This window comes from Silurus meridionalis, chromosome 12 (assembly GCF_014805685.1).
Source record: "Silurus meridionalis isolate SWU-2019-XX chromosome 12, ASM1480568v1, whole genome shotgun sequence".
In the NCBI taxonomy this organism is placed as follows: Eukaryota; Metazoa; Chordata; class Actinopteri; order Siluriformes; family Siluridae; genus Silurus; species Silurus meridionalis.
The window spans coordinates 4,146,650-4,290,828 of NC_060895.1; the positions used below are offsets into that span (position 1 = coordinate 4,146,650).

At 40.7% G+C, this 144,179-nt stretch overlaps 6 protein-coding genes and 1 long non-coding RNA gene across 10 annotated transcripts in view; 5 read left to right on the forward strand and 2 right to left on the reverse strand.

Moving 5' to 3' along the window:
• The window catches only part of dpf1 (D4, zinc and double PHD fingers family 1), a 69,605-nt gene extending 63,393 nt beyond the window's left edge, over nucleotides 1–6,212 (forward strand). For all 3 annotated transcript variants that reach the window (XM_046863626.1, XM_046863627.1, XM_046863628.1), the window contains 3 exons: nucleotides 2,160–2,272; nucleotides 2,401–2,482; nucleotides 2,868–6,212. In XM_046863626.1, coding sequence (XP_046719582.1) covers nucleotides 2,160–2,272; nucleotides 2,401–2,482; nucleotides 2,868–2,938 — 266 coding nt within the window. In that variant the 3' untranslated portion in view covers nucleotides 2,939–6,212. The remainder of the gene's footprint in view (nucleotides 1–2,159; nucleotides 2,273–2,400; nucleotides 2,483–2,867) is intronic.
• A 10,177-nt stretch (nucleotides 6,213–16,389) lies between these two features.
• Nucleotides 16,390–17,952, forward strand: si:dkey-243k1.3 (endonuclease domain-containing 1 protein-like). The gene is given in 4 exon segments (XM_046863136.1): nucleotides 16,390–16,733; nucleotides 17,000–17,156; nucleotides 17,403–17,675; nucleotides 17,678–17,952. Coding segments are annotated over 4 exon segments (840 nt in total). The 5' UTR covers nucleotides 16,390–16,436; the 3' UTR covers nucleotides 17,791–17,952.
• Nucleotides 17,953–20,127: 2,175 nt separating this feature from the next.
• Nucleotides 20,128–35,527, forward strand: LOC124394711 (polynucleotide kinase 3'-phosphatase). Of its 2 annotated transcripts, none has more exons than XM_046863135.1 (18): nucleotides 20,128–20,213; nucleotides 20,394–20,584; nucleotides 22,807–22,853; nucleotides 22,965–23,213; nucleotides 23,307–23,576; nucleotides 24,539–24,618; nucleotides 24,731–24,788; nucleotides 26,743–26,850; nucleotides 26,965–27,036; nucleotides 29,836–29,884; nucleotides 30,641–30,711; nucleotides 30,869–30,961; nucleotides 31,723–31,819; nucleotides 31,931–31,992; nucleotides 33,001–33,110; nucleotides 33,192–33,279; nucleotides 34,271–34,338; nucleotides 35,193–35,527. In XM_046863135.1, the coding sequence occupies exons 2-18, from the start codon at nucleotides 20,464–20,466 to the stop codon at nucleotides 35,311–35,313; spliced, it is 1,764 nt and encodes a 587-aa protein (XP_046719091.1). In that variant the 5' UTR covers nucleotides 20,128–20,213; nucleotides 20,394–20,463; the 3' UTR covers nucleotides 35,314–35,527. The 2 variants fall into 2 exon arrangements, with proteins under 2 accessions (XP_046719091.1, XP_046719090.1); XM_046863134.1 differs by having other exon boundaries at nucleotides 20,130–20,253.
• A 9,369-nt stretch (nucleotides 35,528–44,896) lies between these two features.
• LOC124394749 (calcium-activated chloride channel regulator 3A-1-like) lies at nucleotides 44,897–55,893 on the forward strand. Its single transcript, XM_046863183.1, has 14 exons — nucleotides 44,897–45,072; nucleotides 46,407–46,544; nucleotides 47,117–47,267; nucleotides 48,132–48,240; nucleotides 48,340–48,502; nucleotides 48,666–48,893; nucleotides 51,829–52,053; nucleotides 52,169–52,349; nucleotides 52,546–52,652; nucleotides 52,735–52,944; nucleotides 53,043–53,313; nucleotides 53,428–53,592; nucleotides 54,405–54,623; nucleotides 55,162–55,893. The coding sequence occupies exons 1-14, from the start codon at nucleotides 44,923–44,925 to the stop codon at nucleotides 55,491–55,493; spliced, it is 2,649 nt and encodes an 882-aa protein (XP_046719139.1). The 5' UTR covers nucleotides 44,897–44,922; the 3' UTR covers nucleotides 55,494–55,893.
• An 11,290-nt stretch (nucleotides 55,894–67,183) lies between these two features.
• Nucleotides 67,184–82,717, forward strand: LOC124394748 (calcium-activated chloride channel regulator 3A-1-like). The gene is made up of 14 exons (XM_046863181.1): nucleotides 67,184–67,336; nucleotides 68,758–68,892; nucleotides 69,369–69,519; nucleotides 70,507–70,615; nucleotides 70,715–70,877; nucleotides 71,041–71,268; nucleotides 72,973–73,197; nucleotides 73,313–73,493; nucleotides 75,182–75,288; nucleotides 75,372–75,581; nucleotides 75,682–75,952; nucleotides 76,052–76,216; nucleotides 80,706–80,924; nucleotides 81,900–82,717. Exons 1-14 carry the CDS (start codon nucleotides 67,187–67,189, stop codon nucleotides 82,268–82,270), a joined length of 2,685 nt encoding a protein of 894 aa, XP_046719137.1. The 5' UTR covers nucleotides 67,184–67,186; the 3' UTR covers nucleotides 82,271–82,717.
• Nucleotides 82,718–108,662: 25,945 nt separating this feature from the next.
• Nucleotides 108,663–118,595, reverse strand: LOC124394246 (calcium-activated chloride channel regulator 1-like). The gene is made up of 14 exons (XM_046862380.1): nucleotides 118,444–118,595; nucleotides 116,917–117,054; nucleotides 116,312–116,462; nucleotides 115,728–115,833; nucleotides 115,473–115,638; nucleotides 115,094–115,321; nucleotides 113,000–113,224; nucleotides 112,719–112,899; nucleotides 112,524–112,630; nucleotides 112,239–112,448; nucleotides 111,853–112,123; nucleotides 111,557–111,721; nucleotides 110,799–111,017; nucleotides 108,663–109,395 (listed from the first exon to the last, which is right to left on the reverse strand). Exons 1-14 carry the CDS (start codon nucleotides 118,591–118,593, stop codon nucleotides 108,998–109,000), a joined length of 2,715 nt encoding a protein of 904 aa, XP_046718336.1. The 5' UTR covers nucleotides 118,594–118,595; the 3' UTR covers nucleotides 108,663–108,997.
• Nucleotides 118,596–123,583: 4,988 nt separating this feature from the next.
• LOC124394251 lies at nucleotides 123,584–127,703 on the reverse strand. Its single transcript, XR_006927464.1, has 7 exons — nucleotides 127,263–127,703; nucleotides 126,764–126,943; nucleotides 126,476–126,582; nucleotides 126,185–126,394; nucleotides 125,821–126,091; nucleotides 125,580–125,734; nucleotides 123,584–123,971 (listed from the first exon to the last, which is right to left on the reverse strand). It is a non-coding gene; the product is annotated as an uncharacterized LOC124394251 (long non-coding RNA).
• Between the last annotated feature and the right edge of the window lie 16,476 nt (nucleotides 127,704–144,179).

Consider the following 144,179-nt stretch of genomic DNA (forward strand, 5'->3'; position numbering starts at 1 on the left):
ATCAAACCATCATTGGGAAAATAGACTCGATCAATGATGCATTGGATCTGTTACGTGGCAGGTGGTTCATCTTACATTTACATTTATGACATTTGGCAGACGCCCCTTTATCCAGGACGACTTACAAAGTGCTTTGTAGTCTCCATCAATTAATACATTCTAATACCGGTTCATTAGGACCAGACTAAGAATACCATTAGTCTTGATACTCTGTTGGGAGAACAAAAGTGGTAGAAAGCATTCGAGAGCTAATCAGAACCTCCGGAAAAGAGAGGTCTATAAACGTCAGTTGAAGACTGATGAAGACTTAGTGGTTCGGGTATCAAATAGAAGTTTATTCTACCACCTTGGTGCCAGAACAGAGTCTATTTTGTGCCCTGAGAAATGGAAGGACCAACAGTGCATTGGAGTGTAGTGCAGGTATAAAGGTGAAGTATAGGGGCAGGGGTCCATTTTTGGCCTGGTAGGCAAGCATCAGTGTTTTAAATCTGAATTGGACGAATTCTTCACATGCTGTAAAGTTGACAATGACATGGGTAGGTTAGATTAGTCAATAGACTTGTCCATAGAGATGCCACAATCCCAAAGATTTGGTGGCATCATAAAGTCTATATAAAGTCATAACTGGATTTGCCATAAGGTTCTGTATATATAGCTTTCCACAAGCTGGTAAACCAAAGATACTTCCCAAGGAACACAGAAATGGCTCAAAAAATACAGAGGTTTTGCAGTGACCATCTCAGTGTCCAGATGTGAACACATTCAGAACTACATACAGGCATTTCTTTCACCTTATGGGTAACTCATTTTAGATATTACATTCGCTTGAATTGTGAACATCACAGAATTTTCCGTAGGCCAGTGTTTGCATTTACTGTATATATTTAAATATATTATTCATGTCACATGTACCATCATCCATAGTTGTACATAGGAAGTAAACACATTAAAAGGTCTGTCATTTAAAAATTCAGTTCAGTATTTTATTTGTCCAATGCACAACCATACACAATACGATGTGGGAAATGGAAAAGCTTTGAGCGACTGGTTTGTGGTTTAAAATTGAATGAAAAAACACTGAAAAGGATTTGAATGAAGTAGTAAATAAGGAAAAAAGTAAAAAAAAAAAATTGACAAGAAAGTAAAATGTACAGTATTCTCCAAATCAAATTTCAAATAGAAATTTAAGCTGGACTTATTTACGGTTTTTCTAATAAAGTGTAGCATTTTTAAACGATGAACATTCGAAGCACTGGAAGCTTTATTTGCTCAGTCAGACTTTGGTGTGTTCAACACTATATGAACATTTCTTTTTACCACAAACCTGGAAATACACAATTGTATAGGATGTCCTTGAATGTAGTAGCATTAAATTCACCTGAACTAGAAGACCCAAACCTGATCCAGAATGACGGTGCCCCTGAGCACAAAGTGAGCTCCATGAGGATACAGTTTACATGATCTCCTGCTCAAGCGCTCTGACCTTAATGCTATTAAACACCTTTGGGATAAATCAGAACACTCAGTACCTGACTTTAATAAATCCCTTGTGGCTGAATGAGCGTGAATCTCCACAGGCACACTCCAAAATCTAGTGGAACATCTTCCCAGAAGAGTAAAGGCTACTATAATAGCAAATGGGAGCTAAATGTAAAAAGAGATGTCTAAAATGCATATACGAAAAACTGGTTTCATGAATGTTTGTCCATAGAGTGTATGTGAAGTCGTTATTATGACTATGAGGCCTCCACATAGTTATATGACCGAGGGACCAAGGGTATATTGATTTTCAAATGTGTACTACAACATATGGAACATGTTAACACTCTGTCATGGGGATGTTGTAGCTCAATTTCTTTAAGTTGATGGAGGTCGCAAGTTCAAATCTCAGTACCACCAAGCTGCTGTTCCTGAGAGCCTGAACAAAGACCTTAACCCTCAACTGCTCGGGTGTGTAAATGAGATAAATGTTAGACGCTCCCGTCGAGGTCCGCCAAGTGTTATGGTGTAATGTAATCTGTCATTAAATGAACCGCAGAGGGTACGTGGAACATAAAGTGACAATTTAAAGGTAGTAACATTTTGAGCCACTGCAAACATCTTGACATCGAATCTACAAATCTGTTGAACTGCACATAAAAATGATGTTGTCTCTGCAGGCCACCCATCCTGCCTACAGTTCACCATCAACATGACAGCAGCCGTGAGGACTTACCGCTGGCAGTGCATCGAGTGCAAGTCATGCAGCCTGTGCGGCACCTCCGAGAATGACGTTAGTTAGTTTTTGAATTCTTCCTTTTTTCAATATTGTTTACTAATTCCACATGGCTCAGCCATTGACCCATTGATAAGTAGCGATATATTTCTATTTTCTGTGTGCTTACAAATTCCTGGCTATAGGATCAACTTTTATTCTGTGATGATTGCGATCGAGGATATCATATGTACTGTCTAAGTCCACCAATGGCAGAGCCTCCAGAGGGTATGCAGTTTTCATTTACACGCAATAGAGAATACGAATAAATAAAGCAGGGATGCATCAATATCAAGTTTTTATTCATTAATTCAAATACTGATAGAACGAAAGGAGTCACCGACTAGATATTAAGCAGTCATGGGATTTTTGTAGTTATTAAGGCTGCTGCTGTGTGACGGCTTTTGAGCCGTCTGACGTCTTTGAGTTGAAGCTGTTAAGGCGCATAACTAGTACCTTTAATAGACAGGGGAGAAGTCCGGCCAAAATTAATGCACATGAGCGCTGTATCAGATGATATTGATGCATCCCTCTTTTTATAGTGGATCTGTAACCGCAAAAGGTAGTCATTTAGCATATGCTAAAGTTATGTACTGTGACCTCTCGTCCACAGGGAGCTGGAGTTGTCACCTGTGTCTGCGGCAGCTGAAGGAAAAAGCCTCTGCTTACATCATGCTGAATTAATCTTCATTCCATGTTGGGTTGCAGCCACCCGGCCTCTGCCTCCACAGCCTCATCACGACAAACCAACATGGCAGATTGAACGACATGCTCAGTTTGCATTAAAGAAAAAAAAATACATTTCAACGACAACACACACACACACACACACACACACACACACACACACACACACACACACACACACACACATGAAAACACACACATACACACTGCACCAGTCCTGCAGGGAATTTGCAGCAAACCACTTCATGGACAGAACAGGTTTCGCCTTCATTTCTGCATTTCTGGTGCACAGCAGACGTGCCTCCTCTTTATTCGGTCCTAAACCCTCTTCCCCACATCTGCCTGATCTTTATTTATTTATTTTTTTTCCCCAGCTCTATGACTAGGGAGCGATTTCTATTGACGCGCAAGTTTATTCGGCGGTACTTAGCCGAGAGGCGCGACGCGACTCGTCGCTGAAGAGTCCGTTTTTAACGTGTGGCTCAAGAGGGCACTTGAATGGCAAGAGACTCTGAGAGTTCTCGTTGGGGGGGAAAAAAATGAGAAAAAAAAAACAACACAAAAAGCATTGACTGCTGATGAGGGAAACGGCATGCGATTCCATCGTCGCTTTCGGCTCGCGAAGCACCGCTAATACTATTTCTTTTTCAGCTGCCGTGCCGCCCACTCTCTGCAGCCCACTGTGAGAGGTAGACACCAGCAAGTTACATGACCATATTTAGCCACCAGGTCTTACAAAGTGAAGAGCTCATTACAGCTCCAGCGAGAGAGATAAATGAGCCGATGTATTATTCAGCTCCATTTCTTTTTTTTGTCTTTTTTGAGGTGCACCTTATGGAGCTCAACACCCTCATCACCCTCAGATCGATTAAAGCGTTGATCAGAAGACATTTGATGGCCTGCGGTCTTAAAAATTCCCGCTTGGATTTGCGAGTCTGTTTTTGTACACTGGTGTCGCGGGGTCGTTTTTTCTTCGAACGGATACCCTTTAAGCTCAAGGAGGTGCATGCCGGTCAGCTTGGGTGGTACTTTTACGTCAAAAGACGTTCTGCTTTCAATCACTGAAACTCCAACCCCCTGATTATCTTTCTTTTCCTGTTTTTCTTCTCAAAAAGCCAATATAAAATATTCTCTCTATGTGTTTGTCAGGGTGTATAGTAATGAATTATGTCCAGCCTTGTTTTAAAAACAGGGCCTTAATGTTTGTTCCTTTTTTTAAATCATTACTTTGGATGCATGTTGTGATAATGTTTTAAGAATTTCACTTTTAAGAATGGGCGCGGGAAAAAAAACAACAAAAGCACACTTAATTCGCAATAATGTGTTTGTGACCCTCTTGGGGGGGTGAGGTTGTGGAGGGGTTGGGTTTTGCGTCTGTGTGCGTGTGCGTATGTATGTAAGTATGTATGTATGTATGTACGTGCGAGACTTTTTTTGTGGAACTGTGAAACTAGGCATCGTATTGGAAAGGCGCAGCGTTTTTGGAAGATTCTCCATTACGCCACCGTATTTCCTTCACCCCCCCTTTTTTCCTTTTTACTATTTTCTGGACAAATGAAACGCCAGTTCTGAGACAAACTATAGCGCCTGTTTTTTTTTGTACAATGAGCTCTTTCCTATCTGTGAGTCTGCTTTTGTGTTCTGGGACTTTGTAATTGCAGTGTGCTTAAACAAATAAAAAGAAAAAAAAGTAAAAAAAAGAATCAACCCAGTCAAGTGGTACTGGGATGCCAGCATGTGTATGTGACTTTTGTGCTGAGGCGATTTTGAACCCAAAGTCCCGTCCATCTGTGGCCTACCTGAACGAACTGTTTGCGTTTTTATTTTTTCAGCCCACAAGCTTTAAGTTGGGAGACACTTGCTGTACATAAACTTTTGCTCTCTATTTTTTTTTTTTTTTTTCGAACGGAACGTACTTGCCATATGACTCCTCGAAAATGTTATGACTTCATATACATTAAAATGTGAAAAACTAAGCTTCCTGGAAATATTTAAAAAAAAAAAAAAGAAAAAAAAAGAAAAAAAAACAATGTCGGGTCATTTCTATTTTTGTATTTTCCGAAACTGTGGTTTTAACCATTAGACGGTCATTTGCTTACTATGAACACAAAATGGTAGAAATGTTTCCTGTTCATAACCAGATGTCTGGTTTTTCTCCATCATTTCCTCCATTAACTATTACCAACTCTATTTTTTAGTACTTTTTGGAGTACTCGAGTACTTTTGAGTGCTTTGTTTAACTATTTTGCACTGAATGGGACTCTTTTGGACTTGAAAAGCAATGAAAATACAGCCAAACCTTTGCATGTTGTGATGTTGCCTTAGTTTACAGCGGAATTACAAACAGAATGTAGATTTTCTTTGTTTTTCTTTCCACCAGATCCACTACACTACACTCTCAGGCCTCATCCACATGTATACAGATGTTTTTGAAAACAGTTTTTCTTTGGGTGGAAACAAAAAAACTGCCTCCCTATTTTAAAGAATGTGTAAAAGATTCAAATTTTGTAGTCATTTTTAAAAAATTGCTCATGCAGGACACATGACTTCTGACCGGGTTGCTACTTTATAGTCTGTGATTTCATTATTATTCATATACTTCATACACTATATGGACAAAAGTTTATGGACACCTGACCATAAGACTGGTATGTTCTTTTTGACATCCCATTCCATGCAGGTACTGATATACTTGAGTTGAGGAGGCCTGAGGTCCCGTCTGCATTCCAATCCATCCCAAATGTGTTCATTAGGGTTCGAGTTCTATAGCAGGCCACTCAAGATCTTCCACTCCAACTATTGGAAAGCACATCTTTAAATGGAGCTGGCTTTGTGCACAGGGGTACTGCCCCCTATTGCTGGAACATGTTTGGCTTTCCTAGTCCAAGTGAAGGGAGAAATTCATGCTAGTGCATCCAAAGACGTCGTATACTATTGTATTCCTCCAAAGTTTGTGCTGATCGTTTGGGGAATAATCACGTACGGCTGAAAAAAATCAGACGTCCTAATATTTTGACCCATATATTGTATGATTGTCATGTCAGCAATTTTTTGGAGTTGTGTGACGTTTTTTTTTAAATCATTTTTTTTAATTTTTAAAGTTTTCAGAAATATCTTCATACATGTGGACACGGCCTTTGACGTTTGAGCAGAAAAGGACAAAAACGATGTTCTCTGATTGAAAAAACAACATGTATTTTGCTCTGTGGCTGATGCATTCCAGAAGAAGGGGTTTGTGATTAGTATCAATGAAGCTTGTTAGTTTGTTGGCCTTTGCTGTAGGGGTGGGGGGTGTCAGTCATGTGATCTGATTGTATTCATATCTTGAATGAAGTATCATGTGTTTAAATGAGTAAATGTCAAGTAGAAGGTGTTCATCTACGAAAAAAGGTCCACAAAAAACTTCAGTACCTACGTAAGACTTAAAGGTGTATGGCTAGAAAATATCTGAAATAAATATTTTTTAATTGGTAAATCAGAAATAGAGTCCATATAGTCTCTCTCTCTCTCTCACACACACACACACACACACACACACACACACACACGGCTGCACATCATTCAAAGAGAGACACAAGCTTTCTTTTTTTTTCTTTTTTTTTGGTCTTTGTGCTGTGATCTTTGTTTGCATTTTTTTTTTCATCTTTTCTTCTCTTTCATTTCATTTATTTATTTTTTTAGAGTTGTTTCTATGCCAGAGAGTGTGAAAGGATCCATTCCATGTCAGTGTTCAGACAAAAAAAAAGGGGGAAGTAAACCTGAGAAAAGAAATGAGCACTAAGCTCGGGCTATTGTCTTTTTATTTATTAATTATTATTTTTTATTAATTAATTGATTTATTTTTTCCTTTTTTTGCACTTGAACCAGGAAAGGCTTTAAAAGAGAATTAGTTGGTGAGTAGCACACAGTATCGCCGGTGTCGCATGTTCCTCCCTTTTCACTTATGCAATCCCCTTTTCATTTCTGCCATTTTAAAACAGATGTGTCATCATTCCTGAGTTGTGGCTGCTGGTATTATTTTAGAACAGAGGGCTTAAGGGTGTGAAAATGTCTCACTGAAATCTTTTCAAGGTGAGATCTGTATTATGATGACTTGTATAGGTTATTATCATATGTACTGTATTGTACATTGTTATACAAAGACTGTGACTGAATCATTTCACCGATGCTCTGTAAACCATGAGGTATCAAACTGTTCTTTTCTATATTGCTGATCTGCTGCTAGCAGAATTACAGCTTTTGTATCTTTAGTACGTATCATTATACCTTTAGAACTCATTTGAGATACAAAATTGGCCCTGAAGGATCACTGATGTACTTTTAAGGGTTTAGTCTTTCATCGACACCATGCTGCACCTTTATTCTGCACCTTTAGAGACACTTACTGAAGGTACAAAAGATGGTTGAAGCTCAGTGACATAAAAACGTATATATGCTGGTATCTTTATTTTAAAAAAAGTGCTACAGAAATGGTTTCTTTGCCTTGCTGAAGTGTCTTATCATTTATATAGAGGCATTGTAATGCTCTTCTTTCTTTCTTTCTTTCTTTCTTTCTTTCTTTCTTTCTTTCTTTCTTTCTTTCTTTCTTTCTTTCTTTCTTTCTTTCTTTCTTTCCACATATTTTCTTGTTTTGTTAACTCCCCCTCATTCCTGGACACTTCACAACCCCAGAATCTCAATTCCCGATACACACACATACACACACACACACACACACACACACACACACACACACACACACACACACACACACACACACATGCACATATATACACTCAGACATGCACCAAAATCAGATCATTACCTTGGGCTCAATCTAACACCATATATGTCTCTGGCTGCCTGAAATCATCATGTGGCAACTCATTTGTGTGTGTGTGTGTGTGTGTGTGTGTGTGTGTGTGTACGTGTGTCTGTGTGTATGTTGAAGCGTGATTGGAGACCCCAAGCCAATTACCACATCCAGCAGACAGGCTCCGACTCCCAGCCAATAGGAGCTGAGCTAGGCCCGAGGCGGTTGCCATGGTAACTCGGTGGGCCTGCTTGCATGGCGGATGATGCCGGGGTGATAGATTACTGTAAGTGGATGGGGTGTGTGGTGGGAGGGTGGGGGTAGTCATGCATAAATATAATGTATGAATAAATTTGGAATGCATTTACTTTACACACACACACACACACACACACACACACACACACACACACACACACACACACACACACATATATATATATATATATATATATATATATATATATATATATATATATATATATATATAGAAAGGAGAGGACTTTTAAGCTGCTCTAGTTTAGTTTTTTTTTCCATTTTTTTTTTTTTCCACACACATAGTACTGGGGCATGTCCAAAAGATCTCAGCAGGGTATTTTGGCACACCTTTTGTTTTGAGGTGTTCCATGTTCTCCTTGTAAACGGGAAATATGCCATTGCAAGCAGCATCGACTTCATTCTGAAACACGACAACGACAGCAAATAAGTCTGATAATCCCCTTCGAATCACAATTAGTGTTCTTCCCTCCGAACATCATGAGGAGAACATGCAGGAATGCATTTGGTGACAACTGTTTGCACTGTTCATGCATAAAAAAAAAACTCTAAAATGTTCAAAACTAATATCAGAAATGTCTGTAAATAAACCAACACAGTACCACCACTACCAATAAATAAATTAATTATTTATATTATAATTAATTGATAATAATAATAATTAATAATGCATTTAAATATTAAAACTTTTATTATTCAGCTATCCACAATAATAATTTTTGTTTTTATAAATCACAAAAAACATAATTTTATAATTTATTCACTATAAATTATTTAGTAAATACAGCAAAATTCTATAATAGAGAAGCTAAATGGTGTTGAGTGGTAGTTTAGTGGTTAAGACATTGGAGTTTGGATCAGAAGGTCATGAGTTCAAATCCCAGCCTAACCAAGCTTCCACTCATGGGCCCCTGAGCAACGCCCTTAACCACTCCACTGCTCAGTTGAATGAGACTAAATGTAACTTGCTCTGGATAAGGACATCTGCCAAATGAATTTGAGAGTAAAATTCTTCTGTGAGGTTCAATGTTTTTTTTATTTCATATTATTTAATATTTTGACCTAAATGATATAATTTTCCACTGCGTGTCTGATGTCACCTCATATTTCTGATTGTTACATCATTCTCACGATCTTTTAAACATTTTTCTTCTAAATTGTTTAAACTAAATTGTTTGAACAATTGTTTTATTTAGGTGTTAAAAAATTGTAGTGAAATTCTTCTGCTCTTCTGCCCTCTAGTGTTCATGGTTTATAAAACAAAACCTCTGAGCACTGTGCATGTTTAAAATTAAGAACCAGGAAAATTGATCTGGACTGCAATTAATATAAACATTATAAACTGATATAAACGGATACAGTTGCTTAAGGCTGCAGTTGCCATTAACATTTTTGCACTCAAACACCTATCAGTGAACAGCTGATAACCTCAACAACGATAATGGGTTCTGGGTTTGGTGTCACCCAGATGAGGATGGGTTCCCTTTTGTGTTCGGTTCCTCTCAACGTTTTTTCCTCATACCATCATTACTGAAGTAATAAATAAAGCATGCTAACAACGATGAGCACAAATATGTTTGTGTTTGGCTCATAAGAATGCTGGTGCTGTAGTCGAAACCTGCATTTATTAAGCCGTGACTCACTCTCAAGACTTGTCACGAAATAATTAGCACGTTATGTGCTGAAGCAGGCATTGTGAACTGTGATGTACTCCCTTAAATGTGACTTTTGCATCTTTGTACTCATATATACACTTCAGGTTACTCTGCCTGAAGTCATTTCATTTACATTTCTTGTGCACAACTGGAGGTCATTCAAATTAATATCTCACATGATCAAAAAGGTTTAATTTTTACTCCCCGATTCTTAGACACAGTGTTGTATTTTTTTTCTTTTTTTTATAAAAAGTAAATATTTATCATTCCTTATCTATTTTATCCTGGGCAGCGATGATGTAAACAACCATTTTTAGTTTCCCAAAGAACCTTTCAGTTAACAGTTCTTAAAGGAACCACTTTTTTGTACTACATAAAACTGTAGTCATGATTATAGCAGTGGTGGGCCGTGAATTTGGTACCTGGGTCTTTAGTGGGAACGTACCTGACTTAATCCACCTCTTAATCCACCACTATCACGTCATGATTATAGAAACCATCAATACTATACAAAAAAACGCAATATAACAACACGTGGCGTTACAGAGAGGAATTTCCCGCCAAACCTCTACACTACAACCGCAACTGTGCACCTACATCATCTGGAGCAGTTCAGAATCAATATTTGTCTAATAACATGACAAAAATATCAAAAATGTAAATAAAATACAACCTACTCAGCAGAGATACATACTCATAATGTGCACCGCTCCTCAGAGGCTGTAATCCAGTGGTACCGCTCGTATTCACTGGTCTGGAAGTGGTGAACAAACCCTTTCCCAAGCTGAGACATGCTAGCTAGCTTCGGGGTTGGCTGACCTCCTCACGATGTCTAGCTTTTCTTCAAAATGTATTTTTAAGTATGTCCGAGACTAAATCAATTTCTCTTCCTCCGTAGGCATAAAAAAGTCTAACTCAGATGTATTCATGTGTGCAGAGCGCTAAAGATATATTTGCCAGTCGAACTTGGCTGTAACAGTTTCCCTCTGACCAACCAATCAGAGGACGGAAACATTCTGACCCTATTCTGGGCCAGCTCGCTAACAGGCTCATTGATAAGATTCTCTATGGTAAAAAGGCCAGCGCTACTGATTCTGAAGGCTCTGGGCAGATTAGAATGACATGGCAGCACATAGAGGCAAATCTGATTGGAAATGCTACGAAATGAAGAGAATAAACTGTTGGGAATAAATTAATACCCACCACTATATTAAAGTGCTCCTGGTTCAGAGAGGGTTATTGGCCTTGTTTAAGGACCTAACAGTGGCAGCTTGGCAGTGCTTAGGCTTGAACCCTAAACCTTCCATTCAGGAACCCAGAGCCTTTACCACTGAGCCAATCAGGTGCCATCTGATTGATTTGGTCCAATTTGGTGAGCACTTGTATATGATTATTATATATGATCCGCATTTGAGATTACTAAGTGTAAGAACCTTTGTCCATACAAAGAACCTTTTGACCAATGAAGAGGACCCATGGATATAAAAGGTTCTTCACAGAACCATACACCTCAAAAACCAGGGATGGAATATATCCTGGATGGGACACCATTCTATTACAGGGCACCACACATGCTTGTGTTTACTGCATTGCAGTGTACATCATATTATTTTACTTGCTCACACAAAAGCAAAACAATCTATACACAGTCCATATGGCGTCAGTGGTCCTGAGGATGTGTTAATGGGTTCCAGTGGGGCTACAACCTTAGTCATGGTGAATGGTTTTCGGTTGTTATAGGCTCAAATTGGCGTAAATGCGAGAAAAAAGGGTATGTAGCTACACCCCATTACCCTTAACAGAAGGTAGAGGTGGACCACAAAGATTCGGAGGTCTCTGAGGAGCTAATTTCACATATTCATTTCTAAAAACTACTGATCCCAAAGGGTCACAAGGGTATTCACAGTAGAGTTATGCTTGCTGAGGTAGTTAGTCATACCAGAATTGCTCATGTGTATTCCAACCTCAGCTATACAGTAACTAAAGACTTAAGCTGTATCCAGAAGTTCAGAGTTGCACATACAGGGTAAATGAAACTGTGTTTCTGTTAAAGATCTCAGCCTGAGTGAGGACTAAACCCAGGTCATCTATCAGGGTTGATTAGAAACATTCATACCCAAATGCAAATGGAAAAATTGTTTGCAGTCCAGTCTGAGCTCCATGTCTTCATATATACACTATATGGACAAAAGGATTACCTTTTCTGAACATTTGTGGTTCCTCTCCGAACTTTCACCACAATGTTGGAGACACACAACTGTATAGGATGTTTTTGTATACAGTATTCAATTCATTTAATTCATTCATTCAATTCATTTTTATTTGTATTGCGCTTTTAACAATGAACATTGTCTCAAAGCAGCTTTACACAGATAATGTGGTGATTAAAAGTAAATATGTTCTTGGTAAGTAAGTTTGTCCCTGATGAGCAACTGTGGCAAGGAAAAACTCCCCGAGATGGCATAAGGAAGAAACCTTGAGAGTACCCAGACTCAAGAGGGAACCCATCCTCATCTGGGTTGCACCGAATGTCCATTTGAAGATATACAGATATACAATGTTGCAGGGTACAGTGATGGTGATCAGAAGCAAACTGTAGTCCTGAGTCAGTGTAGGAGACTGTTGACATTAACTACAGTCCAAATCCATCCTCAAAGCGCCCGTTCTTACTCCGGAATTTCATGGAAACACCCAAGGCGTTGATGAGAAACCGTCCCAAGCTGGACAGAGTGGCCTCCAGTTGAAGAGAACACTATCCAGAGGCAGGCCTGGACAAAGTGGGAAGATCCACGGAGGGGAGAGGGGCAGGAACAGTGGTCACTGGAGTCTCAGGAGCATGTTCAATTCGACAGAGAGAGAGAGAGAGAGAGAGAGAGAGAGAGAGAGAGAGAGAGAGGTGACAGGAAGAGAAGGATATGGATTATTAAGTGTCTTTATTGTTGTATGAAAGTTAATGTCACTGTGCAGTTTGGACTCCGGCAAGACTCGCTATGGCAGCATAACTAAAAGGGAGAACCAGAAGGTAATACAGACATGAGGATCTCTGGGATAAGAGACAACCCACCACACCACCGTCAACAAACCTGAGTGTCTATGTCCATTGTCCATGTGTACAAAGCCAGTTCAATGTTGATATGTTTTCCATGGAATGAAGTGGAATCTCTTGCGTGACCTGCTACATAGTTCTGACCTAAATCCTACTGAGCAACTTTGGGATGAATTGGAACGTTGACTGCACCCCAGGCCTCCTCAACTCACCTATATCAGTACCTGACTTTAACACTCTTGTGGCTGAATGAGTACAAATCTCCTTAAACACACTCCGAAGTCTAGTGGAACATCTACTTTGAAGAATGAAAGGTATTCTAACAGCAAATGAGGATTGGCTCATATCATTTCGCCTCAATGCGGACTTCCTGTCTGTTGGGTCAGATGCAGATGCTGGGATGCATGTGCAATCTACTGAAGCAATGACTCTGCATTTACTATGCATGAGAAGGTTGTAAGTTCAAATTCAAGCATCACCAAAATGCCACTGCTAGGCCCTTAAGCAAGGTCCCTAACCCTCAACTGCTCAGAAGATCATTTAAGTTGATTGGAATAAGGGTATCTGCCAAATGCCTCCTGTTCTACATGAGGAATTGTTGATGTCAGGCTTTACATGGGTACATAATCCCATCTTCATCTATAATCTATAAGCATCTGAAGCTTTTTATTAAATAAAAATGATTCGAAAACAATTCTCTCTCTCCATCTTTAAAAACTTGAACACACAGACGAGATACTTTTCTAATATGAGCACCAAACTCCCAATAATCACGATGGTGATCTACCCAGAGAAAAGGTTTGCATTTGTAGATAAATCCTCAAGACTGAGGTAAAAACAATAAACATGGTGTACAAAAGATGGCAGATCACAGCTGAACATATCAACACAGGAGAAGTTTGCTAACAAGAGATCGACGGCTTGATCCTAAAGCATTAATACTTTGTATCGAGATCTTGTTTCGAGATTCTTACAGTTAAATATTGATCATACCCGGGACTATTTAAACAAGTGAATTTATTATTAATTTTATGTGAATAGGAACTATTCCTTCTTCCACTGCGCTTCTGTTCATTATACAAACAAGCATCTTGAGATCACAGCATCAACTGGACCTTCTGAGAGAAAGTAAAAGAATTTGTCTCAGAGTTTGTCAGAAAAGATCAGGCTGAAGGAGGAAACATGTTTCAACACGAAAAAACTATAAAAAGAAGACACATCATGTTTCAATGTGGTTTGTGTGATGGATTCGGTATTTTTTTCATGAATAATTATTCAAATAAATGCAACAAAAGAGACAGCCAGTTAATTGTAGACTATTTAATATTAATAATGATGGGTTTGAAGAGCTAATGATATCACCCATCCCTAACATATATTATGCCTTACATCCAGCCTGCATGTTTCACTTACAGATTTTTATGTACATAAATATTCTTACCAGGAGTGAGAGAAAAAAAAGGAACGGTGAAAAATGTCTCCATCTAGTGACCAAAATTAAGAAATGCAGGTTGAACCTATTAGAATCAAGTCAGAATAGAACAAGCCAAAACATAATAGAAGACAACAGACACTCCTTATCATCTATTATAATGTAATCTGTTTAGCCCTATCATGATGCCAATTACCTTTACAGATTTCTAATAATTCATTATTCTAATGTCTTCCATTATAATTTAATCTATTTCGTTCTGACACCATATGCCAGGGGTTTTTTTTCCAGGTCAAGGACCCCTTAGGCGATAGAGACATGAGGCAGGGACCCCGTGATACAAAATGTGTCAAACACAGCCACTGGTATTAATAAAAAGCAATCACATTATGCTAGTTATATTGTGTAAAGACAACTGGAACTATGTTGTTGTTGTACATGCATCATTGTCTGTATATGTTCATATATTTTTAAATCTTTTAAAAAGATTCATGCATCATAACAAACATATTTTGCAATTAAAAATCGAATAGAATACATGTGCAGTTTTAAACATTTTCTTTTTACTATCAAGTGAATTATTATAAATTTACATGAACATCAGCTTTAACTTTAATAGAACTTTAATGTAATAATTATAAAACCTTTTTTCATTCAATATTTTATCTATTCTTTAATTTTTAAACAACAACAAAAAAAAGATTTGTGATTTAACCTTAATTAGCGGTCCCCCTGCAGTACCGCCGCAGTCCCCCTAGAGGTCGCGAAAACTTTCAATTCAATTCAATTCAATTCATTTTTATTTGTATAGCGCTTTTAACAATGAACATTGTCTCAAAGCAGCTTTACACAGATAATGTGGTGATTAAACATAAATATGTTCTTTGTAAGTATGTTTGTCCCTGATGAGCAACTGTGGCAAGGAAAAACTCCCCGAGATGGCATAAGGAAGAAACCTTGAGAGGAACCAGACTCAAGAGGGAACCCATCCTCATCTGGGTTGCACCAAATGTCCATTTGAAGCAGATATACAATGTTGTGGGGTACAGTGATGATGATCAGAAGCAAACTGCACTCCCGAGTCAGTGCAGCAGACCGCCGACACCAACTACAGTCCAATCCGTCTTCAAAGCACCCGTTCTACTCCGGAATTAAGAGACCGTCCCGAGCTGCACAGAAGTGTGAAGATCCAAGGAGGGGAGAGGGGCAGGAACAATGGTCACTGTTCCCGGTTAAAACCCGGTTAAAGATCCATGCCATATGCTGTTTTTCTTATCAGATGTTTGATTATAATCTCAGCTATTTTGATCTTATATTATGCATAAGACATACACTATATAAACAAAAGTGTTGGGACACCTGACTTTTTCAGCCATATGTGACTTTTTCCAAAACTGTAACCACAAAGTTGAAGGCACACAGATGTCTTTCACTTGAAATAGGAGACCCAAACTTGGTCCAGCATAAAAATGCTTTTATTGCAACATTTATGGCATTTGGGCAGACACCCTTATCTAGAGAGACATACAGCTAAGTAGTTGAGGGTTAACTTTAACCTCTGAACTCAACCCTACTGAACACCTTTGGGATATATTACAACAATACTGCATATCAGGCCTTATAACTCTACATCAGTACCTGTTATTACTAAAAACCCATGTGGCTGAATAAAAACAAACTCCAAAACTGTTATTCCCACACAATAGTGGAACATCTCTCAAGAATAGTGGAGGTTATTATAACAGCAGATGAGGATTATATGTAAAACGTGATGTTCAAAAAGGAAATACAAATCTTATGGTCAGGTGTTTACATATCGAGTATGTTGTCCACAAAGTCTTTATTATTCTTGTATTTCAAAATGTTTTTTTCAGAGCTTTTTGCTGAGAGTGACATGAGGTCAGACTTGTGCAGCTGTTTCCAAATAGAGTGCACTGGGAAAGCAACACATGTCAGAATATTTGTGTAACCTTTGTGGAACTGATATGTGTATCAGACAATGTCGCTGATCAGGTCATTCGCTTGGTTTAAATCGTGTATTTATCAGTTTGACCATTTCTAGCTGTATACCCAAACACAGTTTCATTTTCAAATGTGTTTTATTTGTTCAGTTGCAAACGTTTTACAATACAACTACAGTGTAGTCTAACCATTTATCCACACACACTTCCAAATGTTTGCTCTTCTTGCTCTCTTGCCAAAACTTTGATAATGTGAAAAGTACTGTAGATAAGGAGCTTAATATAAGAAGAGGCGTAGAAAGTGTACACTTGCTGACTCACAACAGCTCATTCATGTTGTCCGGTGGTTTCCTGTGTGTCTTTGTGGTGTCCTTCGTTGGACTAACCCATAGTGATGTGGTGTCTGACTTCAGTGATAAGCCTGACTGCATAAAATACTTCTACAAAGAGAAAGTGCCGCAATGGGGCTCGGATACTTCTGGTGCTGCTCGACTCTGCCAGCGTTTCCAGAACCGGTATCATTTCGCCACGTTGTATGACACACACCACCGCATTGCTGTGTACTCAGCGTACGTGTTTGAGCCCAGCAACGGAGGAGGCAGAGAGAACCGTTGGTTTGTGGAGCCCCAGGTGAGGGCTGGAGGACAGATACAGGGTATATACAAGAATATTGTCCTGGGTATCGTATTAACCTTTGGGTAAAAGGTTTGGATTTGATTTCTTCTGTATAACTTGATATTGCTAGCCACATTCTGCTTGAATGGCCTAATAGATTAGTAAAAACATATTTTTATGAGGTGTTGATTTTTACAGGAGGACCTGTTTCTTTTTTGTGTAGCTTGGCCTTGCTTGCAGATTAGATTTTCTTCAAGCATTGCTCTTGTGTCTTTTTCAAGTTGGTGAATCAGAACTGGGGAGGGGAAATGAGAGATGGTTATTGGTTAGAAAAGGATTATCCTGGTATCTACCAAGGTGAAAGACAGGCTCTAAATGAGGATTACACTCGCTCTGGGTTTGATCGTGGCCACCTCAATCCCAATGGACACCAGGCAGGTATGATACTACTTCAAATTTATAGTTGAACAGTGGTGAAGTGGTTTGCAAAGTAAATTTCAAATGATGTTTATGAATGCAAACTGTATATACTTCTACTTTAATGTCGAGGTAACCCGAACTTCCTGTGTGCAGCCTCCTCTGTAATAAATTTCATTATAATCAAAAGGAGTACCCTGTGCCTTCTTATATCAATGCTTGCTTTTTAACAGTAGCCTTCAACTTTACCTTCTTTTCGTAACCTAGTGCCAAGCCGTAATGCCACATTCACACTTACGAACGTGGTGCCTCAGAACCCAAAACTGAACCAGAATGCTTGGGCTAATCACGAGTCCAACTTGGCTAAGATGTTCAGAGCTCAATGCGACAAGGCCTACGTGCTGGTCGGTGCCATTCCCTCCGCTGACAACTGGATCATCAAGGACAACGTCAAACGCGTCAATATCCCAGAATACATGTGGAACGCATACTGCTGCATCGATCGCAACGGATTTCCGATTCGAAGTGGAGCTGCAATTGCCTCAACACTGACAAGAATCTAGTTGAGGAGTATACATTGAGCGAAATGGTTGCCTTTCTCCAGCAATACTCTAACACACCAGTAGGAGCGCTGTTCCAAAATCAATGCCAGTAATTGTTTGTAACACTGAATCTCACAGGAGTTGGTAAATTTTAAGTATTCAATTCGATTCAAGTTCATTTGATTTGGAATACGTTTTTAACAATGTCATAAAGCAGCTTTAGATAAATAAATTATAAAAAAATATCTTAATAAAATTGTATATATTTTTACTGGTTTTGGTATTAATGGTAAAATCTTGATCTTTTGAAAGAAAAATCACATTGATCATCAGATAGAGAGAAATATAATGTTAATGACTGACAATCTTTAGTTCTTATTTTATTTGTTAGATAAGAAAAAAAATGAAAACATGCTTCATATTTGTCAAATGTACTTGAAATTCTTTCTTCACATATTCCAGCAGTGTTTAATACACAGTATTTTATTATAATATAAATAATATTGATCATAAAAATGACAGAAATTAAAGAAGAGAAATGAAATAAAGGAATATAGAGGATTACAATATAATAAATAGAATATAATTGCAGTTAAAAACAATACATTATTATTTACAATCTAAATAGAAAATGGATTTCACAATAGGCATATAATATGGAGTAGTATGAAAGCATCTTTCTCTGTCTCCCTATATGTAAGTAAAAATATATAGAATGAATAAATAAAAATGTGGATGTGATATAAATACACTCTTTTTTAAAGTGTTTTACTCTGAGAAAACAACTCTTTATAGTGGCTGTAATGTAAAGGACTTGTTTACTTGACATTCGATAATATTAAATATATAAAAAGCATGACGTGCCATTATATAACCAATAAACAAATGTGTTTGGCAACTGTGTTGTCACAGTCCTGTGATAGTTCAGGAACAAAACACTTTGTACTTTTTAAAAAATAACTTGGATAATCTGAGGATAATTGTCAGAGGAATTTCTCTGCTTATCAATGCAATATAAGTTGAACCTACACATTAGTCAGAGCCATAAACAACAATATTTAGGACAAGTGCCGTGGTACACAGAGGGCTATCTACAGGATAATAAAGATGGTTGTTAATTGCCGTACACTGAGGGATACCTCATGTGACTATGTGACTACAGGACGAGAAAAAAAAAAGTCTCGAATGAAAAGCAGAAGATTGGATGGTGCCAAATATATTCAAAATATATTCAGCAACATTTATTTTATTTATATGTTTAGAAGTATCTGGTTTAGATGTTAATTCCAAGAGTGTAATTGTAAAAAGTAAAAAAAAAAATTTCATCAAACTTTTGAAATTTCCTACATTTTCCTGCATTTTGCTCACTTATATTATCTGGAATAATCAGGATATTGTTTCTTGACTTAACCATTGTCTTTGGTTAAGAATTACTAAATAAGTTTGTTAAAAGTTTTCAAACATTATTAAAAAATGTAAACAATATCAAAAAAAGATGTGTATACAGACATAAATCCCTAAAAAATTTCTAAGAGGCCATGCATTATATATTTTATTCTTTCCTGGTTTTTGTGATCACGACTTAATTTTCTCACGATCTCGACATAAAAGTTGTTTTGATACTGCATCTAGAACATTTCTCTTGCATTTTTTGTGTATTTGGCAGAAGAGCATGTTTTAGAGGCAGCATCTTCGCAGCATAACGAATAATAACCATAACGATTTGTGGCAGCTGGCACATGGACCACAAATGGTTCTTACAGCTGCGATGATGCTGCCTCTAGAAATGTTCTAGATGCAGTATCAAAACAATTTTTGTTATGTCGAGATCGTGAGAAAATTAAGTCGTGATCACAAGCCAGCTGCCATAAATGGTTCTGGTTATTATCCATGATGCTGCCTCCAGAACATGGTCTTACAGCTGTGATGATGCTGCCTCTAGAACATGCTTTTCTGCCAAATACACAAAAAAAAAGAAAGAGAAATGTTCTAGATGCAGAATCAAAACGACTTTTGGTATGTCGAGATCGCGAGAAATTTAGGTTGTGATCATAAACCAGATGCCACAAATGGTTCTGGTTATTATCCATGATGCTGCCTCCAGAACACGGTCTTACAGTATACGGAATGTTTGCTATGGCAATATCACGAGATAATAAAGTCGTGATAATGAAAAAACAACTTTTGTTATGAGACCATGAGAATATAAGAAAGAAAAACATAACAAAAGCCCATTAAACAATATGAAAAAAATCCTCAAGCTGGAAATGCAAGTTGTAGCCTGATTATGGATATGAACAGAAATGTGCATTTATATTTTCTTTTCTTTTAAATTTGAATTCTTCGATTGAACTATCTTGTATTATTGTGTTACTTCTTTAATCAGTAATAAACACACACTTCCTATACTATAATTGGTTAAAGGAACACAAGAATCCCGCCCTCTGTGATATGATTGGCTGATATTTTCAAGTCGAGCTCCGATTGGCCAGTGTATTATCCGGAAGTGCGTAGCTCAGCGCAGACACTTTGCACAGTAAGCGCGTGGAAGTTTGGCGTAAATAAAAAGCTTTGTAGTAAATATCTATTTGTTTATATATTTTTGTTTATAGTTTCTGTGTGTGTATATGAAAGTGTTTCTTAGTTCAGTAAGAGGAGGACAGAAGGAACATTGGGAGTGGCTGTAAACATTTACATGTTGATGTGTGATTTCCAGGTGAAATTGAATTCTGCGTCTCTGAGTTAAGTGTTGGAAAGTTGCACATCTGGACAGCGGTGCTGTGGACATGCAGTGTGTGTTGGTGAACGCAGCCGGAACCCGGATTGAGCTGGACGACGGTCGGGCCCTGATTCTGGGTCGCGGTCCTGAGTCCGGAGTGACGGATAAAAAGTGCTCCAGACACCAAGGTACACAATCATGAACATCATCATCAACGATTCGGTGTGAATATGTGATTCTCTGAAGGACTGTTCAGTCTAATATTGTGCAATTCAAGCTCTAAATGAAAGAATGAATGAACTGGTGGATGGATGGATGGATAAGTAGGTAAACAAAAACAAATGTGTCCTTTAAAATCCAGCTACAAGTTGCCAGATCATTAACCCTGATCTTTTTTATATCAGTACATCATTTTTTGTATATCAATGTGTTGTACACAAACTTTTGTTTGGAACAAACGAGATAAAAGACAAAAACACAGCAAAGAATTGCACAGTAATGAAAGAAAGTGGACGGATGAGTCTGAAAAAGAGAGGTGGAAGCTTAATAGTTTGGGGTTTTTCCAGAGCAGGGAAGTTTGGAGATTTATTCCAGGTGAAAGAACACTGAACATTCATGACCACTATTCCATACTGCAACACCATGACTGCGGCTCATTGGAACCGACCTCGATGACCCAAAGCGTACGTCCGAGCTCTGTAAGCGTTATTTAGAGAGCAAACGGTGGTCTGGAGTGCTAATGAAATGGCCTGCCCAGTCACCACACCTAAATCCTGGTGAACGGCTCTGGGATTAAGTGGCTCAGATAGAAATCTCCAAACTAGTGAAGAACACCTTTGACACGTTTTCCCAAGAGGCATGGCATAGTATCTTGGCTGTTTTTTTTTGGAGAAACAAACTGTCCGGAGTTGGGCTGTTTATCAATTATTTAAGTAATCGATTACTCTACCGATTACTTCATCGATTATTATTATACATGAGAAAATAAGACTGGCCTCTTAAAATAAACAAGTCATTTGTTTCCTTTTTTTTTGTTTTTTAATGAACGTTTATTGCTGAAATTGCAAAACAGAATATCTGTGAAAACTAAACCAATTTAATGCATTTAATTGCCCTATTACATCAAAATGTAAATACAAATATATACATAAAAAAATCATAAATAAAAATACGTTTCAGATTATTCTAAAAAAAAAAAAAAAAAACAGATCAATAAAATAAACACTTTTTTTCATTGTTTTAGTGTCTCTTTTTTAAGCCTGAAAGCCGTTTCTGCCACATACATTTTTTTTTGCCTAATTCTGACTTTTTTCTTGTAAGCATCCAACGTTTCTGGTGCATTAAAAAAGCTGTCTACACTGAAACTAATGAACTTTACACAGGCTTTAATGAAAGACATTGTCTGTTACACGGTTTGTATCTCGAGATTTTTTCTTTTGGCATCATCGTGCGTTTAAAAATCACCATCGGTGAAGCTTTTCTTCCGATGCCGTGCAGCTCAGAACACAGGTGAAGTGTGTTTTTTCATGCCCGGTTGTTTTCAGCGTGACGAATGATTCGCATTTCCTGTTTAACAGTCCGAGTGAGCGGCAGGTCAAACGTCAGAGGACCCTCATCCATATTTATGATGTGGTGCGGCCCGATTCAGTGGGAGCGCATCTGATTTGATATAAAGAGTTTTATTGGTTCACCTGAACCCGTTTGGCAATTTCATTGGTCTAAAGTAATGGGGCTTAGTTTTTTGGTTTGAAGCTTGTGCAACCGGGAAAAACCCAGGAAAAATCCATAAATTAGCCACTTCATTGTTTCAAAGCATGGAAAAAAAGTAGCATCTTATAGTCTGGAAAATACGGTACTGTAATACCTCGGCACTCATCTGTAATTCGTTCTGGAACTCTGTCCGGGGTGCTGAAATAGATGAATCATGAACAAGCAATTTGAACCACTTGAAAACTTTTGATTTAGGCTTAAAATAAGCATAAAAGAGAATTGTGTTGCAGTGTTCACAAGCTGACATGAGATCTATTTTTATTTATTTTTTTTTTTTTTTTAAACCGTGAGACTGAAACACTCACAAGTTTCATTGTGGTGTAGAGTTCTGAATATGCGACGGGTGCCAAAGCTGACAAGTGCCAAGGTAACTACTAGAAAATAGGAAGCAAGAGGGCATGAGGAAATGGTTTTGAACAGAATAACACACCCGGCTCACTATTAGCTGGAAATATGGCCGGAAGATAAACCCAGCTAGGAAGCCCTTACTCATAATGGGCTTATTGGATTGTTGCATGAATGTGGGCAGCAGGTCAGAATAAATGCAGTATGTGTGTACAGTTTGGGGCTGAATGTTAGGCCCTTTTGGAAGTTGCTATCTGATTTCTTAAATAATCCACTCTGCTTTTCTCTTTCGTAGTCAAACTTGTAGCTGATTATGCTAACCAAGAGGTTCTTGTGACCCAGGTAATAATTACATTATGTTTGAGTTTCAAAATCCTAAATCACATAACTTTCTTTCGATTCCACACAAGTAAACAGTGGAACCCATTTTTTTAATGGTTTTATTTCCTCCAGCTTGGTCCAAACCCATCTTCTCTGGATGGACAAGCTTTGGGTCGCGGCCAGTCCGGACATCTCCGTGTAAACGCCACTCTTCACCTTGTAAACCAGTGTTACCCGTTCATTGTGCAGTTTTTGGGCTCTTCATCCTCTTCCTCTCCCGAAAAGAAGGGTACAGGAACAGAAAGCAAGCAGAAGACCTTGGATAAAAGGGTGCAGCCCAAGCGGAACATCCAGGATTTCTTTGTTACTTCACCTAAAAAGGTATTTTTGTTGTTTTTTTGTAAACCCAAATGAGGATACAGTATTTGAGAAATAGGTTTTCATGGAGCACATTACATTACATTTCATTACAAGTCAACAAAAAGAGCACTGGATCCCGAAGACGAGGCGTCCGACGCGAAACGTGGACGCACTGAGAAAGCGGATGGTGAAGGGGATGATGATGATGAGAACTTGCTGGAGGAGAAGCTCAGACAGCTCCAGCAGTTTGCACAAGGCAAAAGCACACAGCAGTCACCAGCAAGACCGTCAGCCACTGCACCGTCAGCTTGCTCGAACAGCCACTGGCAACAGATCGGCAATCTTCTGCTCTACACCGCAGCAGGAGTTACAGGAAGCTCCAAGGTGAGAATTTCTCAATGCGTAGTTTCTAATCACTCACACGTCCATTTCATCTTCCTGGTTTAAATATTATCATTAGAATACTTGTTTATAATAGTAAAAAAAAATACACATTCCAAATACGGTATGCTGCTGTATTTGTATTATATATGAAATAATATAATCAGTGACTGTTTTCCAGAGTTGATTGTTTCTGGGGCTGTTATGTGTCTCTGGTTTCATGTTTCGAGTCCACCAGACTGTTTATCTCAGAGTATCTCACCAACAAGTGGTTAAAGGATCGTAAGACCGATTTGATTCTGGAATGAATCCGAACATGGTCAAGTTTGCTTACAGATCAAACCTTTCTGTGGAAGATGCTGTAATCATGGGGCTGCAATACATCTTGGAGCAGCCTGAAATACCATTAACACACACACACACACACACACACACACACACACACACACACACACACACACACACACACACACACGCACACACATCCACATCGTCTTTGTGGACTCCAGCTTAGCCCTTAACAATTGAGAAGAACATTTGGAATGATTGTGTTAAGATCCCCAAATAAAAAACAAAAAAAAAATCGAAAAAAAACCCCCCACAGTCATCAGCCTCAGGCAGGAAGTTGACCGATTTTCAACAAAGCGTATTTTTTAACAATTATTAAACTTGAAAACATGAACAACAATGTCAGGGGTATATATTTTGGAAAAAAAGCTCACTCTGTACCTGGTTTTGTTTGGGCATACATGAAAATCCATAGCGCTAGCCGCTAACTAGGAAGTGGTTACCACTTTAGCATGAACGCAGAATTAGCATTTATCGCTCACCCTAACTGCTAATTGAACCAATACGCAGAGAAAGAGAAAGTACACTACTGAAAAGTGGAAATGATCAGTTGTGATTGTGAAATGACCGCGTTGATGTTAAATTTATAATAAAGCATCACTTTCTTTCTCATTTAGATAGCAGGGTTCGATATTGACGGCTGCATTATTACTACAAAGTCAGGGAAAGTCTTTCCCACCAGCCCAGATGACTGGAAGTAAGTATATTTAGTTATAAAACAATTCTTTGGAAACACTTCTGTTGTTGTCATTTTTCTTTAAAAATGTCTGCAGTTTGATGGATTTTTTTATTATTATTTTGTTTTTTAGGATCCTTTTTCCAGAGATAAAGCCCAAACTGACTGTTTTGTTAAAGGAAGGATTTAAGGTTAGTCCAAAAATAAACAATACAGTATATAGTGCCTGTCAAAAGGTATAAACACCATGTTTTTTATGGTTTTTAAGAGACATGCATGGTAATTTTGTTTATATGCAAGAGAAACCCTAGATTATGTAAGAACACCTACTTTGACCAAACAAATATAGAAATGTACAAATGTTCCACTTTATTTTCATAGAAAAATCCTCCCTTAGAACAGATTTGCACACTCTTGGCATCAATCCATTTCTCCAAACATTCAGCGGAAATACTTTGCTGTGTCTCTTGGAAAACTCACCAGAGTTGATCTTCACTGCGATCCAGTTCATCCCAGAGCAGTTAATTTTTTTTTTTGTGTGTGTGTAGCGCTTTTAACAATAAACATTGTCTGAAAGCAGCTTTACCCAGATAATGTGGTGATAAAAATGAATAAGATGTTTCTTTATAAGTGTAAGTTTGTCCCTAATGAGCAGCCGGTGGCGACTGCGGCAAGGAAAAACTCCCCGAGATGGAATAAGGAAGAAAGCTTGAGAGGAACCAGACTCAAAAATAACCCGTCCTCATCTGGGTGGCACCGAATGTCCATTTATTACAGTTAAATTTGAGGTGCAGTAATTGTGAACAAATGCATACTGTAGTCCTGAGTCAGTGTAGCAGAATGTTAACATTTAACTTCAGTCCAAATCCCTCCTTAAAGTTCCCGTTCTTAGTCTGTAATTTCATGCATCCCCAGGCTGTCAATGTGAAACATACCTAGCTGCACAGAGTGGCCTCTAATCGAAGAGAACAACGTTCAGAGGCAGGCTGGGACGATCCCTGCAGATCTGCTTCTTAACCTAATAAAATCTCCTGATAAAAGTCTTGACTAAATAAATGTTTTCAGCCTCGACTTGAACACTGAGACTGTGTCTGAGTCCAGAACACTGATTGGAAGGCTGTTTCATAACTGTGGAGCTTTATAAGAGAAAATTCTGCCCCCTGCTGTAGTCTTCATTATTTGAGGTACCAACAAATAACCTGCACCTTTTGATCTAAGTAGGCATGGAGGATCATATTGGTACAGAAGTTCAGTCAGATACTGCGGCGTGAGATCGTTAAGTGCTTTATACCTCAGTAGTAGTATTTTATAATCAATGTGAGATTTAATTGGGAGCAGTGTAGACTGATTAAGACAAGGTTATATTTTCTAGATCTAGTGTGGACTCTTGCTGCTGCATTCTGAACCAGACAGTAAATCATTACAGTAGTCGAATCTAAGTGTAACAAAAGCATTAACTTAAATTAGTTTTTCGGCATCCTGTAAAGACATCATATTTTTAGTTTTAGCAATATTTCTGAGGTGAATGAAGGCGATCCTGGTAATGTTATTCACATGAGCCTTAGAGAAAAGACTTGAGTAAATAATCACATCAAGATCTTTGACTGCTGTTCACACTGAAACAGAAACACCATCCAGAGATGCTACATAATTGGAAAAGTTGCTTTTAGCTGCATGTGTTCCTAGTAAAAGTACTTCCGTCTTATCCGAGTTGAGCAAAAGGAAGTTATCAAGCATCCACTGTCCAATGTCCTTTACACACTCAACATTGTTAAGCTGATCTCTCTCATCTGACTTTGCTGAAATATACAACTGTGTATCATCAGCATAGCAATGGAAGCGAATACCATAATATAATTTCACCCAGAGTCAGCATATATAAAGAGAAAAGCAGTGGGCCTAAAACAGATCCTTGTGGATCTGACCAAACTTTACCTCAAAGTGTTTTATTATTTACAATTATTTTATTGCATAGAAACGAAGGGAACATTCATGTGTCTCCAAAACCGTAAAACATCATGTTTCTTTTGACAGTCATCGTACACGTTTTCACACATGATTACTGCACAAACATCATTTCCTTGTCTGCTGAACTGTGGAGCTTCATAAATAAATCTCTCTCTTGCTATCTCTCTCACTTTGCAGGTGGTGTTTTTTACCAATCAAATGGGTATTGCTCGAGGCAAGCTCAGACCCGAAGTGTTCAAGTCTAAAGTAGAGGACATTCTTCAGACATTGAAACTGCCTGTGCAGGTTAGTGAAGAACTTATAAAATAGTTGAATTTGATAGCCATTTAACCACATCTGGACAAATACAGAACTGTCATGTGCATGGCGTTTATGTTATACACGTGTGATGTATTTCAGGTTTTTGTGGCAGCAGGTCCCGGTATATACAGAAAGCCAGTCACAGGAATGTGGGAACACTTGTGTGAGAAGGTGAGACAGTTTGTATATTCTGGTCTTAGTCAGGAAATAATCTAATGAATGAACGGATTTGGCTTGAAGTATAGGAGTTTATGGCTTAAATTGTTTGCAGGTGTAAATGTTTAACAGTCTATGATGTGAAAAGGGGCATAAGTAATTGTGACAAACTATATATTGTTTGTATCTGTTTCAGAAAAACTTTCGCTTTATTGGTATTGGTAAAAAATTATTATGGCAGGTAGAATATAGTGTTACAAAACAAATGAGAGCACCCACTAAAAAAAGAATCTTTTTGGTGATGTAAGGTTTTAGTGGTGACATTTTGTTACCTATCATTTCTAACCTTTTATTTCCAGCCAGTAGCATTATGGAAACAACGTGATTGATGGAAAATGTATCCAATAAGTGCAGGATTCTAACGATATGTGGGAGGAAGTTCTTAGTTTTCTTATTGTTTAGAAGCTTTTTGAATTTTTTTTTATTTAAAAGACAAAAACTAATTTTACAATGAAATATTGTGAATATAAAATATATTTTTGAGTATAAAAATAAAAAATGAAGGGAGGGTATACATACATGGTTACATCAAAAAAGGAGGAATTTAAATTTATTAGTATATCCAAAGTTCTGATTGCTTTCTGGCTTGAAAGTGCTTGTAAAGGTTTAAAACAAATTTTTAATTCAGCTTTTAATTGAGAGATATATTATTTGTGTATATAGAACTTACTAATAATATTAACACATTTACCATAAAAATGTGACTCTTATCCATTTTATTTTTTGTTTAAGTAAGAATATTGAGTAAAAGTACAAAAGTATTTGCCTTCAAATGTACTTAAGTATCTAAAGAACGGTGATTTCTTATTTATATAATTACTATAATCTTCTTATCATTTTTATCACAAGACTCTTAATACAACATTCTATTAAGAGTGATATTTATGAGTTGAACACTGCTTGATATCAAAAATAATGAGCCCAAAATCATCTTTTTTTAACGATTAAAAAATCTAACAAATATGTTCGAGTCACGAGTTTCTTCCATCATTTATTCCTCTCAAAATGTTCTGCTTGATGTTAAATTTACCCTGAACCATGGTAAGTAGATCATGGTAAGTAAATCCCACCAACTTTATGAATTAATGACGCCCAGGGTGAACCACGCCATGCCCCGTCGTCTCCTCCGTCATTTCAGCTTTAAAAAGCTCCTCTGCAAAATAAATTCATTGTGCACAATCAATCAAACTCTCAAAACCTAGAACCATACAACTCCTTGGCTATAAGATACATACTACATCTATAGTCTTACAATATACGTTTTTTAAATGAGCCTTTAAAGCTGCACTGGAGATTCTCCTTACTGATCTCAGTTCAGTACCTTTTAAGTAAAATCACAGAAAACCATTGACATCGCCTCAATTAAAGGTAACCAAGACAAGTGCTAATTTAACTACAATCCATTCAGACTGGTGAGGTTGTAATTGTTTTGTTGCTACACACATTACGATAAACAACATACTATAAAATATGTTTATGCAAGGTAAAAGAAATATTGTTGCTCTATGCAAAAAAGCATAGCAGGCAAGAGCATAAGTGATATACATTTATTAGCCTCTTTCATTAAATGCAGAAGCCTTTACTATCCTCATAATTAGATTAGCTGCATACACACCTATCTTTTTCCCCAAACACTTCTTTCCTCTTTTGGGGGGGGCTTTTGAGGGTTTAGACCTCTTTTGCCATCCATAATTTTAATTTGGATTCAGTTCTCCTTACTGACATGACATCACTCCAGGTCTTGTCAGTTCTCCCACTGGAAACCCTGAAAGCTGAGGTGACGTCACCATCCCCTGCCTCTTCTTTCTGAATGTATGAGTGAGGGAACTTCTCCGGGCGGTGGGTGCACACTTTGAGTCCCGACCAGGGAAATACTTCAGTAAAGTACAGATACGTGAAAACACTAAATTCATTAAATTCGTTACTGTCCACCACTGATGACAAGGCATTCGGCACATCCGAACTGGATTGGGATCCTGTGGTTCTCTACAAAAATAAAAACTGTTGTTTTCTCTTACACGGTGTTGATTTTCACAATCTCTAAAGATGAATACCAATTAACTCTTCAATGCGCACCAGGCTTTGGAACGAGAGGTTTATCCATTTGCAACTCTCTGTAATCTCTCTATGGAGGTGCGAACCCATTCTTACCTAGAGTGCAACAAGACAACGTCCTGCTTTTTTTTTCTCAAACACCTGAGGACCAGTTATTGAACCCATGCGTTTGACTGCCCATGTCCAAGCCTATGTATTCATGTTCTTCCCATAAATCTAAATGCAGATGCCACCCCAGTCACCTAAATGCAGACGACCAGTTCCTTTCCACTGAACCCTCGCGCATACTCAACATGGATCTTTTGCAATGTTGATCCAAAAGTCTTCTAGGCATTTAATACCTGCATCAGAACAGGAGAACTTTGAAAAGCTTCATTTTATCATGCAGTAGATCTCTCAGAAAGCACTGAAGCGTTTCGCCGTAATTCTCACCAGTGCAGTATGTGATGATCAGCACGACTTCTCATATTACACTAACATTGTCAGTTATAATTATTTGTAATAAATTGCAAATCAAGATTTTTCGATTATTAAAACATTACGCTCCACCAAATACAGCACAAATATGCAGACAAAAGTTTTCAAAAAGGAAAAAACTTGTTTCATGACATTTGTTTGAACGTAACTTTGAATAAGGGCTATTGTGTGAAATGATTGATTTTCGGCAACAAAAATTATAATCTTTACTTTGCTTATCAGGCAAACGATGGAATAGCTGTGGACAAATCACAGTGCGTCTATGTTGGAGGTGAGTGGTGATATCGGATCTCAAGGAATAGACTTTCATGCTTTTTAATCCTTGTACAAGAAAATAGGGTTTTTTTGTCTTACTTAAAAAATAAATAAATAAATAAATAAAAAAGGGGAAATGATGAGGATCAATAGTAGCAGCTGACAGAATATAGTGCCAAGTGGTACGAATTGATTGGTTGTGGGACCTAATGTTGGTTCTGCTATGTAGGGTTTAAAACTCCTAAATAAAAGAATAGAGAAGTATCGTTGACGCCCCTATGCGTCATTACTGGTGATCCACCACTAACGTTACACCTGCAGAGCCTCCAGCAACATCAAATTCCCTGACACATGGCAGGATTCAAAGTCGAAAGTATCCCATAGAGCACTTTTCAGTTGCTCTACCTGGAAACCACAATTCCATAAATGTAATTCATTTGGTCTTGTTTTTTTTCCATTCTCTCACTACTTGTACATTACATTTGGTTCATGAAAGTATAATTTAAAAACTGTTGACAGTAAGATATTATTATGAGGGATAGAAGTGGTGGGCTACTCTTCAAGACCTTGCATGTGTTTAGATGACATGCAGTATCATGTTGTTTTTTTTTCTCATTAAAACACTTGCAAGCTAAACTTTATTCAATTATTTATTCGTCTTTATTTATTTAGTTTTTACAAAGATTTAGGCAACTTTCTCGAAGGGCTGCTAATTGGGCCATTCATTTACTGTTGAGTTGCAAATTATTCATGCCGTTCTTTCCGGAAACAGATGCAGCCGGACGTCCTGTAAACTGGGCTCCAGGGAAAAAGAAGAAGGACTTCTCTTGTAGTGACAGACTGGTGAGAATTTAAAACCTAAACAAATTAGGACCAATGACTTCCTTACAGTAGCACTGTAACACTTTTTGCTACTTAGTTTATAAGATATACAATTATTTCCTGAGAACATGATGGATTACATTTTTGGTGATTTTATTTTGTTAATTTTTTTCCCTAGTTTGCTCTAAACATCGGTCTCGAGTTTCACACTCCAGAGGAATTCTTCCTGGGATGGAAAGCCGCTCCCTTCAACATGCCGTCATTCGATCCGGTGAGCAGATGTCCTCCCTCTCCATTTATTTTCCTTGTTTTTTTTTTTTAATTGCTTAGTTTAGTTGGATCTTAGTGAAAGAAACTATGAATCTACCCATAATATTTATTAGTACTACTTATGAGTAGGCAAAAATATTAATGTGCAGGGAGACGTTTTGCAATGAAAAATTAGTACCTGACTTTACCAGTGCCCTGGTGGCTCCAAGACGACACTCCAAATTCTAGTGAAACATCTTTCCATAGGATTTCGAGGGTCATAAATAGGGACTAAATGTGAAATTGGATGAAAAAAAAAATTGGTCAGGTGCCTAAACAAAGAAGTACTTCCCATCTGCAGAGCAATGTTAAATCCATTGTTTATGGATGGTATTGAAAAAAACTGGCATGGTTGCACTGGTTTGAGAAGACAAAAAACAAATGGGAACAAATTTATGTGAGTTTGTCAAAAGGCATGCTGAAGATTCCACAGCTTTATGGACTTCTTCTCTGAGTCGATTTAGACTGATAGTCGATGCTACTTTAAGCTATTTCATTGCAGATTTTTCATACCATTTTCAAACTACCTGTAACATAAGGGTCAATAATGTATATAGTGATTAGGGCACCAGTTCACCTACTTTAAACAGTGTGATTGAACATAATAGGAATAATGGAGGGGGGGCTAAAAACTGTCTAAATACGCTCAAAAAGAGGAATTTAGGGAATGATCGACACTATGAATTAATGTACTTATTCATTGTATAATTTTATGGTCTTCAGAGAGGATTAGACCCAAAGGCATGCCTGTATGACCCACCTAATGCTGCGCTCACTTCTACTAGCCAGGAGATCATTGTTGCTGTTGGATTTCCTGGATGTAAGGGTTTTTTTTTTGTTTTTTTTAATTTTTTTTTATGAGTGTTCTGTTTCCCTTATTGAGTAACCCTGTCAAATCTTTCCTTTCGTTTCCTTGTTTTCACTTTTGCAGCTGGCAAATCGACTTTCTTCCAAACCCACATTATTTCCAAGGGATATGTGTATGTGAACAGGGTGAGTAGACAACAGTTAATGTAACCTAAACACATGCTAAATGAAAAAAAAAAAAAAAAAAAAATATATATATATATATATATATATATATATATATATATATATATATATATATATATATATATATATCTCAATCTAATAGAACACCTTTGGAATGAATTAGAGCGGAGACTGATTGATCCAGGTCTTCTCGTCCAATATCAGTGTCTGACCTCACAAATGCACCTCTGGAAGAATGGTAAAGAACTTCCCACGAACACACTTCTAATCCCTGTGTTACTCAAGTTTATTTGCATGTGAAGACAGGCAAGATAAATTCTTTTGGCAATATATGGTGGGTGTGTGTGTGTGTGTGTGTGTATTGCTAAAATTATTATCTTGTCTTCACATGCAAATGAACTTGAGTAACACCCAAATCTTAATCAATAGGGTTTAATATGATGTTGGCCCTTTGCAGCTGTAACAGCTTTAACTTTTCTATATTGCCTACTATTAGGTCACCTAGCCATGGGTACGGTATGTGATTTTTTTGAGCATTGAATTCCACATCAAGTCCTAATTTTCTCTTATAATTCCCTCCACTCTTCTGGGAAGATGTTCCACTAGATTTTGGAGTGTGCTTATGGATATTTGTGTTCATCAGCCACAAGGGTATTACAAAAGTCAGGTACTGATGTAGGTAAGGAGACCTGGGGTTCAGTCAGCGCTCCAATTCATCCCAAAGGTGTTCAGTAGGAATGAGATCAGAGCTCTATAGCAGGCCATCTTCCTCTCCAAAGCATGTAAACCAGATCTTCAAGCAGCTCACTTTGTGTACAGGGGCATCGCAACCATGCTGGAACAGGTTTGGGTTTCAAGTGAATGCAAAATTTCATTATAGCGCATTTAAAAGACATCCTGTACAATCAAGTGCCTCCAGATTTGTTTGGAAAAGAACCACATAGAGCAGGAAAGATAGATATATATATATATAATAGGAATGTCTAAAGGTTGTTTGGTTATTCCTAGGACATACTGGGGTCATGGCAGAACTGCGTCTCAGCATGTGAACGTGCCCTGAAAGAAGGGCGAAGTGTAGCAGTGGACAACACTAATCCTGACCCTGAGTCTCGAAAGAGGTTATTCAAAACATATCACTGTGGCCTTATTCTTCTTTGTTGCACAACAGGACCTAACCAGCTTTGCCCTTCCTTTCACAGATATGTGGATATCAGTAAGAGTGCAGGAGTTTCCTGCCGATGCTTTAACTTTACTACTTCGTTGGAACAAGCTAAGCACAATAACAGGGTGGGCATAGACATGCTGTATGCTTCATGCGGTATTGCTGCATGTTCCACATCACACGATTTACTAAGTCTAATACTCTGCATGTACAGACATGTCAATTATAAGGAGATAACAGACTTTGTATAACGGTACATTATTTTATATTGTGCAAACTTTCACTGTAAAGTTATTTAGATAACTTATAAAAAGATATTTTTTTGGGTTCGACATTTTATGCTTGAAAAAATTTCCAAGGTTTTTGTGGAATATTCTGTCTGTATCCATTACTAAGTGATGGCAGGATTTATATGGAATTATTACCAACAGATGAACTATTCGATTTTGGAAATGTACAGGTTGAAGGTAAAATGTCTAAAAATACCAGACTTGTTGAATGGAATTTCATTTGCGCCAAAAGTGTAGAAGGTTTCATCTTTTCAAAAAGCACAAATATATATTTAACGAACTAAAAAAAAACAATGAAGTTGCTGGCAAAAATGCCTTCAAGCCTTCATTAATAGTTTGTTTCCATTTCGCTAGTCATTGTATGTGTCATTCATGAGGTGGGCTTAATAGCCTGTTAGTCTCATCGGCTATTGAGATTCAGATCGACACCTCCCAGGAGTAGAGCGATTTCAGAGAGAGTTCTGGGTTTAATACATGATTTCAGCATCCAGGTAATGAGTCTAAACATAGGAGGATACCCGACCCCCAAAGTATAACTAATTAGATAAAGAATTAAGCAAGTCATTTCCAATATGAAAGTGCAAACACTAAAACCATACAGAGTAATACATCTGGAATTCTTTAGAACCTTTGATTTACATTTCTTGAATTGTGATTAAGGGCTTTTTTGTTGTTTTCATACAAAAACTAAATGCTGTGATTAAAGATCAGATTTGTTCCACTGGAGTTACATGAGGAGATCTATCAGGAATCATGACTATTACGATTAAGAACACAGATTTAAATTTTTCTTTTTTTTTTTTTTAATGCTTGTTTACGTTTTCAGTTTCGAGAGATGGTTCCTTCATCCACCAAGCACGTTCATGTCAATGACATGGTCTTTCACAGCTACAAGTGAGTGATTCTCTGAATCCTTATCCATTCTAATGAAGGCTAAATCCATTTTCTGAATAAAGATGGTCTCATAGACCCTGATTTACCTGAAAGATTAATACGGAAGCAATTTAAATCGATACAGTTCATTTCCAAATGTACAAGTTGCAATCATACGTACAGACGCTCCCCACCTTACGGACGAGTTCCGTTACGAACGACCGTCCGTAAGTTGTTACTCGTTCGTTATTGACCACGCATATCTCCTAATGCTGTAAGAGCTATAAAATACTATCAAATCAACAATAAAATATACCAAAACAAAAATACTGTATACAATATTTTGTATTAAGTAATAATGAAAAAAAATTATGAATAAAAAAACGGTCAATTCCAGTGCGCATCATGTAGACGGTTGTTACGGTTGGACTCCGAACAAATTTCACTTTGAGGACAGGTTTTTTTGTGCGTAAAGTGGGGCGTGCGTTACATTCAAATTTGTAAAACATATATCATAAATGTTCCTATTTTAAATCGATTTATCGCCAGTCAAATGTAATAAATACTTGAGCCACTCTGTATTTGGTAAACACCATCATTTCAGACATTTGTGGGGTTTTCTTTGGTTTATCTGTTGTGAAGCAATTGTATATATAATATCTTGTGCATTCAGAATGTACATTTCAAAAAATATAAAAAAAAAAAAAACTTATTTAAAAGGAGTTGCTGATGTCACTAGTCACTAAGCTGCTAGTTTATTTGAATAGGATGCTCGTTTGCATGTTTATATATCTGTCCTGCTCGATTTTATATCGGCGTGCACTGTGAACCTCTTACCTAAATGAACTGCGTAACCCCCGATTGTTTGTCTGCAGGAAGAAATTTGTGGCACCGACTCTATCAGAGGGCTTCTCCGAAATCCTGCAGATCCACTTTGTTCCCAGTTTTACCGACAGTCGGTCCGAGGCACTTTTCATGCAGTTCTCAGAAGGATGAAAGCAGAATTTCACAGATGGACATGAACATGAAAGAAAAAAAAAAGTGCAAAGATTTTACTAGCCTTAGTCTTTACTAAACTGTAATACAAATTATAAGCGCTCAAGTTTTTTACCGATGCGCATCCGTCTCTACTGATGTGCGTCTGTCTCTACCAACTCAATTCAATGTGTGTATATCTTTTTCTTTTGGATCAATATACATCATGAAGGAATTTCTGCTGCTCTGTTGTCAAATTTTGTTCTTGCAAGAAAAGAGACCGGTTCTATTGATTTAAAGTCAAAGCGGAAAAAGAGAATTACAGTGGAAATTATAGTAACTTTATAGATGACTTTGAGATGAACCAGGCCAAAATACTAAATAGAACAATTCCTAATCCTAGTTTAACTTATATTAAATTAATAATTTGAACATAAGAACATGCATGCAAAACCACCTCTGCCCTCCTCCTCCTCACCACCACCCCAAAATTACAAAAAAAGGAACAGAAAACAAAAGAGAATTCTGACTTTTGTCCACTGTGTGTCCGGCGCCCTGGCTCCCGGTATACACATAACCTGTGCTGCTGGTCGTGCCTTAGAATGGAGTCTCCTAAAACCAGAGCTCTTTCAGGTTTCTTAGCGGGTGCTTAACTGAGGAGAGCAAACCTGTTGGACACATGAAGCGGAGAGGAATGGTGCGCCTGTGGGTGAGCCTTATCGTTAGCTTTGGCTTTGCGAGCTGTCACCCATTCGCCCCTCTGCGAGGGCTCTAATGCCGGAGTCGGGGGAATGCTAACTTGACCTAGGACATCCAGACTTTCCCCTGCAGAACCTGGACGGCTCTCGCACTCGCTACTTCTCTCTAGACTCTGGATGCGCTCCTCTAATGCTAAGGTCTTCTCTGTCAAAGAGCAAACTAGCTTGCATTTCTCACAGATAGAATTATCGCTAACGACGGAGAAAGACTGACTAAACATGTCGCACTTCACACACTAACTGAACTAGATGTTCGCCATAGCAGAGATACCTTAATGTGGTTACTGTAGTAAACACACAAAATATTTTATGATTGTGTTTTACCCAATAACTCTTACCTCTAAAGTCCATATTCTTTTATAAGATTGTTGTTCATCAAGAAGAAGGTGGTCAAATGAATTAATTTGTTAAACCTTTGGTTTGGTGAGTGTATGCCCCAATGTAGGATATGACCTACACTTTCTATTCTGCCCATTCTTTCAATCTAGATTCTGTACAATTTAAATTCAGTGCACACAATTTGTAGAATAGCAGTCTCACTCTTTTTTTATATCCACTTTAATTGTGTTAGTATTCATACCTCCAAGAACAAATAATTCAGGTCTGAATCTTCAGTTATGGAGAAAGCGAGGAAAGAAAATGTAATGCACAGGTGCAGCCCAATAAATTAGAATATCATTAAAAAATGTAATTCAATACAAAACGTGATACTAGTATAATATATAGCTGCATCACACAAAGACTGATATATTTTAAGTGTTTATTTCTTTTCATTTTGATGATTTTGGCTTACAGCTAATGAAAACCCAAAATCTCAGAAAATTTTAATATTGTGAAAAAGTTCAATATTGCAGACTTGTGATGTCACACTCTAATCAGTTTAGTAAACCCAAACACATGCAAAAGTTTCCTGAGCCTTTTAATGGTGTCTCAGTCTGGTTCAGGCTACACAATCATGGGGGAAGACTGCTGACTTGACAATTGTCCAGAAGACGATCATTGACACCCTGCACATGGAGGTTTAAGACAAAAAAAGGTATTCGCTAAAGAAGCTGCTGTTCACAGTGTGCTGTATCCAAACACATGAATGGAAAGTTGAATGGAAGGGAAATATGTGGTAGAAAAAGGTGAAATGAAGCCCACCTTAATATTGAGGTGATTGCCACCAAACGTAGGAAATGTTCTGAGTTGTTAAACATACCTAGATGTAAATATGGAAATATTACATCAAATATCAGTCTGTGTGGTGGCCATAGTGGCATGAGTTAAAACTTTGGTCACCCCAAGGGCATTGAAACAAAGAACAACTTAATAATGTCACCGTATTTAGAACAAAAACAAGTTTTTGCAAACATTCAATTACTACACAGTGCTTAATTAGGGTCGCTCATTTTCCTCTTTCCTGCTCTATCACATATATTTATGATGCTGAAAATGCAAAAAACAAGAAATGAGAGCAGCACCTTCCAGAGTGGGATGGATACCGCCCTGAAGGTGCTGCTCTCATTTCTTGTAGTATAGGTCATAGTCTCAGAACAGCACTAGTTAACAAGTGACTGTCTAGAGCCAAGGCCAGGGAGCAGACAGACAGGCTAAACCGACCGTCTGCTAGCTGCACAGAGTCGTCACTCAGGATCCACCAAATTGAGACTGTGACTGTCCCCCGAGCGAAACCAGAATGACTGAACGCACAGCCAGCACCTCTGATCTAAAGATAGGATTGCTGAATGTTAGATCTCTCATGTCAAAAGCGCTTACTATAAACAAAATTATTACCGAGCAGGAGTATTAAATAATGTGTTTGACAGAAACGTGGATTAAACCGAATGAATATGTAGCATTAAATGTAACGAGTCCTCCTGGGTATAGTTACATACACCAACCCCGTCTAAATGGCAGAGGAGGCGGAGTCACAGCTATTTATTATAATAATCTAAACGTCACACAAAAGACTAAACACAAATGTAAAACATTTGAAGTTCTTTACGCCAACATAAAATATTCAGTGTCCAAAAGCAAGTCTAGTCAGTCAATTCCACTAATTATTATTTATAGACCCCCAGGGCCCTACTCTGATTTTCTCATAGAATTTGCAGATTTCATTGCAAATTTAGCTACTTCTTTAGACAAAGCATTAATTGTTGGTGACTTTAATATTTATTTTGATAATCAGGAAGACTAGAGCAGAATTCTAGATTCAGTTGGAATTAATCAGAATGTTATAGGACCCACTCATAGTGGTGGACACACTCTTGATTTGTTGTTAACATTTGGATTAAAAAAAAAAAAAATTAGTCATAATTCCACAGTCTGAAGCTATTTCAGACCATTATCTTATCTCTTATAAATCTGCCTCAGTCATTGCATTACTACCTCACCACGTTATCGTGTTAAGCGTGCTTTTACGTCAGCTACATCAGCACGTTTTATCAATACTCTTTTAGAAATTACGGCATTAAATAAATCTCCGTCTGACCCCGCAGAGCTCGACTGGGCCAAAGAATACCTAGAATCAATGTTACGTTATACTCTAGATCAGGGTTGGCCAACCAGTCAGAGACCGAGAGACACATTTTTTTACTGTGTTACCGTAAAGAGCCACATCATACACATAGGCACACATGAACATCACCTATCCCTTCCTCTCACACACACACACACACACACATACACACACACACACCTCTGCTCAGCCAGATTTATTGTAAATGTCACACACCAACATAATGACAAAAATTGGCTCCTACAGTTTTAAGACCACAGGACAGTCATTTTCAACACACAAACTCTTAGTTTAACCAAGTCCACAAACAAAAATATAATAATTTACAATAGCGTTTTTCTTTTACTATGCATGTTACTTAGTGGGAATTTTGGCATTCCTTGTCTTGAACAATTCCCTTCAAATCTGCCTCGTATTCTGTTGTTGCCACTTGAAGCAATTCTTTCACATGAGTGTCAGTCAGAACAGATCGATGCTTTGATTTCACGTGTTTCAGGGTAGAAAACACAGACTTTGTTTGTGTTTTTTTTTTTATGTGCGTGTTCACTTCGCTTGAGTTCCATATGGTATTTTCGTCAAATGCGCATGCGCGTGAGATGAATATACCGCAAAGTTTCCCAGTACGGGTAGGGGCAATATCATTTAAGTCTTAAAAATACTGTATTGAACTCAAGGAAACAGTATTTCAAATAGCATGGAAGGAGAGCCTCCTAAATGATAGAAAATCTCTTAGTGCTGCTAGATTAGCATATTTCTCCACAATCTGGGCGGGAGACAACCATGCCCGCAACCTGGCCGAGTCCCACACCACGCCCAGAAAAGTGGTTTTCTGTACTGGAGAAAGTACACTCTTCCCAGCGTTCAGTCTAAACCCCAGTTCTTTTATACAGGCGAGAACGACATCTCGATGCCAGACTGCCTGGTGCTCTGAATTAGCCGAAATCAACCAATCGTCGATATAATTCAAAATGCGGATGCCCTGGAGCTGCAGCGGGGTCAGTGCTGCTTCCACGCATTTTGTGAAGGTACAGGGTGAAAGTGCTAGGCCGAACGGGTGGACCCAATATTGGTAAGCTTTGCCCCGAAAGCAAACCTCAGGAACCTCCTGTGTGTGGGAAGAATGGCAATGTGGAAATATGCATCCTTCAGATCTATTGTGACAAACCAGTCCTCGGACCTGATCTAAATCACGACCTCTTTGAGAGTAAGCATCCTGAAACTGAGCCTCATAATTTAGCAGTTCAAGGAGCGAAGATCCAGAATAGGATGCAACCCGCCACCCTTCTTCGGAACAACAAATTACGGGCTGTAGTAGCCTGAATCTTGAACCGAGGGGGAACCACCTCGATGGCCTGTTTCCCCAGGAGAGTGCGCACCTCCTGTTTCAGGATCAGAGCCTGCTCGGGTCCCACCAGTGTGGGACACAACCCTTTGAACTGGGGAGGAGAAGGCACAAACTGAATTTCTTCTGAATTCCTTTCTCTGCAGTATATATTTCTCTGCAGGACCCATTGAAAGACCTCTGGCAGCCCCTCCCAAACCGTCAGAAAGTTCCTTAGGGAAACCTACCCCTTGGGGCTGGCCTCTGACCCACTCAGAGTGACTGGGGCAGTGCCCCACATTTGACACCTCGCGAGAGGAGGCGGATCTCCCCCATCCGCAACGATCTTTTGGGTGGAAAGACGGGGGAGCGTACCGCTGAAGGGAGGCTGTGCCCTGAAAACACGTCTTGAAGACACAAACTGAATTGCGTAGCCCTTCTCTACAGTCTGCAGGACCCACTGGGAGACCTCTGGCAGCCCCTCCCAAACTGTCAGAAAGTTCCTCAGGGGAACCAACCCCTCGGATGGACAGACGGAGAGCGAACTGCTGGAGGGAGGCTGTGCCCTGAAACACGTCTTGTGGTAGAGCTAACAGACTGGCCTCCTGGACCCAAACAGTCTGAGCAGCGTACTTCGGCTGTTGACGCCTCCTGAGAGGTGGCGGTTCTCCCCCATCCCCAGTCTTTGGGCGGAAGTGGAGGGAGACTTCTGCTGGAGGGTGGCCGTGCTCTGAAGTACATCTCGTGGCAGAGTCAATGGCATGGCCTTCTGGTGGTGCGGGGAAGGGACGGGCACTGCAGCCTGAGATGTACAACGTCCCCCCAACCATAGGCTGTCAGGACATACGCACCATATACTGTTTGTTGGAGTTGAGGGTGACCCTCAGATCAGCCTGATCCTTCTTGGGCTTAAAGCGTCACTGGGGGCCCTTAGGCCCTGCCCGCGGAGATCGGGTGGCAACGGTCTGTTTCTCATCCAAATCTCGTAGCGGGTCAGCCTGGTATGCCTGCAACACACCAATGGTGTGGAGGCAACCCGCAGCCTGGCCTGCTGCAGCGTAAGCCTTCCCTATTAAGGCTGATGTTGAACGCAACGGCTTAGTGGGGAATACCGGGGCCTTTAGCGCTGATGCTACGCTAGGAATTAGATAGCTGTCTAGCGTCTCTTCCACACGCGGCATCACCCCATAGCCACACTCCTTAGCTCCAACCACACTCACATAGAGCGAGGAGTGTTGAGAAAAGGTGCATACGGGGTCTCCCAGGAGAGGCAGTGACATGGGGCGCAGGAAACGCTCATCCAGCTTACTGGGTGCGCGCTGCTTCTGCTTTTCAACCGGCCAAGCTAGATCCAGCTTGGATATGGCCCATGTCACGACCTCGAGAAGCTCCTCATACGGCACAGGCTGTGAGGAGTCCACAGGCTCGCCGCTCATCCTCCTCAGTGGAAGAGACATGTAACACTGTGCTGCTTGTGCCAGGAGAAGAAGCAGCCCCGAGAGAGCAGGTGCTCGATTCAGCAGGGAAGGCTGGAGAGGACTCATCCGACTCCAAACCTGCTGCTAAATCGGGCTGCGAGCCCCTCAAGCGCCGGGCGCCGTTTGCCTCGGCAAGAGCAGGACCAGAGCCATGAGGGAGAGCGCTCTCCGGGAGCAAAGCATGCGCATAGCCATGTGGCTGCAATGCGAGCAATCGACTCCCTTGAGAGCCGATTGAGCATGCTCCACTCCCTAACAAACAACGCACCGATCGTGCGTATCCTTCCCCATAATGAAACGGAGACACAGATGAACACACATTAACGATATTTTTGTTTGCTAGCCATTACTCAGTCAGAAACACAGCTAAACAGCGCTTACCTGAACGAGCAGAAGCCAGCGTCGCTACCACAGTGTAACCATTTTGTAGCTTCCTGGTTTACCCGACATCGCTCACCGATGACATCACGTCTCAGATTGGTCAGATTTCACACGTGGTTCAGAGCGTGGACAATGCAGGGGCGTTCCCAAAGCGTTACGACGTAGCTTGAAGTTCCTGAATGGGGAAATCATGAGAACTTTATTTTCCTAGAGAAATTTAAGAGAGTTAGTTTAATACTAATGTGTATGTGCAGAAAACATTTTTGGTAAGATTTCTGTAGATTTTTAAGGCTCTTGTGTGGTTTCACTTGTGCTGTTAATATCATGAACAGCAGCTACGCTAATTTCTCTCCACTACTTCTCTTTCTCTCCCCATCCCGAGGCATCCTGAGGTTTGGCCAGTTCCAGTCACGTCCCATCTCATGAAGATTATGGACCTTTAAAGAAATAGATGCGGAACTCTCAAACTTCCTGTAACACCCAGATCCCACTTCATGTGTGGAGTTTTGACTTTGGACCTCCTTGAGTGTTTAAAGGCTCTGGCATGGAGAAGGTGTTGTTGGATCTGTGATGATCGTAAATGTTGAGATATTTTGTTGCTCAGTAGAGCCTAGTTTTATAACCACAAATGATTGTATAAGACTGTAGAAAGAACATTACTTATAATCTTACACTCCAGTGCTCATGTTAGTTCGCACTCTCCAGTGTTCTGTATTGTTTAATGATTTATGATCACCCAAATCAAATCAAATTTCAAATACAATTATTTGTCACATACACAGACATACAGGGTATGACATGCAGTGAAATGCTTTTTACGACGGTTCGGCATGGGGGACTAAAATGGGGTGAAAAAATAAAATAATAATAAAATAATAATAAAATAAAATAAATTAAGTATAAAAACTATATAAAATAAAAATATGTAAATATATATATATATATATATATATATATATATATATATATATATATATATATATATATATATATATATATATATATATAAAATGCTTATGGCAGTGAGCCGTTAAACAGTAAACAACAGTAAACAATTTAAGCATGGTTTTTGATTGTTCATAAAGTGTCTGTGTGCGGTCTGGTGTGATGTAAAGTGTCCATAAGTGTCCGTGTGGTATGGTGTGGTGTAAAGTGTCCAGAAGTGTCTGTGTGCAGTATGGTGTGGTGTAAAATGTCCATAATTGTCCGTGTGTGGTCTGGTGTGGTGTAAGGTGTCCATAAGTGTCCGTGTGCGGTATGGTGTAAAGTGTCCATGAGTGTCTGTGTGCGGAATGGTGTGGTATAAAAATATAAAATGTAAAGTGCACTGTGCTGTGCTAATCCAATGTCTAAAGTGTCATAGCATGAAAAAACTTTTCATGCTCAGAGATGGTGAAGGTGTTCACCTCTCCGGCTCTCTTGGTGTGCACGCTGTTTGTGCTGCTAGCGCCGCTAGCATGGTTCACCATTCTGGAAGATGGTTTTCTATAGTCCGTTATTGTTCTTAGTCCCTGCCACAGGCTCCTAGAGCCACCTTGTTGGAACTGTGACTCTTGTTTCCTCCCGTAGCTCCGCGTTGCAGCTCTGCGAACATCGAAGACGCAGCCTTGTATTTATCCATGTCCCCGGTGGTGAGCCCCGTGTTGTAGGCAGCGGAGCGGGGATCTCAGAGCGTCGCGGATGGTTTTATCCACCCACGGCTTCTGGATGGGAAACGTTCCGATGGTGTTTTTTTGCACTGTATTATCTGTTATTTTCCCGATAAATCCCACAACCGCTTCGGTAAACATGTTGAAGTCATCAGAGCTGTGCCGGAACATGTCCCAGTCTGCGTCATCCAAAGCGTCCTGCAGATCGGACACCGATTGTTCAGTCCAGTGCGCGACCTCCCTCTGAACGGGAGCTTCCTGTTTCAGCCTTTGTTTGTAAACAGGCATGAGGAAGATGGTGGCATGGTCTGATTTCCCAAACAGTGGACGTGATTGTGCCTTGTAGCTGTTCTTGAATGTTGTGTAGCAGTGGTCCAGTGTTCTTTAGCCCCTGGTGGGGCAGGTGATGTGCTGATAAAAGTTCAGTAGTGCACGCTTGAGGTTGGCACTGTTAAAATCTCCGACCACAATGAGCGCAGCGTCCCGATGCTGTGTTTGAGTTAGTGTCTCGTGCAAATCCCATACTGCAGTGTCTGTGTCTGCCTGAGGTGGAATATAAACGGCACTGACTATGACCGAGCTGAATTCCCGGGGTAGATAGAAGGGGCGACATTTGATGGTCAGTAGTTCCAGATTTGGTGTGCAGGAGCGTGAAAGAGGAACGATGCTCGTGCTGTCGCACTAGTGGTTGCTTACCATCAGACACACTCCACCTCCTCTTGACTTCCCCGACTCCAGTGTTCTGTCCATGCGGTAAACCGAGAAAAACTCGGCCGGCTGCATGGCGTGGTCTGGTACCACTGGGTTCAGCCATGTCTCGGTGAAGCAAAGAAGGTTGCAGTCCCGAATGTCTCTCTGGAACTTGACCCTTGCCCTGAGGTCGTCGAGCTTGTTTTCCAGTGACTGGACGTTTGATACTAGGTAAGGGAGCGCGGTGTGCGTGTGCCCTCAGCCTGTTCCTGATGCCGGCTTGTTTCCCTCGTGGATGCGGTATGGGTCGCGTCCTTTGTTCTCCCTCAGCATCTCCCTCAGCATGGTCCGGGTTTAAAAACAGCGAAAGGTGGGTGCATTGTACACCAATAGATATAAGAGTGTCTCATCTAATGATGTCCATCTTGTGTAAATGGAACTAAAACTAGTTAAATAAAAGTATAAAATAAGAAAGAAAAGGAAAAACGTAGCCAAAGCAGTCGTGACGGCAGCCGACCTCACCGGCGCCATGTGCACTCTTGATATCACCCAAATGAGGATGGGCTGCCCTTTTAAATCTGGTTCCTCTCAAGGTTTCTTCCTCAAGACATCTGAGGGAGTTTTTTCTTGCCACGGCCTGCTCATCAGGTATAAATACACACCATTTACCTTGACTGTTGATTTCTGTAAAGCGATTTCACAACAGACAGATGTCTGTTGTGAAATCGCTTTAGAAATAAACTTGACTTTACTTGAAAGTTATTTAGAAATTGCTGTTTTTGCGCAATGAATCATGAGGTAAGAGACAGTATAAAACCAAACCTTATTCCTCCTTTCCTCAGATGCAGTCATGGTAAAAATGCTTGCTGTTGTGGTGTTGTTTCTATTTGCACTGAAATCTGCAACAACAATCAGATTAGATGGAAATGGATACACAGATATTCTGGTTGTCATTAACCCTGCTGTACCAGAGAATGAAGAACTTCTAAATCAAATCAAGGTATTTATTTATTGATGTATATGTTGTAATCCTTTGGAACCGTTTTAATTGATAATTCGGTTTTGAAAGTTAAAATATGTATTTATTCTGCATCAATAATGCAATCAATGTAAATGTATCCTTTATATTGTATGAAATAAAATTATTTAGCCATAATAAACTTCATAAACAATACCTCAGCAATTTTGGAGGGGGGGGCAAAAAAAAAAAATATTTTGTTATAGATATATATTTTATGATGTCTGCCTTACTGAGTTTAAAGAAGCCAGGCAACCTATTTATACACAAAGTGATATACATTGTGAAAGAAAAGTAAAAGTGGAAAAAGAGAATTACAGAAAGTGTTTCCTCTCCTGTCTCTAAGTAAATGTAGTGGAAATTATAGTAACTTTACTTTATATTTAAGACTTTAAGCTCAACCAGGCCAAAATAATAGAACAATTCCTAATCCTAGTTTAACTTACCTTAAATTAATAATTTGAACATAAGAATTTACATGCAAAACCTCCTCTGGCCTCCTCCTCCTCAGCACCACCACCACCACCACCACCATCATGCCAAAATTACAAAAAAAAAAAAGGAACAGAAAACAAAAGAGAATTTGGCCTTTTTTCTTTTTTTTCTTTTTCTTTTTTGGGAACAGTTCATAATAATTAAAATCAGCATATATTTTTGTAATGAAAGCACCATTACATTATATTTTTTACACCATCTTTTTTGAATTTTAAAGATTTAGCTAAATAAATTGTTAAATTGTTTGCAAATGACCCGTTTCTTTGGCCTTTGGTCACTTCTAAAAGTTGATATATGTTGAGGTGTTCAAGTCCTCACTCTGGTGCTGATGCAGTGCTTTTGAGGATCCAGAATGAGGCTTATCCTGACACATGTCTCCTTCCTTCATAGGTGCCCTCCTCCCTAGATTCATCTGTTCCTTCCCTTTGTGCATTGCAATAATATGCTGTTAAAATAAAACTATTTTTTAATTGTTAAAAATTGTTCCTTGTCTGTCTTTTATCCACTGTCTTTGCAATCCTGTATTTGTGTGTTGTCTTCACTAGCCTGATAGTGTTTCAATATAGTCTTTATATTTTTATTAGGACATTAAAATGAAATAAAATTTAATTATCTGTAAAAAAGTGATGGAATATGTTAAAGCACTGGGAATAAAAAGAGTAACAGGAACAAGTAACAGTTTGTATTTGTTTTTAAAAAAAATATCTAAAATAGTCTCTGTTGATTAAAAATAGTTAGCTGTTTAAAGATTAATTACATATTTCTGTTTACATGCAAAGATTCCTTACATATATACATTTTTTTTTCTACTCTCTCCAAAGAAAATGTTTATCAGTGGATCAGAATATCTGTTTGAAGCTTTAGACCGCAAGGTGTTTTTCAAGGAAGTGAAAATACTGGTACCACCAAACTGGACATCAGGAAAGTATGAGAAAGCAACAACAGAAATTTACAAAAAGGTACAATATTCATTCAGTTTGTTTTAATATGCAGTACACAGAAGTACTTGAAATTTTATGAACATTTTAGAATTTTCTACATCTTTCTGCATAAACCTAAAGATTTCTGCATATGACCTAAAACATCGTCATATTTTCATGCAAGTCCAAAATGCACTTCTAATTAACTGCTAGTCCTCGACTTTCACTTTTTTTGCAAATCACAAATATGTAATGGTGTAATAATGGGCACTTATCATATTTCTTTCTCGTTTTTTTTGACTGGCTTCGCTTTGCCCATCAAGGATTCAAGGATTTGTGCTTGTGCATCTGATAATGTTTTTAGTAAGTTTTATGCAGAAATATAGAAAATTCTGCAGGGTTCCCAAACGGTTGTGCACCACTGTACAGGTTGTGGAGTTAATTTACTGACTGGTCAATTATTTATTGTGTGATTGATATATATATATATATATATATATATATATATATATATATATATATATATATATATATATATATATATATACATGCGATTTTCACACAATATATAACTATGTAAGTTATGAACCAATAATACATTTTATTTTTAGGGCAAAATAAGAATAGAAGATTCATTTTCACAATATGGTAATGAGCCATATACTCATCAACCAGAAGGATGTGGACATGAGGGTGAATACATTCATTTAACCCCCGATTTCTTGTTAAACAACCACATTTCTGAACCATATGGACCTAGAGGTAAGCCTAAACCTGTCTTAAGCACACACACACATACACACAGAGTTCAGCTCCGTGCTTCGTCTCCACCCCCCACGCCCCTCCTCTTGGACCCGCCCAATTCATTCCCCATTTTTTTTGGACGTTTGGAATTAACCCCCGTTAGTGCCGGAAACAAAGTGTTTATAAGTATTCATCATATATAGACGGGCACTGCGGTGGGCTACCATGGAATAGGAAAATCAGTCCTCCTACTGCTCCTCCTTCATCACCTTCTCTGTGTAAGTCTGCAAGGTATCTGGTTCATCTAGTCCTCAGAAGGATGCCGCCCGCTTGCTGTTGTCTTCTTCACATGGCAACCGGTCGGTGGCTGAGTACGCTGTGGATTTTACATCAATGCTACTGACAGCATGTGGGATCACACCGCCTTATACGACACATTCGTTCGGGGGTTTCTGCCCAGTTGAAGGAAGAGCTGGCTGCCCAGGAACTTCCACCCGACCTGAATGCCTTGATCTCTCTGGCCACCCTTCTCCAACCTTCCACAGTACATGGAGATTGCCTGTCAACACCTTTTGCCTACTGAGAAGGAAAGTCACCTGCACATTCCCCTTTCAGGTTGTGTATGGCTACCAACCTTCACTGTTCTCCACCCATGAGCTTGAGACATCTGTTCCTTGCTGAGACATCATTCCTTCCTTCCATCCTTCCTTCAGACATCTGTTCCTTCCTGCCAGTCATCCCTGACACACACACTTCTTATCGAACATACTAATGTCCTCTTCAACAGTGATCAGTAACTTAAAGATTACCTTGACTAAATTAAATGTTTTATTTTTTCTTTCCTCTGTGGCAAATCTGACAAATAGATATTTTTCATTTCAGACAGGGTTTTTGTGCATGAATGGGCTCACCTCAGATGGGGAGTATTTGATGAATATAATACGAGAGAACCATTTTACTTGTCTGCTGCTGGTCAGATTCAACCGACAAGGTTTTATTATCATTGTCAATAAATGGTCATATATTGTTATTAAACATAAATGCACATTGCGAGAATAGTCGTCGGAAATGTGTTATGTTTTATTTTCAGGTGTACTGATAAGATTTCTGGTGAATGGTATGAACTTAATAATCAGAATCCTACACCTTGCCAAATTGATGCATCTGGCAAACCCACATCCAGCTGTGAATTTTTTCCAGATTATATACAAACTGCAAAGGCCTCAATAATGTTCATGCAAAGCTTATTTTCAGTGAGTATCGCCACGGTTCAAATTGTTTAAAATAGTTTTTCGCAAATGCTTAAATGGTAGTGTAGATATAAATGCTAACACAAGCAGACAGTTGAAATTAGGGTTTAGTCAACAAAGTTGCTTTTCAATTTTTACCCTGAAGTTTGCATTTTTTCCTGTGTAGGTAAAAGCTTTTTGTGGAGAGAAGGAACATAACTATGAAGCCCCCAATGAGCAAAATAAACAGTGTGAAAAAGCAACACGTACAGTAATCTTTGAGGACTCGGTAGACAAAGATACCCTTCGCAATCTGAATCCTTTGTCATCTGTACCAACACCTCCAACATTCAAAGTCATACAGAGGGGAATCCGGGTCATCTGTCTCGTCCTTGATGTCTCTGGAAGCATGCAAGTATGTTAAAATGAAATAAAGAAACAAAAGACATTTTTTCGATTACATCAAAATGTGGCTCTGGGGTTATATGCATATAAATGTTACGATAAAAAAAAAAATGGATGGATGGATGGATGGATGGATGGATGGATGGATGGATGGATGGATGGATGGATGGATGGATAGATAGATAGATAGATAGATAGATAGATAGATAGATAGATAGATAGATAGATAGATAGATAGATTGATTGATTGATAGATAGATAGATAGATAGATTGATTGATTGATTGATAGATAGATAGAACTTTATTGTCATTGCATAGTACAGGAACATAGAAACAAAATGCATTTTAGCATCTACAAGAACTGCGAACAGTACCAATTTTGCAAATTGAGAAGTACAGATAAATATGAATATTTTTGTACAGCATGTCATATATAAGTGGATAAATGTACAGCAAATACATACAAAGTCTGTGGCAGAGAAAAAATGTGCATTAGCTGTTGAGTAATTAGAACAAGTAAATATAAAGGCAATGAGCTCTTTAGTTTTCATGGCACTGAGGGTCAGGTTGGTTGTTTGGTGGCTGCCAGGCTTTGGATGTTTTCCCGTAGGCCGATTCGTCGTTGTTGTGCACTTAATTAAGATGTAGGAGTTGTCAAGGGGACCGCCATCATTGGTGAACAGGGAGTATTGTAGTGGGCTTATAATACAGCCTTGTGGGTTGCCATTGTTCAGAGAGAGGGTCGAGGATGTGTGATTGCCAAAGGAACAAAGTCTGAGAAAGTCCAAAATCCATCTGCAGGGGAGGGTGCAGATACCCATGTCACTGAGCTTGGTTGCCTGTTTAGTGGGGATGACTGTATTGAATGTAGAACTAAAAGTCAATAAGCAGCATTCCGATATATATTTGTGGTGTTCTTATCCAGGTGGTTGAGGGCTGTATGAATTGTTGTGGAAATCCCTGTGTCAACCTGTTCAGGTGAAAGGTAAAATATTGTGAGTCCAGTGTAGGTGGTTGGCCTGCTCTGAGGCAAAAGCCCAATCTCACTTTTATATTTTGTGATATACGTAGTCATGAGAGTTGATTATAGCAATCTATTGATCCGTGTTCATAGACAGGAATTTCCCTCTTTTTTCGTGTCACTGAGGACGACTTTCTGTGTAATGTATTTTTAATAGGAAGCATTTTTGCCTCCGCTAAAGTTTTCTTACTGCCACTGTATACCACAGACGCTGTATTGTTTTTTTTTGTTTTTGTTTTTGATTTTTAATCTTCAAGCACCACAACTCATTATTTAAGCAGGAGATTTTATCCTTGTTTTTATTGCTTTATATTCAGTAAACTACTTGCTATTATAAACCATTGTCAGTGGTTCCTTCCAGTCAAAATACAGTAAATATTTTCTCTCAGTTAACAAAAGAAGACTGCATTAATTAGAGGCACACATTTATTACGTTATAACCCTTATTCTTACCGTATCATTTCTTCCTTATTCTCTGATAAAATTGGGGAAAATGATTACCTTTAGCATTTTTGTCAGCATTTCCCATTATCCTCTGCCTCCGTTGCTATGGAGACGAAGCTAGATGGAGGCAGTTGTGCTAAATGACTTAAAAGAGGAAGATTTGTGTCCATTAACACAAATTAATATATTAAAGTTGGTGAGTAAACCATAAAATGCTGTGAGACTGTTGGCAATCAGCCAAAAATTATTCAGGCATTCTCCAGCTGAGTGCTTGGGCATTGGAATGATGGTTGTAGTCTTCAGGCATATGGGAACCATGGCCTTGGCCAGTGACAGGCTGAAAACATCGGTAAAGACGTGTGCCAGTTGGCCAGCAAATATGCTGAGAACATGCCCCGATACAGCACTTTTTAAATGAAAAATGAAAAAAAAATGAAAAATATAGCTGCAAGCAGCGATGGCGGGCCCTCGCACATTTGTGTATCGCTATACGGTGCCCCCCAGAAAACAATGCACGGGGTGCAAGTGCATCAAGTGGGTAAATATCAGTGGACTATTTTATGTTGTTACTGACCCATTTGGGGACTGTAAGTAAAAGAAACCCCACATTTTAGACAAACGGGGGCGCTAGTGGGCCACTTAAGAGACACACCCTTGTCCGACAATTTTTGGACACACTTAACAGCCGACAAATGTGATGTATGTGTCAAATTTCAAGTTAATCTAAGCACGCCAAAAGCCTTAAATATGCCTGAAATAAAATGTAAGTTTGACGCGTTGCCATGAGAACAGCGTTCGAGATATCAAAAATCACTTTGCAAATTATCATTCACAATGTCTCGCCATCATGTTGATTACGTTTGGTGGCAATCGCATGAATATCCTAGGAGGAGTATTTAAAAGTTCACCACATGCAACTGTCAAAAAATCCACCTTTTGTGACTGACACACTTCCTGGCGCCTGTTGGTGGCGCTATGTCCAAGATTCACAATAGGCACATCGATGCGATCGGAATCCTTGGCCGAACATACACACTGCGTGTCATCCGAATAAGACATTTTTTCTATATGCGTACCAACTCTCGTACATGTGAGAACATAATTGCCCGATCTGTGCACGAATGTTTGTTTTTTAATTACAGGGGGCGCTACAGAGCCCCCCTGCCACGCCTGTATACCAGCCTTTGTACGGCCCTAGTGACAAAGGACTCTGACGTGTGTGCCAAATTTCAAGAGTTTTCAAGTATGTTAAGGGACCCCAAATGGCCAATGTGTGTAAAAAATAAAAATAAAAATAAAATAATAATAAATTCTAAGGAAAACAATAGGGCTTCGCACCTCTGGTGCAGGCCATTCTGGCCTGCTCCTCGGTGCTCGGCCCTAATTAAACCTTCAATAAAAATGTGTAAAATAAACTGATCTGTACATATTAGTGCTTTTAGATAATGGGTAATAATTGATTGTTTTTCTTTTTTAAAGGGGCTGAGAATAAGTCAACAACAACGAGCTGCTACATTTTTCTTAAACCAAATAACAGATGAAAAACAATTTGTGGGTCTGGTGACTTTTAGTACTGATGCTCAAATACTAAGCCCACTGACAAAAATAGATGGACCGGCCACAAGACAGAAACTAATTAATAGCTTGCCAACAGTTGCAATTGGGTCAACAAATATTTGTAAAGGACTCAGAAAAGGTTTTGAGGTGAGACACAAATATCTAATACTATCTTATGCATTGCAGAGATTAAGTGAATTAAATTCCACTGTCACACTGGTCTGTCTATTGTGATTAATGACCATTTCTTTTTCCTTTTCAGCTTCTTCGAACCGATGACGGACAAACAATAGGAGATGAAATTATTTTTCTGACGGATGGGGAAGCATCTGATAATGTTCAGGACTGTTTGCAGGAATCTGTTCAAAGTGGTGCAATTATTCACACTTTAGCTTTTGGCCCGAGTGCAGACAATATACTGAGAACCATGGCTGATCAAACCGGTAAGATTCTTTAAATGTGATATTGCATATCGATAATGATTTTGATATATTAACTGGTCTTTTTTTATCATTTCACAGTTTATAGTTTCAGCTGTAAATCTAGAGCACAGTAAATACATACATACATTAAATAACACTGCACTACTGTTGCTGCATTACATTCTCTAACAATAGAATTGGATTCTTATTCATTTAGATGGAAAGTTTATCGTAGCCGAAGAATCTATTCTTTCCAACCAGCTCGTGGATGCCTTTTCCTCATTGACAGTGTATGATGGAAATTCCTTCACACAGCCCATTCAGGTTAGTGACGCACATCCACCAAAAGAAATTTCATCATCACAAGTCAGAGTATTCACATAATTTTTATTACTTTTTTTAACAGCTTGAAAGCACTGGAACCGATGTTAAAGATTGGTTCAATGGAACAGTTCCCATCGACCGGTCTGTAGGAAACCACACCACCTTTACAATAATATATGAAAAACGTGCACCAACTGTGAATATAGTGTCACCAAGTGGTGTGGTTTACGATCAGAGAAACATCACTGACAGTGCGAACACAATCACTTTCACTATTCCAGGAACTGCAGAGGTTATTTTAAAGAATTTTGTATCACAACACAATATTATAAATTAACAAAAGAAAAAATACTAATGCAAGACAATTTCATTCTCTGTTTTGTATTGAAGCCAGGAAACTGGAGGTACAGCTTCTTCAATAAAGAAACATCTGCACAACAAATGAGTTTAACAGTAATCAGTCGGGCAGCTCATGAAGATGTTTACCCAGTCACAGTTACAGCCAGAATGGACCAGCAGACCAGTGATGGAACCAAACCCATGGTTGTGTTGGCTGAGGTCAGTCAGAATTATAATCCTGTATTGGGGGCCAGTGTTTGGGCAAATCTGAGATCAGATACTGGGCACTCAGTAGAACTTCAACTCCTTGATAATGGAGCAGGTAACAATTTAAAAATGTTAACTTGCCTACAATAAGATTTGCTGGGGAAATGGTTCAATCAAACATTAAATGAAACATTAGACAAATAGCATGTATTCATGTACATTATTACAGGAGCTGATGTGTTTAAAAATGATGGGATCTATTCAAGATATTTTACTAAATTAAAGCGTGGAAAATACAATCTAAAAGTGAGAGTGGAACATCAACAGGGAGCAGTCCAGGTTTTCTTCCACAGACACAGTGGCAGTCTGTATATACCTGGACATATTGTGGATGGTAACTATTGTTTTCTATTTTCACTCAGTTGAATTGTCCATTATTATGCAAAACTTTAGTGTGCTGGATGTTTTCCATAAGTGAATGTTATAATAAACTAAATGTTCAATGGTACAATAGTAATATCACTTATGTCAGGAGCAAAACATTCAAATTCTCTGGAATTTTTGTTGATGCATCTGGCATCAACAAAACGTTTGATGAGACTGAGAGAGCAATGTTATAGGGACTTTCTAAAAATACAATTGGACCAGATTAAGAATTGGATTGGAAATATAAAAGCAAACATTACTTGCATTAACAAAATATGATACATTTAATCAAGAATGCAGACAAAAAAAATCAGTGATGGTGAGTAGTCATGAAGAAAAAAAGAAAAAGTTTTAATAATAATAATTAATAATAATTAATAATAATAATAATATTTTAACCTTTATTCGTCCCACAGTGGGGAAATTTCTAGTTTTTTCGCATACCCCAACTCATCTGGAAGCTGGGGTCAGAGCGCAGGGTCAGCCATGGTACGGCGCCCCTGGAGCTGATAGGGTTAAGTGCCTTGCTCAAGGGCTCAACAGTGGTAGCTTGGCTGTGCTGGGGTTCGAACCGCTGACCTTGTGATCAGTAACCCAGAGCCTTAACCACTGGACTACCACTGCCCAAAAGAAGTGGTAGTCCAGTGAACCCAAAAAACTGTGGTGGTTTATTTTTACATCTCTTGGTTTAGCTCTATGTTGAAAAATCAGCGAAGTAATCTGCCAAATAAATAAATAATAGGAAATACAGCACTAACTGCCAAATGTGTCCTTTTTCAGGTAAAGTGAAATTAAACCCTCCTAAACCCCCAATAAATGTGCAGCCAGTTGATGTGGGCAACTTCACAAGAACAGTCACTGGGGAAAGTTTTGAAGTGGAAAGAGATACAAATATAAATTTCCCTCCAAACAAGATCACGGATCTAATTGCGGAAATCAAAGAGGACACCGTGCTTCTCAACTGGACAGCTCCTGGTGAGGACTTTGATGTGGGAAAAGGTGAGTCTTTTGCAAGTTTATATCAGTCAAAATTAGAATAACATTATCTACTATTATAATGTATAATAGTGTCACTCGTAGTTGGACTCTATGCTACATTGCTCCAGGGTGTGTTTCCACCTCACCCAGTGTTCCCCAGTATAGTCTCTGAATTCACTTTGGCCTTGTTTAGGATAAATTGGTTACCGAATGCTTTAAGACAGTTTACTGCTGTATTGATACAAATAATGTAATGTACTTGCTCCAATTCAATAAAGTTAAGAATAATCTGCTTAAGAAAGCAAAAAACAAATACTATACAATACTTGCTGCACTACTAAACACAGTTTCATAGCATCTGTTAAACATGTGGTTTTAAATTGATATAGTTATAATCTGAATACTTTGGGTGTATACACTTATCATATTAAGATATTTTTATTCTAATTTCTATCTCAGTACACATACAAAAGAGTTATCAGAGTACAGATTATAGCCTCAGAAAATGTAGTCAGTATGTTTTAAATCTCTAAAAGTTTAAATGTTTTTCTGTTTCAAGTCAAATCCTATGAAATCAGATGGAGTGACGATTTGAAGAAGCTTCAAGAGAATTTCACCAGCTGTGATCTGGACAACAGTTCATCACTTGTTCCTCAAGAGTCAGGCTTTGCTGAACAGTACTTTTTTCAGCCTAATATTACAATAAAAAATGGCATCACACTTTTCTTTGCTGTTCAGTCAATGGACAAAGAGTCGACCAAGTCTGAGGTATCCAACATTGCTCGAGCAACAAATTATGTCCCAGGTCGAGGATCCTCAACTATTATAACTCAAGGCCCGAATGCTATCATCATATCTGTCTGTGTTGTGGCCATAGTGAATGTGTTTTAGCTGTAGTCATCACATGGGCAGTAAAACATAAAAGAAATAACTGATGTTAGGAGAACTCAATACATGTTCACATCTGATTTTATGTATGTTATTTTCTGAAACTTAAATGACCTAAGATTAATTCTATTGATTTATGAATATTTAAATATCATGATTAACACTAGTTAAAAGCGTATACATTTAAATTTGACTCATGGTCACATATCAGTTTGATAATGTATCATAATTTCATATTAGATGGATATTACATATGTACACATCAAGTGAAGTCAAGTTAAGTGGCTTTTATTGTCATTTTACTATACACAGTGGTACACAGTACACAGTAAAAACAAAACAACGTTCCTCCGAAAACCTGGTGCTACACTAAACAACAAAACAACATAAAGTGCATTGAGTGCAGCCTGGTGCAAACAGTGCATTAAAAGAACAGTACAGACAGACAGAGTGCAGACAGACAACACAAGACAAGACAAAAGACAAAAACCAAGTATAGCACCGACTAGTAAACCTACTGTATACTTACATATACAGTACTGTGTGAGGAGAAATGTAAAAACTATACCCAGGAGAAAGTACAAACAGAACAGAGCAATGTAGTGCAAAAGAACAGCAGCAAGGAGGTGCAAAGACAGCATGTAAACATTATACTGAATACAAAAGGTGCAAAAAAAAGCATGTAAACATTATACTGAATATAAGGTGCGAGTATAAATAATAATAAATATATAAATGGTGGTGGAGTGGATCGAGATGATTGATGATAGTGTTTAGTCCAGGTTGTACAGTTCAGTAACAGTAACACACAGATTGAGTGTGTGTGTGTGTGTGTGTATGTGTAAGTGAGTGTGTGTGAGTTCTGTTCAGTTCTTTGTATTGAGAAGCCTGATGGCTTGTGGAAAGAAACTGTTACACAGTCTTGTTGTGACGGCCCGAATGCTTCGGAACCGTTTTCCTGATGGTAGGAGGGTGAAGTGTGTGTGTGACGGGTGTGTGTGATCGTCCACAATGCTGTGTGCTTTGCGGATGCAGTGTGTGGTGTAAATGTCCATGATAGAGGGGAGAGAGACTCCGATGATCTTCTTAGCTGTCCTCACTATCCTCTGTAGGGTCTTGCGATCCGAGACGGTGCAATTCCCAAACCAGGCAGTGATGCAGCTGCTCAGGATGCTCTCAATGGTCCCTCTGTAGAACATGGACAGGATAGGGGGAGGAAGATGGGCTTTCCTCAGCCTTCTTAGGAAGTAGAGAAGGCTGAGGAAAAAGATTCTTTGAAATAGTGAAACCTCTACAGGAACACGGAACAGATCTGTTGTAGACGATTCTTTGAAATATATATATTTACTTATAAATGTGGAACTTAGCAAATGTTATGTTCTGATTCTGTTTTGTTAAAGGCGATTTATTATACGGTTGAACTAGAAACCTCCCTTTATTTTAATGCTCTATTAATTCACGGATCAAATCTTCCATCATTGTACAAACTGGAACACATTCTTACAAAATATCATAATCTACAATAATTAAAGCTCTTAAAACATTAATTGAAAAATAAAATCTCAAGCAGTACAGCACTGTAAATCATACTGAACTCAAACAAATGAAAATGTACAATTATTGAATAAAATTTCTATTGTAAAACAATGGTCATCTTTTTCTTTTTTTTAATTCTAAAAAAAAAAGCGCTTGTAAAATATAGCTCTTAATTCTTTGAAAATGATTTATTTGTTCCTTAAAAAAGAAAAAAGACACACAGGGAAATAAGGCAAAATGTTTACAACACATACTACTAGTGTACACACTATAGTTTGATAGATGGATGTTGTTTTGCATGCCTTACATTTACATACATTTACATTTATGCATTTAGCAGACGCCTTATCCAGAGCGACGACAAACGTGCTTTAAATCTCTAGTAGTGAATAAATCTACACTGGTATGCAAGAATACAAACTCAATATAAATATAACTCGAATTCTACAAACTTGGAAAGTGCTAATTTAGGTATTTCAGGAAGAGGTAGGTCTTCAGTCGTCGCTTAAAGATAATCAGGGACTCTGCTGTACGGACATCTAGGGGAAGTTCATTCCACCACTTTGGTGCCAGAACAGAGAAGAGCCTTGAATTGTACTTACCTCTCATTCTGAGAGAAGGTGGTACCAGTCGAGCAGTGCTGGAGGATCTCAGACAGCGTGGTGCAGTGCGAGATGTGATGAGGTCACTGAGGTAAGATGGTGCTGGTCCATTTTTGGCCTTGTAGGCAAGCATCAGTGTTTTGAATCTGATACGTGCAGCTACTGGAAGCCAGTGAAGGGAGCGCAGCAGTGGGGTGGTGTGGGAAAACTTGGGCTGATTGAACACAAGTTGTGCAGCTGCCTTTTGGATCATTTGCAGTGGACGAATAGCGTTCAGGGGAAGACCTGCCAGCAGAGAGTTGCAGTAGTCCAGTCTTGAAATGACAAGAGACTGAACAAGCAACTGGGCAGCCTGTATGGACAGAAATGGTCGAATCCTTCGGATGTTATAGAGAAGAAATCGACAAGAACGAGCAACATTAGCGATATGTGGGAAAAAAGACAGTTCATTGTCCATAGTTACCCCAAGGTTACGAGCAGTGGCTGAAGGGGAGAGCAGAGAGTCATGAAGTGTTATTTGTAGATCTTGACCTGGAGATGAATCACTTGGGATGACCAGCAGTTCTGTTTTGCTGGGGTTGAGTTTAAGTTGGTGAGCCCTCATCCATAAAGATATGTCTGACAAGCATGCTGAGATCCGAGCGGAAGCTGTGGTATCTGATGGAGGAAAGAAAAGATGAGTTGAGTGTCATCTGCATAGCAGTGATAAGAAAACCCATGTGAGGATATGACTTCACCAATGGAGTGGGTATAGAGGGAGAAAAGGAGGGGACCAAGTACCGAGCCTTGTGGGACACCAGTGGTGAGTCTGCACGGGCAGATGTGGATCCTCCATGTTACCTGGTATGAGCGACCTTCCAGGTAGGAAGCAAACCATTCCCATGCTGTTCCGCAGATACCAAGGCTCTTGAGGGTTGACAAAAGTGTCTTGTGGTTGACTGTGTCAAATGCTGCTGAAAGGTCCAGAAAGATAAGTACAGATGACAGCTTGGCTGACCGAGCAGCATGTAGTTTCTCAGAAACAGCCAATAGGGCCGTCTCTGTGGAATGTGCCGCTTTGAACCCAGACTGGTTCGGATCGTGGAGGTTGTTCTGTGAGAGATAGACAGACAGTTGGTTAAAAACAGTGCGTTCCAGAGATTTAGAAAGAAAGGAAAGGAGTGATACCGGTCTGTAGTTGTTGATGTCTGATGGATCCAGAGCCGGTTTCTTCAAGATAGGAATGACCCTTGCTTGCTTGAAGGTAGTTGGTACATAGCCAGATGTTAATGACCCATTGATGATTGTGGAGATGAAGGGCAGGAGATCTTGCGTGATGGTCTGGAGCGTAGTTGAAGGGATTGGATCTAGAGGACAGGTGGTGGGATTGCAGGATCGGATGACTTGCAGTATCTCATCTTCTGTTAAGGTTGAGAAGCTTGACAGAGACGTAGTGGATTGTTGGCTGTGTTGTGTAATCATTGTTGGAGAGGAAGTGAAGGTCTGGCAGATTTTCCTAATCTTCTCATCATAGAAGGAGGCAAAGTCATTAGCAGTCAGGAGGATGGAGCAGGTGCAGCAGGGGTTTAGTAGAGAAGAGAAGATGTTGTGAAGCTTACGAGGATCTTGTGCAGAGGCCTCAAGCTTTTCCTTGTAGAAGGCAGTTTTGGCAGAAGTCACCTCAAAGAAAATTTGGTCAGGAGTGCACGGTAAGATGAGAGGTCTACATCAAGCTGTGATTTTTTCCACTTCCTCTCTGCAGATCGGAGTTCTCGTCGATTACTGCGCAAAACTTCTGACAGCCACGGTGTGGGACAAGAAGTCTTCTTGGGTCTTGTAGTCAAGGGACAAAGGAGGTCCATGGTTGAGGAAAGAGATGAGAGGAAGGAGTCCGTAGCAACGTCTAAGGGTAGAGAGGAAAAGGAGACGGGTCAGGAAGAGATGAAAGAGTACATGAAGTTACAGAGGAGGGAGATAGAGTGAAGGTTAGGACGGATAAGAGAGACATGTAAATTATTTTTAGGTTGAATAGGAAGAGTGATTAAAAGGAAACCAGGTGATGATCAGAGATTGGAAGTGGAGTGGCAGTCATGTCTGTAGCTGGAGTAGGACGGTGAAAACCAGGTCCAGGACATTTCCTCCCTTGTGTGTTGGAGGGCAGCTGTTAAATGTCAAGGAGAAGGTATTCAGAAAAGGCAAGAGGCAAGATGACTGAAGTTTGTCGGATGGGAGGTTGAAGTCACCAAGAACTGTCAGAGGGTGCCGTCAGAGGAAAGTACTGAGGAGCGTGTCCATCTCTTCTAGGAAGTCCCAAGGGGACCAGGAGGCGGTAGATGACAATGATGAAAAGGTTGATTGGAGAGGTAACTGAAACTGCATGAAATTCAAAAGAAGAGATGGTTAAATGAGACAAAGGGAGAGGTGTGAAACACCATCTCCGTGATAAAAGTAGACCTGTACCACCACCTCTACCAGTTTCTCTTGGTGAATGAGAGAAAGCATAGGCAGAAGACAGAGCAGCTGGTGTAGCAGTGTTCTGTGGGAATATCCAGGTCTCAGTAAGTGCCAGAAAGTCAAATGTGTAGTGGGAAGCCAAGCCTGTGATGAAGTCAGCTTTCCTTCACAGCAGACTGACAATTCCAGAGCCCACCTACCACCGCTGTTTGAGATTGAGACAACAGGGAAGGGTAGATGAGGTTACTGACGATGTGAGATCTGTTCTGTGGATAGGAACGTCTGTGTCTGTAAGAGATGACTACAGAGATGGGTTTGAGGCACATGACTAATCTCCCAGTTTGAGATCAATGTGTTTTTAAAGTAAGAAATAGTATAAATAGGACTTTCTAAATAACACTAAGAGTTACTGACTTTAAGGGGGTTACCTACTTGTGGAGACTACCTACTACCGCTACAGACTATGGTCTTCAATATAAACTTTTAATATCGCCTTCAATATAAGTGAGTAAGCCTTGCCCACAATTCACACCTCAAGTGAGACTGAAACTACTCTTGATTAATCACCTGACCAAGCTAATAAGCACAGACCAACACTCTAGAATCAACTGAGTTAAATAGATATACAAAGTTAGAATCCTACCTTACCAGAAGAGAGTAAATTCAAGATAGAGCTAAAGCACACTTGGTTTCCTAAATAATTTCCTGACAGACAAAAGCAGATTTTAGTTTAGTTTTGTTTGGTTTATTTTTGGTTTGTCTTTAAAGTTTAGCTTTAGTTCATAAACAGGTGCCAAATGACATGACTACAGAGACATTGGATTCATTCATAAATTAAAATAAAATAAGTAGAGGTGCACAGAGAATGTTGATGTGCATATGCCAATAGCTTTTCTTTTTCTTTCAACTGCTCCAATTAGGGTTCACCACAGTGGATCATCCGTCTTCATACCCTGTGTTCTACATCTGCTTCTTCCAATCCAACTACGTGCATCTCTTCCTTCACCCCATCCATGAACCTCCTTTTTGGTCTTCCTCTTTTCCTACTTCCTGGTGGGTCCATCCTCAGCATTCTTCTACCGATATACCCCATGTCCCTCCAATGCACATGTCCAAACCATCTCAATCAGGCCTCTCTAAATTTCTCTGTAAATTGTCTTACATGCGCTGTCCTTTCTAATAAACTAATTTCTAATCCTGTCCATCATTGTCACACCCAATGAAAACCTCAACATCTTCAGCTCTGCTACATCCAGCTCCACCTCCTGTCTTTTACTCAATGCCACTGTCTCTAAACCATACAACATGGCAGGTTTCACCACAGTCCTAGTCCTATAAACTTTCCCTTTCACTCTTGAAGATACCCTTCTATCACAAATCATAACCTGCTATCACTCCTCTCCACCCACTCTACCCTGCCTGCACTCTTTTCTTTACTTTTCTAACACACACTCCATTACTTTGCACTGTTGACCCCAGGTACCTAAAGTCATCCACCTTCATCACCTCTTGCAGGTGATCACTAGATTGACGCCGCCAATGTAGGAGCTTGGGTGCATGACGTCGCCGACGGAGGAGCTCGGGGGCGAGACATCCCTGACAGAGGAGCTCGGGGGCAAGACGTCGCCTTCAGGGGAGCTTGGGAGTGAAACGTCACCTTCAGGGAAGCTTGGGAGTGAGACGTCGCCTACACGGGAGCTCGGGGGCAAGACATCGCAGACGGAGGAGCTCGGGGGCGAGACGTTGCCTTCAGGGAAGCTCGAGAGCAAGACGTCGCCTTAAGGGGAGCTCGGGAGCGAGACATCGCCTTTAGGGGAGCTCAGAGGAGAGACGTCGCCTGGAGAAGGACTCGGAGGCGTGACGTCGCCTGGGAAGGAACTTGGAGGCGTGATGTCACCTGGAGAGGGACTCAGAGGCATGACATCACCCTTGGAGGAGCTCAGAGGCGAGACGTCGGCCTCAGGAGAGTTCGCAGGCGTCCTGTCACCTTCGGAGGAGCTTGGGGCTGTGGTGTCGCCTTTAGAAGAGTCTGGGACCGCGACATCACTGTTGAATAAGAATTCTAGTCAGTTTCTTCATAATTATAAAATAGAGTAATTTCCACTACAACATACAAACACTATAACTATACATAAAAATACATCCACAAAGCCTCAGAACTTTTGATTAACATTTACATCATACATACACATAAGAGTGGAGGAAGGTGCACACAGGTGGACTATTTTCTATGCAGAAGATTAACCTGAAGGAGATTGGAGAGTGTAAGGTGTTGGCGGGGAACAGTGTAGCTAGACAGCATCGGATGGTGGTCTGTAGGATGCTTTTGGAGGTGAAGAAGAGGAGGAGGAGAGTGAGGACTGAAAGAGGAGTTTGATGGTGGAAACTGAAGGCGGAAGACTGTAGTGTGAGATTCAGGGAAGAGGTCAGACAGGGGCTTGGTGGTGGTGAAGAGGTGCTGGATGATTGGGAAACTACTTCAGAAGTGATAAAGGAGACAGCCAGAAAGGTACTTGGTGTGACATCTGGAAATAGAAAGGAAGACAAAGAGACATGGTGGTGGAATGAGGAAGTGCAGGACAGCATATCATATGAGGAGCTGTATGAGAAGTTGGACACTAAGGAAGGAGAAAAAGATTTGTACCGATTGGCCAGGTAGAGGAACCAAGCTGGGAAGGATGTGCTGCAAGTTAGCGCAATAAAGGATGGAGATGGAAATGTGTTGACTAGTGAGGAGAGTGTGTTGAGAAGGTGGAGGGAGTATTTTGAGCAGCTGATGAATGAGGAAAATCAGAGAGGGTTGGATGATGTGGAGTTGGTAAAGCAGGATGTAGATAGGATTAGTAAGGAGGAAGTGAGAGCAGCGATTAAGAGGATGAAGAGTGGAAAGTCGGTTGGACCAGATGACATACCTGTAGAAGCATGGAGATGTTTAGGAGAGATGGCAGTGGAGTTTTTAACCAGATTGTTTAACAAGATTCTGGAAGGTGGGAGGATGCCTGAGGAATGGAGAAGGAGTGTGCTGGTACCGATCTTTAAGCATAAGGGAGATGTGCAGACCTGCAGTAACTACAGGGGAATTAAGTTGATCAGACACACCATGAAGTTATGGGAAAGAGTAGTGGAAGCCAGGCTGAGAGAAGAGGTGACCATCTGTGAGCAACAGTATGGTTTCATGCCAAGGAAGAGCACCAGAGACGCATTATTTGCTTTGAGGATGTTGATGGAGAAGAATAGAATAGAGAAGGACAGAAGGAATTGCATTGTGTGAAGGGAGAAGAGGTGGAGAAGGTGGAGGAGTTCAGGTACCTGGGGTCAACAGTGCAAAGTAATGGAGAGTGTGTTAGAGAAGTAAAGAAAAGTGTGCAGGCAGGGTGGAGTGGGTGGAGAAGAGTAACAGGAGTGATTTGTGATAGTAGGGTATCTGCAAGAATGAAAGGGAAAGATTATAGGACTGTGGTGAGACCTGCGATGTTGTATGGATTAGAGACACTGGCATTGAGTAGGAGACAGGAGGTGGAGCTGGAGGTAGCAGAGCTGAAGATTTTAAGGTTTTCGTTGGGAGTGACGAGGATGGACAAGATTAGAAATAAGTTTATTAGAGGGACAGCGCATGTAGGATGTTTTGGTGACAAGGTGAGGGAGGCGAGATTGAGATGGTTTGGACATGTGCAGAGGAGGGACATGAATTATATTGGTAGAAGAATGCTAAGGATAGAGCAACCAGGTAGGAGGAATAGAGGAAGGCCAAGGAGGAGGTTCATGGATGTGGTGAGGGAAGACATGCAGGTAGTTGGTGTGAAAGAGGCAGATGTAGAGGATGTAGAGGCAGTGTGTGTGTGTGTGTGTGTGTGTGTGTGTGTGTGTGTGTGTGTGTGTGTGTGTGTGTGTGTGTGTGTGTGTGTGTGCACGTGTCACAAACAGGCGTACTGGGGCAGAGTTTTAAGAGTGAATAGTTTTATGCTTTGAGGGTCCCTGTGAAGTCAACCAAAGAGGCCAGGGGGTTATGTGGCTTTTGAGGTGGTGTATATGTGTGTGTGTGTGTGTGTGTGTGTGTGTGTGTGTGTGTGTGTGTGTGTGTGTGTGTGTGTGTGTGCACTGTGTAAGGTAAGACTGGCTGGTGTTATCAGTTGAATGCTGCTTTGAAGTCAGCTGGAGAGGTCAGGGTTTGTCCTGCTTCGTGTCTTCCGGGGTGGGGGTATGACACTGTGGTATACAAACCCCCAATAAAAGTGTAAGCCAAGGTGCTCATCCTTTGATTGAAATGCAGGTGTTAAGGGTTAAAAGGAATGCCTGGGACATAAAATCTAAATGACCTGTGGCAGACATTACAGTGTCTTGCTTGATTTTATATCGGAGTGCATTGTGAACCTCTTACCTAAATGAACTGCGTAACCCCCGATTGTTTGTTTGCAGGAAGAAATTTGTGCGACTCTATCAGAGGGCTTCTCCGAAATTCTGCAGATCCACTCTGTTTCCAGTTTTACCGACAGTCGGTCTGAGGCACTTTTCATGCATTTCTCAGAAGGATGAAAGAATGTTTTCTTGCATGTTTGTTCTTGCAAGAAAAGAGAAAGGTTCTATTGATTTGAAGTCAAAGCGGAAAAAGAGAATTACAGAAAGTGTTTCCTCTCCTGTCTCTAAGTAAATGTCATGGAAATTATAGTAACTTTACTTTATATTTAAGACTTCAAGATGAACCAGGCCAAAACAGTAAATAGAACAATTCCTAATCCTAGTTTAACTTACATTAAATTAATGATTTGAACATAGGAACATACATGCAAAACCTCCTCTGCCCTCCTCCTTCTCACCACCACCACAACCCCAAAATAAAAAAAAAGGAACAGAAAACAAAAGAGAATTTCGTAATTTTGTCTTTTCTTTTTTTTTTAGGGAACAGTTCTTAATAATTAAAATCAGCATAATTTTTTCGATGAAACCACCATTACATTATATTTTATTTTTTACAACATATTTATCTAATTTCAAAGATTTAGCTAAATAAATTGTTAAATCGTTATTTTTCTTTTTTTTACACAATTGTGTTTAACTATTTAAGATCATTTCTTTAGATTGTTTTTTGCATTTACAACATCATAAAGTAAATATATGTTCAAGCAGGAAAGAGGAAAACCCTGAATAAACACTGCATAGTAATTGAATGTTCAAGCTTGCAGTTTTTGTTCTAAATACTATGACATTATTAAGTTGTTCTTTGTTTCAATGCCCTTGGGGTGACCACAGTTTTAACCCATGCCACTATGGCCACCACACAGACTGATATTTGATATGGCTGAGGGTCTGAGACATGCGTGGCCCAGGTTACACTTACAATGTTGGACACCTCAGACTTGGCTGACTCTTGTTCCATTGACCAAAACATTGTGCCACCAGTGTTGACCACATTGCAGCTGCTGAAGTATCCGATGCTGAAGCATCTTTAGGTCTCCACTCCATCTGATTTTATAGGATTTAGCTTTTAAGACAAACATTTAGACAATTAGATATTTGATTTATACTGGAAAAAACAACAACTTGGTTTTGCGTGGGGATTTGCACGCAAAAAATGAATATGATAAACTTATAGGGACTAAAATAGGCACTTACATTGAAATACAAATTTCAGAACCTCTGTCTCTTTCTGCGTTGGACAATGTCCATGGTTGAAAGTGAAATACGAATAAAAATGTATCCAATTGAATACAATAGAGACAATAGAATTTTAATATATCCATATTTACATCTAGGTATGTTTAACAACTCAGAACATTTCCTACATTCGGTACATTTGGTGGCAATCACCTCAATATTAAGGTGGGCTTCGTTTCACCTTTTTCTACCACATATTTTCCTTTCATTCAACTTACTATTAATGTGCTTGGATACAGCACTTTGTGAACAGCAGCTTCTTTAGCAATGACCTTTTGTGTCTTAAACCTCCATGTGCAGGGTGTCAATGATTGTATTCTGGACAACTGTCAAGTCAGCAGTCTTCCCCCATGATCGTGTAGCCTGAACAAGACTAAGACACCATTTAAAGGCTCAGGAAACTTTTGCAGGTGTTTGGGTTTAATAAACTGATTAGAGTGTGACATCACGATTCTGCAATATTGAACTTTTTCACAATATTTTTAGGTTTTTATTAGCTGTAAGCCAAAATCATCAATATAAAAATAAATACTTTAAATATATCAGTCTGTGTGTGATGAATCTATATAATATACGAGTTTCACTTTTTGTATTGAATTAGTAAAATAAATCTACTTTTTAATTATATTTTAATTCATTGAGCTGCACCTGTGCATTAGCAGTTTCTCCATAGGGGAATAGATGGAATTATTATTAATGGAATAGAATAACTGAAGGTTCAGACATAAATTTGTTCTTCTTGGAGGTCTAAATACTAACACAATTAAAGTGGCTATTAGTGTGAGACTGCTTTTCTACAAATTGTGTGCATGATTATTTAGATTGTACAAAATCTATATTGAAAGAATGGGCAAAATAGAAAGTTCAGGTCATATCCTACAGTGGGGCATACACTCACCAAACCAAAGGTTTAACAAATTCATTCATTTGACCACCTTCTTCTTGATGAACAAAAATCTTGTAAAGGAATATGGACTTAAGAGGTAACAGCTATTGGGTAAAACACAATCATAGAATCTTTTCTGAGTTTAAAATACACCAAGACCAATGAATTTGGAAATCAGAAGTCAGAGTATCAGCAAAGGATCATAGCAAAGTATCTAAATGTGCACAGAGACATCATGAGAACTCTATTTTCCTATAGAAATGTAAGAGTTAGTTTAATACTAATGTGTATGTGCATTTTTGGTAAAATTTCTGTAGAATTTTAATGCTCTTGTGTAGTTCCAATTTTTTTTTTTTTTTTAAGCGTCAACATAATTGAAACCACATTTGCTATTAATGGAACTGAAAGTTATTTAGAAATTTCTGTTTTTGCGCAATGAATTATTTTTTTAAAGTGTCCACATAATTAAAACCACATTTGTTAATAATGAAACTAAAAGCTACAAAAGTTCTGTTTTTGTGCAATGAATTATGAGGTAAGCAATAGTATAAAACCAAACCTTATTCCTCCTTTCCTCAGATGCAGTCATGGTAAAAATGTTTGCTGTTGTGGTGGTGGTTCTCATTGCACTAAAATCTGCTACAACAATCAGATTAGATGGAAATGGGTACACAGATATTCTGGTTGTCATTAACCCTACTGTACCAGAGAATGAAGAACTTCTAAATCAAATCAAGGTATTTATTAATTTATTCTTATGTTGTAATCCTTTGAAACCGTTTCAATTGTTCACTTGGTTTTGTAACTTAATTAACATTTCTAGCCAGTTAAAATATGTATTTATTCTGTAAGTTTTTTTTGAACAAGAGTGTCTGCCAAATTCTATTAATGTAAATGTATCCTTTATATTGTATGAAATAAAATTAGGCAGCCATACTCAAATACTTCATAAACAATACCTCAGCAACTGTGTGTTTAAAATTGTTTGGGTTTTTTTGGGGGGAAACAAATCACCTCAAGTTATGCAAAAGAATATTATTTTGTTATAGATATATATTTTATGATGTCTGCCTTACTGAGTTACTCAGCTACTACCCTAAGTTTAAAGCAGCCAGGCAACCTATTTATACACAAAGTGATATACATTGTGAAAGAAAAGTAAAAGTGAGAAAGGAGAATTACAGAAAGTGTTTCCTCTCCTGTCTCTAAGTAAATGTAGTGGACATGATAGTAACTTTACTTTATATTTAAGACTTTAAGATGAACCAGGCCAAAATAGTAAATAGAACAATTTCTAATCCTAGTTTAACTTACCTTAAGTTAATAATTTGAACATAAGAACATACATGCAAAACCTCCTCTGGCCTCCTCCTCCTCCTCCTCACCACCACCACCACCATCATGCCAAAATTACAAAAAAGGGAACAAAAAACAAAAGAGAATTCAGAATTTTTGATTTTAAGGAAAGAGTTCTTAATAATTAAAATCAGCATTTTTTTTTTATGAAAGCACCATAACATTATATTTTTTTTACACCATATTTATCTAATTTTAAAGATTTAGCTAAATGAGTTGGTAAATTGTTTGCAAATGACCCGTTTCTTTGGCCTTTGGTCATTTCTATGTGTGAAGGTGTTCAAGTCCTCACTCTGGTGCTGATGCAGTGATTTTGAGGATCCAGAATGAGCCTTATACTGACACATGTCTCCTTCCTTCATAGGTGCCCTCTTCCCTAGATTCATCTGTTCCTCCCATTTGTGCATGGCAATAATACGCTGTTAAAATATATATATTTTTTTATTGTTAATAATTGTTAATAATTGTTCTTTGTCTGTTTATTATCCACTGTCTTTGCAATCCTGTATTTGTCTGTTTTCTTCATTAGCCTGATAGTGTTTCAATATAGTCTTTATATTTTTATTAGGACAATGAAATGAAATAAAATTTAATTAGGTGTAAAAAAGCGATAGAATATGTTTTAGCACTGGGAATGAAAAGAGTAACAGGAACAAGTAACAGTCTGTTTTTGCCTTTAAAAATATCTCTAAAATATTCTCTGTTGATTAAAAACAATTAGCTATTTAAAGATGAAATACTTATATCTATTTACATGCATAGATTATTTACATATATCATTTTTTTCCTACTCTCTCCAAAGAAAATGATTACCAGTGGATCAGAATATCTGTTTGAAGCTTTAGACCGCAAGGTGTTTTTCAAGGAAGTGAAAATACTGGTACCACCAACCTGGAAAGGAAAGTATGAGAAAGCAACAACAGAATCGTACAAAAAGGTACAATATTCATTCAGTTTTGGTTTAATATGCAGTACACACTTGAGATTTTAGGAATATTTTAGAATTTTTATATCTTTCTGCATAAACCTAAAGATTTCTGCATATGACCTAAAACATTGACAGATTTTCACGCAAGTCCAAAAAGCCCTTGAAATTAATTGCTAGTCCTCAAGTTTCACATTCTTTTGCAACTCACAAATATGTACTGGTGTAATAATTGCCACTGATAATATTTCCTTCTTGTTTTTTTTGACTGGCTTCACTTTGCCCATTTTTAAGGATTTGTGCTTGTGCATCTGATAATGTTTTTGGTAGGATTTATGCAGAAATATAGAATTCTTTTTTTTCTTCACATACATGCTTTTTTCACATAATAGATAATTGTGTGGAAAAAATATAAATAATTCAGTAATAATAATTGATGTATATACACACAATGTAAGGTATGGACCAATAATAAATTAAATTTTTAGGGCAAAATAAGAATAGACGATTCATTTTCACAATATGGTAATGAGCCATATACTCATCAACCAGAAGGATGTGGACGTGAGGGTGAATACATTCATTTAACCCCTGATTTCTTGTTAAACAACCATATTTCTGAACCATATGGACCTAGAGGTAAGCCTAAACCTGTCTTAAACACACACACACACACACACACACACACACACACACACACACACACACACACACACACACAGAGTTCGGATCAGTGCTTCGTCTGACTTTCCAGCCTTTCTTTTACCCTTGTGGAACCCCCCTCTGCTCTGTTTTCGGGGTCTCTTCTTTGGACTGCGTTCGTACACGCCCCCACTTTTGGACCCGCCCACTTCACTCCCCGTTTTTTTTGGACATTTGGAATTAACCCCCATTAGTGCCGGAAACAAAGTGTTCATAAGTATTCGTCATATCTAGATGGGGCTCTGCGATAGGCTACAATGGAATGGGAAAATCAGTCTTCCCACTGCTCCTCCTTCATCACCTTCTCTGTGTAAGTCTGTAAGGTATCTGGTTCATCTAGTCCTCAGCAGGATGCTGCCCGCTTGCTGTTGTCTTCTTCACATGGCAACCGGTCGGTGGCTGAGTACTCTGTAGACTTTCACATCGACGCTACTGACAGCGGGTGGGTTCATGGTTGGGGGCACCGCCTTATACGACACATTCGTTCAGTGGTTTCTGCCCAGGTGAAGGAACAGCTGGCTGTCCAGGAACTTCCACCCGACCTGAATGCCTTGATTACTCTGGCCACCCTTCCCCAGCCTTCCACAGTACATGGAGATTGCCCGTCGACACCTATTGCCTACTGAGAAGGAAAGATGCCTGCCCTTTCCCCTTTCAGGTTGTGTATGGCTACCAACCTTCACTGTTCTCCACCCAGGAGCTTGAGACATCTGTTCCTTTCTGAAACATCCTTTCTTCCTTCTATCCTTCATTGAGACATCTGTTCCTTGATGCCAGTCATCCCTGACACACACACTTCTTATCTAACATACTAATGTCTTTTTCAACAGTCATCAGTAACCTAAAGATTACCTTTACTAAATTAAATGTTTTATTTTTCCTTCCTCTGTGGCAAATCTGACAAATACATATTTTTCATTTCAGAAAGGGTTTTTGTGCATGAATGGGCTCACCTCAGATGGGGAGTATTTGATGAATATAATATGAGAGAACCATTTTACTTGTCTGCTGCTGGTCAGATTCAACCAACAAGGTTTTATTATCATTGTCAATAAATGGCCATATATTGTTTTTAAACATAAATGCACATTGCGAGAATAGTTGTCGGTAATGTGTTATGTTTTATTTTCAGGTGTACTGATAAGATTTCTGGCAAATGGTATGAACTTAATAATCAGAATCCGAAACCTTGCCAAATTGATGCATCTGGCAAACCCACATCCAGCTGTGAATTTTTTCCAGATTATATGCAAACTGCAAAGGCCTCAATAATGTTCATGCAAAGCTTATTATCTGTGAGTATCGCCATGGTTTAAAATGTTTTAAACAGTTTTTCGCAAATGCTCAAATGGTAGCGTAGATATGAATGCTAACAAAAGCAGACAGTTGAAATCAGGATTTAGTCAACAAAGTTGCTTTTCAATTTTTACCCTAAAGTCTGCATTTTTTCCTGTGTAGGTAAAAGCTTTTTGTGGAGAGAAGGAACATAACTATGAAGCCCCCAATGAGCAGAATAAACAGTGTGGAAAAGCAACACGTACAGTAATCTTTGAGAACTCGGTAGACAAAGATGCCCTTCGCATTCTGAATCCTTTGTCATCTGTACCAACACCTCCGACATTCAAAGTCCTACAGAGGGGAATCCGGGTCGTCTGTCTCGTCCTTGATGTCTCTTCAAGCATGCAAGTATGTTAAAATGAAATAAAGAAACAAAATATTTTTTTTCTATTACATCAAAATGTGGCTCTGGGGTTATATGCATATAAATGTTACAATAAAAAAAATAGATAGATGGATGGATGGATGGATGGATGGATGGATAGATAAAATTTATTGTCATTGCGTAGTGCAGGTTCATAGAAATGAAATGCAGCTGGCATCTACCAGATACAGGCAAATATGAAAATCTTTGTACAGCATGTCATATATAAGTGTATAAATGTACAGCAAATAAACATAAAGGCTGTGGCAGTGAAAAATGTGCATGAGCTGTTGAGTAATTACAACAAGTAAATATAAAGGCAATTAGCTCTTTAGTCTTCATGGCACTGAGGGTCAGGTTGATTGTTTTGATTGCTGCCAGGCTTTGGATGTTTTCCCCGTAGGCCGATTCATTGTTGTTGTACACTTAATAAAGATGTAGGAGTTGTCAAGGGACCGCCGTCATTGGTGAACAGGGAGTAGTGTAGTGGGCTTATAATACAGCCCTGTGGGATGCCAGTTTTCAGAGAGAGGGTCGAGGATGTGTGATTGCCAAAGGAAGAAAATCTGAGAAAGTCCAAAATCCATCTGCAGGGGAGGTTAAAAATACCCAGGTGACTGAGCTTGGTTGCCAGTTTAGTGGGGATGACTGTAGTGAATGCAGAACTAAAAGTCAATAAGCAGCATTCTGATATATATGTGGCGTTCTTATCCAGGCGGGTGAGGGCTGTATGAATAGGTGTGGAAATTCCTGTGTCAACCTGTTTAGGTGAAACATAGAATATTGTGGGTCCAGTGTAGGTGGTTGGCCTGCTGTGAGGCAACAGCCCAGTCACACGGCATTTCATGATATAATCATGAAATGTATTCTATTGATTTGTGTTCAAAGTATTTTTGATGCCTCTGCCAAAGTTTTCTTTCTGCCACTGGATACCACAGACGCTGTATTGCTTTTTTTCTCAATTGTTTTGATTTTTAATCTTCAAGCACCATTACTTATAATTTAAGCAGGAGATTTTATTCTTGTTGTTTATTGCTTTATATTCGGTAAACTACTTGCTATTATAAACCATCGTCAGTGGTTCCTTCCAGTCAAATTACATTAAATATATTCTCCCAGTTAAATAAAGAAAAGGATTAAAGGCTTAATTCAAGGCACACATTTATTATGTTATAACCCTTACCCTAACCATATCATTTCAAAATGGGGAAAAAGATTACCTTTAGCATTTCTGTCAGCATTTCCCATGATCCTCTGCCTCCGTTGCTATGACGGAGCCAGATGGATGAAGCCGTGCTGAGTGACTAAAAAAGAGGGAAATTTGTGTCCATGAACACGAATCAATAGATTAAAGTTGGTGACTATACCAGAAAATGCTGGGAGACTGTTGGAGGCAACCAGCCGAAAATAATTCAGGCATTCTCCAGCTGAGTGCTTGGGCATTGGAATGATGGTTGTAGTCTTCAGGCATATGGGAACCATGGCCTTGGCCAGTGACAAGCTGACAACATCAGTAAAGACTTGTGCCAGTTGTCCAGCAAATCCCCTGAGAACATGCCCTGGTACAGCATTTGTTAAATGAAAAAAAATTTTTTATTAAACCTTCAATAAAAATGTTTAAAATGAACTGTTCTGTACATATTTGTGTTTTTAGATAATGGGTAATATTTGATTTTTTTTTTTTAAAGGGGCTGAGAATAAGTCAACAACATCGAGCTGCTACGATTTTCTTAAACCAAATAATAGATGAACAACAATTTGTGGGTCTGGTGACATTTAGTACTTATGCTAACATACTAAGCCCACTGACAAAAATAGATGGACCGGCCACAAGACAGAAACTAATTAATAGCTTGCCAACAGTTGCAAGTGGGTCAACATATATTTGTAAAGGACTCAGAAAAGGCTTTGAGGTGAGACACAAATATCTAATACTATTTTATGCAATGCAGAGATTAAGTGAATTAAATTCCACTGTCACACTGGTCTGTCTATTGTGATTAATGACCATTTCTTTTTCCTTTTCAGCTTCTTCGAACGGATGACGGCCAAACAATAGGAGATGAAATAATTTTTCTGACAGATGGGCAAGCATCTGATAATGTTCAGGAATGTTTGCAGGAATCTGTTCAAAGTGGTGCAATTATTCACACTTTAGCTTTTGGCCCAAGTGCAGACAATATACTGAGAACCATGGCTGATCAAACTGGTAAGATTCTCTAAATGTGATATTGCATATCAATATTGATTTTGATATCTTACCTGGTTTGTTTTTATCATTTCACAGTTTATAGTTTCAGCTCTTAATCTAGAGCATATGTATATACAGTGCCCTCCACAATTATTGGCACCCCTGTTTAAGATGTGGTCGTGGACTTCAAAAAATTCTCCTTTTTTTTTAAAACAACATAGAACCCAAATGCAAAAAAAGAGAAAAATCCAACCTTTTATTTAAGTACATTACTTTGGTGGTAAAAAAAATAAAAATCACACATTTAGAAAAAATGAGAGAGAGAGGGATTTTTGACCATTCTTCTTTGCACAATCTTTCTAGATCATCCAGTGTCCTGGGTCCTCTCTTATGCACTCTTCTCTTTAGCTCGCCCCACAGGTTTTTTGATTGGGTTGAGGTCTGGGGACTGAGATGGCCATGGGAGGACCTTGAGTTTGTGACTGCTGAACCACTTTTGTGTAGATTTTGCCACATGTTTTGGATCATTATCCTGCTGAAAGACCCAATGACGACCCATCTTCAGCTTTCTGGCAGAGGCCATCAGGTTTTTATTTAAAATATCCTGGTACTTCAAAGCGTTCATAATGCCATGCACCCTAACAAGGTTCCCAGGGCCTTTGGAAGAGAAACAGGCCCACAGCATCACAGATCCTCCACCATACTTCACGGTGGGCATGAGGTGCTTTCGGCATACTCATCTTTTGTTTTACGCCAGACCCACTTAGAGTGTTTGTTGCCAAAAAGCTCAATCTTAGTCTCATCTGACCAAAGCACACGATCCCAGTTGAAGTCCCAGTACTGCTTAGCAAACTCCAGACGTTTACGCCAGAGTGTTAGTGAGAAAAGGCTTTTTCCTTGCATGCCTCCCAAACAGCTTGTTGGCATGTAGAGAGCGTCTGATGGTTGTTTTGGAGACTCTGTGACCCCAAGATGCCACTCTTTGATGCAATTCTGTGACGTGAGCTTGGGAAATTTTTTTACTTCTCTTACCATCCTCCTCACTGTGCGTTGTGGCAAGATAAACTTGGGACCTCTTCCAGCCTTGTTTGTCACTGTTCCAGTTGTTTTTAACTTCTTAATGATTCCTCTGACTGTAGATACCGGCAAGTTAAGGCGTAGCCATTGCCTGACTTATGAAGGTCGACACACATCTGCCTTACTTGAATGGTGTGTTCTCTTGTCTTTGCCATGTTAACAAATGGGTAAGAGAATTAGGCCTCTGTGTCACATCATATTTATACCCCAGGGAAACAGGAAATCATGAATTACTAATTAAAAGTCCCTAGATACCCTGACCAACCTTAGCAACTACAGAAAAATATATAAAAAAAAAACAATTAAATTTTCAGAGGAATTGTTAGGGGTGCCAATAATTGTGGGACACATGATTTCAAGTTTTTTTTTTCTTCTAAATGTATGATTTTTTTTACCACCAAAGTTATGTACTTAAATGAAAGGTTGGATTTTTCTCTTTTTTTGCATTTGGGTTCTATGTTGTTTTAAAAAAAAGGAGAATTTTTAGAAGTCCACGACCACATCTTAAACAGGGGTGCCAATAATTGTGGAGGGCACTGTATATAAATACATACATGCATTGAATAACACTGCACTACTGTTGCTGCATTACATTCTCTAATCATAAAATTGGATTCTTATTAATTTAGATGGAAAGTTTATCGTAGCCGAAGAATCTGTACTTTCCAACCAGCTTGTGGATGCCTTTTCCTCATTGACAGTGTATGATGGAAACTCCTTCACACAGCCCATTCAGGTTAGTGACGCACATCCACCAGAAGAAATTTCATCTTCACAAGTCAGAGTATTCACATAATATTTATTACTTTTTTTTAACAGCTGGAAAGCACTGGAAACGATGTTAAAGATTGGTTCAATGGAACAGTTCCCATCGACCGGTCTGTAGGAAACCGCACCACCTTTACAATAATATATGAAAGACGTGCACCAACTGTGAATATAGTGTCACCAAGTGGTGTGGTTTACGATCAGAGACACATCACTGACAGTGCGAACACAATCACTTTCACTATTCCAGGAACTGCAGAGGTTATTTTAAAGTATTTTGTATCACAACACAATATTATAAATTAACAACAACAAAAAAATACTAATGCAAGACAATTTCATTCTCTGTTTTGTATTGAAGCCAGGAAATTGGAGGTACAGCTTCTTCAATAAAGAAACATCTGCACAACAAATGAGTTTAACAGTAATTAGTCGGGCAGCTCATGACGATGTTTACCCAGTAACAGTTACAGCCAGGATGGACCAGCAGACCAGTGATGGAACCAAACCCATGGTTGTTTTGGCTGAGGTCAGTCAGAATTATAATCCTGTATTGGGGGCCAGTGTTTGGGCAAACCTGAGATCAGATACTGGGCACTCAGAAGAACTTCAACTCTTTGATAATGGAGCAGGTAACAATTTAAAAATGTTAACTTGCATATAATAAGAATTAAATCAAACATTAAATGAAACATTAGACAAATAGCATGTATTCATGTACATTATTACAGGAGCTGATGTGTTCAAAGATGATGGGATCTATTCAAGATATTTCACTAAATTAAAGCGTGGAAAATACAATCTAAAAGTGAGAGTGGAACATCAGCAGGGAGCAGTCCAGGTTTTCTTCCACAGACACAGTGGCAGTCTGTATATACCTGGACATATTGTAGATGGTAACTATTGTTTTCTATTTTCACTCAGTCAAATTGTCCACTATTATGCAAAACTTTAGTGTGCTGGATGTTTTCCACGAATGAATGTTATAATAAACTGAATGTTCATTGGTACAATAGTGGTATCATTAATGTCAGGAGCAAAACATCCTAATTCTTTGGAATAAAGCAGAATTTGCATTGCTATATAGAAAGAAACGTCTCTAGGTTACGTATGTAACCCTGGTTCCCTGAGGGAACGAGACGCTGCGTCGAAACGCTTTGGAAACGCGCCTGAGTGTTCACGTTCTAAAATAATGTGTGTAATCAGTCAAAAATTGGACGCTGGCCGTCACCGGTGAGGTGACGTCACGACCAGGAGTATAAAGCACATATGAGAGAGGACAGCGGCAGCTTCTGCAAGGGAGAAGGAAGCGCTGCAGGGACGCCGGCGGTGTGGCATAGAGACGCAGCGTCTCGTTCCCTCAGGGAACCAGGGTTACATACGTAACCTAGAGACGTTCCCTTTCAGGAACTCGAGCTGCGTCGAAACGCTTTGGGAACGAGTGTCCAATCACGCCAGACTGACCAGTCCCTGCCTAGTGTGTGTCTGTCACCACAGCTAGAGAAGGACTGAGGGGCCAAGAGTGGCACTGCGGTCTAGGTTATAGAACCGCACAAAAGGCCAGTGGGGTGGACCAACCTGCAGCGTTACACAGGTCTCGAGGGAACTCCAGAGGACCGAGACTCTGAGGCAGCCACACTCCGGGTGGAGAGAGCTCTGACCCCGAATGGAGCGGGGAGACCAGAGGACCCATAAGATGTGATCGCATCAACAGTGCACCTGCTCAGAGCCTGCTTAACAGCAAGGAAGGCCTCTCTTGGGAGGGCTGTAGCAGACGAGCAGCTGATAGGTCCTTCTCCAAGGGCCCGACCCATGGACGTAGGTGTCCAGTGCGCGCACCGGACAAGGCCGGTCCAGTTCCTCCTGGTCTGGGGCCTGGAACAGAGGAGGATAGAATGCCCGTAATCTTATGGGTCGTGGGACAACCGATGGCACCTTGGGGATGAAATCCCCTGTACAGGGGTACAGGAAGGCACCAGCCATACCTGGGGTAAACTCCAGGAAGGAGGGGGGGGCACCAACAGCGCCTCCCCTACCTTTTGATAGAGCAGATGGCCAACAAGAACGAGGTCTTGATTGAAAGGTGCATCCAAGATGCCTCGGCTAAGGCTCAAAGGGGGGTTCAGAAAGAGCCCCCAAACGACGGCCAGGTCCCACCTAGGCACTCCATGTTGCACCGGGGGCCTCAGCCTTCGGGTGCCGCGGAGAAAACACGTTACCATCGGGCCTCGCCCAGAGATGGCCCAGGCCACGGGGGCACAATAGACCGAAATGGCAGATGTGTAGACTTTTAGGGTGGACAGAGCCAACCCCTGGCAACCATCCCTGGAGGAATCCCAGCACTGAACCAACCGGGCAGTGGACTGGATCCAGCTGGTGGTGCTCACACCACGAGCAGAACAGCTGCCACCTGGCGGCATACGACCTCCTCGTGGAGGGAGCCCTGGAGCAGAGAATGGTCTCTACCACCTCGGAGGAGAGACCAGAACCTCGTAGCTGTGCCCCCTCAGGGGCCACATCCTCCACAGCTCTGGGCGGGGTGAAATATGGCACCCCTAACCGGTAAAGGAGACCCCTCCTCAGAGGAATCCTCACGGAGGATGCTCGAGGAGAGCCACCACGTCTGCGAAACATAGTTTACGTGGCCACCATGGCGCTACCAGGAGGAGACTGACTCCGTCCCGGCAAACCCTCTCCAGAACTCCAGGAAGGAGGGCACCAACAGCGCCTCCCTACCTTTTGATAGAGCAGATGGCCAACAAGAACGAGGTCTTGATTGAAAGGTGCATCCAAGATGCCTCGGCTAAGGCTCAAAGGGGGGTTCAGAAAGAGCCCCCAAACGACGGCCAGGTCCCACCTAGGCACTCCATGTTGCACCGGGGGCCTCAGCCTCCGGGTGCCGCGGAGAAAACGCGTTACCATCGGGCCTCGCCCAGAGATGGCCCAGGCCACGGGGGCACAATAGACCGAAATGGCAGATGTGTAGACTTTTAGGGTGGACAGAGCCAACCCCTGGCAACCATCCCTGGAGGAATCCCAGCACTGAACCAACCGGGCAGTGGACTGGATCCAGCTGGTGGTGCTCACACCACGAGCAGAACAGCTGCCACCTGGCGGCATACGACCTCCTCGTGGAGGGAGCCCTGGAGCAGAGAATGGTCTCTACCACCTCGGAGGAGAGACCAGAACCTCGGAGCTGTGCCCCCTCAGGGGCCACATCCTCCACAGCTCTGGGCGGGGGTGAAATATGGCACCCCCTAACCGGTAAAGGAGACCCCTCCTCAGAGGAATCCTCACGGAGGATGCTCGAGGAGAGCCACCACGTCTGCGAAACATAGTTTACGTGGCCACCATGGCGCTACCAGGAGGAGACTGACTCCGTCCCGGCAAACCCTCTCCAGAACTCCCGGAAGCAGCGCGACAGGGGAAGCGTACAGACGCAGCCTCAGCCAAGCCTGAGATAAGCTTGCCATTCCCCGGGTCTCAACACTCGCCTCGACAGGGTGTCTGCTGCCTCGTTCAACCAGCCCGGGATGTAAACCGCTCTCAGTGAGAGGAGCTTCCCCTGGGCCCAAAGGAGGATCTGGTGCGCCAGCCTGCACAGGGGGCGCGAACGCAGATCTCCTAGATGGTTGACGTAGCCATGATCGCTCCCCGCCCCGTGAGGGACGCATCCGCCGTTAGCATTAAGCGACGACCGGGGACTCCCAGCACAGGGCCTGGAGATAGGAGCCGGGGATCTCTCCAAACATCTAAGGCACGTAGGCATCGCCGCGTGACCTTGATAGTGCGGAGGGGGTTACCCCTCCATGAGAACCCGCGGGTCCTGAGCCACCACTGAAACGGTCTCATGTACAGCGGGCCAAGTGGAATCACACCGGACGCAGCTGCCATAAGCCCTAGCAGTGTCTGGAACTGCTCGACAGTGAGAGGCCGCCCTTCTCCGACCTTCCTGAGGGCCATAAGGATGGCTACAATGTGGGCAGGGGAAAGCTGCGCACACAAAGTAGTCGAATCCCAAACGACACAGAGATATCTGGTTCTCAGTAATGGAGAAAGCACACTCTTCCCGGCACGTAGCCGAAAACCCCAATGCCTTCATGTGGGTGAGAACGACACCTCAGTGCCGGACCGCCAACAGCACAGAATGAGCTTGGATCAACCTTTCGTTGAAGTAGTTGGGGATGCGGATGCCCTGAGACCTCAGGGGAACCAGCGCTGCATCCACATGTTTCATGAAGATACGGGGTGAATGGGCAAGGTCAAACGGAAGAACCTGGATTGGTAAGCTTCGGCCCCGAAGCGAACCTCAAGAACACAAGAACAGAATGTGCAGAGAAACTGAGCCGAAAAATGTGCAGAATGTGCGCAGCCGCATTCCTCAGGAAGCGACATAGCTCCGCCCCCAACTCCAAAGCTCTATGAGCCTAGCTCGCAAAGCGCCCCCCCCTCCTTCTCCTCAGAGAATCTGCCGAAAGGCGTGCTTCGAGCCTGCGAGCGAGTGCTGGACCAAGCAGGTGAGGTTGGAGAAAGGGACAAGCCCGTCTCGAAACCCTCTGCGAGGTCCATGTGAGCACAGGAACTGCCGCGCCGCTCCGCCTCAGCGAGAGTGGGGCTCTCCTCGGAGAGAGCCGATCGGGAGCGGAGTGAAGTCATAGACACGCAGACGGATCTCTCGAGAACAGCTCGAGTTCCTGAAAGGGAACACTTGATAATACAGAGTTCTAAAACAGGATCATATGTCTGATTTCTGTAATGTTCTCTTACAATCCAATCAGTATGAAGACAGAGTTTAATAATAAATTGCTAAAACAATTACCACAGACTGTGAAGAAAAAGACTAAATTTTTTTTAAACTGTTGAATATTGTTAGAAAAAAGGATTTTGGAAAACAAAAGTTGATAAAATTGACATTCTCCACTATTTCTTTCTATACAAATACAAAACAAAACTATAAATATATAAATATATGCAAAAATTGGAACAGTATGACTGCATTTTGAGTGAGGTGCAGAATATGTGCTGTTGTTTGTGAAATATATGCAATATATTCTTTTGATGAGACTGAGATAGCGATCTAATAGGGACTTTCTAAAAAATACAATTAGACCAGATTAAGAATTGGACTGGAAATATAAAAGCAAATATTACTTGCATTAACAAAATATGATACATTTAATCAAGAAGGCAAACAAACAAAAATCAGTGATGGTGAGTAGTCATGAAGATAAAAAGAGAAAGGTTTAAAGAACAAAGAAAAACTGTGGTGGTTTATTTTCGCATCTCTTGGTTTAGCTCTATTTTAAAAAATCCACTAAGTAAACTGCCAAAATAATTAAATAATAGGAAATACAGCACTAACTGCCAATTGTGTCCTTTTTCCAGGTAAAGTGAAAATAAACCCTCCGAAGCCCAAAATAAATGTGCAGCCAGTTGATGTGGGCAACTTCACAAGAACAGTCACTGGGGAAAGTTTTGTAGTGGACAGAGACACAACTATAAATTTCCCTCCAAACAAGATCACGGATCTAATTGCGGAAATCAAGGAGGACACCGTGCTTCTCAACTGGACAGCTCCTGGTGAGGACTTTGATGTGGGAAAAGGTGAGTCTTTTGCAAGTTTATATCAGTCAAGATTAGAATCTTTAACATTATTTAATATTATAATGGTTTTTATATTTATGGCATTTAGCAAGACACCCTGTTTCTTATTTATTTATTCATATAACTGAGCAGCTAAGGGGTTAAGGGCCTTGCTCAGGGGCAGTAGTGACAGCTCGTGATTTACAGTCCAATGTTCTAACCACTAAGTTACCACCTTCCCCTGCACTATTCCAGATTTTTTTTCTCACCAGCTTCACCTTTTTTCTTTCTTTATATCAATTAACAAATGTTGTCATGTTCCTGTGATATTAAAATGTTTAATCCTCAAGCATTTTTAGGTGGAAAGAAATGCTCTAAAAGTGATATCTTTTATTTATGCGTTTATTATTAGGTATATTCTCTGTGGCACGTCTGCTATTTGTTTCCCAATAAATTTCCTGACTAGAAAAGCAATAAAGTATTAGAACTTCGTAAAAGGGAAAAATATTTCTTCAAATGACAAAAGGCTTTTACTATATATATGTAGTGTCACTTGTAGGTGGACTCTATGCTACATTGCACCCAGTGTTCCCCAGTATAGTCTCTGAATTCACTTTGGCCTTGTTTAGGATAAATCAGTTACTGAATGCAATAAGACAGTTTACTGCAGTATTGATACAAATAATGTAATGTACTTGCTCTAATTTAATAAAGTTTTGAATAATCTGCTTAAGAAAGCAAAAATAAAAATACTATGCAAAATTTGCTACACTACTCAACACAGTTTCATAGCATCTACTAAACATGTGGTTGTAATGAAATATAGTTATAATCTGAATACTGTGGGTGTATACACTTAGCATATTAAGATATTTTTATTCTAATTTCTATCTCAGTAAACATACAAAAGAGTTATCAGAGTACAGATTATAGCCTCAGAAAATGTAGTCAGTATGTTTTAAATCTCTAAAAGTTTAAATGTTTTTCTGTTTCAAGTCATATCCTATGAAATCAGATGGAGTGACGATTTAAAGATGCTTCAAGATAATTTCACCAGCTGTGATCTGGACAACAGTTCATCACTTGTTCCTCAAGAGTCAGGCTTTGCTGAACAGTACTTTTTTCAGCCTAATATTACAATAAAAAATGGCACCACACTTTTCTTTGCTGTTCAGTCAATGGACAAAGAGTCGACCAAGTCTGAGGTATCCAACATTGCTCGAGCAACAAATTATGTCCCAGGACCCTCACTTATTTCAAATAAAGGCCCGAATGCTATCATCATATCTCTCTGTGTTGTGGCCATAGTGGCTTGTGTTATAGCTGTAGTAATCAAATGGGCAGTAAAACGTAAAAGAAATGACTGATGTTAGGAGAAATCCGAATACACTGCACTGCAATGTTCACATCTGTTTTTATGTATGTTATTTTCTGAGATTTAAATAACCTAAGATTAATTCTATTGATTTATGAATATTTGTAGTATGAACAGATTTGTAGTAGACGATTCTCTGAAATATATATTTACTTATTAATGTGGAACTTGGCAAATGTTATGATCTGATTCTGTTTTGTTAAAGGTGATTTATTATACGGTTGAACTAGAAAGCTTCCCTTTATTTTAATACTCTGTTAATTCGCTCATCAAATCTCCTATCATTGTACAAACTGGAACACATTCTTACATCTTACATTACACAATTTTTATAATCTACAATAATTTCAGATCTTAAAACATTCATTGAAAGATAAAATCTCAAGCAGTACAGCACTGTTAATCATACTGAACTCAAACAAATGACAATGTACAATTATTTAATAAAAGTTTCTATTGTAAAACAATGTCATCTTTCAATTTTTTTAATTCTAAAAATAAAGCGCTTATAAAATATAGCTCTTAATTCTTTAAAAATGAGGAACAAATAAATCATTTTTAAAGAATTAAGAGCTATATTTTAGCTATATTCTACTAGTGTTCACATTACAGTTTGATAGATAAATGTTGTTTTGCATGCCATGGTTTTCTGAATAATTTCCTGACAGACAAAAGCAGGTTTAAGTTTAGTTTAGTTTGGTTTATTTTTAGTTTGTCTTTAAAGTTTAGCTTTTATCATAAACAGGTGCCAAATGACATGACTACAGAGACAGAGAAGGTCAGAAGGAGTTGCATTGTGTGTTTGTGGATTTAGAGAAAGTGTACGACAGGGTACTGATAGAGGAGTTGTGGTATTGTATGAGGAAGTCCGGTGTGTCAGAGAAGTATGTGAGGGTGGTGCAGGACATGTATGAGGACAGTGTAACAGCAGTGAAGTGTGCAGTAGGAACGACATACTGTTTCAAGGTAGATGTTGGACTGCATCAAGGATTAGCTCTGGGCCCTTTCCTGTTTGCAGTGGTGATGGACAGGTTTACAGACGAGGTCAGACAGGAGTCTTCGTGGACTATGATGTTTGCGGATGATATTGTGATTTGTGGTGAGAGTAGGGAGCAGGTTAAGAAGAGCCTGGAGAGGTGGAGGTATACGTTGGAGAGAAGGGGAATGAAAGTCAGTTGGAGTAAGACAGAGTACATGTGTGTAAATGAGAGGGAGGGCAGTGGAGTGGTGCAGTTGCAGAGAGAAGAGGTGGAGAAGGTGGAGGAGTTCAGGTATCTGGGGTCAACAGTGCAAAGTAATGGAGAGTGTGGTAAAGTGAATTAAAGAGTGCAGCAGTGGCGGGCCGTGCATTTGGTAAGGAAGCAGAAGAAGAAGAAGTAAAGGCGTGCAGTCTTTAGAACACCAGTTCTATTTATCACCAGGTAAGGGCTAGAATATTGTTCATTATTCATATATTATTCAAGCAAAATATTGTAAAAAGCTTGTGAGTAAAATAATGTTTACACCATGCCCCAAAGCTCACACTTATTGGATCATACACTTTTGGGTCATTCCAGCTATAAGGGGTTAAAATCTTTGACACATAAGTAACTTAGAGTGGCTAAACTATGATGTGCCTCTTTTCTATTTAGTTTTTACAGTTTTCAAAAACAATATAAAATTTGAGGAAGCTGTGCAGACATTTCCTTTGATAAGCTGACTTCTTTATTATTTTCTAGACTACTTTCCTATCGATTATTTTACAATGAAAAACATCATAAAAAAGCAGAAGCTTTTCCAGTGATTCTTTTTTATTATTTCATAATAATAGTAAAGTGTACAAAAATATACCCATATTTAAGATAAGTTATAAAAATACAGCAATGATACATAATGTATATAATAATGTATATAATGTAATAAATGCAAAACAGTGTTCATTATGCGTGTTCCTTTTTTCCATTAGGCAAAAACATTTTGTTATGATTCAGTAAGTCTATGGATACCTGACTGTCAGACCCACCCTTAGACATTTGATCCTTCATCTTTGAATCTATCCATCTATCCATCTATCTATCTATCTATCTATCTATCTATCTATCTATCTATCTATCTATCTATCTATCTATCTATCTATCATTTTTATGTGTCTGCCTGTCTCTCTCTCTCTCTCTCTCTCTCTCTCTCAGCACACAGGTCTGCTGATTCCTTGTCATGTTTAATCTGCCAATATCCGTCCTTCTCATCCAGGATAAACAGCTTTTTACCAGCTAATTCGTAACGTATGCTCTTCAGGGTGGGAATGTTGTAGTGCTGATGGAGTATGGCCCAGTTTAGTTCCAAGCAGACTCTGGGTGTGGCGTTTTTCTTTTTTCTGATGAACAAACTACTTAACCACAGAGTAGGCTTAGAAACTTTGCTTATCACACCCCTTTTCTTCAGTTCATCCAGTGTCTCACGGAGTCTTTCATGGACTGAATATTGGATCTTTCTGCAGCCATGTATGACATTAGGGTCAGTTGGATATGATACAATCCTGGAAACTGGCTTAATCTTGTAAATACTGATGCATAATGGCTAAAGAGCTCAGTTTCTGTGAAGGTTTAAGTGTCTTATTTTGAAGTCCATCTGCACACATACCTGTCTCCCAACTGGACTGTATCTGATGCTTGGTCACAAAGAACATCAAGTGAGTTGTTATGTTTCTAGCCTGCACATGAGACACCTTCTGGTTTGATGCGATTGCCTCCATACACTGTAAAAAAATGAAAAGTTGACTTAACTTAAAATTTCAAAGTTGTTCACTCAACTCAAATCACTGAGTAAAGTCACATATCTCTTTTTAATTCAGCTAACAGTTTTTCTAGTTAAAATTACTTGTAATTATTTTTCAATAAATGATGTTATGTGAACATTTTTCTATGAGTTTTATGGACAAAGATGTTTTGTTAGCATTTACACATTGTTATAAAATAAAACTATAACTGCAGACTTTAAGTTTTAAGATTAACTTTATTTAACTTTAAGATGAAAAATAAATGCACAATCAACAACAAAACATGAAATAAAAATGACATTGTAAGACATTAGATTCACATTAGATTCAACATTTTTAAAACAGCCTTAAAACATTTTTAAACATAGTTCAACAACATTCACAGGAAGAGCTTAATTTTCAAAGACTGTACCCTTGCAGAGCATCGAGTGCCCATTTCCATAAACACCTTCTCAATTACCTTAAAAGTATATTTGAGTTCTTTTGGGTACTGAAAATCCAAGGTGAAGATAAGGCCAAACAGGTAAGCAACAGCAGTTGCAGGTCTGAAATGTCTTTCAGAACAACTTCCTCCTCTAAAACAACAGCAAAGTTTGTAATGGTAGGCAGTGTGCTAGGGGCGACATTATCCTCGTGTAGCAGTATGGTCTGATGTCATCTAGTGAGCTGAGGCTGATTATGCTCATTTACCTGCCTATAAAGTCGTTTCGGTTTGTGTTGTGGGTGCGTTTGCTCTTTGTCGGCGAGTGAGCCGCCGTACTTCCGGGTTTACGTGCGGATAGTGACAAGGTAGGAGCTGTTGGCAGTGAATGTTTTGTAATATTATGGTCTATCACATTGGGTCTTTATGAAATTATTTCATTTAAGGGTGGACTGAGGAGCTTTGTGGGGAAGCCGCTAAGTGTTTAGGAAGACGTGCCTAATAAACGTCTGCATCCGTGCCTCTTGAGTCTTCGTACAGGTATGTGTTGACGCTGACGTTATTATTAATGATATATGGGCTTTAACAATCAGCTGATTAAAGTGTGTTTTCCCTATTTAAGGTGCGGGTCAATGTGCAAGAATCGTTACAGTGGGCTGCTGTAGTGGGCTGCTATAGTGGGCTTTTCGCTTGCTGTGTGGCCTTTCTGCGCTATGTGCATCATTTACACCGCTTTGATGTTGGCTTGACTGTCTGCTTTTTCTAACTGCAGCTGCTCTGCACTACATCTGTGCTCAGCTTTGCCTGCTTCACTCTGCATTGTCTGCTTCGCTGGGTTCAGTTGGACATTGTTAATTTACGTTCCTGTCCTCTGGAGCTCCGTGTTACTTCCATTTGGCACCAGCTGATTGACATTTTGCTGCTCTTGTATGCTAACAGTTTCTTGTTGCAGCATTTACCTACCTGCAGGATCAGCTGGACCGGGGGCATGGTGCTTATTTCCAACGGTAGTGTGAGTAACTGATTTAGAAGTGGCGTGTTACAGGGTAGTCATTACTTGATTCTTTGTGTTGTGATTTAATCATTTATTTTTGTATTAGCTGTATTATTTTGTTTATTATTTTCCTAACCTTATTGGGTTGAGGTTTCCCTACCTTAATGGGAATCCATTTCTTTTGATTTCTATTCTTTTTTATTAGTTTGAATTTGTGGTATAATGTTCTTGTTGTTTTCTTTTTAAGTGTAGTGATTTTTTTTCTAATTCCTTTTGTATCTGTGAAGTGCATTTCCTCTGTTCATGTGCCCCTGTGAGGATCAAGTAACGGACAGTTTTTGGGCTGTTGACTGTGTCGAGAGCCAGGCTGTTGTAATGCGATGCTTGTTTTAAGTTGTGTTTTAAATTACTTTTCTGTCTTTTCTTTTGCCTTCAGGAGTGGGGTGGCCAGTGGCAGCAGATTAGCATCTTGTGGTGGTGGGTTCCTTACCTGATTGCAGTGCAGTGTTCACAGTGAGGTGTGGTGTGCTGTGGTGCGTGTGTGCACGTGTGAGTGTTCTCTCTGCTTAGGACCCTGTGTGCTCTCTGCTTAGGACATCAGGCCTTCTCCCACCCTGAAGTGTTTGTCTTCTTTTCTGTTTTTATTATTTAATGTAGTGAATAAAATTTGATTATTTCAAATAAAGTTCTTTTTGTTATTTACTCAACTCTGGTCTGATACCTGACCCAGTCGTGACGAAACCTGTGTGCTTTAAGGTTGAGGGCAGTCCTGGAAATAGCCCCTGGGTGGCGTAGTCGGTACAAATTATTAGTTGGTAACGCAGCAGTTGGCGTAGCCGGTACAAATTACAAGTTCACAACGCCACATTTGGCGTAGTCGGCAGGATATTTGACTGGTTATCAGATTTAGACTTTGAGGAGAGATTTTTTTTTCTTTCTTTTCTTTGTGTGTTTTATAGCAAATTGGTGACAGAACAGTGGTTGGGTGAGTACCTTTGTAGCATGCCATGGATAATGAATTGCAGGAGATGCAGGATTTAGTAGCCCAATTACGGATGGATAATGAGAGGTTGCGACAGGAGCGTCCGGCGGTTGAGCTGCCCGATCCTGGCGCACCTTCTGTTAGTGCAGCATGCCCATCTACACCGAGATCAGCTGAGGTAAGTGCCGGTACAGTTGAACGATTTGTATTTATTCCGAGGGATCGGCGCTGCCCAAATTTCAATGGCAGGTCTGGTATCAGTATTGATGAGTGGCTTGAGGAGGCCCAAGCATGTATGCGAGTTCGTAATATGATCCCTAGGGAGCAAGCCTTTTTCCTGTATGATCACCTTGAAGGGGAGGCCCGAAACGAGATTAAATACCGGTCTAGTGCTGATAAGAGCGATCTGGACAAAATTATTGCAGCATTGCCTGAAGTGTATGGTTGTGCAGAGTTGTATATTGCGCTGCAAGAAACATTTTTCTCTCGGTGGCAGCATTACATTATAGGAGTTTATTATTGGAGTTCTCCTTGGTATTAATGGTAAGTTTTAAATGGTGATTTCACTGTACAAGATCAATTCGTTGAATGCGTTTTAGATAATGCGCTTCGTAGAGAATTAAAACAACTGATATGACGTCAGCCCACTGTAACGTTGCTAGAGGTTTTGGGAGAAGCGATTCGTTGGGAACGAGAGGGATTGCCAGGGGGTGCTAGGGGTAGAAGTCAGTCAGTCCCCCTGGTGAGCAGAATCCAGTATGAGGTCCGGGGAAATCCAGAGATAGGTTGGGCTCAGGGAAGTCGTACATCTGAGTTAAATGAGCTACGAGAAATGCTGCATCGGCAGCAGCAGCAGTTAGATTTGCTTACCCAAACTATTGCCCGGAGTCAGACTACCTTTCCCAAGGTTGTGCACCTCGTCCAGCTCAATTGATCTGTCGACGGTGTCAACAACCGGGTCATTTTGCAAGGGAGTGCGATGGGGAGCGTCTCCCCTTTCGCCCTCTGCCATGCCCAGTTGTTGCCCCTTAGACCGGTGAACCAAGGTCCTTGCCTGGCCTTAACTGTTCAGAAAACTAGCGCCTACCGAGCTGTTGAGCCACAGTTTGGTAGGGAGTGTGCGTGGCTCTCGTATTGTTAATAAGATTGCTCCCCATTTAGTGTCCTCATGTCCACACCTTGTTGTAAATCTTGGGGTGTTTTAGTGCCCTGTCTGGTAGATACTGGTTCCATGTTGTCTACCATCAAGGAATCTAGTTTCCGGTTATGGTTTGAGCCTTGGGGCCCGGATCGTTTACAGTCATGTCACTGGCTGCAGCTCCGTGCAGCTAATGGACTGGAAATTCCGTATATTGGCTATCTCGAATTGAATATTGAATTGTGTGGTAGTAAAATCCCTGGTTGTGGTGTGTTGGTGGTCCGTGATCCTCCGGGCAGTGGCACAGACATGCCTGGTATTTTGGGCATGAATCTGCTTAGTCGTTGTTATCGGGAGCTGTTCGGTCGACACGGATCCACTTTGTTCGAGTTGCTAAGTGTGGTCGAGGATGAAAATATGACCCAAGTATTTCAAAATTGCCAACAAGTTGTCCGTGCTGCTGACCGTGGGAATAACGTAAAGGTAAGGGGGTGTAGGGTATGCCGTATTTCTGGCGGCACTTTGACGTTTGTCACGGCCACTTGTTCCTCCTTGCTCGCTGGTAAGACCATGTTGTTTGAGCCCACCGAGACCGGTTTGCCTGCGGGACTATTGGCTTCACCCTCTTTAGTACAGGTAAAAGGGGGGACTGTTTTGGTCCCTGTCATAAATGTCGGTACCGTCGACGTTGTATTGTATCCCACTACGGTTATTGTAATGTTAAGGGGGGTATACTTAGTGGGGCAACCAAATGGATTGATCGAGGTCTCAACCGTGATCGCGCAGGTGGCCTCTTGTGATACATCGGATATGTTGGAGCAGATACAGTCGGTTGATTTAGGAGGACTGTCGGTCGAGGAACAGGAGCAGGTTAAGGTTCTCCTTCGTGAGTATCAAAATGTGTTCTTGGTACACGAAGAGACCTTGGTTGTACCAACTTACTCTCCCACGAGATCCCCCTAACCGACGACATTCCGGTCCGGCAGCAGTACCGACGTAATCCACCATCCGAGTATGAAGTGGTTAAGACCCACATCAGTCAGTTGTTAGACTCACAAATCATTCGGGAGAGTTGCAGTCCATACGCCTCCCCCATCGTGTTAGTCAAGAAGAAGGACGGTAGTTTGCGCATGTGCGTAGACTACCGTCAGCTTAATTCCAAAACACGTAAGGATGCGTTTCCATTACCTTGGATCTGGCCAGCAGGTATAACCAAGTTCCCGTCTCTGAATCCGACCGTCCCAAGACTGCCTTTTGCACGCCATTTGGGTTATTCGAATGGAATCGGATGCCGTTTGGTTTGTGCAATGCGCCAAGTGCGTTCCAGCGCCTGATGGAGCGTCTCTTTGGTGACCAGCGTCACCAGTCTGTTTTGTTGTACTTGGACGATATCATTGTGTTTTCATCGTCAGTGCAACAGCATTTAGAGAGGTTAAGGATGGTGCTGAGTCGCTTAAGAGCCGAAGGCCTCAAGGTAAAACTGGAAAAATGCGCGTTCTTTCAGGAAAAGGTTACATATTTGGGGCATGTAATCTCTGCCTCGGGAGTAGCAACAGACCCTGGTAAGGTTGAGGCCATGGCTCAGTGGCCTTGTCCTGTGACAGTGGCCGAGCTGCGGACCTTCCTGGGGTTTGCCAGTTACTATAGGCGTTTTGTTGAAGGGTTCGCCAAGTTGGCGGCTCCGTTACATCGAATAGTGGCAGAGCTAACACGAGGTAAGGTAGGTAGGCGCAGTCTAGGGTTGGCAGCGGCGTGGTCTCCACAATGTGAGGAGTCATTTCAATCTTTGAAGCGAAAGCTTACCACTGCACCATTGTTGGCTTATGCAGACTTTACACGGCCTTTTATATTGGAGGTCGATGCCAGCTATGCAGGGCTTGGAGCTGTGTTGTCGCAGGAAGTTGAAGGGAAGGTTAGACCCGTTGCATACGCTAGCCGCGGTCTTCAGTCAGAGGTTACTAAGAGTAATATTATAGAGGTGTGTAAATTAGCGAAGGCAATGTCCGATGCTGTAATATGCTCTGGCCCCATCCCAATGCGACGTGGCGATGTAGCCTACAGCAGATTATGGTCACTGAACTGCTGGATGTCCGAGTGGTGCTCCAAAAATAATGTGGGCTTCATTAATAATTGGAGCATTTTTGAGGGCAAGGCTGGCCTGTTAGGGCGGGATGGTATCCATCCCACCCGGGAAGGTGCTGCTCTCATTTCTTGTAGTATAGGTCATAGTCTCAGAACAGCACTAGTTAACAAGTGACTGTCTAGAGCCAAGGCCAGGGAGTAGACAGACAGGCTAAACCGACCGTCTGCTAGCTGCACAGAGTCGTCACTCTGGATCCACCATATTGAGACTGTGTCTGTCCCCCGAGCAAAACTAAAATATAGGAATTATCAGAAAGTCTGTTTAAGTAATCTGATTAACATTAAATTAAATAGGACTGAACGCACAGCCAGCACCTCTGATCTAAAAATAGGATTGTTGAATTTTAGATCTCTCACGCCAAAAGCGCTTACTATAAATTAAATTATCACCGACCAGGAGTTTAATATAATGTGTTTGACAGAAACATGGATTAAATCGAATTAATATGTAGCATTAAATGAGGCGAGTCCTCCTGGGTATAGTTACATACACCAACCCCGTCTAAATGGCAGAAGAGGTGGAGTAGCAGCTATTTATAATAATAATCTAAATTTCACACAAAAGACTAAACAAAAATGTAAAACATTTGAAGTTCTTTACACCAACATAAAATATTCAGTGTCCGAAAGCAGGTCAAGCCAGTTAATTCCACTAATTATTATTTATAGACCCCCAGGGCCCTACTCTGATTTTCTGATAGAATTTGCAGATTTCATTACAAATTTAGCTACTTCTTTAGATAAAGCATTAATTGTTGGTGACTTTAATATTCATTTTGATAATCAGGAAGACTCCTTAAGAGCAGCAGTTGTGTCCATTCTAGATTCAGTTTGAATTGATCAGAATGTTATAGGACCCACTCATAGTGGTGGACACACTCTCGATTTGTTGTTAACATTTGGATTAAACATAAAAAACGTAGTCATAATTCCACAGTCTGAAGCTATTTCAGACCATTATCCAATCTCGTTTAAAATTTGCCTAAGTCATTGCATTTCTACCTCACCACGTTACCGTGTTAAGCGTACTTTCACGTCAGCTACAGCACCGCGTTTTATGAATAATCTTCCCGAAATTACAATATTAGATAGATCTCCGTCAGACCCCGCAGAGCTCGACTGGGCCACTGAACATCTAGAAACAACTTTACGTTACACTCTAGATGATGTAGCTCCCCTTAAGACCAAAATGATCAGGGAGAAAAAATTAGCACAGTGGTATAATGATCATACGCGCACCTTAAAACAGACCACTCGAAAATTAGAACGTAAATGGCGTCAAACAAAATTAACAGTATTTCAAATAGCATGGAAGGAGAGCCTCCTAAATTATAGAAAATCTCTTAGTGCTGCCAGATCAGCATATTTCTCCACCCTCATAGAAAATAACAAGCATAATCCTAGATTTTTATTCAGCATGGTAGCAAAATTAACAGGGAATAAAAGCACTGCACTAACATGCACACCATCATTAGGTAGTAATGATTTCATGAACTTTTTTAATAATAAAATTGAAAACATCAGGCAAGAAATCCAGACGGTTAATATAAATCCAAATTATTTTACAAGTAACCCTGTGTAATTATAGCAGACAATCAACTACAAAGCTTCACTCCTATTCATGAGAATGACTTAGCTTCATTAATCTCCTCATCAAAATCATCAACCTGCATTCTCGATCCCTTGCCTACAAGTTTCTTTAAACAGATAGCTCCAGAGGTAATTGAACCTGTTTTAAAAATAATTAACTCTTCCATTAGCACTGGTTATGTACCTAAATCCTTCAAACTGGCAGTTATCCACCCCCTTATTAAGAAACCTGAACTTGACCCATGTCAGTTGTCCAACTACAGACCAATATCAAATCTCCTCTTTATATCCAAAATTTTAGAAAAGGTTGTAGCACAGCAGTTATGCTCACACCTACTTATGAATAACATTTTGAAATGTATCAGTCAGGATTTCGGCCTCATCATAGCACAGAGACGGCGCTAGTTAAGGTGGTAAATGACCTGTTATTGGCCTCTGATCAGGGTTTTGTCTCCTTACTTGTTTTGCTCGACCTTAGTGCAGCCTTTGACACCATTGATCACACTATACTGCTTGCTAGACTTGAGAACGTTGTAGGAATAAAGGGAACAGCTCTCTCTTGGCTCAGGTCTTATTTGACTGATCGCTATCAGTTTGTGGATGTAAATGGTGAGTTCTCCACACTCTATGAGGTAAAGTTTGGTGTTCCTCAAGGATCTGTCTTAGGCCCACTGCTTTTCTCTTTATATATGCTGCCTCTTGGTGAAATCATTCATAAACATGGGATTCGCTTCCATTGCTATGCTGATGACACACAGCTGTATATTTCAGCAAAGCCAGATGAGCAAGATCAGCTTAACAATGTTGAGAAGTGTGTAAAGGACATTAGACAGTGGATGCTCAATAACTTTCTCAGATAAGACGGAAGTACTTTTACTATGACCACATGCAGCTAGAAGTAAACTTTCCGATTACGTAGCATCTCTAGATGGTGTTTCTGTTTCAGCATCTACGGCTGTCAAAGACCTTGGTGTGATTATTGACCCGAGTCTTTCCTTTGAGTCTCACGTGAATAATATTACCAGGATCGCCTTCTTTCACCTTAGAAATATTGCTAAAATTAGAAATATGATGTCGTTACAGGATGCAGAAAAACTAGTTCATGCCTTTGTTACTTCTAGATTAGACTACTGTAACGCTTTACTGTCTGGGTGTTCGAGTAAGTGCATAAATAAGCTTCAGCTAGTTCAGAATGCAGCAGCAAGAGTCCTCACTAGATCTAGAAAATACGACCACATCACCCCTGTTTTAATCAGTCTACACTGGCTCCCAATCAAATCTCGCATTGATTATAAAATATTACTACTGACGTATAAAGCACTTAACGGTCTCGCACCGCAGTATCTGAGTGAACTTCTGTACCAGTATGATCCTCCACGCCTACTTAGATCAAAAGGTGCTGGCTATCTGTTGGTTCCTCAAATAATGAAGACTACAGCAGGGGGCAGATCTTTCTCTTATAAAGCCCCACAGTTATGGAACAGCCTTCCAACCACTGTTCGGGACTCGGACACAGTCTCAGTGTTCAAGTTGAGGTTGAAAACTTATTTATTTAGTCAAGCCTTTTATCATTAGGTTTTTCTTAGGTAAAGGCTCAGATCTGGAGGAAGCATGGATATAGAGTGTTTGGTGAACTGGGATATTTGTATGCTGTCGTCCCCTCACATTCACACGTTCACTCGGGTTTGTTGACGGTGGTGTGGTGGGTCGTCTCTTATCCCAGAGATCCCTCATGTCTGTGTTACCTTCTGGTTCTCCCTTTTAGTTATGCTGCCATAGCGAGTCTTGCCGGAGTCCAAACTGCACAGTGACATTAACTTTCATACACCAATAGTTACACTTAATAATCCATATCCTTCTCTTCCCGTCACTCTCTCTCTCTCTCTCTCTCTCTCTCTCTCTCTCTCTCTCGGTCGAGTTAAACATGCTCCTGAGGTTCCAGTGACCACTGTTCCTGCCCCTCTCCCCGCCGTGGATCTTCACACTTCTGTGCAGCTTGGGACGGTCTCTCATCAACACCTTGGGTGGTTCCATGTAATTCCGGAGTAGAATGGGTGCTTTGAGGACAAATTGGGCTGTAGTTGGTGTCGGCGGTCTGCTGCACTGACTCGGGAGTGCAGTTTGCTTCTGATCGTCATCACTGTACCCCGCAACATTGTATATCTGCTTCAAATGGACATTTGGTGCAACCCAGATGGGGATGGGTTCCCTCTTGAGTCTGGTTCCTCTCAAGGTTTCTTCCTTATGCCATCTCGGGGAGTTTTTCCTTGCCACAGTTGCTCATCAGGGACAAACATACTTACAAAGAACATATTTACGTTTAATCACCACATTATCTGTGTAAAGCTGCTTTGAGACAATGTTCATTGTTAAAAGCGCTATATAAATAAAAATGAATTGAATTGAATTCAGCCTGCAGAACGGAATACGGCCACTTATAGTTTGATGAGGCTCGAATTCTTGGCCCTTAAGTGGGCCATGGCTGAGAAATTTTGTGAATATCTGTTGGGACATAAGTGTGTCGTACGTATGGATAACAACCCACTAAGTCATCTGGCTACAGCCAAGTTAGGTGCTACCAAGCAAAGGTGGGCTGCTGAGTTGGCTGCCTTTGATTTTGTGATTCAGTACCTGGCGGGCAGAACCAATCAAAATGCCGTTGCACTGTCGCAATTAACAACTGTGCAATCGGAGGCTGACGGTAGTGGGCAGTCAGGGGCTGTGGTGCCTGAGCTCTTGCGGCGAGCAGTGATCGTAGGCCAAGGGGAGGTTACCACTTTGCATGCGATGCAGGCTTGGCCCAGTCGCTGGCACCTGATATTAGCACTTTACAGCAGGCAGACTCAGTGGTAGGGGAAGCCTTGAGGTTTTGGCGGCAAGGGCAGCGCTCAGGCCCGCAGGATCAACGGACTCTTGCTAAGCCAGTGATTACACTCTTCCAGCAATGGGACCGGTTAGTAGAGAAAGAGGGCCTATTATATCGTAGGGCTTTCTGGCCCGATGGAGGGGAGACGGTGCTTCAGGTTGTTGTGCCAGTTTCTTTACAGCCAGAGGTGTTAGCCTCCTTACATCAGCAGCATGGACACCAAGGTGTTGAACGGACCTTGAAGCTGGTACGGCAATGCTGCTACTGGCCAGGTATGTCCGCAGATGTGGCTCAGTGGGTTCAGAAGTGTGAGCGGTGTCAACAAGCTAAAGATGTGGCACAAATTCCTCCAAGCTACATGGGCCACTTATTGGCATCTCGTCCAAATGAGATTGTAGCCGTTGATTTTACTGTGTTAGAGCCGTCTCAGGCTGGGCAAGAAAACGTGCTTGTGATGACTGACGTTTTCAGTAAGTTCACGGTGGCAATTCCTACTTGGGATCAACAGGCTAGTACTGTGGCCAGGGTCTTGGTAGAGGAGTGGTTCTTCAAATTTGGGGTTCCTGGTCGGATTCATTCCGACCAGGGCCGCAATTTTGAGTCCAGCCTGATTCAACAGTTGTGCAGCCTGTATGAGGTGGGAAGGTCATGCAGCACTCCATACCATCCGGCCGGCAATGGCCAGTGTGAGCGGTTCAATCGGACCTTACACAATTTGTTGCGGACCTTGCCCACCGATCGGAAGAGAGATTGGGCATCTTGCCTAGCCCAGGTGGTGTTTTGTTACAACACCACTCCTCACCAAGCTACTGGTTAGTCGCCTTTCTTTTTAATGTTTGGGCAAGAGCCAAGGTTGCCTATAGATTTCCTGCTCGGTCAGGAACGAGAGCCTGTGGCAGGTCGAGTACACAAGTGGATAGAGGAGCATCAGGCACAGCTGCAGGTGGCGGTTGATGGTGCCCAGGAGCGGCTGCAGGCTGCGGCAAGCTGGCGTAAAGCAGGACATAATCAACGGGTAAAAGAGCTGCCGTTGTGGGAGGGCCAGTTGGTTTATCTGAGAGACTATGGGGTCCGGGGTCGACATAAGATACATGATCTATAAAGCTCCACTGTATATCAGGTGGTTAAAGCTCCTCTGTCTGGTGGTTCCGTGTATACAGTAGCTCCGGTAAGTGACCTGAGTCCAGTTCGGCACTTTCATCGGTCTGCATTGAAACCTCGAGCCCAAGGGGAGGTGGTAGCAGATGACCTCTCTGAGGGTCCAGATGAATCACCAGTGACTTTGGAGCCCGAGATAGAATTAGATGGGGACCTGGCATATGTGGTTTCTGAGGTTCCACCATTAGCTCAAGGGGAGCATTGCAAGGCCAGATCCATCGGGGATGGTGCTTACTGATGATCCTCCGGCATTTATAGATACGTCCAATGTTGAGTTGGTACCCGTGGTAAGGTCTCCTCTCTGAACCCTCCTAATCCGTTAGGGGTGGTTCCACGTCGGACAGGACGAGTAGGGGCAGGTCAACATTCTAATGTGCACCATTTACTTTTCTGTCTTTTCTTTTGTCTTCATGAGTGGGGTGGGCAGTGGCAGCAGATTAGCATCTTGTGGTGGTGGGTTCCTTACCTGATTGCAGTGCAGTGTTCACAGTGAGGTGTGGTGTGCTGTGGTGCGTGTGTGCACGTGTGAGTGTTCTCTCTGCTTAGGACCCTGTGTGCTCTCTGCTTAGGACATCGGGCCTTCTCCCACCCTGAAGTGTTTGTCTTCTTTTCTGTTTTTATTATTTGATGTAGTGAATAAAATTTGATTATTTCAAATAAAGTTCTTTTTGTTATTTACTCAACTCTGGTCTGATACCTGACCCAGTCGTGACGAACCTGTGTGCTTTAAGGTTGAGGGCAGTCCCGGAAATAGCCCCCGGGTGGCGTAGTTGGTACAAATTATTAGTTGGTATTGCCGCAGTTGGTGTAGCCGGTACAAATTACAAGTTGGCATCGCCACATTTGCCGTAGTCGGTACAAGTTATGAGTTCACAACGCCACACTCGGTTAGTGGCGTTGTGAAGATGTGCGACTTCATTTCTCTGGGTACACTTAAAGCCTTGTTTGTTTGTTCATAAACCTCATTTGCTTTGCGAAGCCGCAACTCAACATCATACGAGAAAGTAGGAATTGGGAAAGGTGAAGGCCACTACAATGTACTTCTCATATGGCTCTGAACAATGGTTGAAGGGCTCTGGGAGGAAGATGCTGACACACTGGCAGTATCAAGAGAGGAAACAGATTTCGTATCGGACTGTTCAAGCACAGATAAATCTTTGTCCCACACAATTTTTAACACCGCCCTTTCAGCAGGCAGCTCAGAAATGTCTGTTAAATTGCACAGTTCATTTCCGAAGTCAGGGTCCTCATATTGTAGGAAAAAGTCTTCCTGAATCTCCAACTTTGTTTTAAGTTCTGCTTTTCCACCGAGTCAGGCAGTTTTGGAGGTTGGACCTTCCAAATATTTTGGGGTGAGATGAAGACCCAAAGCAACATTATCTGAGGGGACAAGAAACCATAAACAAGTTTTCTCCATGTGCGCATGGCATAATTATATCTTTACATGTCAAACTTTGCAAGCTGCAAAGTTTTCTGTAAATTCACAGAATTGTTTAGAAAACTTGCTTGCCTTTTAATGTAGAAGTAAGACTTTCAGAGATACCATGAGCTTTCCTTCTACCTTATATGCTTGTAGTGGGCCGAGATCATTCAAAGATTCAGGATCCAGGATCTCTATCTCTGGATGTATGTTTTCAACAAGCTCGTAAGACCTGTAATGTTCCAAATACCAGGATGAATGTTTGTCAGAGATAAATGATACACTGTTGTCAACAACCAAAAGACAATCCTATAAAATTCTGGCAAACCACTGCACTGCCCTGCAGAAATTATCATGTCCTTAACATATCGCACACCTTGTAGGCATATAACAAAGCTTAAAGAAACGGTTCTTTGCTGAGTATACTTTTTTGTGACTGCTGCTCTCAGTGTTGGATCTAACAAATATGGCTCACTTTAATACTTTGAACACACAATTGTGGCTTGAACAAAGAGTGTCCCTCTAAAAAATAAGCAAACATTTGCTGATGCTTTGTTGCAAATGAGAGAAGCACGTTCTTGAAATTGTGGGTCCTGTCATATAAATATTCAATAGGTTCAATCAGTTCAAACTGCTCCTTAAAATAAACATTTTTTTGTAATCTGTAGAGAATTTGCCTTGTAACAAGAGCATAACAATTAGAAAAATCTAAAATGTCATGTAACTGTTCCACTATTTCCTGTATTGCACTTTTAGAAATATGCAAAACTGTTTGCATAGAAAGAAAACGTTGCGCAACTTTACGCTCAAGTATATCAACATCAACACATTCTGTGTCCTGTTCTCTCCTTTCTCCAGGACCTTGTGATGAGGTTGCAGGTTCATCATTGTTTAACTCTGTCTCTGTGTCTTCCAAGTCTTCTCTTGAGTCCTTAATTACTAATCTAAAATCTTGTATGGTGTGATTTTTATGTTTTCTTGTTCTTTGACTGCTAAAGCTAGAATGATTGTTGGTTTTAAATGCGCATTTCTAGGAAGGGGCACAGGACAGTTTCTTTATTTTGTAGATGTCTTCCAAGGTGAGCAAAGTATTGGGATTCAGTAAAAATCTCGTTAAAATCACACAAGTCACACAAAAATGTCCAATTTTCTCGATGTTTTCTGCTTCTGTTGTGTATTCTTGTAAGATGTGATTTGAGTGCACTTCGGGTTTTAAAGGTGCAAATACAGTTGTCATAAAAACTGTTTTCTTGTTTACAAAAAAAAAATTACTTGTCCTCCATGTCGCAGTCTTGTGTGTTTTAGAAGAATGGGCAAATTTGCAAATTTTATATTGCATGCTGAGCTCTGAAACCAGAAACCCCAGTAAATCAGCTGTATATGTATTTGTGCCTATTGCTGACCAATGTATGCTATGCTATGGTGTACAGGCAAATATGTATATGTATATGTGTACAACAACAAAACAAATATCTACAAAAAATATCATAAAATATGATACGACAAAAGACAATAAACCCATTAAATACAAGACATTTGTAGGGATCCATTGATTTAAAACACACAATTGTGCTTTATACTGGCATTAAAAACTCTAACAAGTGTATATATTTGCATGTCACAATGTTTTACAAACATTTCAACAATATAATAAATGTAATAAAATGAATAAAGACACTTTGAAGTTTGGGTTGATTAGTTCATCATGATCTCCTGCCCCCACATTTCCGATAATTGTGGTAAATAAAGCTATTGCAAATAATTGTTAGGCGAGGCACGGAGGCGAAAGCCAGAGTAACTGCAAACAGAAACTTTATTCAAATAACAGGCAGAGCCAACACAAAAGCACTCACAGCACTCATGATAGTCCGTGAATATAATCCGAGGAGAGCTTCAGAAGAGAAGCGCAGCTGTGGAGTGTGCGAGGAGTCCGAAACGGAAAGTACGTAGCGGGATAACTGGACGTACGAGCACACCGACATGAACCACCACGAACACCCACGAACATACAATAACGGACGGGGAGTGTGGGTGAGTGAAAGGTTTATATTGGCGGTGTGATGTGCGAGTAGATGGGAGTCAGGTGTTCCCCATGAAGCCCGATTGCGAGCAGCTCTGTGCGGGCATGGCACGCACGGGAGAGGGAGCGAGGTGCTTTGGGGAATGCCGAAGTCTGACAGCCGCCGAAGGGGGCGTGGCAGGGGGATTCCTGACACCCCAAAGGCGGCCCTGACGCCCCAAACCCACAGCACACCCGGCAGGCCAGGGCACTCGGAGGAGGGCCCCTCCGACCGCCCAGGGTCGAAGGGGACCCGGCCGTAACCGGCCCGGAGCCAGGAACAGCAGGGAAGGGCTCGAGGAGAAGTGACCACCACAGCGGAGAGCTGGAACGGGACGCCGACCCCAGCGGGGTCCCGGAACGGAGCACAGCCCCATGTGGAGGCCAGGAACGGGGCGAAGTCCTTGGGGCAGACTAGAAGTGGAGAGACGTCCACCACGGAGACCCGGAGCAGAGCGATGCCCTCAGTGAAGACCAGAGGCAGTGCGACGTCCTCCACGGAGCCTTGGAGCAGAACGACGCCCTCTGCGTAGGCTGCAGGCCGAGGAACGACCCCCATGGAGACCAGGAGCGGAGCAACGCCCTCGGGTTGAGAGAGGAGGCGGAGAGACGACCCCTCTGGAGCGCCAGAGCGGAGCGATGCCCTCTGCAGAGAAACGACCCCCCTGGAGACCTGGAGCGGAGCGACGCCCTCAGCGGAGACAGGAGGCGGAGAGACAACCCCCATGAAGACCACGAGGGGACTGACGCCCTCAGCGGAGACAGAAGGCGGAGAGACGTGCCCTGCGGAGGCAGGACGCGGAAAGACGCCCATCACGGAGTCCTGGAACTGAGAGACGGTCCTGGTGATGACCTGAGGCTGGGCGGAGTCCTCGGCGGAGGCCTGGAGCCCGGATACGGCCACGGCGGGGACGTGGAACAGAGCCACGCCCTCAGCGGAGACTGGCAGCTGAGCGACTTTCTCTACGGTGGTCTGGAGCAGAGAGGCAGTCACCCTGGAGACCTGGAAAGGTGTGACGTCCCTGGCGAGTGATGACCTCGGCAGGGTTCATCGGTGCGACGTCACCCTCCAGGGAGCTCAGGAGCGACCTGTCACCAGGCAGAATGTCGCCGTGGGAGGAGCTCTGCGACGTGACTTCGTCTTCTGAATGCTTTTGGGGCGAGCCGTCGCCTTCGGATGAAGCCAGGGACAGCGGTTTGACGTCCCTTTTGCAGTCTTGGAGCTGAGTTGAGACCTCTGGGGATCCCTTGGGTAAAGCGGAGCTCTGAGAGGTAGAGTCGCCTTCAGGGAGACTGTGGGGCAAACCGTTGCCTTTGGTGGAGCCCGGGGGCAACGGGTCGACGTCCCTTTCGCAATCTAGGAGCCGAGTGGAGAGCTCTAGGGAACACTTTGGTGAAGCAGAGCTCTGAGAGGTGGCATCGCTTTCAGGTAGACTGTGGGGCGAACTGTCACCTTCGGTGGAGCCCGGGGGCAACGGGACGACTTCCCTTTCGCAGTCTCGGCGGTGAGTTGTGTGCTCCGGGATCCCATTGGACGAAGAGGTGTTCTCGGGGATGCGTTGGTGCGGAACCGGGTTTTCCTTGGGACGCTGTCTCTCATCAGGGACCTGGAGCGAAGAGCAGCTCTCCTGGAAGCCTAGGAGCGGAGATGGAGCTGCCTGGAAGCCTAGGAGTGGAGAGGAGTTCGGCTGGGGACCCTGGAGCGGAGAGGAGCTCGCCGGGAGGTCCTAGGACGAAGCCGAGTTCCTTTCAGGACTCTGGAGCGGAACCGAGCTCTCAGGGACTCTCTGGAGCAGAACCGAGCTCTTGGGGACTCTCTGGAGCGGAAATGAGCTCTCGGGGACTCTCAGGGACAGAGGAGCTCACAGGGTCGCTCAGGGACAGAGAGGAGCTCACAGGGTCGCTCATGGACAGAGAGGAGCTCACAGGTTTGCTCAGGGACAGAGGAGCTCTTCTAGAGGTCCAGGGACGGAACGGAACTCTCTTCAGGACCCTGGAGCAAACGGAGCTCTCTTCGAGACCTGGAGCGGAGCTGGGCCAACCCAAGGTTCTGGAGCAGGATGGGAGCTCCTGGAAGTCCTGGAACGAAACGGAGCCAGCCTGGATATCCTGGAGCACAGCGGAGATCCCTTGAGGACCTTGGCGGAGCGGAGCTGTCCTAGAGGGCCTGGAGCAGCGGTGACCTCCTGGAAACTCTGATGAGAAGCGGCATTCTCGGAAGCGGGAAGAGGAGATGGAGATCGGCCGTGGTTATCCCGAGTCCCCTTGTGAGAAGCTGGAGGAACCTGGCGCATGAGCTGACCCTGCCTTCAGTCATGCTCCACAGCTCTCTGGCAAGGAGAGAGATAACTGGCTGGATTCAACTCCACGTATCGACCCACGCTCTGTAAAACCTCCTCCATTCAGCTCTGTTGCTGGAGAAGCGAGCCGGAGTCCCGTGGCGTCATTGAGGGCGTGGCGCTGCCGGCGTGCCGAAGCGGCTGCGAGCTTCCGGGTTTTCCGGGCGGAGCTTGGCTGCCGCTTGATCGCGGCTGAGCGAACCCGACCTCCGAGGTTCGGTTCGCACTGGGACCACGGCGTTAATCCGATCATGTCCCCTTTCTCCTTTTGTCCTTTTTTTTTTTTGGCTGTATATTCCTTTTCAGGGGTCCGTTATTCTGTTAGGCGAGGCACGGAGTCGGAAGCCGGAGTAACGGCAAACAGAAACTTTATTCAAATAACAGGCAGAGCCAACACAAAAGCACTCACAGCACTCGTGATAGTCCGTGAATATAATCCGAGGGGAGCTTCATAAGAGAAGCGCAGCTGTGGAGTGTGCGAGGAGTCCGAAACAAAAAGTAGGTAGCGGGATAACTGGACGTACGAGCACACCGACATGAACCACCACGAACACGCACGAACATACAATAACGGACGGGGAGCGTGGGTAAGTGAGGGGTTTATATTGGCGGTGTGATGCGCGAGTAGATGGGAGTCAGGTGTTCCCCATGAAGCCCGATTGCGAGCAGCTCTGTGCGGGTGGGGCACGACGGGAGAAGGAGCGAGGTGCTTTGGGGAATGCCGAAGTCTGTCAGCCGCCGAAGGGGGCATGGCAGGGGGATTCCTGACAATAATAAAGTTAGATTTGCAAGATATAAACCTGGGATTGTGACATATGTTCACCTTAATAAGAACGTTCATGCAGAGCCGGCGCCAGACCATAACTAACTAATCAGTAACAAAACCTTGCAAAAACGAGGCATAAAAACAATACAGTGCTCAGGGACAGAGAGGAGCTCACAGGTTTGCTCAGGGACAGAGAGGAGCTCACAGGTTTGCTCAGGGACAGAGAGGAGCTCACAGGTTTGCTCAGGGACAGAGAGGAGCTCACAGGTTTGCTCAGGGACAGAGAGGAGCTCACAGGTTTGCTCAGGGACAGAGAGGAGCTCACAGGTTTGCTCAGGGACAGAGAGGAGCTCACAGGTTTGCTCAGGGACAGAGAGGAGCTCACAGGTTTGCTCAGGGACAGAGAGGAGCTCACAGGTTTGCTCAGGGACAGAGAGGAGCTCACAGGTTTGCTCAGGGACAGAGAGGAGCTCACAGGTTTGCTCAGGGACAGAGAGGAGCTCACAGGTTTGCTCAGGGACAGAGAGGAGCTCACAGGTTTGCTCAGGGACAGAGAGGAGCTCACAGGTTTGCTCAGGGACAGAGAGGAGCTCACAGGTTTGCTCAGGGACAGAGAGGAGCTCACAGGTTTGCTCAGGGACAGAGAGGAGCTCTTCTAGAGGTCCAGGGACGGAACGGAACTCTCTTCAGGACCCTGGAGCAAAACGGAGCTCTCTTGAGACCTGGAGCGGAGCTGGGCCAACCCGAAGGTTCTGGAGCAGGATGGGGAGCTCCTGGAAGTCCTGGAACGAAACGGAGCCAGCCTGGATATCCTGGAGCACAGCGGAGATCCCTTGGAGGACCTTCGGCGGAGCGGAGCTGTCCTAGAGGGCCTGGAGCAGCGCGGTGACCTCCTGGAAACTCTGATGAGAAGCGGCATTCTCGGAAGCGGGGAAGAGGAGATGGAGATCGGCCGTGGTTATCCCGAGTCCCCTTGTGAGAAGCTGGAGGAACCTGGCGCATGAGCTGACCCTGCCTTCAGTCATGCTCCACAGCTCTCTGGCAAGGGAGAGAGATAACTGGCTGGATTCAACTCCACGTATCGACCCACGCTCTGTAAAAACCTCCTCCATTCAGCTCTGTTGCTGGAGAAGCGAGCCGGGAGTCCCGTGACGTCATTGAGGGGACGTGGCGCTGCCGAGCGTGCCCGAGAAGCGGCTGCGAGCTTCCGGGTTTTCCCGGGGGCGGAGCTTGGCTGCCGCTTAATCGCGGCTGAGCGAACCCGACCTCCGAGGTTCGGTTCGCACTGGGACCACGGCGTTAATCCGATCATGTCCCCCTTTCTCCTTTTGTCCTTTTTTTTTTTTTTGGCTGTATATTCCTTTTCAGGGGTCCGTTATTCTGTTAGGCGAGGCACGGAGTCGGAAGCCGGAGTAACGGCAAACAGAAACTTTATTCAAATAACAGGCAGAGCCAACACAAAAGCACTCACAGCACTCGTGATAGTCCGTGAATATAATCCGAGGGGAGCTTCATAAGAGAAGCGCAGCTGTGGAGTGTGCGAGGAGTCCGAAACAAAAAAGTAGGTAGCGGGATAACTGGACGTACGAGCACACCGACATGAACCACCACGAACACGCACGAACATACAATAACGGACGGGGAGCGTGGGTAAGTGAGGGGTTTATATTGGCGGTGTGATGCGCGAGTAGATGGGAGTCAGGTGTTCCCCATGAAGCCCGATTGCGAGCAGCTCTGTGCGGGCGGGGCACGCACGGGAGAAGGAGCGAGGTGCTTTGGGGAATGCCGAAGTCTGTCAGCCGCCGAAGGGGGCATGGCAGGGGGATTCCTGACAATAATAAAGTTAGATTTGCAAGATATAAACCTGGGATTGTGACATATGTTCACCTTGAAAAGAACGTTCATGCAGAGCCGGTGCCAGACCATAACTAACTAATCAGCAACAAAACCTTGCAAAAACGAGGCATAAAAAAACAATACAGTGCAAGGGCACACACATACAACTAATACACACTGTCAGCTCATTTACCGTAAAGAAAATCACAAAATAATTACGTTATCCAGCATTCACAAAAGCTTCCACACGGCTCGTGCCAACATTAAATTTACGGAAGCAAAAAAAACGCAGAATCAGCTCTTACACTTACTCAAGCCATTCTCGATAAATGTACCAACTAGACAAAAAAAGCACGTTTTTTTTTTTTGCCACCGAACATGCGTGCAGGATATTGTTTTAATTTTCTTGATTAGGTTGATCGGTCCCGAGATCATCCACGGCCTGTAGATTTGAAAATTCCGCCTTGGCTCCATTAGCCCCAGTTTCCGGGTTTGTGCTAACAGGTGTTTCTGTGATGTCTGATTGAATAGGTGGGGCTGGCTGAGAGGCTGAGTGATAGTAGTACATTCTAAATATGAAGAAGGTCTTGCAGAAGTAGAACCGATGAGCCATTTTCTAATATCTAATATATTAAATGAATTAAACACTGTAACGCAGCACAACAACCTCTTTGGGTTTGCCCCCCTTAACGCCGTCACTGCGTTCATGCAAACTTGCTTTAAAATAATAAGCTTGACCAGTGACACTACATTTCTTAGTTATGACTTTCAAAACCAGGTCAAAAACAATTGTACATTTTACTGCCATTACAAACTCTAACTAACATTAGATACATTTGCATGTCGCAAACAATGCTTAATGCTTACACTGATGTTTCACCAACATTACAAACATTTCAACTGTCAGGAATCCCCCTGCCATGCCCCCTTCGGTGGCTGTCAAACTTCGGCATTCCACAAAGCACCTCGCTCATTCTCCCGTGCGTGCCCCGCCCGCACGGAGCTGCTCATATCGGTGTGCTCGTACGTCCAGTTCTCCTCATTATAACATCAACATTAAAATAAATATAATAAAATGAATAAAGATGCTTACTTTAAACGCTGACTTTTGAAGGGTTGATGAAGCTGTCCTGAAGCTTGACTGTTGATCAAAATGGCGCTATCATTCCATGTGCACTCCAACGTCTGCACGTTATAGCGTGCATGCTCCAACCACCAAGTCAACTTGTGTGCTTCTAAACTTATATGTGCATATCCAGTCAACATTTCAAATTAAGTTGGTCAGACAATTTTTGAACCAACTTATTTCCACTTATTAAGTCAACTTTTTTTGTTTTATTGTCCAGTTAACTAATAGATATAAGTTATTCAAACTTTTCAAAAGTTGGATTTTTTACAGTGTACGATACAAGTGCCGTGTTTGTCTTTAGGATGTTTGCGGGGATCTGATGCCGATCAATGCTTCAGCACTCATGTCAAACTTGAAGTTAACAATTGTGCCTGACATACGCAGATTTGTTTGCCAGTCTGTGTCAGCACAGTTTGACTAAAACCACTGTACCAATAAAAAGTGTCTACTTGCGATAGCTCAGTGTCTAAATCAAGCATGTTATCACAAAATGGTTCTTTTTGCCTCATATTTCACATTTAATAATAAAGGCAGGGTACTGATGATTGCATCTGCATTTTCCACAATCTTTTTTGTTTCTTCTCATTGACTTTGGAGTTTGGTTATTTGCTGGAGGTCTGCTTCGTCTGGATGCAGGGAGCAATCTTTTTCTTTTATTGTAATGGCATGTACAAATTGTGCCTCTGATGACCCTGCCATTGCTGTGATTTGTGCTTTTGTGAGTTTTTCTCCTTCTTGGCCCTCTTCTTTTCCTCCTTCCTGGTGGCTAAATCCTCAGCATTCTCCTACTGATATACCCCATGTCCCTTCTCGGCACATGTCCAGACCATCTCAATCTCTCCTCCCTCACCTTGTCTCCAAAACGCCCTACATGCACTGTCCCTCTAATAAACTTATTTCTAATCCTGTCTATTGTCCTCACTCCCAACAAAAACCTCAACATCTTGAGCTCTGCTACCTCCAGCTCTACCTCCTGTAAGAAACTTGTCAAAAGCTTGTGAGAAACTATTAAATAAAAACAAGTCTACAAGTTTACTTTGATCAAATTTCTGTACATCAAAGTCAAATCTTTAGAAATGATTGTTTGCAGACTTTATTCTTTAACAAAGTTTCTAGTTAAAGAAACTTCAAATTCTCAAATGCAACAAATTTAACCTCTTAGGCTTCGTGGCTGCGTAAACGCAACTAATAGCCAATTGTTCTCAGGTGTTAATGTTTAGCAATAGATTGAATAAATAGGGAGAAGAGTAACCATGACTAGCTATACATCATTCTAAAGCTCTAATTTGAGCAGTACACAACAACAACATGCATAAAAAAACCCGCACTACTTACATAATTATTGTAATAACGAGTCACAAACACATCCACTGCTGCTAATCCCGGTTTATTAGGAAAGATAGGGGTCCAGTGAACAACATGCCGAAAAGCATTTCTGCTCTAAACAAACAATCGTGTTGTCATTTAGATGTTTATTCCTTTGGTTACGTCACAGAACTTTGGCTGGTGTTTGTGTTTATATATTTCCAAAATAACTACTCTCTGCAGGTGTCGCCATGTTTTTTTATGCGCCCCTTTTTATTTCAAACATTTTATTTCCAGCCAGTAACATTATGGAAACAAAATGACTGATGGACAATGTAGACAATAAATTACAATATATCTCCCTTTATAGTTTTATACGATTTTATTGGTTTTATTGCCTGTTTGTTTTTAAAAGAGAAATGCTTGAAAAGTAAGTTTGTGTGTGTGTGTGTGTGTGTGTGTGTGTGTGTGTGTGTGTGTGTGTGTGTGTATTGTTGAGATTAGAATTGCCAGACATCAATATGAATAGTCATGACTGTAGAACAATTGCTTGTCTGGCTACCTGGCCATCAATATGAATGCCAAATCAATATCAATAGCCCCAAACATGTATAACAAAAGCCTTTAATGGTCAGCCATTCATTAATATGCAGACTGTATGAATAGAGTATAGATGATCACCAGAGTTTAGCAGGTGTCTCTCAAACAGGGGAGGGAGAAAAGGATCAGACAGTCTCAGATAAATGTTTGTAGGACTCTCATTTGTTATGACAATCTTCATAAAATTTGAAAAATAAACTCATGAGACATGTGGCTTTCAACCCAGTACTTTTCTGGATTGCTCCAGGACTGATTTCATGTATTTATATATTAAATAAAAATAATGTTCAATGCAGGAAATGTATATCTATGACACTTCATCATCTATAACTTAATATCTTTTTGAGCAATATCAACTTTGATGATGGACAGTAAAGCTCAAACTGTCTTCTTTCCAAAGATATTTAAATTGTGTATGTAGCACATTTTTATCAGGAACGGTTAACATTTAAAGTTAGGTACGTGTTTTCAGCTATGAGTCCTAAAATTTGGGTGGGGAGGTGTGAAACAGACATAGTATCAGTAACATTTAAAGTTAGGTAGGGCATTTCAGCTGTAAGTCCCAAAATCTGTGTCGAAGGCTAACAGGTTAATTGTGCTAATGTTTCTGTTAAATGAAGCATTTATTTATTTGTTTGTTTGCTTTTAAATGTTAATTATGGATTCCTGTGTTTCTGAGAACACCAGCATCTGACGGTTTTCAAATACAAATTCGGTGGCAATACAAATAAGAGGACAGTGGAGGAAGTACAGTATCTAAAAATTGTATTAAGTTTGAGGAAGTTATGCAGACATTTTTCTTTGATAAAATGATTTCTTACAAACTTACAATGAAAAACATTACACAAAAAGCAAAAGCATTTAGAGTGATTTCTGCATTTTTTATTCCTACTAGGGAACATGGGGGAAACATTTTATTTAAATTAAAAGACCACCACTGACTGACTTTCCTTGTGGTCAAGGTGATGCATCTTTCAATAAATACTGAAATAAAAAGCTATTAATACATGAAGCGTGTGGCATTTTTCTTCTCTGTGATTGTTTTTTTTTTTTATCATAAAGTTTTATCATAAAGTAAATTAAATATATGATCAAGCAGCATAGAGCACGGAACATGAAAACAACCGACCCCTGGATAAAATCAGCATTACAGATAATATAAAGACATAAAATGTGAGCACTGCATAATAATTGAATGTTCAAGCTTGCAGTTTTTATTCTAAATAATGTTAAATGAATGTGTTCTTTTTTTCAATGCCCTTGTGACCACAATTATAACACATACCACTATGGCCACCACACAGACTGATAGGATAATAGCATTTAGATTTAGGCCTGGATTTGATATGGCTGAGGGTCTGTCACCTGAGACATGCTTGGCCCAGGATACTCTAACAATGTTGGATACCTCAGACTTGGCTGAGTCTTTGTCCATTGACTGAATAGCACAAAAAATTGTGGCATCATTTTCAATTTCAATATCAGCCTTGAAAGAGTACTGTTCAGCTGAGCCTGACTCCTGAGGCTGAAGTGATGAAGTGTTCACCGGATTACAGCTGCTGAAGTTGTTTCGAAGTATCTTCAGGTCTTCACTCCATCTGATATCATAGGATTGGGCTTTAAAGAAAAAAAACAATAAAACATTTAGACAATTTGATTTGATTTATATTGACAAAAAACCTTTTTAACTCACAAAATAAATATTAAATACCCTCCATTGGAATGGCAAAGCCAGTTGGGTAGGTAGGAAGGTAGGGTATGATGTGTTTTGTGAGCAAAATATGTATATTATAAACTTATAGGGACTAAACTTATAGGCACTGACATTTAAATTCAAATTTAGAGAACCTCTTTATTTGTATGAAGCTGCTTTGGGACAGTGTCCATTATACAAGCACTAAACAAATAAAGCTGAATTGAACTGACTTCAAATTAAATGAATATGAAGCAATAGAATTTTGCTTTTATTTTTTTTTACACAGATACATGTCTATTTGTGTTAAACTATTTAGAACATGGCACATTTGGTGGCAGACCCCCAATATTTAGGTGAGCAACTGGACACCAGTGTTTTGTGTCCATTGCATTGCTGCATGATGAAGTCAAGTGTCTGATTCAACTGACAACTCATACTGTGAGGTGGAAAAACTACCTACTGCACCACTGTGCTTCCTGTTTTGTTGGAAACAAACGAAATTATTTCCAGTTGTGTACAGACACTAAACACTTTGTTAAAGTTTAAACAATTAATAAAAGTTTAAAATGTGTACTAGCTATGAACTATTTTGTTGTTTTAGAAATACACTGTTCTCCTGGAATGTCTCTGACTGGTCAGGTATTGATTTTATTTTTCAAAACAGGACAAAGGACTGCAGGAGACAGGAATTTTCTTGTTTTAACTTTCTCTATAAAACAAGCTGTACTTTTTGTTAAATTCAATTGTAGAGAAAGAAATGCTATGGATTCAGAGTCTGGTTGGATGGATTATTAGTCTGGTTCTTCTAGATTTTTCTCATACTATCTTGGGGTGTTTCCTTTTTTTCCTGGCTTGTTCATTAGAGATAAAGTTATATGCATGAACGTAAATAAAAATGTCACTTGTCTCTGTAAAGCTGTTTGAGTTAATACAATTGTCAATACAAGTGCTATACAAATAAAACTAAACTGAATTGAAGCATATTTGGTGAGAAATAAATGTTTATAGATACTATAAAAGTGGTATAGGAAGTAGTTAAGACTTTGGCTTAAAAGGTCTTGAGCACAAATCCCAGCACTAACAATTTGCCATTGCTTAAGTCTCTTAACCATCAACTGCTGCTAAGTTGTCTACAAATGTAATAACTGTAAGTTGCTCTGAATAAGGGCATGTGACAAATGCCATAACTGTAACATGTGAATATAAAAGGCATGAGTGAGAAAACTCATTATTTGTACCAGTATAAATTACTGTAATACTACTACAGATTTTTTTCATGGTGCTGGTATAGTTTCAGTATAGTGTATAGTGCTTGAGTGCTCACCTGTTCCATGGTCATAATCCTCACCAGGAGATGTCCAGCTGAGAAGCACGGTGTCCTCCTGAATTTCTGCGCTCAGATCCGTGATCTTGTTTGGAGGGAAATTTGAAACTGCATTGGTTTCCACTACAACACTTTCTCCAGTACCTGTTCTGGTGAACCTGCCAACATTCACTGACTGCACATTTACTGCAGGCTGAGGAGGGTTTAGTTCCACATTACCTGACAAGAAGATGCAAATGGCAGTTATTTTTTTCTATTTGAAGAGAAGCATACAGATAAATGCATGTACAATAATTACATACAAACTCAGACAGCTGTAAGTCAACCATGCCTTAAGTAACACTTAACCACTGATGCCACTTCTCTATATCAGTTGAAATATTGATCACATTCCTAAAATTTCCAACTTGTTAGCAAGCAGCATTCTCATGCAAATAAAATAATCAATACTGATTAATATGTGTACACCATCACTATTATATCACCTCTCCAGCTTCAGTATACTTAAAAAAAGAAGACATTCATAAGTAGAAGACACTGGATTTGTATTAAAGCTTTGTTATCTAACTTCCAAAACAATGATCTGTTAAACATGATGAAACTGCGACTACATGTATGACCCCTATCTCTGATGCTGTATTCCCAAACACTTACCATATTCCCAACATTCATGCAGGGTAACAACACCATTTTTTCCCCATCCCCATTTATGGAAAGTCTTTGCATAATGTGATGTGATACTGCAAGAAAATATTTACCATCCACAACATATCCAGGTACATATAGAGCACCACTGTGTCTGTAGAAAGAAAACTGGTCTGCTCCGTGTTGATATTCCACTTTCACTTTCAGACTGTATTTTCCACATCTTAATTCTGTAAAATATCTGGAGTAGATGCCATCATCTCTGAACACATCACATCCTGAAAAATGTCCAGCATGTGTTTTATCGAATATTAAATATGAATAAATAAAATATATATTGTATGCAAGCTCACACTTGCAAATAAAGACATAATTTTATGCAATTTCACATTTGAAATTTGACTGTTACCTGCTCCATTATCAAGGAGCTGAAATTTAGATGAGTTCCTCGTATCTGACTCCAGGTGCACCCAAACACTGGCCCCCAACACAGGATTATAATTCTGCCTGACCGCAGCCAACACAACCATGGGTTTAGTGCCATCACTGGTCTGCTGGTTCATTCTGATTGTAACTGTGATTGGGGGAATATCTTCAGACACTGCCCAACTCATTACTAATAAACTTGCTTCCTGAGCAGATGTTTCGTTATTAAAGAAGCTGTATTTCCATTCACCCACCTGTCATGCAAAAATAGGTAAAAAAATTTGAATAATTTTTATAACATTATTTTCAAATAATTGACTTTTATTGCAATACAAAACATTTCATCAAAATAACAGCTAAAAGGTTTACCTCTGCAGTTCCTGGAACAGTGAAAGTGATTGTGTTAGCATTGTTAGTGGTGTGTCTCTGATCATAAACCAAACCACTTGGTGATTGTATATACACAGTGGGTGCACTTCTTTCATATAGTAATGTAAAGGTGGTCCGGTTTCCTACAGTCCGATCGATTGAAACTGTTCCATTGAACCAATCTTCAACACGCTTTCCAGTGCTTTCAAGCTGTTAAGAAATGTAAAAAATGTAATGTGTATAATCTGATTTTGAGATTTCTCACAGTGAATGTGTATCACTAACCTGGACGGGCTGTTTGCATGGATTTCCATCCCACGTGATCTTTGACGCAAAGGCATCCACAAGATCATTGGAACTTAAAATCTCGCTGGCAATATGAAACATTCCCTCTGTTTCAAATAATAATTGGCAACTCAGTGAAGGCAATTAATCAATGCAACTGTGAAATTCTAAAATTGTTGATTCTACAATTCTCACCTGTTTGCACTGCCATGGTTCTCAGTGTGTTGTCTGCATTTGGTCCCAATGCTACAGTGTGAATTATTGCACCACTTTTAACAGATTCTTGCAAACAATCTAAAACATTATCAGTTGCTTCCCCATCTGTCAGAAAAATTATCTCCTTTCCTAATGTTTCACCATCGTTCATTCGAAGGGCCTGAAAAAAAAATCATATCATCATAGACAGATTTCTAGAGCAAAGTACATTTTCTGTGCAGTCAATGAAAAAGTAGCAGCTTTTGTCACATCTGTCTCACCTCAAAGCCTTTTCTGAATCCTTTACATATAAATGTTTGTCCAGCTGCAATTGTGGGCAATTTGCTGATTAGTTTGTCTCTTGTGGCCTGTCCTTCTATTTTTGTCAGATGTGTTAGTATTTGAGCGTTACTACTAAAAGTCACAAGAGCCACATATTCTTGTTCATTTATAATCTGGTTTAAGAAAATTCCAGCAGCTTTCTGAAGTAGTGATAATCTCCCTCCCTATACAAACAAAATAAAATAACATCAATTAACCCTTTTACAAAATCATAACAATTCATTTTATTATCTAATACAGCTTCTCCACTTTATACACTATTTTACAATGTTTATTTCAATGCTTTGATATTTCTTCTCCAATGATTTATTTATTTATGTAATGATTATATATTATATAATGATCATCCCAATATACAGTTGTGTTCAAAATTATTCAACCCCCAATGCTGTAAATGGTTTTAGGGAATTTAGTGTACATTTGTAATTGTATTCAGAATCAAATCCTACAAGGACTTCTTAAAGAACCATATGCAACTAAAATGACATCAATTAGTTTTGTAATACAGTAGTAAATGTTTCTTTTGTGAATTCTTCATTGACATAATTATTCAACCCCTTAAAGACTACCACTCTGAAGAACAGAGGTTCAATTAAGTGTTTTCAATCAGGTATTGAAAACACCTGTGGATATCAGGGAGCAGCAATAAAGCCTAATAAGCACCAATTAGGCAGCTTTAAAATGACTGTGATACTCAGCTCCTTCTAGACATTCACAAACATGGTGAGGTCAAGAGAATGGTCCAGGAAGACAAGAGAACAGGTGATTACTCTTCACAGGAAGGGCAATGGCTATAAGAAGATTGCAAAGATGTTAAACATACCAAGAGACACCATAGGAAGCATCATTCGCAAATTCAAGGCAAAGGGCACTGTTGAAACGCTACCTGGTCGTGGCAGAAAGAAGATGCTGACTTCGACTGCTGTGCGCTACCTGAAGCGTAGAGTGGAGAAAAGTCCCCATGTGACTGCCGAGGAACTGAGAAAAGATTTGTCAGATGTGGGTACTGAAGTTTCTGCTCAGACAATACGGCGCACCCTTTGTAATGAAGACCTCCATGCCAGAACTCCCAGGCGCACCCCCTTGCTGTCTCCAAAGAATAAGAAGAGTCGACTGCAGTATGCCAAAAGTCATGTGGACAAACCACAGAAGTTTTGGGATAGTGTTCTGTGGACTGATGAAACAAAATTAGAACTGTTTGGGCCCATGGATCAACGCTATGTTTGGAGGAGGAAGAACAAGGCCTATGAAGAAAAGAACACCTTGCCTACTGTGAAGCATGGCGGGGGGTCAATCATGCTTTGGGGCTGTTTTGCTTCTGCAGGTACTGGGAAGCTTCAGTGTGTGCAAGGTACCATGAATTCTCTTCAGTACCAGGAGATATTGAATGACAATGTGATGCAGTCCGTCACAAACCTGAGGCTTGGAAGACGTTGGACCTTTCAACAGGACAATGATCCCAAGCATACCTCCAAGTCCACTAGAGCATGGTTGCAGATTAAAGGCTGGAACATTTTGAAGTGGCCATCGCAGTCACCAGACTTAAATCCGATTGAGAACCTCTGGTGGGACTTAAAGAAAGCAGTTGCAGTGCGCAAGCCTAAGAATGTGACTGAACTGGAGGCTTTTGCCCATGATGAATGGGCGAAGATACCCATAGATCGCTGCAAGACGCTTGTGTCAAGCTATGCTTCACGTTTAAAAGCTGTTAGTACAACATCCTTTTACAGTTATAAGTACTAAGATTTAATGTCACTTGGGGGTTGAATAAAACTGATAATGATGTGAGCTCAGAAAAGACATTTGTGGTTATTTCATTATAAATGTTATGTTATATTTGTCTGACCTACACGTGCCTCTTTGATTTAATTGTAAGCAGGATGACTGAATGATCATAATCAATGTCAAACCGACCAAAACAATCAATTTCAGTGGGGGTTGAATAATTTTGAACACAACTGTAGCTGTCTAAAATAAATATATCATGCAGTAATAATGCTTTTTTTTTTTTTTTTTTTTTTTTAGCAACATACAGTCATGCTTCCCGAGACGTCAAGGATGAGACAGACGACTCGAGGTCCCCTCTGTATGACTTTGAATGTAGGAGGGGGTGGATCAGATGGCAGCGGCTTTAGATTGTGAAGAGCATCCTTGTCTACCGAGTCCTCAAAGATTACTGTACGTGTTGCTTTTCCACACTGTTTATTCTGCTCATTGGGGGCTTCTAAGTTATGTTCCTCCTCTCGACAAAAAGCTTTTACCTACAAAGAAATAAAATCAGTGTACATGACAAAGGCTTCAGCGTTAAATAAAGTGTTTTCAGTGTTTTTAGAAACCATTTTAACAAAATCCTAATTTCAATGTCCTGCTTGTGTCAGCATTCAGCAATCAAATATTTAACAATATACTCACAGAATGTATGCTAGGCATGAACATTATTGAGGATTTTGTAGTTTGCATCGCATCTGGGAGGAATTCACAGTCGGGTGTGAGTGCGCCAGATGCATCCAACTCGCAAGGTACCGAAGTTGATTGATTAAGAATTTTCTTCCACTGGCCAGAAAGATTGTTAGTGCAACTGAAAAGAGAAAAATGACACATTGCTATAACTATTGTTATAATATATGTTTAATAATGTCTGGTCTTTATAGACAATGATAATAAAACCTTGTTGGTCGAAACCGATTAGCAGAAATGTAATATTTCTCTTTCTTATTATATTCATCAAATACTCCCCATCGGAGGTGAGCCCATTCATGCACAAAAACCCTTTCTGAAATGTAAATGAAAAAACAAACACATAAAAAAATCACTTCTAAAATAAATAATCAATTTTTTTTTCATTTTGTGTGTGTGTGTGTGTGTGTGTGTGTGTGTGTTTCTTTTCAATTTTTATTTTTTTATTTTTCTTTGCTTGTGTGTTCCTGTTTTTTGCCACCAAATGTCATCATTGTATTCCTATGCCCTTCATTAGTTTTTATTGATTCTCACATTGCCTCATTATTTTATTCGGGAGATGATTTTGTGGATTAGATGCTGTTTTGTAATTTTAGGTTTTTGGATTCTCAATAAAAAAAAAAAAAAAGCAGGATTTCCTACATTCCTGAGTTTGTGTCTGCCACCCCAAACAGTCAACCCCAGATCAAGCCCCGACTCTGACAGCAATGAAAATCAATGAGGGGCTCTGTGTGTGTGTGTGTGTGTGTGTGTGTGTGTGTGTGTGTGTGTGTTTAAGACAGGTTTAGGCTTACCTCTAGGTCCATATGGTTTAGAAATATGGTTGTTTAACAAGAAATCTGGGGTTAAATGAATGTATTCACCCTCACGTCCACATCCTTCTGGTTGATGAGTATATGGCTCATTACCATATTGTAAAGATGATTCGTCTATTCTTATTTTGCCCTAAAAATAAAATGTATTATTGGTTCATACCTTACATTTAGTATATATATTTTTATTTTTTTACATACATGCTATTTTCAATAGCACACAATAAATAAATAAATAAACAGTCAGCAAATTTACTCCATATCATGTACAGTGTTGCATAAAAGTTGGGAAAAACTTCAGAATTTGCTATATTTCTGCATAAATCTTACCAAAAATATAATCAAATTTTCACATTAAGTCGTTAAAAATGGGCAAAGCGAAGCCAGTCAAAAAAACGACAAAAAAATTTTTTATAAGTGCACATTATTACAACATTACATATTTGTGAGTTGCAAAAGAATGTGAAAGTCGAGGACTAGCAGTTTATTTGAAGGGCTTTTTGGACTTGGACAATTCTAAAATGTTCCTAAAATGTTAAGTACTTCTGTGTACTGCATATTAAACCAAAACTGAATGAATATTGTACCTTTTTGTAAGTTTCTGTTGTTGCTTTCTCATACTTTCCTGATGTCCAGGTTGGTGGTACCAGTATTTTCACTTCCTTGAAAAACACCTTGTTGTCTAAAGCTTCAAACAGATATTCTGATCCACTGGTAATCATTTTCTGTAAAGATAGTAGAAAAAAAATTATGTATCTGTGCATGTAAATAAATGTAATTATCAATCTTTAAACAGCAAATTGGTTTTAATCAAAAGAGAATATTTTAGAGATATTTTTAAAGGCAAAAACAGACTGTTTATACTGTTACCCTTTCATTCCCAGTGCTATAACATATTATATTGCAAATGCAGCGGATAAAAGACAGACAAAAGACAGACAAAGAACAATTTTTAACTATTTTAACAATTAAAAAAAGTTTGATTTCAACAGCGTATTATTGCATTGCCATGCACAAAGGGGAGGAACAGATGAATCTAGGGAGGAGGGCACCTATGAAGGAAGTAGACATGTGTCAGGATAAGTCTGAGTGATCAAAAGCCAAAGAAACGGGTCATTTGCAAACAATTTACCAATTTATTTAGCTAAATCTTTAAAATTAGATAAATATGTTGTAAAAAAATACAACGTTATGGTGCTTTCATCAAAAAAAAATGCTGATTTTAATTATTATGAACTGTTCCCCTAAAAACAAAAACAAAAATAGGACGAAAGTATAATTTTTTTTTTGTTTTCTGTTCCTTTTTTTGTAATTTTGTGGTGGTGGTGAGGAGGAGGAGGCCAGAGGAGGATTTGCATGTATGTCCTTATGTTCAAATTATTCATTTAAGGTTAATTAAACTAGCATTAGGAATTGTTTTACTATTTTGGCCTGGTTCATCTTAAAGTCCATGATTGTAAATAAATATTCTTCTCCTTTATTCAGTTTTTTACTATAGTCAGTTTTTACTTTAAATAGGAAATAATTTGTTTCAGATAAAAAGCCCTTTTTTCTTTTCTCACTTTGGCAAAATGTTTAATTTCCACTACATTTACTAAGTGACAGGAGAGGAAACACTTTCTGTAATTATTTTTTCCTCTTTTCTTTTTTCTTTTTTCTTCTTTTCCTTTCCTTTCACAATTTATATTTCCTCCAGGGAAATATTTGTAATGTTGGCCTGAAATACTAGAAATGAAGCCAAGACACATTGAAACCACAATTTTTTGTGTATAAATAGGTTGCTTGGCTGCTTTAAACTTAAAGGCAGACTTCATAAAACATATCTTTAAAAAAATACTTTTTTTTTTTTTTGCATAATGAAAGTGTTTTTTGGTCGAAAAAAAAAACACACAATTGATATTTATGAAGTATATGAGTATGGCTGCTTAATTCTATTTCATACAATATAAGAGATATCTTTACATTGATAGCATTTGGCAGACACTCTTGTCCAGAGCAACTTACAGAATAAATACATATTTTAACTTATTAGAAATGTTAATCAAGTTACAAAACTAAATGAACAATTGTAACGGTTTCAAAGGATTACAACATATACATAAATTAATAAATACCTTGATTTGATTTAGAAGTTCTTCATTCTCTGGTACAGCAGGGTTAATGACAACCAGAATATCTGTGTACCCATTTCCATCTAATCTGATTGTTGTAGCAGATTTCAGTGCAAAGAGAAACAACACCACAACAGCAAGCATTTTAACCATGACTGCATCTGAGGAAAGGAGGAACAAGGTTTGGTTTTATACTGTTGCTCCTCCTCATTATTCATTGCTCAAAATCTGTAGACACTTTAAAAGAATAGGCGGAACCACACAAGAGCCTTGAAATTCTTCAGTAATTCTGAAGAAACACATTAGTATTAAACTGACTGTTGATCTATGATCCTTTGCTGATACCCTGACTTCCCTGACTCCAGATTCATTGTTTTTCCTACTTCTGGTGACAAACAAAGGCATTTGTGTTTTACCCAATAGCTCTTACCTCTTACCATTTACTAAGAAAATGGTTTAATTATGTTTACATGAAATTACAGATATGTTGCCATGACAGAAGCTTCAGGATAAGCTTAAACGTTTAAGGTTAATATGCTTAAGATTTGCTTAGTCAACATGTTTTATTGGATAAAAGCTGATTTGAGTATTTCAGAATCTATTAATGAGTGTGCCTAAGAAATAGTGGGGTAGCATGCACATTTATCCAGTGAAAATGAATGCCTTACTAAAGCAAGAAACTCAATTAACACAATTCAACAAGTCTCATTTCACTGTAGTTACAGCTGTGCCACCTGGATACATGTCTAGCAGAAGCATCAATATTAACTGTATAAAATGACCTTCTGTGCATTTTTTCTGTGCATTGCAGTTTTCTTGAGGCAAATCTTGTGTCCGTTTAAAAAAAAAGCTCATCAGTGTATCAGTGACCAAATCAACATTTTCTCCTTTGTCAGACATTGTGGAATGAAAAATCAGCTATTAAATCCATACAAATATATTTGCGCTTGTGCAGTTTGCTACAGATGTGGCCACAGCTAATCAGTACTTAATTATAACTATGAGAAGTATTTGTCATATCTGAATCTTTTTTCTGTACAATTTTGCTTTTTTGGTATGATGGTGGTGAGGTGGCACCAAAGTCAAAGTCTATTTCTTTCTCCCTCACTGCTCTAGGCAGGGTAACTAGACTTCAATCTCTATCAAGTGTTTGATTTCTTAATTTGCTTGAGAGGAAGGAAAATTAGTCACTTCTTCTCCTATCCCAATGTGTGTACTGTGGTGGTGCAGATATGGATTTGTTGTGTTGAGTTGAGTTTCCTCCTATTTTTGATGTTAGGGAGTTTTTTTCTTTCCCTGGACAATGAAAAAGCGTACTAAGTGGGGTCACTTCCACGGAACACATTGGCAGATTTTCTAGTTTCAATCAACGTCATTCGCTTTTTTTTTGGTGTGCTTCAAACTTTGACAATGAGTTTTCATTGGGAGTGATGAGGATGGATAGGATTACAAATACCTGGGTGTTCACCTAAATAACAAACTGGACTGGACAGACAACATTGAGGCAATTTATAAAAAAGGACAGAGCAGACTCTTTCTGCTGAGGAGACTAAGAACTTTTGGAGTGCAGGGAGAGATACTGAAGACCTTTTTTGGCTCTGTGGTGACCTCAGCTATATTCTATCGTGTGGTCTGCTGGTGCAGCAGCATCTCTACTGCAGACAGGAAGAGATTGGAGCTGATCAGGACATTTCTAGAATTCTGTTTTCACTTTTTTATTATGGGGTATTAAGTGTAGATTAATGAGAAAACAAATTGAAACAATTGTAATGTCAGAAAAAAGTGAAAGGGATTTGAATACTTTCTGAATTCACTGTATTTATTGTTTGTGTGTGCGTGTGCGTGTGAGTGTGTGGGTAGTAAACGATACTTTTTAACTTACAGATATGGAGGACATTTTTAGATTTCAGATCTTTTCTAATCATTAAAACATGAACACATTTTATACTGTTTACAACAGTTTTCAGACTAATTCTCTCGGTCGAGTTAAACATGCTCCTGAGGCTCCAGTGACCACTGTTCCTGCCCCTCTCCCCTCCGTGGATCTTCACACTTCTGTGCAGCTTGGGACAGTCTCTCATCAACACCTTGGGTGGTTCCATGAAATTCCGGAGTAGAACGGGTGCTTTGAGGATGGATTGGACTGTAGTTAATGTCAACAGTCTGCTACACTGACTCAGGAATACAGTTTGCTTCTGATCATCATCACTGTACCCCGTAACATTGTATATCTGCTTCAAATGGACATTTAATCACCACATTATCTGTGTAAAGCTGCTTTGAGACAATGTTCATTGTTAAAAGCGCTATACAAATAAAAATGAATTGAACTGAATTGAATAATTGATTTGACAAATTCTCAAAATACTAACTAATATTCTTTCTTTCACTTTCTATGATAGATCAGCAAATAATTTCACAGATAATCACTGTAGAATAAATAGAACAGTCTCAATGATGCCATTGAACAGGAGTCGGAATTGTTTGGAAAAAGGAGTGTTGGAATTGTGTTCATTGGAATTTCTAGGTCATTTTCACAGAATACAGTTTGCAGTTTACTTTGGGTTGATAAATAAATTGAACAAAAAGGCGCTGACCTGTTTCCAATTTTTTTTACTTTTTTTATCTGTAGATGCTTATGGTTTTAATTAAAATTTATTAGTATTAATTAGTGCTTACCAGTGCTTATTAAGCATCCTGAGCTCTAAATATATGACATGAGTGATAATCCAGCTTGGGCACATTTCCTATGTTGTACTTATATGCTCACATAACATAAATCTGGCAGTAAAGCAGGATTTTAATGGCAAAGAAAATTTATATGGTTTTGATATGGGCGAAAATTTGGGATTTGGGACATACTTTGTTGCTCGAGCAATGTTGGATACCTTAGACTTGGCTAATTGTTTGTCCAATGACTGAATAGCAAAGAAAAGTGGGGTGCCATTTTGAATTGTAATATTAGGCTGGAAAGTGTACTGTTCAGCTGAGCCTGACACTTGAGGCAGAAGTGATGAAGTGTTGAGCAGATAATTGCTACTGAAGTTATTTTGAAGCATCTTCAAATCTTCACTCCATCTGATGTCATAGGATTTAGCTGAAAAGAAAAATCCATGAAAATAAAAGTGATTTTATTTATACTTAGTAAATTCTCTGAGACCACAAGTCTAACGCTAATGACACCATATCACTAGCGTTAGCCACTAACCAGGAATTGGCTAGCGGCTAACGCGATTGTAGTGGGACGAACTGTGGGTGTCTCTTTAAATTGTCATGAAAGCATCAGTTGTCCAATCAGATACATGCACGACTATATAAAAGGGGACTTTTAATGCACCATGTTGTGTGATCACCGCTTGTGTGTCATTGCCCGAGGCCCGCCCCGTCCTGGTTTAGACTCTTCCTGTCTTATAGTTTCCAACGTGTAATCATTCCATAAACCCGCCGTAATCCCGTGCCTTCTTGCCGGTTTGATGTCCGTTTGCCTGTGCGGCTGGATTTGTGGTCGAAACGACAATATTAAGGTATGTGTAGCTATCTCTGCTGCGGTTTGTGGTGTTTGGTGGGATGAATAAATGTTCTACTTAAACCTTTTTAGGTGGAATAGTTTTAAGAGGAGTCATTCAGTGCGGCCTGCGGGGCAACGTACTTTGATGCTGCTGCTTTGTTTGCTTTGCTAGCTCTGTTTATGATTTGTCTGCTTTGTTTAAGCTGTGTTTAAGCTTTGTTTAAGTTTGGTTTAAGCTTTGTTAATGCTTTGTTTATGTCTGTTTTGCGATCTAACACAGAGGCGTGAGCGGGCGCGTGCATTGGTCCTCTCTATTGGACCAACTCTTCCGCGTCTGTACTTGCTTTATTGTGAAGTTTGCAGTTTGTTTGTTTAGTTTGGTTTTGAATTCATCCACTTAATTTAGTTATTTATTGTCGTATGGTATTTTGTTTTTTTTACTTTACTTTGTTTATGTAAGTTGTCTGATTTGTGATTGTGCTTTGTTTGATTTAAGTTTTTATTTGTTTGATTCATTGTATATTCATTCAACACTCAACATTCAATTATTATTCTCATTATTATTTCTTTGATTACTATTATTTCTTGCTTTGAGATTTAAATTTGGTTAACAGTGTCTTTTGTTATAGGAACCGAGGCTTCAGGCAGACGGCTAGTTGGCCTTTGCGTGCGGTGGTGGGACTCTATCACAGGGTGCAGTGTGTTCACGCTTGATCTTACCGTGTGTGTGTGAGTGTGTGTGTGTGTGGTGCGTCTTGTGCACTTGGCGTTATGCTTCTGGCGATATAGTAGCCGCATACCCATTAAGCTAGTTTACCTGCTTTAGGTAAGCCTCGGTTTCCTTTTTGTTTTTTATGCCTATTTCATTCCAGCCCATAGTTATGTTTTAAGATTAATACCCATATTTATTGTTGAAATAAAACATTTTTTGTATTTTTGGTATCCACGTCTCTTGCCTCTGTTTCTTGAAACCATGTACCTGTGTGTCTTTTGTAGATGATTAATCTATAATAGTGTTCCCTGTTAACAGTCCCGCCACACTTGGTACATGAATTCTTTAGCGTTTTATGTCCAGCTTCAAGAATTTCTCTTAAAATTAGTAAATCCTGACAATTCCACATACTTAGTTGGCCAATTTAATTGATTATTCTGTTTAATCAATGTAATAAAAAAGTGTATTGCCTTAATTAGATTAATTCTATTATTTTTTTTGTATTACATATTATTTTATATATTATTTAACCAAGCAGGCATTTTATTTAAAACTGTTTTAAATGTAAACTGTTCAAAAGTCACACACACACACACACACACACACACACACTAAACTGTGTTGGGGTGTAACAAATGTAAAGTATTTAAATAAATTTTTTTATTTATTCATTTTTATTTATTTAATTAGCTAATTTCATTGATTATTCGGTTTAATCAATGTAATAAAAACAGTAATAAATACACTTTTTTGTTTTACATATTATTTTATATATTATTTAACCAGGTTTTAAAATGTAAACCGTTCAAAAGTCGATCACAAATGTTAATAATAAATTAATATAAACTGCGTTAAAAATAAACAACAAGCAATTTTATGTTTTGCGTTTCTTCCCCCTGACGCTGAAATTTAACACAAAAAGCGAGGAACCAAAACTTGAATTGTGTGTACTGTTACACCCCTAGTTGCTATTATTTATCAGTATGAAGTCCAAAGTGCTGTTACTTTCAGTGGAGCAAACCATCATAAAGTAGATACATTTAAGCGTTTCTACATGAACAAAATAAATCTAGCTTGGCTCACAAGGCTCACCTGTTCCCTGATCAAAATCCTCACTAGAGGCTGTCCAGTTGAGAAGCACAGTGTCTTCCTGAATTTCTGCCCATAGGTCTGTAATCTAGTTTAGAGGGAAGTTTGGAGGCGCATCCCTGTCCACCACAAAACTCTCCCCAGTTACTGTTCTGGTGAAGTTGCCCACATCCACTGGCTGCACATTTACTGGGGGCTTCGAAGGGTTTGATTCCACTTCACCTGAAAAGGATGCAAGTGCTGTATTTCATAAAAAGTAAACAAATACAAAAGACATTATCCAGGATATTGTAAAAGAAATATGAACTGAAGATGATACTATTTTCAGTAATGTCAGTACCTTTAGCAAATAAAGTCAAACAAACAAAAATAATGAAAATATAAACCACTTCACTAAGTTTTTTTAAAACAAAATTGCCAAAAAAAATGTAAATTATTAGATTAGAGGCATTACTAGAATTTTGTCACTTTTTCATTATAGCGTTCTGAGTTTAGATTAATTAGAAAAAATGGATTGTAGTTTTAGGCCGCAACATAACAATATTGAAAGAGGTAAGGGGCATCTAAATAGTTTCTGAATACATTACACATGTACAGTATTGTGCAAAAAGATTTGGGCAGGTGTGAAAAATGCTGTAAAATAAGAAAGCTTCAAAAAATAAAGTATTAATACATATTTTTTAAACAATTAACAAAATGGAATGTAAATTAACAGTAGAAAAAAAGAAACGCTAAATCAGTATTTGTGAGTCCTGCAAAACAACAAGAATTCTTCCTACAGTTCTTCCTACATCTGAATCTTCTTTTCAGCTAAATCCCACTTGCACACAGTTTTTGAAGGAACTAGGTTGTTCCAGACACCTTGGAGAACTAAATACAAATCTTCTAAGGGATTTTCCTGCCTTTAATCATTGTGTCTTCATGTAATCCCTGTTCTTCTTTAAGAAAATGGGCATTGATGATGTTGGCTGTAAGGCTGGGGTTGTTGTCTTGCTGCAGAATAAATTTGGTGCCAATCAAAAGCCCGCTGATGGTATTGCATAATGGATAAGTATCTGGCTGTGTGTCTAGGCATTGAGTGCACCATTAATCCTAACCAAATCTCCATTTGCAGAAATGCAGCCCCAAACTTGCAAGGAACCTCCACCATGCTTCACTATTACCTGCAGACACTCGGTATTGTACTGCTAAATTATTTAGCCAAAAACAACTTGCCTTCTACAGCCAAATATTAAAATGTTTGACAGTCCAGATCACCTGCTGCCATTTGTCTGCACCCCAGTTCCTATGTTTTAATGCATAGTTAAGTTGCTTAGCCGAGTTGCTTAAGAGGTTTTAGCTTTTTGGCCACAATTCTTACATGAAGACAACTTCAAAATCACTAATTTTGTGTAAGTGTAAAGATTGAAATAAATATTGATTTGATTTGGATCTCTCTTATGTTCACCCACTTTTTGTAAATTGAAAAATAAAAAAAATAAAAAACAATGAAAACATTTTAGAAAGCAATCTTACATTACAGCATTTTTTCCGCACACCTGCATAAACCTTTTGCATAACAGTACCGTATGTGGTATAAATGTTAAAGTGTAATTTAGATGATTTTACTTACTCCGGTATAAAACATTACGCCGATTAACAAACAATGGTGCTACTGTGATATTCATCGAATATACACTTGACTTCAAAATGCCCATTCTAGTAGAATTACTGCTGGTTAATTTCCCATGTATGGCTTCATAGTAGCATGTCAATTACACTCTTCAAAAAAGCTTTACCAGGCTAATAGTGACTTATTCTGATTGCATGATAATAGTAGAAAATAGTTACCATCCACAATATATCCAGCTACATAAAGAGCACCACTGTAACTGTCAGGAGAAAACTGCCCTTCTCCATGTTGATGTTCCACTCTCACTTTCAGACTGTATTTTCCACGTTTTAATATCTTGAATAGACGCCATCTTCTTTGAATGCATCAGCTCCTGGAACAGATATGTCCAACATGACATTTTACCTTTTGATCTGGTGTATAATTCAACAAGTTATTATGCTATTATTTAACTCTTACCTGCACCAATATCAAGTAACTGAAGTCTTTCTGAGTGCCCAGTATCTGACTCCAGGTTTGCCCAAACACTGGCCCCCAAAACAGGATTATAATTCTGAATGAACTCAGCCAACCCAACCATTGGTTTGGTGCCATCACTGGTCTGCTGGTTCATTCTGGCTGTAACAGTGACTGGGTGAACATCTGTATGAGCTGCCCGACTCATTACTAATAAACTCATTTGCTGAACAGTGGCTCCTTTATTGAAGAAGCTGTATTTCCATTCACCTGTCTGCAATGCAAAATAGGGAATGAAAGAGATGTGCATTTGTTTCTTTATCATTTATTTGTGGTGAAAATCACAGTATGGAAAGGTTTTGTTTACCTCTGCTGTTCCTGGAACAGTTAAAGTGATTGTGTAAGCAATGTCAGTTGTGTTTGTTTGCTTGTAAACCAAACCACTTGGTGACACGATATTCACAGTGGGTGCACTCATTCCATAAATTATTGTAAAGGTGGTGCGGTTTCCCACAGTTCAATCAATGGGAACTGTTCCATTAAACCAGTCCATAACACTCTTTCCAGTGCTTTCAAGCTGTTTGGAAAGCAATGCAAATATTATGAGAAAACCGATATTGTGATATTGATATTCTCACAGTGGATGTGTATCACTAACCTGTATTGGCTGTGTGAAGGAATTTCCATCAAACATTGTCAATGAGGAAAAGGCATCCACAAGTTGGGTGGAAAGTATAGACACTTCGGCAACTATAAACTTGCCATCTACATAAACGAGCATCAAAAATCACGTTATAGAATGTATTGCAGCTATAGTGGTACAGTATTCATACATTTAGTTTGGTCAGTGCTTTGCACTGGAAGTGAAACTGGGAATGTAAATTGTGGAAGGCCAAAGTAAACCAAGTAATATGTCATCTATAATATTACACTTGTAAAATCCTACCTGTTTGATTCGCCATGGTTCTTAGTACATTGTCTGCGTTTGGACCAAATGCTATAGTGTTCATTACTGCACCACTTTGAATACCTTCTGGCAAACAGTCCTGAACATTATCACTTGCTTCCCCATCTAACAATAAAATGATTTAATCTCCATTGTTTTTCCATCATCTGTTTGAAGAACCTGAAATTAAAAAGAAATCATTATCACCCACCACAGACAGACTTCTATACCAATGTAAATTTCATTTTTTAATTAATTGACAGCAGATTTTAATCAAGAGCAATGGTATCTCGGTGGTTCAAGCACTAGACTATCAATCAAATGGCCGTTAGTTTGGCATCTGCCAAGTGCCATATATTTAAATTATAAATGTAGTCAAAAACTTAATCTGTGCCATGTATGGGATGCCATGGAGAGGGGTAGCTTAGTAATTAAGACATTGGACTTTGAATCTGAAGGTCATGAATTTAAATCCCAGCCACGCCCCGCTGCCACATACCCCCACCGGCCGACTCAGGCTGGGGAGCCGTCCGGCCCGCAACCGATTCTCCCCCGGCGTGAGAGGAAGTCGGCCATGACCATCTGTGCCCCAGTCTGTGGACCACCTCGAACTTAAACGGCTGAAGCGCGAGATACCACCAAGTGATCCACGTGTTGGCATCCTTCATGCGATGGAGCCACTGGAGCGGGCCATGGTCTGAACAGAGGGTGAGGCCCGTCCCAACAGCTAGTACTGGAGGGTGAGGACCGCCCACTTGATGGTCAGGCACTCCCTTTCGATGGTGCTGTACCGGCATTCCCGTACCGACAGCTTGCGGCTGATGAACAGCACCGGTCGCTCCTCCCCCTACACCACCTGGGACAACACGGCCCCCAGCCCTCTGTCCGACGCTTCAGTCTGCAAAACAAAGAGTAGAGACAAGTCAGGCGCATGTAAAAGCGGACCACCGCAGAGCATGGTAAATGACAATGTCATCCAGATAACCGTTATGTGGACGGAGAATCCGGTCCATCAGACGCTGAAACGTCGCCGGGGCTCCGAACAAACCAAACGGAAGTGTGACGAACTGGTGTCAACCAAACGGAGTGGAAAAAGCATTTTTTTCCCGGGACATTGGCGTCAAGGGGATCTGCCAATATCCCTTGGTTAGATCCAGTGTCGATCAAGCAGCTCATCGATGTGCGAATTTAGTCGCCGCGTTGACCTTACGGTAGTCCACACAGGACCGGACCGTCCCGTTGCTCTTGGGTACCAAGACCACGGGGCTGCTCCAGTTGCCGTGGGACTCCTCGACCACCCCCATATCGAGCACTGCCTGAAGTTCCTTCTTAACCACGTTCTTTTTGTGTTCGGGCAGGCAGTATGTCCGACTGCGCACCACGATACCGGGAGATGACGCTATATGGTGCTCTATGAGGTTTGTCCACCCGGGTAGGTGGGGAGAACATGTCCACAAACTCCTGCTGTAAATCTGCGACCTGTGCTCTCTGCGACGGTGAGAGGTGGTCTCCACAGGGGACCGAGACGGGTTCTGACGCGGTTTTTGGTCTTACCTCCAGTCCCAGCTCCTCCCTCTCTGGAATCACCGTCGCTAGAGACACAGGCACCACCTTGTTCCATAGTTTCAGGAGATTCAGGTGGTATACCTGGAGCGCCCCGCCCCTGTCTGTGCACCGCACCTCATAGTCGACATCAACCACCCGCCGTGTAACCTCGAAAGGCCCTTGCCACTTGGCGAGTAATTTCGAGCTTGACAGGGGTAGCAGAACGAGGACCTTATCCCCCGGTGCGAATTGCCGAAGCCGCGTGCCCTTGTTGTACAGCCAGGTTTGTCGTTCCTGTGCCTGGAGCAAATTCTCCAGTGTTAGTTGTCCCAGTGAGTGAAGTTTTGCTCTTAGGTCCAGGACGTACTGAATTTCGTTTTTCGCGTTCGAAGGTCCCTCCTCCCAATTTTCCCGGAGCACATCCAGCACTCCGCGTGGCTTACGGCCGTATAGTAATTCAAACGGGGAAAACCCTGTGGAGGCTTGCGGGACCTCTCGTACTGCGACCAACAAGGGCTTGAGCCATTTATCCCAGTTCCGTGCGTCCCCGTGTATGAATTTCCGGACCATGCTCTTTAGGGTTCGATTAAAGCATTCCACCAGACCGCCAGTTTGCGGATGATAAACGCTGGTGCTAATCGATTTAATCCCTAACAGCGCGTACAGCTCGCGAAGTGTCCGTGACATAAACGCCATGCCTTGGTCAGTTAGGATCTCTTTTTTCTTATTGTTTAAAAGCATTTTGATGGGAATGGTTATAGGCGCATTTCCAGAATGCTGAATGTTCCTGTGCGCACTGTGGGGGCCATTATCCGGCAATGGAAAGAGCATCAGTTTACAATAAACCGGCCACGATCAGGTGCTCCACATAAGATCCCTGTCCGAGGAGTCCAAAGAATATTTAGAAGAGTTCTCCAAGAGCCAAAAACCACTCAGGCAGAACTTCAGGAAGACCTTGCACCAGCAGGTACTGTTGTTTCAAAGAAAACTATAAGCAATGCACTGAACCGCCATTGTATCCATGCACGCTTACTACACAAGATTCCATTGCTGAACAAAAAGCATGTTGAGGCTCATTTAAAGTTTGCGAAAGAGCATTTGGAGAAGCCTGTGGATTATTGGCAGACTATAGTATGGTCAGATGAAAGCAAAATTGAACTTTTTGGCAGTCATTCTACACACCATGTTTGGAGAAGAAATGGCACTCACCACCTAAGGAACACCATACCAACAGTTAAGTTTGGGGGTGGAAGCATCATGGTTTGGGGCTGCTTTTCAGCAAGGGGTACTGGCAGATTTCATATTATTGAAGGCAGGATGAATGGAGAAATGTACCGGGACATTCTGGATAAAAATCTGCTGCCATCTACCAGAAAGCTGAAAATGAAAAGTGGACATTTCAGCAAGACAGTGATCCCAAACACAAGGCCAAGATAACAATGAAGTGGTTTCAAAGAAAGAAAATCAAATTCCATAGAAAATCTATGGAGAGAACTGAAAATCAAAGTTCATAAAAGAGGCCCAAGGAACCTTCAAGATTTAAAGACCATTTGTGTGGAAGAATGGGCCAGAATCACTCCTGAGCAATGCAGATGACTGGTCTCTCCATACAAGAGGAATTTAGAAGCTGTTGTTGGTAGAATCTGGCCAGAAGACACATAAAAGGGCTTTTTCTTATTATATTCATAAAATACCCCCATCTGAGTTGAGCCCATTCATGTACAAAAACCCTTCCTGAAAGTAAAACATATATATATAATGTATCATGCTACAACGGAAATTATGTGTAAATTAATGCTTAAATCTAAGCCATCCAAGTTCTGTTTTACCTCCATATCCTTTTAGAAGATTGTTGTTTAATGAGAAGTTTACCATTGAGGTGAAATGTATGTATTCACCCTCATTTCCACAACCTTTTGTTTGGTGAGTGTATGGATCATGACCAAATGCAGGATGTGGGTTGTCAATTCTTATTCTACCCTAAAATAAAATAGTTGCAGATTTTAACATACATTAGTACAGCAATGATCAAATTGTTAATATAGTATAAATACATTATAAATATAACTAATTAAGACATTTCTGTTTTACCTTATTACATGTTTCAGTTTTTGCTTTTTCATACTTTCCCTTTGTCCAGTTTGGTGGTACAAGTATTTTCACCTCCTTGATGAACACCTTGTTGTCCCTTTTTTCCTTTAGGCAAAAACATTCAGTAAGTCTATGGATACCTGACTGTCAGACCCACCCTTAGACATTTGATCCTTCATCTTTGAATCTATCTATCTATCTATCTATCTATCTATCTATCTATCTATCTATCTATCTATCTATCTATCTATCTATCTATCTATCTATCTATCTATCTATCTATCTATCTATCTATTTGCCTGTGTGTGTGTGTGTCTCTCTCTCTCTCTCAGCACACAGGTCCGCTGATTCCTTGTCATGTTTAATCTGCCAATATCCATCCTTCTTATCAAGGATGGTAAACAGCTTTTTGCCAGCTAATTCATAACGTATGCTCTTCAGGGTGGGAATGTTGTAGTGCTGATGGAGTATGGCCCAATTTAGTTCCAAGCAGACTCTGGGTGTGGCGTTTTTCTTTTTTCTGATGAACAAACTACTTAACCATAGAGTAGGCTTAGAAACTTTGCTTATCACACCCCTTTTTTCCCCAGTTCAATCAGTGTCTCACGGACTCTATCATGGACTGGATATGGGATCTTTCTGCAGCCATGTATGACGAAACAAGTGCCGTGTTTGTGTTTAGGATGTTTATGGGGATCTGAAGCGGATCAATGCTTCAGCACTCATGTCAAGCTTGAAGTTAACAACTGTGCCTGCTATACGCAGATTTGTTTGCCAGTCTGTGTCAGCACAGTTTGACTAAAACCACTGTACCAATAAAAAGTGTCTACTAGCAATAGCTCAGTGGCTAAATCAAGCAAGTTATCGCAAAATGGTTCTTTTTGCCTCATATTTCACATTTAATATTAAAGGCAGGGTACTGATGATTGGATCTGCATTTTCCACAATCTTTTGTGATTCTTCTCATTGACTTTGGAGTTTGGTTATTTGCTGGAGGTCTGCTTCGTCTGGATGCAGGGAGCAATCTTTTTTTTTTTTTTGTAATGGCATGTACAAATTGTGCCTCTGATGACCCTGCCATTGCTGTAATTTGTGCTTTTGTGAGTTCTTCTCCTTCTTGGCCTTCTTCTTTTCCTCCTTCCTGGTGGCTCCATCCTCAGCATTCTCCTACTGATATACCCCAGGTCCCTCCTCTGCACATGTCCAAACCATCTCAATCTCTCCTCCCTCACCTTGTCTCCAAAACGTCCTACATGCGCTGTCCCTCTAAAAAATTCATCTCTAATCCTGTCCATTTACGTCACTCCCAACGAAAACCTCAACATCTTGAACTCTGCTACCTTCAGCTCCACCTCCTGTAAGAAACTTGTCAAAAGCTTGTGAGAAACTATTAAATAAAAATGTCTACAAGTTGACTTTGATCAAATTTCTGTACATCAAAGTCAAATCTTTTGAAATGATTGTTTGCAGACTTCTTTCTTTAACAAAGTTTCTAGTTGAAGAAACTTCAAATTCTCAAATGTAATTCAAATTTAATTGTGCTATTGTTTCTGTTAAATAAAGCATATATTTATTTGTTTGTTTGCTTGTTTTAAAGGTTAATTATGGATTCCTGTGTTTCTGAGTACACCAGCATCTGACAGTTTTCAAATACAAATTCTGTGGCAATACAAATAAGAGGACAGTGGAGGAAGCACAGTATCTAAAAATTGTATCAAGTTTGAGGAAGTTATGCAGACATTTTTCTTTGATAAGATGTTTTCTTGAAAACTTTGCTATATTTCACAATTATTACAATGAAAAACAAACAAAAAAGCAAAAGCATTTAGAGTGATTTCTGCATTCTTCAATTCCTACTAGGGAACTCGGGGAAACATTTTATTTAAATTAAAAGAAACACCACTGACTGACTTTCGTTGTGGTCAAGGTGATGTATCTTACAATAAATACGGAAATAAAAAGGTATTAATACCTGAAGCGTGTGTCATTTTTCTTCTCTGTGATTGTGTTTTACTATTTAAGATAATTTCTTTAGACTGTTGTCGGAAATTTCTTGTCCTCCTAGACCGAGTGGCATCCGACTTTATTTGGGAGTTACACAACCAATGTAAAATAGTCTCTTCAAAAGAAGCCAAGACACTAGGATGAGTAGAGAAAAGGTAGAGTTTATTGCGGCAAACCACAATCAACCCGAGAGCATTCGCATGTCATGACATCGATGGTCTGACTACACCTCGCATTTCCACCTGTTTTTATTCGTTTTGACCCTTAAACATTGATAACTCCCCAAACTTGTGCCCTCCTCAGTTGCCATCAGTTATTGACATTATTGGAAATTTTTAGACGTTAACGTTTTAGACGTTAGTATTTTTTAGCTATCATTAACATTCAAATATTCCACATGCAAACGCCCATTCTCATCGCCTTAAAAGGGTTAAACAACAAAACAACAAAGGTGGGGACATATCCCACTGTTTTCATTTCCTTATTTTTACTTTGCTTGGTGGATATCATTCTGGTCATGTGTGAGTACTCCACTCTTATATTTTATTTTATAAATCATGCTATAGTGATAGTTTACTAATGATTTACTATTCGTTCTCTTTCCTTTTACATTATGAATGTGTTAATGACTTTAGTACCTTTGCATATTCTTGTTAGTACTTTTAAGTGCAACCCTACCTCTATTTTTACATACTGTTAATAATTTGAGCAAGAAGCCCAGGCCTTTATTAGCTCTAAGTATATTTTATGTTTCTTTTAGCTAAGCAACATGTCTCTGCACAGCGCCAGGCTCCCCGCAATCCCCTGTCTCCTTCCGGCATCTCCAGCTTAAAGCAGAGATACCGTTCTACTATGCTAACCCAGGTTGCTATTGATTATACATTTTTTATGGAGACTGTGATGTCAGCCTCACCTTTCCCCGATTTAAAAATGTGGCCATCTTATTATCTTGTTTGTACCCCCCAAGTTGCCAATGCATCTACCCAGACAGACTTCCGTACGTCCTCTCCTTTCCCCCCTCCAAGTTGCGTCACTGTTAAAGACAGTGATGAGGATGATGATAATGCAGCTTCCTATGCCGGTGAATGTAGCCGTAATTACAACAACCGTGCTTGGGTTGATGACATTGACAACATCAGTGACCTTTCCGGTGGCGAGAAGGAGCTGCCACAGCTTGACAGAGTTTCTGTCAGGGGCATCAAATGTGACACCTAAAGCTCCGAGTAGGCAAATAAGAGGACACAAATATTCTATGTCATATGGGGATAATAAACATTCAGTAGGACCTCGAGTAGGTTGTACATGGGGAAGATGACTGGCCCTATCATGACATACTATACACGAATGATGTGTCACACTCCGAGCACTGTAATACAGCCATTTTTGGTACAGATTACCAATATAATAGGGGCCACTAGGTTCGTTTGAATCTGCCTTAGGGGAAACAGCTGGGTCCTGGAAAATTGTAGTGCTGTTTTTGTACAGAGTTAGAAATGAGTTACCTTTGCTCAGGGGTCCTGAAATTAGGGAAGTAAAATTACAGGCCATGCAGTGAGATGTGTTGCATGTAACACAGAGTGAGAGTTGAAGGGTTGGAGGGCCATAAGTCATACGTGTACTTGAGGCGGAGTTGTCAGGGGACGCAAATACTGACGAAACGAATAGAGAGTAGAAGAAGGACCGGTTCTGTACAGCAAGTGGCATGGAGCAATTAAACGGGGTGGCTGTTGCAGTGACGCGAACGCTAGCGATATCTAGGGTTACTATTACAGCAGAGTGGTCGAAGTAGCGCGATACTGTGCACGCCTTGGTCAAGGGGGAAGATGAAGAGTGCCTGCTAAGGCTGAAGCACACGTCATGTGAATTTGGAAAGCTTTATACATTTCTGCTGCTTGATTTCTACCAGATCCCTGCCTAGAAGAGCGTTTCTGTCAGCACTGAGGCGATGAAATCTCAGTAACGTTTTCAGATATGTTCTTCTTCTGTGCATAAACAAGAGTGGTTGGGTCAATGGACATGCGGGAAAAATAATAATACACGCAATAGCCCAGAGCGGCTATCGATATAAGAAGTATAATACTTTGTCCCACGCTTAAGTGCTTATCAGGTCGATCGCAATATGCCATGGTGAATTAAAGAAGAATGTCAATTTGCAGCCTACACAGGGCATCTGAATCTGAATCTGAGTCACTGCCTGAGGCACATGTGGGTGTAGTTCCGTCTTAGGGTCCCCCCTTTGTCTCCGGTGCCTCTCGCGGGTCGTGGGCCCTGCTGCAGTGGTTGAGATGGTACCAATGCTCCTTACCTTCTACCTTTACCGCTGTAGGGGTTGTTAATACCACTTTAAATGGGCCGTCTCATCGTGGATCAGATCAGTGCTTTTTTTTTAAGCGTCTAATGTACACCCAGTCTCCTAGTTTAACAGGACATCTGGCTGTGGGGGGCTCTCCGTGTGTGGCTTCTGCTGTCTGTGAAAACCAAGACCTGTGGATTTTTGTCAAGTGTTTGACATAACTCTAAAACTCGCCTTTGAGTTGCTCAAGGGAGGGTCCTTTTATAAGGCCCTCCTGTAATTGGAACTGGCATGAGTCTCCCTGTGAGCATTTCATGCGGAGTTAGATGTGTTATTCGGTTGGTCTGCGACCGCATTTTCATTGAAGCCAGGGGTAGGGCATTCAACCAGCTTAAAGAGCTTTCTACCATGCCTTGTGATTGAGGATGATAAACACATCCTAACTTGTGCTTGATGTCTAGTGCCTGTGTGATGCACTTAATAACGTCGTTTACAAAGCGTGACCCATTGTCTGAACTGAGGACCTCTGGTATTCCAAATCTAGGGATCACTTCCCTACACAAGAATTTGGCTGCTGATTTGGCATCTTCCTTAGCCGTAGCTACTGCCTCCACCCACCTACTAAACCTGTCTTCTACTACAAAAATGTAGCATTTTCCCTGTTTGCGGTCAATCATGTCAACATAGTCCATTATTAAATGTATAAACGGGCCTTTTGGTTCTGGGATGTGTCCCAACAGAGTTGCATAAGTTTTCTTATAATTTCGTTCCAGACATTCGGCACATCTTGAAAGAGATTGGTCTACCATATGCGCTAAGTATGGTGACCACCAGTTCTTCCGAATTTTTCGAATAACTTCTGCCTTTCCACAGTGATATAGTCCATGTGCTTCCTTAATTAAAAGTGGGAGATAAGAGATCGGGGCGACGAACAAACCTTTTATGTTTCGCCAAATGTTGGTACCTTGTTCTTTAACTGCTCCTCGCTTTTTCAACTGTGTTTGTTCATGGATATCAGCTGTCTCCTGCAATTCGGTTATATGGGTCAAATCTTCATCTGGGGGTTCCTCATCTAATCCTACCATTGCCATTGTGCACTCCTTTCCTCCTGCTGCCTTCTTGGCAGCCTGGTCTGCAGCATTATTGCCCAAAGAAATAGTCTTTGTCTGACTTATGAGCTTGACATTTAACTATAGCTACCTCGGCTGGCAAAGTCATAGCATGTAAGAGTTCAGCTATTTGGGGACCTAATTTGATTGCTGTCCCATCGGCTCGTAGAAAACCTCTCTGCTTCCACATTGGGTCGAACATGTGACAGACGCCACATGCATAGGCCGAATCTGTGTATATTGTGCATGTTTTTTCCCTTGTGCTAACTCACAAGCTGCTGTTAATGCTTTAATTTCAGCTAATTGAGCAGAGCATGGCTAGGGCACCGACACTGAGGAGACAGCACGAAAGGAGTCCCCCTGTGGTGTGACTATAGCTTACCCGGCTCTATTACCGTCTATATCACGAAAACATGGTCCATCTACAAACAGCACTAGGTCTGCATTTGGTAATCATTTTGCACATTTGCATGTGCCTTCAAGAATTTTTCTGTTTCATGGGCGCAATCATGTGGTGTTGCATCCAAAAGAGTTACCATCCGTTCAGCAGGATTAACTTACCTTGTTAGTTCGGGTGCTGCCAGGATCACATCATATCCTGTTTGTCGTGAATTGGTAATGACAAAAGATTGACTGGTTAACAAAGCATGCAGTCCATGTGTAGTATACAATGTAACGGGATGCCCCATAGTAATTACTGATGCCTTCTGATAGGCATAAGCTGCCGCCGCCAGGGCACGATAACATGGTGGCATTCCCTTTTCTATGTTATCTAGTGAGGTGCTAAAGTATGCTATGGGTTGCTTTCCTATTCCATGCTGTTGTTGGGTTAACACGGCGGAAACAAAACCTTGTTTGTCTGACACATACAGGTGAAATGGCTTCTTATAATCAGGACTAGCTAATGTTGGCACCAAGGACAATGTTGCTTTAAGTGCATTGAACGCTGCTAACGCTTCTGATGTCTATTTAAGTGGAGCCCTGGGTTTAGTCTGGTCAGCTGCCTTTATCATGTCCCTCAGTGGTTGTACCTGCACAAATCCAGGGCCTACTGAACCCTGCCATTCCTAGGAAAGATAACATCTGACAAACTGTTTGTGGTTGTGGGGCCTTTTGGATAGCCTCCACATGTGCAGGGGAAATTTGTATTTCTTTGTATACTCTCCCAGATATTCAACGGTTGCACGACAGAATTGCAATTTCTCTTTGTTTACCTTGTGTCCATTTTTGGCTAGCATATTAAGTATGCTTAGTGAATCTTGTTGGCATTGTTCTTTTGTCTGACTACAAATCAATAGATCATCTATATTGGAGGATTGCGCTAGTCACCTCTAATGAAGCTAAGTCTTTCACCAGCACTTGATTAAAGATGGATGGACTCTCACAGTAGCCCTGTGGTAACCTAGTGTGTATACCTAGTGTATACTGTTGCCCTTCATAGGTGAATACAAATATTGGCTGTGAGTCAGGATGAAGGGGAACGCTAACAAATGCAGAGCATTAGTCAATGACAGTATACCACTTTGTTCCCTCTGGAATATTTGACATCAGAGTGTGTGGATCTGGGACATTAGGTATGTCAGCTATGATCAACTGATTTATTGGTCTTAGATCATGAAACAATCTCCATTTGTCTGAATTGGGCTTCCTAACAGGATAAATTGAGGTGTTGCAATTGCTTTTGGTCGGTATTAATACCCCTGACTCTAAAAGGCCTTTAATAGTTGGCCTTATCCCCTCCCTAGCTTGTACTGACAGTGGATATTGCTTCTGGTATGGTAGTTGAGCACCTGGCTTAACCTGTATTTTCACTAGTCCTGCAGATTTTACTAGTCCTACATCAGTTGAATGTTTTGTCCACAACTCTTCTGGCACTGCTTTCAATGATTCCTCTGTCTGCTCATCTATCTTACTCCCAGTCAGTGTTAACTGCCTCACTTCCCGTTCCCCGGATGCCATCTCTGTGTGAGTCGCTACCATCTGATCTACTGATACCTGTGAGATCCGCAAAAAACATTTATCGGGTGATAGGTGTATATACGGATTATATGTTGGCACCATTCCCTAACCTCCTGTGCTTCCTTCATCATAGGCCCTAAATCTTTCCACTCGATATTGTCCGCGACCATCAGAGAAACATGGGGCACAGCACAGTCCACTTGATACCAGTTTTGAATTTTCACTGGCAGTTGCACAAAGGCTGCTACTCCTTGTTTACCCACCACTATTTCTGTGGTCTTTATATCATATTTATGGCTGTCCACCTGTTCCGCCCACATAAGGGCGTATTCTTCATCGGCTCCATTTGGGTCATACTTGATAGTGCAGTGCAATGGTCCTTCATTTTCTTGACAGTCAGGACGCAGACGTGTCAACCACAATTTCCATTGTGTGTAGGTGTTCCATAGTGCTGCGAAGTGGCTTTGGATGTACTCCAGCCAATACACTTTGTCAGCCACCCTGTATTCTACATCTTTTTCGTGTATTACCATGCACTGCGTGGCAAGGTTGTCTGGAAAGGTAACCCACAAACCTGTAGGACTGCATGTTATTTTGGCTCCCAGTTTGCACAAGGTCTCTTCCCAGCAGATTCATTGTCACATCTGGTGAATATATTATTGGTACTTCAATAGTTTTGCCCTCCAGCGTTAGTTCTTGTGGCTCAGTGAAATACAATGTCCGTGTCTTTCCCGAGAAACCCACTGTTTGTCTGGTTTTCCACAAGCGGGGGAGTTGTGATCTGTCCGATACTTGAATAAGTAGCTCCAGTGTCAATCATGAAAGCTGCTTTTAAAATGTCCCCAATCTGTACTGAAACTGTTGGTTCAACTCCCCCCTAGGCTTCTCTGGGCATCTTCAACTTTGATGTGGGTTAGGCCCATTCGCCGGGCCTTCCCAATGTCTACCAGATGACACTGGTGGTGGCTCATACTGGTTCCTTCACATCCAGGGACCCACCCATTCTTGCTGATAGAGAGTTTAGGTTGTCCCTTGTGATGGTCCCCGGGGTCCCAATATTTGTCCTCATCTTTCTGCTTTAGCTACTCAGTCCCCCTTAAGTCCTCGTGTATTGGGGACAGTCTCTCCTAACGTGACTTAAATCTCCACACTGCCAGCATCCTCTTGGCCATCCTCCTCTCCCTCTTCCCTGATTGAAAGGTCTAGCACTTTGATTGTGCTGGGGCCATTGCGGGCCGCCTGCAAACACATATACTGGGGCTGCCGGCTGGACCATGGACAGGGGGCTTGTCGAGCCCTCAATTCACTTGTTTGCATCATGGATTGCGTCCCATATGCACCTGCTTGCATAGGGGTGTGTGTTTCTTGCATCTAGCACTGGTGCCAGAATCGTCCCAAGGGGCACCAGTCTCCTCTCTCCAAGCATCTTGGAATGTTTGGATAAACTTAGCTACATTTTCCTGTTCTCCCAATTGCATGGTTTCCAATTTTTCTGGATCTAGTTTCGTGGGATATTGTTTTCTCAAGGTACCCCAGATGTCGTTTCGGAAGGGACCAACCGGAAAATGATCATGTCTGTAATCTTCCGCATCATATCCGACTTTTGCTTCTTTAAAGATCTCCACTGTTTTTGGCCTTCCTATGGTTTGGGCCAGAATCGTTTTGATATCTCCAAGTGCAAGCTGGTGTCCCATCGTTTTTTCTTCAAATTGTGTTATCCACCGTTGTGCACCTTCACACACGTCTGGCAGATGGTGCATTAGTCCTGCTATGTCCATGAATGACCATGGGACATATTGGACATCTTTTCCTTTCACCATTAAGGGTAGCTGACGTACCGCATACTGCTGTGGTGGGTGCTCTTGACTCTTGCAATATACAGCTTTTTCTTCGTCCCTTGAGGTGTCGTCATCGCTGTGGTCACTCGGCCTCTTCTGCATTTGAGCGGGAACCCTGTTTATTTCTCTTCGACTGTCTTATGTGTCTCTTGTCAGGCTTCCCGGTATGGCTGTAACATGCTGGGTGCTTTAACAGAGTTCTATCTCTCAATGCTCTTCCTTCTTTTGGATCAGGTGGCGTTAGGACCATGGGTGTTGTTTCTGTACTTGTTTCGTTAAAGTTCTCTCCCCTTTGCTTCTCTGCTTGGGCCTCGCTTGTCCACTCACAGTCAACTGCTTTAGGCTGGTGTTCAGTAGTTTACTTCCTTCTTGCACCAGCCCATAATTGGCAGCCACTTGTTCCTGGCATTTCCAGGCCAGTTCTTCTATCCCTTTGACCTCTTTTTTGAGCTCTGCTACTGATTCTGCTATCTTCTCCAGGTCTTTGTCTTGGTCCAGTGGAGCCAATTAATATGAGGGGAAGATTAGTAGGCCAGCGGGCAAGTTTTTTTTGGCCTGGATGCCGGGGCACACCCCTACTCATAATTCGAAAGACATTCTGGGATTTTTTATGACCACAGAGAGTCAGGACCTCAGTTTAACGTCTCATCCGAAGGACGACGAGTGAAAGATGACTCTTTCACTCTGAGAGAGATTGTCTGCCTGTTCCACTCGGAATAACGGCTCTGGGCAGAGCTCCTGGTGTGCAGTTGCCAGTGTTGCTCTTCTCTCATTTTCTTCAAGCATGTAGCATCCGCTTAGAACACCATGCTCTTTTATGTCTCCAGTAGTCCATCCATGATTTTTCAGTTCCATCTGTGGGTAAATTCCTGCCGGCATCGTTATAGAGTGGTGGCCAGCTGTGCTCATCATGCAACCCTGAGATTGGCACTATTCCCTTCTCTTCCTGGCTTTCTACACCTTGCTCCCCTCTTCCTATAACTACTTCCCCTTTCTTCTTCTGCTCTTCTGTCTCTCTCATTCTCCCCTCTGCTTGGAAGAAAACCATAGTGGGGTGATTCAAAGCAGAGGGGAGAATGAGAGAGTGCTTTGTCGCTTTGTGCTCCTCCCACTCATCTATTTTTTTCATCAGCCCACACAATGAAACATTAAATGTGCCTTCTTTTGGCCATTGCAACTCCCCACTTATACTTTGATACTATTTCATCGACGGGATGTTCCTCTTTATGCATAATGTGAGCTTTGCTTTTTCACTTCCTCTTCAAGCAAGCGATTTTCATATGTTATTTCAAAGTCTGTCACAGACTATAATGCTTTATAACAGTTCTACTTTATCCACACATTCATATATTAAATGTTACATTATATTTCATAAGCTTGCTGGTATCTTGTATCTAGTGTAATGTTATACTTACATTCCGGGTGCTCCCCTTAGCCAAACCACTTTCCCAAACACATACAGACAAACACCACTTAACCTTGAAATGCTATACTAACATACTACACACACTGGGTCCAACCCTGCCCTAGTGACAGTGACTCACCAGCCCGAGCTCGGGTCCCTACCTCACTGATAGCGGTATCTAGGGCAGGCTTTACACCTGACCATTCAGTCCTGCCCGCCTGTGAAAATCCAGTCACATCGGCAGCAGTATTCTCAGGAATTTCAGTGCACTCCACTCGCCCGTGCAAACCTATATCACACAAACCATCATCACACCTGGAAATGCTCTTGTCATGCGCAATATAGTGGTATCCGCAAGACTTCCATTCACACAATTCACATTCACACATATCCAGAGTTTCCCTATTTCTCTCTCTGGAGGTGCAAACTTAAGTTACATCCTCTGCAACTGCTCATCCATTCACCCACAGGTAAATTAACCAAAATGTTTGCCAAACATCCCAACATTAGTACCTGGGGTCCTTTTCTCCGGGACTACCCCCACCCCGGGCCGAAGCATTAACAGGACAGCAGATAACTAAGCAGAGTTTGATTAAACAGGCTTCTGCTCACCTTTTATGAGTTGGCCGTTATGTCGCCTGTGAGATGCTGCAGCCCGAAGCGGATGAGGGGCTCCGCCAGGCTCACCGGGAATCCTGCCAACAACACCAATTATGTCGGAAATTTCTTGTCCTCCTAGACCGAGTGGCTTCCGACTTTAGTTAGGACTTACACAATCAATGTAAAATAGTTTCTTCAAAAGAAGCCAAGACACTAGGATGAGTAGAGCAAAGTTAATTTTTAAACGTTAAACCATCCCCCGAGTATTTTTAGCCATCATTAACATTCAAATATTCCACATGCAAAGGCCCATTCTCATCGCATTAAAGAGGTTAAACAACAAAACAACAAAGGTACGGACATATCCCACTGTTTTCATTTCCTTATTTTTACTTTGCTTGGTGGATATTATTCTGGTCATGCGTGAGTACTCCACTCTTATATTTTATTTCATAAATCATGCTATAGTGATAGTTTACTGATGATTACTATTCGTTTTCTTTCCTTTTACATTATGAATGTGTTAATGACTTTAGTACTTTGCATATGCTTGTTAGTACTTTTAAGTGCAACCCTACCTCTATTTTTACATACTGTTAATAATTTGAGCAAGAAGCCGAGGCCTTTATTAGCTCTAAGTATATTTTTCATTTCTTTTAGCAAAGCAACATGTCTCTGCACGGCGCCAGGCGCCCCCCAATCCCCTGTCTCCTTCCGGCGTCTCCAGCTTAAAGCAGAGAGCGTATAAATGCGGGAAGAAGGAACGCCACAACAGGTCAGGTGTAAAGGCTTCACAGCCACTTTTATTTTAGGTTTTCGTGTCTGTTTGTTTTGTTGTCTCATGCAGTACGTCTTCTGGCTCACGTGCGTACACACACCAACCGTCTCACACACACTCTCCTCCTTAAATGCACCCCCCCCGATCACTTGAAAATAGACAACACTTATTAGGACACATTAGCTTCAGGTGAGGCAATCCCCTGCCTACCTGTTACTGGCCCCGCCCTCCATTCACAAACCGACGCTCGGCCACGCCCCCACTGCCACATACCCCCACCGCCCGACTCAGGCCGGGGAGCCGTCCGGCCCGCAACCGACTCCCCCCTGGTGCGAGAGGAAGTCAGCCATGACAATCCATTCCCCCCGGTCTGTGGACCACCTCGAAATTGAATGGTTGAAGCGCTAGATACCACCGAGTGATCCGCACGTTGGTATCCTTCATGAGATGGAGCCACTGGAGCGGGGCGTGGTCCGAACAGAGGGTGAAGGCCCGTCCCAACAGATAGTACCGGAGGGTGAGGACTGCCCACTTGATAGCCAGGCTTTCCCTTTCGATGGTGCTGTACCGGCTTTCCCGCACTGACAGCTTACGGCTGATGAACAGCACCGGCCGTTCCTCCCCCTCCACCACCTGGGACAACACGGCCCCCAACTCTCTGTCTGACGCATCAGTCTGTAAAACAAAAGGAAGAGAGAAGTCAGGAGCATGTAAAAGCGGACCACCGCAGAGTGCGGCTTTGACACGCGTGAAAGCCTGCTGGCACGGCTCCGACCACTGGAACGGATATGGCGCTCCCTTTTTAGTGAGGTCGGTCAGCGGACTGGTGACGTCCGAAAACATAGGGATGAACCTCCTATAATAGCCAGCCAGCCCCAGGAACCGCCTCACCCCCTTTTTGGTCTTGGGTCTCGGACAGGCTGCAATCGCTGCCGTCTTATCGATTTGGGGACACACCTGCCCGTGACCCAAGTGGAAACCCAGATACTGTACTTCCACCCGCCCAACCGCACACTTCTTCGGGTTCGCTGTGAGCCCTGCCCGTCTCAAAGTCCGCAGGACCGCCCTGAGATGCTGTAGATGCTGCTGCCAATCATTGCTGTAAATGACAATATCATCCAGATAAGCAGCGGTGTAACCGTTATGTGGACGGAGAATCCGATCCATTAGACGTTGAAACTGAATTAAACTAAACTGAAATTAAATAGGACTGAACGCACAGCCAGCACCTCTGATCTAAAAATAGGATTGTTGAATATTAGATCTCTCACACCAAAAGCGCTGACTATAAACGAAATTATTACCGACCAGGAGTTCAATATAATGTGTTTGACAGAAACGTGGATTAAATCGAATGAATATGTAGCATTAAATGAGGCGAGTCCTCCTGGGTATAGTTACATACACCAACCCCGTCTAAATGGCAGAGGAGGTGGAGTAGCAGCTATTTATAATAATAATCTAAACGTCACACAAATTTGGATTAAAAATAAAAAACTTAGTCATAATTCCACAGTCTGAAGCTATTTCAGACCATTATCTAATCTCGTTTAAAATTTGCCTTAGTCATTGCATTTCTACGTCACCACGTTACCGTGTTAAGCGTACTTTCACGTCAGCTACAGCAGCGCGTTTTATTAATAATCTTCCCGATATTACGATATTAGATAGATCTCCGTCAGACCCCGCAGAGCTCGACTGGGCCACTGAACATCTAGAAACAACGTTACGTTACACTCTAGATGATGTAGCTCCCCTTAAGACCAAAATGATCAGGGAGAAAAAATTAGCACA

Excerpts from the sequence above, each read along its gene's own strand:
- LOC124394711 (XM_046863135.1), top strand. The coding sequence starts at position 20,464 with ATGCAGTGTGTGTTGGTGAACGCAGCCGGAACCCGGATTGAGCTGGAC. Across the intron at positions 24,619-24,730 it reads ACCAGCCCAGATGACTGGAA|GATCCTTTTTCCAGAGATAA; the intron begins GTAAGTATATTT and ends TTTGTTTTTTAG. Across the intron at positions 24,789-26,742 it reads TGTTAAAGGAAGGATTTAAG|GTGGTGTTTTTTACCAATCA; the intron begins GTTAGTCCAAAA and ends CTCACTTTGCAG.
- LOC124394749 (XM_046863183.1), top strand. The coding sequence starts at position 44,923 with ATGGTAAAAATGCTTGCTGTTGTGGTGTTGTTTCTATTTGCACTGAAA. Across the intron at positions 46,545-47,116 it reads CAACAGAAATTTACAAAAAG|GGCAAAATAAGAATAGAAGA; the intron begins GTACAATATTCA and ends TTTTATTTTTAG. Across the intron at positions 48,503-48,665 it reads TCATGCAAAGCTTATTTTCA|GTAAAAGCTTTTTGTGGAGA; the intron begins GTGAGTATCGCC and ends TTTCCTGTGTAG.
- LOC124394748 (XM_046863181.1), top strand. The coding sequence starts at position 67,187 with ATGGTAAAAATGTTTGCTGTTGTGGTGGTGGTTCTCATTGCACTAAAA. Across the intron at positions 73,494-75,181 it reads AACCATGGCTGATCAAACTG|ATGGAAAGTTTATCGTAGCC; the intron begins GTAAGATTCTCT and ends TTATTAATTTAG. Across the intron at positions 80,925-81,899 it reads GGACTTTGATGTGGGAAAAG|TCATATCCTATGAAATCAGA; the intron begins GTGAGTCTTTTG and ends TTCTGTTTCAAG.
- LOC124394246 (XM_046862380.1), bottom strand. The coding sequence starts at position 118,593 with ATGGTTAAAATGCTTGCTGTTGTGGTGTTGTTTCTCTTTGCACTGAAA. Across the intron at positions 117,055-118,443 it reads AACTTCTAAATCAAATCAAG|AAAATGATTACCAGTGGATC; the intron begins GTATTTATTAAT and ends CTATCTTTACAG. Across the intron at positions 112,900-112,999 it reads GATTCAGAAAAGGCTTTGAG|GCCCTTCGAATGAACGATGG; the intron begins GTGAGACAGATG and ends TTTTTTTTTCAG.